Source organism: Choloepus didactylus, chromosome 27 (assembly GCF_015220235.1).
Source record: "Choloepus didactylus isolate mChoDid1 chromosome 27, mChoDid1.pri, whole genome shotgun sequence".
Taxonomy (NCBI): Eukaryota; Metazoa; Chordata; class Mammalia; order Pilosa; family Megalonychidae; genus Choloepus; species Choloepus didactylus.
Genome location: NC_051333.1, coordinates 9,931,095 through 10,069,585, shown reverse-complemented (window position 1 = coordinate 10,069,585; position 138,491 = coordinate 9,931,095). Strand labels below are relative to the sequence as shown.

The following is a 138,491-nucleotide window of genomic DNA, read 5'->3' as shown; positions in this document are numbered from 1 at the left end:
TCAAGGTATCAGCAGGGCTTGTGTGCCAGTTTGGATGCATTATGTCCCCCAAAATGCCATTGTCTTTGATGTAACATATGTATTAGTGTTGATTAGATTGGAACCTATTGATTGAGTGTTTCCATGGCAATGTGATGCAATCAACTGTGGACAAGACCCTGATTGGATGATTTCCATGGAGGTGTTATCCCACCCATTCAGAGGGGGTCTGAATTAAATCACTGGAGCCCTATAAAAAGTTCAGACAGAAGGAGCCCACTGCTTGCTGCAGCTGAGAGACACATTTTGAAGATGGCCATTGGAAGCTGACACGGACATTTTGGAGAATGCCATTTTGAAACCAGAACTCCAGAGCAGAGCCAGCCATGTGCCTTCCCAGCCAACAGAGGTTTTCCAGATGCCATTGGCCATCCTTCATTGAAGGTACCCTATTGTAGATGCCTTACTTTGGATAATTTATGGCCATAAGACTGTAACTGTGTAACCAAATAAACCACCTTTATAAAAGCCAATCCATTTCTTGTGTTTTGCATTCTGGCAGCATCAGCAAACCGGAACAGATTTTGGTACCAGAAGTGGGATGCTGTGGAGTTTGCAAATGCCAAACATGTTGGAATGGCTTTTTAAATGGATAAGGGGAAGATTCTGAAAGAATTGTGAGGAGCTTGATAGAAAAGGCCTAGACTGCTTTAAAGAGACTGTTAGTAGAAATATGGATGAGGACTTGAACAGAAATGATGAGTGTGTCATTGCCAACTGGAAGAAAGGTGATCCTTGTTTGAAAGTGGCAGAGAATTTGGCAAAATTACATCCTGTTGTTGGATGGAAGGCAGAATTTGAAAACAATGAGCTGAGACACTTAGTTGAAGAGATTTCTACATTAAATTTCAAAAGTGTGGCCTGGCTTCTCCTTGCAGCTTATAGTAAAATGCGACAGGACAGAGATAAGCTGAGAAATAAACTCTTAGGTTCAAAGAAACCAGAAACTGATAGTTTGGAAAATTCTGGGCTTCCAGAAAGTGAGACCCCAGAAACTACAGCCCCACATGAGGATTTAACCAAACATAGAATCCGACCACCATTTCAGTACAAGGCAGGATTGGAGATGGAGTTATCCAGAAGGGATCTGGGGAAAATTCTATTGTCTGATGGTTTTGAACCCTGTAAACTGCATGCCAAGCCTACAGAATTTTTGCAACATCTGTATAGATGAAGCTACTGCTAGTCTGGACTGGGAATGGAAAAGGGACAAATTGAGGGAAAATTTTCTTCAAGGACAGAATCATGGAAATTGAGATCTGGAGTCAAGAAATCTTGGACAAAAAGAACAAAGCAACCCAGGCAAATGGAAAGGGTGGGTTTGCCCCAGAGGCCAAGGACAGGCCTTCTACCTCGAGGCTCAGGAAGAGTGCTGCCATCCCAGGCCCCGGAGAGGGTGAAGCACAGTCCCCAGGGATTGGGAAGAGCCTGGCTGCCACCACATTTTTTGGAGAAGGGAGAGCTTTGCCCTGGAGAGGCAGAGTCTGGGTGGCACCCCAATGTTTGAGGAGGGTGGGGCCAAGAAGGTGGTCTCCCCAATGAGTGGATATGTTGCAACACTCACTCCAGTGTTTGGAGAGAACAGGTCTACTGCAAAAGCCCTTAGGAAGGGTAAGACTCCTGCTCTCTCAAGCCCCAAGGATGCAATGTCATTCTGTAAATGACTTTCAGACTTTGAAATCTAATGGAATTTGCCCTGCAGGTTTCAGGAACTGTTTTGGTCCTTTAAACATTGTTTTCCTTTCAGTTTCTCCCTATGGCAATGGGAATGTTTGTCCTATGACTGTCCCTCCTTTGGATGTTGGAAGCAGATAACTTGTTCTAAGTTTCACAGGTCCACAGATAGAGGGAAATTTTGCTTTAGAACAGATCATGCCTGAAACTGATTTTGATGGTGTGCCAGTTTGAATGCATTATGTCCCCCAGAAAAAGCCATATTCTTTAATGCAATCTTGTGGGGCAGACATTTTAGTGCTGATTAGATTGGAATTCTTTGAGTGTTTCCATGGAAATGTGCCCCACCCAACTGTGGGTGATGACTCTGATTGGATAATTTCCATGGAGGTGTTGGCCCACCCATTCAGGGTGGGTCTAAATTCAATCACTGGAGCCATATAAATGAGCTGACAAACAGAAGGAACTCAGTGCAGCTGTGAGTCACATTTTGAAGAGGAGCTACAGCCAAGAGGGACACTTTGAAGAAAGCACAGGAGCTGCAGATGAGAGACAGTTTGAAGACGGCCGTTGAAAGCAGACTCTTGCTCTGGAGAAGCTGAGAGAGGACAAATATCCCAAGTGCAACTAAGAGTGACATTTTTGAGAACTGCAGCCTAGAGAGGAACATGCTGGGAGAAAGCCATTTTGAAACAGAACCTTGGAGCAGACACCAGCCACGTGCCTTCCCAGCTAACAGAGGTTTTCCAGATACCATTGGCCATCCTCCAGTGAAGCTACCCGATTGCTGGTGTGTTACCTTGGATATTTTATGGCCTTAAGACTGCAACTGTGTAGCCAAATAAACCCCCTTTTATAAAAGCCAATCCGTCTCTGGTGTTTTGCATTCCAGCAGCATTAGTAAACTAGAACAGATGGGATCTTGTACTTAACTATTGTTACTGAAATGGTTTAAGTTTTTGTGATATTGTGATGGGATGAATGTATTTTGTATATGGAAAAATCACACCATTTTGGGGTCCAGGGGATGGAATGTGCCAGTTTGGATGTATTATGTCCCCTAAAACACCATTATCTTTGATGTAATTTTGTGGGGGCAGATTATTAGTGTTGATTAGATTGGAACTTATTGACTGAATGTTTCCATGGAGATGTGACTCAATCAACTGTGGACAAGAACTTGATTGGATGATTTCCATGAAGGTATTACCCCACCCATTCAGGGTGGGTCTGAATTAAATCACTGGAGCCATATAAAAAGCTCAGACAGAAGGAGCTCACTGCTTGCTGCAGCTGAGACACATTTTGAGGATGGCTCTTGGAAGCTGACACTGACATTTTGGAAAAAGTCATTTTGAAACCAGAACTCCAGAGCAGATACCAGCCACATGCTTTCCCAGCTAACAGAGGTTTTCTGGATGCCACTGGTACTGTAGATGCCTTACCTTGGACACTTTATGGCCTTAAGACTGTAACTGTGTAACCAAATAAATCACCTTTATAAAAGCCAATCCATTTCTGGTGTTTTGCCTTCCGGCAGCATTAACAAACTGGAAAAGCTTGTGTGGTGGTTTGGAGCTATGTACCCCAGAAAAACATGTACTTAAATTTAATCCATTCCTGTGGGTGTGAACTCATTGTAAGTAGGACATTTTGATGATGTCGCTTCAGTTAAGGTGTGGCCCAACTCGATCAGGATGGGTCTTAATCCTATTACTACAGTCCTTTATAAGCAGAATGAAATTCAGACAGAGAGAGAGAAAGCCACAGGAAGCAAGAAGCTGAAATTCAACAGAACTCAGAAGACAACAGAGAGGCCAGGAGAGGCCGCCATGTGCATTGCCATGTGACGGAGAAGCCAAAGACCAAGGATCACCAGCAGTCAGCCCCAGAATGCCTGTCTTCCAGAAGAAAGCATCACCTTGATGTGGTCTTGATTTAGACTTGGCTTGAAATTCCCCCAGCCTCAAAACTGTGAGACATTAAATTCCCATTGTTTAAGCCAATCCATTACAAGGTATTTGCTTGAGCAGCCAAGCAAACTAAAACAGCTTGCTTTCTCCCAGACTCTGTAGTGGTCTGGCATCTACCATCACATGTGATCTCTCTCCTTGTACCCGCTCCTTGGTTTCCACTGACTTCTGGCTTCTGCTGCCTGGCTGCATCTAAATTTCCTTTGTTTATAAAGACTCCAGGCATATGGAATAAGGCCTCATCTAAATATAATCTTTGATGATCCTATTCACAAATGAGTCCCCATCTTTTATAGTACAGACCTTGATTTACCATCCTCTTCGTCCTGCTCTTTCCTGGATGCTGTACAGTGTTCTTCTGGACTCCAGAGTTTCAAAATAGTTGATTCAGGCCGTTCCTGCCTGTTTAATAGTTGCTCTCGTGGAGGAACTTGCTCCTGGAGCCCCCTACTCTACCGTATTCCCATCTTCAATGCGTTCACACCCACAAGACTAGGGGTGAGGGCTTGAACATGTCTTTCAGAACAACACAATTCAGTCCCCAATAGATGTAGAGATGGGAGCTGCCTGTGGAGGATGGCTGGGTCACCCAACAGCCCAGGTGACCTCATGTAGCAAGGCTGGGACTGGATCAGCTGCAGGAGATGACATTTGGAGGAGAGAAGTGAGGTTTGAGGAAACTGCTTGGGAGAGAAACTTTGGGGAAAGAATAGAAATACATGAAAGAGGCAATGAAGAATGCTTTCCCATGTGTTGGGCAACTCTCCTCCTCTTTTTTTCCCAGGAATTTTCCAGGAGAATTCTACACTTCTCCACGTGGCAGACCTTCTCCCCACCACACACTCTTCTTTCTTGCTAATCCAAATGAAATTTTGTCCGGGTACCAGGTTATAACGTGGTTAGGGAAGGTGGGCCTTGCCCCAGAGGGTGAACTCTGACTGGTCTAAACCTTGCTCCTGTTTGCTAGTGATTGATTTAAGATTGATCATGTGAATCATTTGGGGCCAATGAAATGTGAAGGGGCTTTTGGAACAGGCTTATTCCTCCTGCTAAAAAGGCAGAAGAGCCTTCCTCCTTTCCATCCTAAATTTGGTTACTGTATTTGGAAGTGATGTCTGGAACTGTGGCAGCCACCTTGCAATAAAACAATGAACCTGGGTCCTGGATCACATGACTGAGCCACTGGGCTGGCTCTGTCTTCAGACCTTCTATTACATAAGATACAATTTTTTTAAAGAAAACTTAACATGAGGTAAAAATTACAGATAAGTGACCAGTCGTGATCATTTAAGGATGCATGTAGCAATCACTAAAAAATAATACAAAAAGGTAAGATTAAAAAATAATAATAATAATCAAGAGCAATGAGCACCATCAGAGCCTAGATCTTGTTTCTAACATCAGTCTCCAAAAAAAGGGAACCTGGGTTTCTGGGAGAAATGATTGATTCCAGGGCAGGAGCAGGGAACATATAAGATGATTCTGGAGTACCTTGTAATTCCAGAAACTAAGGAAGTGCTGAAACACATACATGATAAGGGTACGTCAAAGGGACACAGGAGTCAACTGAAAGAATCCCCAATGATCAATGCTGGAAAATTTGAGCAACAAAATAAATAACACGGTATTGGATTATAACCCAAAGTATAAAATAAATATCCATGAGTCCATATTGCTATAAATAAAATGACTGAAAAAAAATGGGGGCGATCAGACATATCTCCCATAGAGAAGAATGCTAAATGATTTATGTAGATATTCCACTCATCAGGAAATGGTGCATAATTCCCCACTCCTTAAGTGTGGGCTGCACAGAGTGACTTCCTTCCAACAAAAATTAACTTTAAAGTGACAAACACTGCATCTGCCAGGTGATGATCAAAGTTAATATCAATGTGGTAAGTGATGTTGAGAGGCTGTACCCTCCATATGATCTGATGAGAATGGCATTTCACCTCTTTGATCTTCTTCCCCCAAACCCATAAGTCCAATCTAATCATGAAAAATAAGAAAACACCAATTGAAGGACATGCTACAAAATACCTGACCAGTACTCCTCAAAACAGAGAAAATCTGAGAAATTATCATAGTCCAGAGGAGAATACAGAGACATGACGACTGTTCTAGTTTGCTAATGCTGCTGGAATGCAAAACACCAGAAATGGATTGGCTTTTATAAAAGGGGGTTTATTTGGTTACACAGTACAGTCTTAAGGCCATAGAGTGTCCAAGGTAACACATCAACAATCGGGTACCTTCACTGGAGGATGGCCAATGGTGTCCAGAAAACCTCTGTTAGCTGGGAAGGCATGTGGCTGGTGTCTGCTCCAAAATTCTGGTTTCAAAATGGGTTTCTCCCAGCATGTTCCTCTCTAGGCTGCAGTTCCTCAAAAATGTCACTCTTAGTTACTCTTGGAGTGTTTGTCCTCTCTTAGTTTCTCTGGAGCAAAAGTCTGCTTTCAACGGCTGTCTTCAAACTGTCTCTCATCTGCAGCTACTCTCTCAGCTTCTGTGCATTCTTCAAAGTGTCCCTCTTGGCTGTGGCTCCTCTTCAAAATGTCACTCTCAGTTGATCTTCAAAATGTCACTCTCAGCTCACCGAGTTCCTTCTGTTTGTCAGCTCATTTATGTGGCTCCAGTGATTTAATTTAGACCCACCCTGAATGGGTGGGGTAACACCTCCATGGAAATTATCCAGTCAGAGTCATCACTCACAGTTAGGTGGGGTGCATCTCCACGGAAACACTCAAAGAATTACAATCTAATCAACACTGATACGTCTGCCCACACAAGATTACATCAAAGAAAATGGTGTTTTGGGGGACACAATACATTCAAACCAGCACAACGACTAAATGTGATATGCTTTTCTTGATGGGATCCTAGAACAGAAAAAGGACTTAGATAAAAACTAAGGAAATCTGAATATCAATATCGGTTCATTAGTTGTGATAAATGTACCACATTCGTGTAAGGTGTTAATAATAGAGGAAATTGGGTGTGGAGTATATGAGAACTCTCCGTACTATATTTGCCACTTTTCTGTAAATCTAACCCTGATCTAAATTAAAAGTTTATTTAAGAAAAAAGAGAAGATAAAATGAAACACTAAAAAATAAAAAATTAACCTATAAGAAGACAAGTAAAGAGGAACAAACAGAAGATTGCTCAAATGGAAAACATCAGCAAGATGGCAGACTTCAGTCAAACCACACGATTTACCACATGAAATATGAATGGGCTAAACATTGACATTAAAATACAGAGATCATCAGAGTTGATTAAAAAAAGCAAGACCCACCTATATGCTGCCCACATAAAACACATTTTAAATATAATGATAGAATTAGGCTGAAAGTAAAAGAACAGAAAAATAGATACCATGCAAACAATGTATAAGAAATCTGGAGAGGCCATGTTCATATCAGACTGAGCAGACTTTAGAACAAGGAATATTACCAAAAAAATAGAGTCACTTCACAATTATAAAAGGCTTAATCATCATGAAGATGGATTACTTCATCATGAAGACATAACAACATAAATGTGTATGTACTCCATACCAGAGCTTCAACATACATGAAGCAAAAGTTGACAGGTCTAAAAAGAAAAATATATTTAGAGATGTTAACACTACTCTCTCAGTAACTGCTAGAACAAGTAGACAAAAAGGCAATAAGGATGTAGAAGACATGAAAATGCTACCAATCAATTTGACCTAATTGACAGGTATAGAATACTCTATATAACAACAGAATAGACAGTCTTTCCAAGCATGCAGAGAATATTAACAAAGATATACCATATTCTGGACCAAGTCTTAATAAATTTTTAAGGATTGAAATCATATAATGTATGTTCTCTGATCACAATGGAATTAAATTAGAAATCATTAGCAAGATGTATGGGAAAAACCCAAATATTTGAAAGTTAAGCACACTTATAAATAACCTAGGAATAAAATAACTGAAATGGTGGAACTGTAATCCATAACATTCTTTGAAATTTGCTCTATAGCTACTTGTTAAATTGTACTTTGAAAGTTATTACTGTTATGTATATATGTTAAATTTCACAATTAAAAATGTATTTAAAAATAACCTAGGAATCAAAGAAAAAAATCACAAGGGAAATTAGAATATAATTTGAACTCTATAAAATTTAAAATGCAACATACCGAAATTTATGGAATGCAGCTAAAGCAGGGCTTAGAGGGAAACATATAGTTTTAAGTGCTTACATTAGGCAAAAATCTACCATGGACTGGAAGTATAGTGTAATGGTTAGAGTATGGAACCTGAAACCAATCTGTCTGGATTCAAATCCTGTTTCTGCCACTTCCTAGCTATATAACCTTTGGCAAGTAACTTAATGTCTCTGTGCTTCTGTTTCCTCTTCTAGAATGGAGATGATAATACTACCTACCTCATAGGGTTAATATGAGAATTAAGTTTATTCATATCTCTAGAGCAGTGCTGACAACAGAAAAATAACATGCAAATCCTGTGTGTAATATTAAATTTTCTAGTAGAGAAAAAGAAACAGATGAAAGTAACTTTAGTTATATATTTTACTTAACCCAATAATTTCTCAAATACCATATTTTCAACACACAGCACTAGCCCCATTTCAACTGAACAATGGCAAGATGTGCTGGTGGATACCATATTGAACAGCACAGCTCTGAAGTACTAAAACCATCTCTGGTTGTAAATCATAAAGGCTTTATGTGTTTGTTAAATATTGAGAAAGATAAAAATCATTTCTGCAAATCAAGAAGATAAAAGATCAAAAACCTTGGACATGTCCCTTGTGCAGGTACACGTTGAGAGTTCTATTAAGGCAGTATTTTTCACACTGTGAGTCGCAATCCATTAGAAGGTAATGGAATCAGTTTAGTGGGTCACAACCAGCATCTTTACTGAAATGTGAAATAGAACAGAAGAGAAAATATCAGAGAGCATTGCACATGGTAAGGGTAAGTTCTGTTTCTGGAACTTTTGTTTGTGTGTGGTGTGTGTGTGTGTGTGTGTGTACATACACATTAATATATGGTGCTGTAAAACGTTTTTATTGTGAAAACCAGTCAAAAATGTTTGAAAGCCACTCATTAAGGATGTATTCACAAATAGAATGGCTAAGACTTAGCAAATGTTTGTGTTCAGTTTTCCTATAGAGCTTGTCAGATGGTTCTCTGTGACAGAGATCATAATATGCGTTCACCAAATTCCATTTCCTGTTCCTTCCTCCCGGAACAAGGTTTGTGTAATCAAACTTCTGGCAAGATGGGATGCAGCTGGCATAAAGAGTACCGGAATCAGGGAATTGAACGCCAACAGGACACTCTCTCTCCATCTCCTCTTTGCTGCGCCCCCGCCCCGTGTCAGTTTTCTATTCTCCCCCTCTAGACAGTTTTACCACAAGGTGGGAAGGAGGGGATGGGAAAACGGCCACACAACCTCACTACTCAAGAGGAAAAGGCTTCTCCTCCCGGATCTAGAGTCAAAAACCCAGGGAAGGACTTTCATTGGCTCAGCCTACATTCTGTTCTGGGTCGGACAAAATGATTGGCCACCCTAACTCACTAGCTCATCCCTTCAGCCTATCACTGTGGTAGTGACGGGGACACGTAAGAGAATGGCAGCTCCTATCCCCAACAGAGAAGGGGGACAGTTAACAAATAGGTTCCACTAACTTTCCCATCAACCCCTTTTCCTCCTATGGTTACAACCATTGAGCAAGAGGTGAAAAGAGTCAGGTGGTCCAGGAGATGACAAGAGAACGGTTAGGAAGTTTATTTTCTCCAGCCTAGCCAAGCACAGATCCCGGCATACAGCGGATGCCCAATTCCTTATTGAATGAATGACTGAATTAATGTTCTCTTCCCAGAGGCTGTCCTGGGACCGTCCCAGTTTCATAGACCCTGAGCCAATCAGGAGTGGATCTTGGATAGGGGTCCCGCACACCCAGAAAGTGAGTCTCGAGGGGCAGAGTCCGACCCCGGGGCCACAGTTGGGGGCGGGGCTCCCAAACCCCAGCATTTTGGATCGAACCATCTTCCATCTCTCAGAGGGGAGAGCCGAGCGACTCCCTTATGTATCTTTTAACACTCTTGGGCCATTAAGACGATATCTTTGCTTCTCTAACAGCCTCTTTGCCTCGTTCCGCCTCCCAGCTCTACACATTCACACATTTCAGGCCTCCCCACCGCCACCACGCAGTGGCTCGCCCCAGTTTGACGCATTGCAGGGAAGGCAGGACGAATCGGCGCCGCGCTCTCATTTCCGCCATGGCCCACGTCCAATAGCGGCCCATCACACAGGGACGTGTCACGCGCCGCCGAGAAGTGCCCTTCCGCCGGATTGGAAATTGGGGTGGGCACAGGGGGTGGGGCGCGCGGCGACAGAAAGTAGTCCCGCGGCGGGAGCGCGCGCGCGCGCGGCCGGCAGTAAATCCAGCCCTGAGCAGGGCCCGTCAGTGGGCAGAGGGGCGCGGAGGGATCCGAAGGAGCCGCAGTGCGGTGGCGCGCGGGCCGGGCGGGGCGGGGCCGGGCGAGGCGGGGCGCGCGCGGCGGCCGTTGAGGGACCGTTGGGGCGGGCGGCGGCGGCGGCGGCGCGCGCTGCGGGCAGTGAGGGTGGAGGCGCGGACGCGCGGCGGAGCTCGAGGTGCTGCAGCTGCTGCCGCCGCCGGAGGAGCCTTGATCCCCGCGCACCGGCTACCCCGGGCCTCGCCATGGTGAGTGAGGCTGAGGGGCCACCGGCGTTGGGGGCTCTGAGGCGGACCCGGCGGGGCAAGACCCCCGCGAGGGCGACTGAACCCCAATGTGGGGCGTTTGGGCCGCCACGAGAGCCCCTGGACCCCCACCCCCACGGAAAGGGGCGTCCGAGCCCTGAATGGACTCTCTGTGCCCGGTGGGGGGCATTTGAACCCAGAGCGGGACGTCTGGATCTGAAGGGGCACTTTGGGGATTCCAAAAGCGACTTTTAGCCCAAAATGGGGGAGTTTAGATCCCCATATGGGCATCTGAGCCTTCGAAAGGGGCATTTGAGCCCAAGATGGAGCATCTGGACCGTCACAGGGGGGCGTTTGGAACCAGGATGGGACGTTTGGGCTCTGGAGTGGGGTGTTTGGGCCCCGTGGGTGGGGGGCAGGTGAGAATTACTGGCCCGGGAGGGGGGTCCTTGGGCTCTGATGAAGGCTTTGGGTCCTGAGAGGATGCAGGGAAGGGGGTGCTGGGGGAGGCCGGGCCGCTGGGCCATGGGTAGGTGGGCCCGGGTGGAGCTGGGTGGCCACAGGGCTCCTGGGGGTGGGGGACAGAGTCAGGGATGGGGGTGTCACTGATGCAGATTCGATCGTTGGAGGTAGAAAGGGGGGTTCCCGGAAGACCAGCACTGCAGAGGAGGAGGAGGGTGAGGTGCAGGCTTAGAGGAGAAGGAGCCTGGGGTGGGTGGCAGCGGAGGTTAGAAGATGCTCTAGAAGCCTGGGTGAGCCGTGGGGATCCGGTGGTGGAGGTGGTTGAAAGGTTGGTGCCCTCTAGTAGTAGGGGATCAGGGGGTCCTGTGGTTGATTGGGGGTAGTTAGGAAAGGCTCTGAGGTTCCTAGTGGGTTAAGGCTGTTGAACTAGGAAAGGAAAGGTTTTTTTTGTTTGTTTTTGTTTGGGGGGGGGTTCAGTTTGGACTCATGGTCAGGTGGGTTTCCAAGGTGAGGGGTGGGAGAGGACTGCTGCTTGGGTGGTGGGAGATGAGGTTGAAGGGGCGCCAGGGGACATTGGAGGAGGAAGAAAGAAATGAATGGCAGCCAAGGTGGGCCTAGGTTCGGAGGTGGAAGTTTCCAGAGAAAGACTGGGACAAAGACCGTTGGGTCCGGGTGGGGAGTGGGCTGCAGAGGCAGCGGGCGTGGCTCCCCAGGCCCCCTCCCTTGCCTGCGGCTCCCCCTGGAAGAATGGGGTTGGGAGGAGGCACCAGGGCCGGGGAGCGGGTGGGCGGAGTTGTCCCAGCCCCTGTTGCGCACTGAAGCCGCATGAAATGAGGGTGGAGGATCAAAGTTTGGGGTGCATCAAACGAGCCAGCTTTTTTCAGATGGGAATCTTCGCCCCTTTGCCGCCCCGGGCAGGCCCAGAGAGCTGCATTTTCCAAACAGGAGGGCAGGTTTCCTCATGCTCCCCAGCTCCACGCACCCTTCCGCATCTCCTCACTTGTGCCAGATGACAGCGCAGTACAGTGTGGCGTCGGCGACAATCGGACGCCTGTTCCCCGTCCCTCAGGGTGGGGGCTGCAGAGCTCAGCAAAGAGGACCCCCTGAGGGACCCCTTCATTGGCCTGAGGGCCACTTGGGCAATTTAGGGCGCACACTGAGGGCTTCTGTTAAGTCATGCAGCTCCAGAAGACAAGTCCTTTCCTACTCCCTGCCACCCACCCACAACACCCCTGCTCCCTCAGGCTCGGCCTCCAGGCCCTGCCCAGCCATCCTCCCTGGCGAGGCTGGGGAGGACGGGCAGCCGCTGCTGTGGATCAGATCTCACACTTGCTGACACAGACTCGGTGGCTCCTCTTGCCACTGCCCCATTTCCCTCAGTGGACCCTTGCTGGAGGGGCCCTGACACACTAGCAGGGGCCAAGAGGCACCCACCTCTCCACAGGACCCGAGTTTTGACCCTGCCCAGTTTCTCCGTTGGAAATCAGCAAGGTATGGGTGGGACATGTCACTGTTAACTGGCCTTGGACTTTGGCCTGAGCTCTGTGGCTCCTCCTTGGCCCGGGTGAGGGGCCCTGGCCTTGGTTTCTGGTCTCATCTAACACTGCTCTCTGGCACTGGCTGGGGCCAGGCAGGGAAATAACACACTCTTCCCTTCCCCACCCCAACATTTTTTTCCTTCTCTCACCCCTTGCTGGAGCCTGAGATGAAGGATAAAGGAGCAGGAGAGAAGCTGGGTTATTTTGGAGACTGATTTTTGGTGAAAGCTTAAAATTTTCAGGTCTGGAAAGGGAAGCAGCCCTGAGAAGGGGTCCCCATTGATGATTGCCTATCAGGTGATCAGAGTTTTCTAGGCAGTGGCCATACTCCGAGATCTGGAGCCTGGAGCTGGGACCTTCCCTTTGCTAAGCAGAGGAGAGGGTCTCCTAAGTGGGAGGGAGAGTGGCAGGCCCGACAGGCAGAGCCACGCCTATTTGCAGCAACCCTGCAAGAGAACGTAGCAGCGCCTCATCTGCATCTCCCAGCTCCTGTCTGGGAAATGGCAGGCACCAGCCTTCAGAGCCTCTCTTGGGCAGTCTACAACCTGTCAAAGCCTCCTGCCCCTTCCCCCAGCCCCCTGCAGTGCTGCCCAGAGGTGGGGAAGAGTCAGGCCTCCTTGGCGTGGGGCAGAATGGTGGGGTACAGGTGGGGGGTCCCTGATCGGGCTGGCTCTTTGCAGTCCAGACCAGAGGAGGAGAACGAGCCATAGATGGAGTGGCAGTCTCCTCCCCAGATGGCTACTCTCTTCTTCACCTGCCCTGCCCCGGCCATGGAAACCAGAAGCCCAGCCCCTCTCCTCACTTTCCCCAGGCAGCTTCCTCTGGTGGCAGGACCCAGGCTTCTGTGCCCCTGGGAGCTGGGAGCAGCGCATGAGCAAGGGGCTTGGGCTGGGGCTGCCAGGTTGGCATGTAGCGGCCAGCAACCCTGGGTCTCTCTGAAGACAGTGCAGGGGGGTCTCCATTTGGCCTCTCAACCTTCCTTCCCTTTAGACTGGACTTTCCAGAAAGTGCGTGTGTGTTTTCCTTCTCCACATTCCTTCTCCTCCCTCAGCCTTCTCCCTTCTGTCATCACAACTGATTTCCCCTCCCATTCCACCTATTTGGGGATTGGCCTCGAGTTCTTCTTCCCTTGGAGGTGAGAGGAAGACATTTTAAACCAGTCACTCTTAATATTTTTGACAGAAGTGGGGCTTGTTTGCTAGCCTCCTGTGGAACCTCTGAATCTCTGTGTAGAGTAATGCAAATACAAAAGTTTGCATCAATTTCTGGGGCTCTCAGACTGAAGACTAGAACTGTGCTATAGACTTCGGGGCCTTTCCCCTAATTATGAAAGGAAGTAGAGGAAGGGGAACAGTAGTCGGGACTCACAGTGGTCCAGGAGGGAAATTTCCAAGGGAAATCTTCCGTTAATTGCCTAAATGTTGGGATTCAGCCCTCCATCCAGCGCCTGCCCCATAAAGATCACTATATACCTGGCTGATTCCCAGCACACCAGTGCAGGAAAAGCTAGTCTCTGCCTCTGTTCTACCCCACCCCAAACCTGCCATGCAGCAAAGGCTGCCTGCCACAGCCCAGCTGCGGCCCCAGAGTGGCCAGAGCTGGGAAGGGTTAAAAACTGCAGTGCCACTGGGGAAGCTGACTTCAGTCCTGTAGCCTTTGGCTCCGTGGTTGCTGTCTGCTGCCTGCTGCAGTCCCCTCCCCGACATTTGTTCCTCTTGCCCCAGAGAAACAGAACAGAATGGTGTCCTGCTCTGTTCTCTGCATGAGGGGTGGGGAGGCTGTGTTGAGCGACTGCCTCTGGCCTGACCGGGGTGTCCTCAGACACTCAGAGCAGCTCAAAGCCACTGTGGGAGAATTTTTTGCCATTGTGGGTCCACTCTGTCTGGATCTAGCACCTCCGAGTAGGTGGCACAAATATAGCAAAGACAGCCCCAGGCATCCTCTGTCTGCCCTACCCAAGGACTGGCCTGTTTCAGTTTGGAGCCTTCTAGAGCTGTTCCATTAGTCCTCTAGGGCAACTGCTCCCTTCACTCAGTCCCTGAGCTCCCAGAGCTCCCAGCCTTGTCAGTGCAGCTGGTTTGAGGATGGAGCAGGTACATCTCCACACTCTGCAACTCCAAAGCCCTGGGTAGAGATTGGAAGCTTTGGGTCTGGGCTTCCAGCCCACCCTAGTCCCAGCTTCCTGCATAACCAGCCTTTATCGCAGGCCCTTGCTCTGTCTCAGGCCCTGCATTCTGGCATGCACCGTCCTTGCTCTCCAGCAGTGCCATGTGGAGCTGGCCTCACCCGGAGTGGGCCAAGCCATGTGGAGACGCTGTGTCAGTGCTGGCCAATCGGCCCGCGACTAACTTTCTCCTTCCTGCTTTTGCAGGCTGACCAGCTGACTGAGGAGCAGATCGCAGGTGAGCTCGCCCTCCCTCTTCCCCTGCATCCTGCCTCGGGAAGGCCTCTGCGTCCCCATCCAATCTTACCCCCCAGGAGTGACATCTGACAGACAAACCTGTGCATCCTCTCTATCACCTATTGCTACGCCTTGTGCTCAGAATGTTGATAGATGTTTATAAGAGCACATCAGTATCCCAATAACCCCAAGCCCCATGGTCCTGAGGTGGGCCTTCCTGTGGTGGCAAAGGCTGTGTTCCTCTCCTGGCTGTGGGTCATCGTGGTCCTTGAGGTCAGTGGCTGTGGGTGAACCCAGCTGTCTGTCCCACCTCCAGCTAGAGGGGCTTGGAAGGTGAGCACCCCACTCCCTGAGGAACTGCAGAGCTCCTGTCCCACTTTAGGGGCCGCCCAGGAAAGGTCTGGTCATTCCCACTTCTGCCCCTCTGGAAGTTTGCATGTCCCCATGCACGTGCTTGCACTTGCTTTCTCCTCTGCCAGAAATGCTTTTTCCCTGGCTCTCTGCATAGGCAGCTGCACTTCATCCTCCAGGTCTCAGCTCACGTGTTACCTCAGAGGCCGGCTCTGACCCCCATTCGCAAATGACAGCTTTCCTCTCCTCTCCAGCAGCCTGCTTATTTCCCATATAGCATTCGTCGCTGTCTGAAATTACTTTATTCTCCCTTCACTTGTTTCTTCTGTCACCAGATGTGAGTCCCTTGAGTTTGGGACTTTGTTTTATGGTCCCGGCTGTATCCTCAGTGCCTACAACACACTGAGCACCCCATTAATCTTTGTTGGCTAAATAAATGAACAAAGGAACAATTGCTTATCTCCCACTAAGCAAAAAGAAATCCCAGGATCCCTGTCAAAATTGTTTTTGTAGACCCTCAAAGCCCTGAAAAAGTCAGAGCTGCAGGAATCACTCTTGTGTGATCCACTGAGTGTGTTTCCAGGCCCCACTCCCCTGGACCACGAGCTCCCTGAGGGCAGAGATCTGCTCTGGGTTTCTCTCCATAGCCACGAGCCAGCACAGAGCAGGTCAGAGGAAAGATTCCGAGAATGGGCCCCTCTTTCCCACCAGCCTCCCCACCCCCTGCTTTGCTGTCAAAGTTGAACGGGCTACCTGAAAAATACTGAAGGCTGGTTTCTGAAGTGGATGGAGGAGGAGTAGACTTGCTTTCCCTCCTTCCTCTCTCTCCCTGCCGGCCCCATCCCACCAGACACATACAGGGTCGCACTTTCCGCCTCTGAACTTTGGACCCAGGTGGCTCTGGGGGCCCACTGAGGAAAGCCTTGTTGTTCGGTGATCGTGAGTGCAGGTACTCACATGGCAGACCACGAGCAACAGGGCCTCAGCAGGGGAGATGCGGCATCCCCACAGAGACCCTGCCGTTTCCCTAGGGTCAGGAGATCAGCGGGCACAACTGCCCGGCTGCATTTGTCACTCCCACCCCACCTGCCGCCCTTACCCCAACTCTCCTCTCATGAAACACGAACATACCCGTTTTTCACTGGGTCGCCGTTAGCAAACTGTCCACCACCTCACCCCAGCCCACACCCTCTGGGAATAGGCTGCCAGGCATCTGTTCTCTGAGGGCTTGGGGGTAAGGGAGCACCAGGTGCCAAAATGGGCCCAGTGGGAGGGCAGGAGCCACGTGCTTCTCTCTCTGCTCAGCAAACAGCATCTCCCAGCTCCTGATGTGTCCCCAGCTGTGGCCTTCCCACTCAGCACCACTAGCTCCTCATCCTCCTGGCTTGGCAAGCAGCCCCCCTTTTCCCATCCTCCATCCTCCCCCACGCACTGTCCGTCAGCCATGCTCTGCTGCTGAGCACCCCCACACTCTACCACACACAGCCGCTCTGCTCCTCTGGAAGCCAGCAGCACCCGTGGTAGGGATCCAGGCTGGCAGTGCCAGGCAGAGGGATTCAGTGCCTGCATTTCCTCTTCAGGCAGACCAAAGGCATTCCGCAGCCTCCCCTCCCCTCCGCTTCCTTCCCTTCCCCTCCCAGCCAGTTGACCGTGGCTAGCACATTGCCTACGGAGAGCTTGCCTGGGCACTCTCATCTGCTCCAAGACATGGGACCATTTCGTCATTTGAGGGGAGAGGGCCAAGGCCAGGGACCAAAAATAAATGTAGAATTCTCTGAAGACTGTTGTCAGCCCACTGCCCTCTTCTTCACTGAAGAGGTTGGCCGAACATGTAACTTTACCTGGCCCAGAGTAGGTGTTGGAATGCACACTGAAAGAAGGAAGGATTCTGTCCGAGCAGTGAGGGGGGAGGGTTGGGATGGAATTGAGCCTTGTCTTGGTTTCTTTAGGAGGTACTGACTCCTTTAGCTTTCTCCAGAGATGGAGTCCAGCCTCCAGAGGTAAGGATTTCCCTATAGTCATCTTGACCCTGGTTCGCTCCCCTTCTTCCCCCAGAGTTCAAGGAGGCCTTCTCCCTCTTTGACAAGGACGGAGATGGCACTATCACCACCAAGGAGTTGGGGACAGTGATGAGATCCCTGGGACAGAACCCCACTGAGGCAGAGCTGCAGGACATGATCAATGAGGTGGATGCAGATGGTGAGCCCCCAGGAGCGGGCGGGCGGTTGGGCAGCCCCTCTCCCGGTCACCCCAGTGAGCAGGGGGCTTTCCTCAGGCCGTGGATGAGCCCCTATCTCCCCTCCCAGGCCCAGGCCAAGAGCATCCCCCTGCCCCTCCCTTCTAGGGAATGGGACCATTGACTTCCCGGAGTTCTTGACCATGATGGCGAGAAAGATGAAGGATACGGACAGCGAGGAGGAGATCCGAGAGGCATTCCGCGTCTTCGACAAGGTAAGCAGTCCTCTCCCAGGCACCCTGTGCTGCTGAGGCCAGCCTTCAGGCAGAGAAAGAGTGGGGGTCCCCAGAAAACCCAGTGCAACTGGAGCCACTGAGGCACCATGTCCAGAAGGCCTGGGTGCTACTGCCAGCCCTACCGCCAACTTGCTGTGCAACCTTGGGGACCCTCACCCCCCCCCCCCCCCCGCCAGGCTCTTGTTTCCTCACCTGCCAAGTGAGCAGGACCGCTGGGCCCTGCCTACTGCCTCTTTCCCACTGGGGGACTTGCCGAGTGGGTGCCTCGAGCTCAGAGCCTTTGCCCCCCACCCAGGATGGGAATGGGTACATCAGCGCCGCGGAGCTGCGTCACGTCATGACGAACCTGGGCGAGAAGCTGACCGACGAGGAGGTGGATGAGATGATCAGAGAGGCTGACATCGATGGAGACGGCCAGGTCAATTATGAAGGTGAGTTGATGCCGGGGTCCCTTGGCTCCGGGGGGGCCCCTGGGGCTCAGCCCTGCCTCCCTGCCTCACTCTCCCTCTCTGTTCACTCCACAGAGTTTGTACAGATGATGACTGCAAAGTGAAGGCCCCGGGCAGCTGGCGATGCCCGTCCTCTTGATCTCTATCTCCTCGCGCGTGCACTCTCTTCAACTCCCCCTGCGTACCCTGGTTCTAGCAAACACCAATTGATTGACTGAGAATCTGATAAAGTAACAAAAGATTTGTCCCAAGCTGCATGATTGCTCTTTCTCCTTCCTCCTCAAGTCTCCTGCCATGCCCCCCATCTCTGCCTTTTGCCCTCTGCACTCCCCTCACATCTTCCAAGGCCTGAGGCCCTCACCCCCTCCTCCCATTCCCCTTAGGGAGCCTCTGCCCTCCTCCAGCCCGGTGGCTCTCCTCAGTTTCCATTTGTTTCCTTTCATTTGTCATCTTTTTTTTGGGTGCTGGGGTGGCTGCCAGCCCGGTCCCGGAACCTTCCAGGGCGGGGAAGAGGCCCTCGCCAGGCGGGAGAGCATGCTCTCTGCTGTTGCATGCAGCCAGCCCCGTGCAGCTCCCGGCAGCCTCTTGGGGTGGGGGTGCAAAGGGGCATTCCAGGAGGACTGAGGGGGCCAGCGGCTGAGGTGGTGACTGGGTATGGCCCAGAGAGGGTCAGGGGACGGGGGGGTGGGAAGCTGGCATTCTGTTACCAGTCAAGGGGGCTGACTCTGGAAGGACAGACAGACAGACGGAGTGGATGGCACTCAGGTCCCATTGGCTGCTGTTCTGACTGGCTTTCTGAGGTTGGGCTTGGGGGAGAGGGGCTGCTCGGTGTGCCAGGCCGCAGATTGTCCCCGCCGCGTTCCTAGAGGCTCTCAAGCTCTGGTGTAAATACCTGGTGCTAACGCCCCACGCCTCCCTTGTGCCCCAGCCACGCCACCCCACATTGAGGCCCTGTCACTGGAACGGATGTGGGGATGGTCAGTTGGCAGTGTGCTGGTTGCCCTTTTTTTTGTTGTTTTCTTTCCCCACTTTCTGCCCCTTAAAACTTTTTAATTTTTGTCAAGAACCATGCCGGGCTAGCTGAAGGTGGGGGGCAGGCAGGTGGGCCCCACCACGCTATCGAGAGAGCTGGGCCTGCAATAAAACCGGCTTGTCACCGGCTGCCCGGAGGACCACCCATTGGGGCAGCCTCTGCTTCCTGATCAGCCGGCGCCCCCACTTCTCCGTGGCAACTGGGGTGGCTTCTCTCCTCTGTGCCGTCCCTCGTGCCCTCCTCCCCCCACCCACCCGCCTGACCCCCGTCCCCAGCGGAGAGCATGATCCGTGACCTTGCTTCTGACTTTCGCCTCTGGGACAAGTGAGTCTGCGGGCAGTTCAGTCATCTGGAGTTTTTCCTTTTTTTTTCTTTTTCTGTTCATTTCATCTGGTTGTCCCCCCACCATCCCCTACTGCCCAGGTCGATCGAGTGGCTTTTCCTGGGACCTGCCCAGCTTTGAGAATCTTCTCATCCACCCTCTGGCACCCAGTCTTCAAGGGAGGGGAGGGATGGAGCATAGTGGGAGACCCAGCCGAGAGCTGAGGTTAAGGGCAGGTCGGCGTGAGGCTGTGGACATTCTTGGAGTGTTTTTGTTTTTGTTTTTGTTTTTGTTTTTGTTTTTTAAACCGGGCAATATTGTGTTCAGTTCAAGCTGTGAAGAAAAATATATATCAATGTTTTCCAATAAAATACAGTGACTACCTGACTTGGCTCTCCCCCTCTTGTCTGTTTCTGAGCCTGCTCCCTGCAGCTCTTGGACTCTTCTGCCCTGCTGTGGAAGAGACTTTCTTTCCTCCGTGCTCGCTGTAGTTATCTCAAGTGTTGCCTGGTCCACGCACAGAGGGCAGCGCCTCTGAATTGCAGTCCTGACCCCAGCGTGACTGCCAGGCGGCTGAGGGCAGCATGCTGTCCGTCCCTGCTCCCCGTCAACCCACTGCCGGAGTGAGCAGCCCCTGGCCCTGAGGAGGACAAGGAGGCGGGTCAGCCAGGCAGATATTGCAAAATGAGCACTGGGGAGGCCACAAGGCCCACGGAGGAGGATCCGGCCCTGAGACCTGAGAGATGGGTAGTTACCTGGGTGAGGGGGCAGCGGGTCACCCCATCCCTAGGGGCAGAGTCCTAGGGGCACACCGAGGAAAGGGAACCAGTGAGACCAGGCAGAGCGGAACGTCCTGGGCTGCGTGAGGCCAAAGGAAGCCGAGGGCCGGACCTCGGGGGCCTGTCGGGGTGGGGGTTGATTCTCAGTGGGGTGCTCTGGGGCAGGGCCTGCCTCCACTGATTCACTCCACATCAGTGGGGCAGCTGGAATGTGCCACGTTATTGGAGCCTACTGTCACCTCCCAGAGAAGGGATGGGACTTAAGCTATGTTTGGAGATTTGAAGCAAGCCCCAAACAACTGCAAACTACAGAAAGCTCAGTAACTTTGTCATAGTGAGTGGGGCTGTGAGAAGAAAGGCCACTCAGTCCAGTGGGGCTGTGGTAGAGAATCCTCAGGAGAGCTTTCCCCAGACTCGGCCTCACTCCATCCCACCACACGGCTGAGAGCTCCCCCTGCAGGGAGGCGGGGAATGACAGGTAAAAAACATTGTCTTGCACCCAGGGGAGTGAATCTCCCTGGCAACGTGGAATATGACTCCCGGGGAGGAATGTAAACCTGGCATCGTGGGACGGAGAACATCTTCTTGACCAAAAGGGGGATGTGAAAGGAAATGAAATAAGCTTCAGTAGCAGAGAGATTCCAAAAGGAGCCGAGAGGTCACTCTGGTGGCCACTCTTACGCACACTTTAGACAACCCTTTTTATGTTCTAAAGAATTGGGGTAGCTGGTGGTGGATACCTGAAACCATCAAACTACAACCCAGAACCCATGAATCTTGAAGACAATTGTATAAAAATGTAGCTTATGAGGGGTGACAGTGGGATTGGGAAAGCCATAAGGACCACACTCCACTTTGTCTGGTTTATGGATGGATGAGTAGAAAAATAGGGGAAGGAAACAAACAAACAGACAAAGGTACCCAGTGTTCTTTTTTACTTCAATTGCTCTTTTTCACTCTAATTATTATTCTTGTTATTTTTGTGTGTGCTAATGAAGGTGTCAGGGATTGATTTAGGTGATGAATGTACAACTATGTCATGGTACTGTGAACAATCAAATGTACGATTTGTTTTGTATGACTGCGTGGTATGTGAATATATCTCAATAAAATGAAGATAAAAAAAACAAAACAAAACATTGTCTTGAACTTCTGAGCTTCTCACACTCGATCCTAGGGGCTGGGCAGGAGTCCAGCAGAGGCTCAGAGAAAGAATTCAGTGGGATAAAACCCTCCACTAGTCCTTGCCTGGCCTTGGGAAGACGGAGGAGCCCAGGGAACCGTGGCAGAGCAAGGGTTGCCACCAGCAAGGCCAGTTTCAGGCCTGCCTTGCGGCGGAGAGATGGGCCATCTGGTTGGAGCCCCCTGGCATGTGAGCCTGGCACTGGGGTGGTACAGTTGGGAGTAGAGCGCCATCTTCCAGGGCCCCAGCTTCTGTGTCCCCTTTGTCTGCCACTCCCCTGTCACCTGGCCATGGTTTGGCATAACAGACACGAGCTCGGGGTCTGGGGCCTTAGAATTCCAGCCCCTGCCTTCGTGGCCTTGAGCAGGTGGTTTAACATCCCTGGACTTCCCAGGGCTGAGGGGAGGCTCTGAGGAGCTGGTGAGCACCAGGCCTGAGGTAGAGGAAGTGCTCAGGAAGCATCGCACGTGGTTTGCTGGGTGCTTCCTACTCAGCAGGCTCTGTTCCAAGTGCTCCAACTGTGTCCCCATTGAGTCCTTGAAACAATCATTTGGGCTGGAGGCAATGACTCCTCATTTTGCAGACTAGGAAACTGAGGTCCAGGGAAGTGAAGTCACTCCGAGGTTATAAGGTAGGAAGTGGCAGAGGTTGTATTTGAACCGGGTCTGACCCCAAGGAGTCCATGCTCTTCACTGCGAGGCTTTAGGGTAAATGGTAGTTGAACAAAAGAAAAGATTTTATTTCAGGCTGGCTAAAGCCAGCGGGGGGCTGGACTGAGGCTGGGTCCCAGTGGAGGTGGGGGTGTCTATGCCCAGGAGCCACCACCTTCACAGCCAGGACACCAGTGGTCGGGAGGAAGATGGGATTTGGCACCCCCTGGCACTGCCTCAGATCCCAGTTTGGCCCCTCACTGGGCCTCAGTGTCCAGCTCCGCCACTTCCTACTTGGTTACATAGGAATAGCAACTGCACTTCCCCAGGCCTCGGTTTGCTGATCTGCAAAATGGGAAGAAGAATAACCTCAAAGAAAGACCCTAAAAATATCCACCCAGTGAGGTGTGTCGAGCACTTTACAGGCATCTCCTCTGATTCTCACCAGGGCCAATTGATTCACAATGGACCCCAGCACCTGTTTGTGAGCGGAGGGGCATGAGATTAAGTCACTGGCCACATCTGACAGCTCAGGGAGGGCAGCCTATCACGCCGCACTTCTTGGAAGTGTGGGCTGAGCTAGATCTCAACTCCCCAGATCATTCTGTTCTCCAAAGCCCATGCTTTTAACCACCGCCTCCCACTGCCTGCATTGCCCTGTTGCCTGTCATTATTTTTCCCCTCGGGCCCCATATTTTGAAAGGCTCCCAGACAGACTGCATTATTAAATAATCATGACTTCCCTTTCCCATTCTTTATTAATCAAAGACCCAGAGGTGGCACTCCCAGCTTCTAATGGACAGGGCCAGGCCCTGAGGGGAGTTGACTCCAGCCTGAAGCCAGGAAATGTTTGGAGTTTCTGAGTCTGCATGTGTGATCCCCAAAGACTGGAAATCATCTCCTGGCCTAAAGAGGTGAGGAGGTAGGAGGACAGGCGGGGGCTCAGGAGACCTGGGTCCCCCTGGCTAGAGGCTGCCTAGCGTGGTGGCTCTTGAGCCATTTCTAAATGTCACTCCCAGCATGACCAGTAGAGGGAGCCGTGAGCACATGAGCTCCAGGGAGAGCTGCCGCTCCTGGGACCAGCCGGGGTGTCTGGGTGTGTGTGTGTGTGTGTGTGTGTGTGTGTGTGTGTGTGTGTGTTTCAGCCCCACCAGGGGTGTCTGGGTGTGTGTGTGTGTGTGTGTGTGTGTGTGTGTGTGTGTTTCAGCCCCACCAGGGGTGTCTGGGTGTGTGTGTGTTTCAGCCCCACCAGGGGTGTCTGGGTGTGTGTGTGTGTGTGTGTGTGTTTCAGCCCCACCAGGGCCAGGCCCGGCGCTGGGGAGAGAGAAATGAATCAACTCTGCTACCTGCCCTTGAGGGAAACAGACCCGTTCCCAAGTCCTCTTCTGCCCCCTACCTGAGTAGGGCAGGTGCCTCACAGATCCCTTGTCTTGTGCCTTCTTGGCACATGTCACAGCCTGCAGTTATGTCTTTTAGCCGCATATCATCATACCTATGTGACCACTGTTGCCCCCACTGGGTTGTGGCCCAAGTAGGGCTGGAGCTATGTCAGTCACTGCTGTGTCCCCAGCACAGCTCCAGGCACAGAGCAGCCTCAAGGGGAGGGTCTTAGGCTCCTAGAGCTGACAGACTTGGAGGCTTAAAACAACAGAAATTTATTCTCTTACGTTCCAGAGGCCAGAAGTCCGAAATCTGTAGGTGTCGGGGGGCCTTCTCCCTCTGAAGTGTCTAGGGCCTCTGGCTATGGCTTGCCGGCAGCCTGTGGCAAAACTCATGCTTCTGTCACATGGCTGTCTTCTTTTCTCCTGTCTGTGACCGGTTTCCGCTACTGAGAACACCGGTCGTATTACAGTAGGGCCCCCTCTAATCCAGTTTGGCCTCATCCTAACTAACAACATCTTCAAAGACCCAATTTCCAAATAGGATCATATTCACGGGATTGGGAGTTAGAGTTGGAACATATCTTTTTGGGAGAGACAATTCAATCCATAACAGAGTGTATGTGGAATGAAGGAAGGAAGGAAGGAAGGAAGGGAGATATTAGACACCATGGTCAGAACTATGAATAAGATAGAAACACTCCTTATTTGCTCACTTTCAAAGTGCAACCATCCCCTCCTCTAGGAAGCACCCCCCCATGCCCTCTTTTGCCCATCCCAGCCCTGCCTGCTTGTCACTGTCTGGGGACGGGTCCATTTCCTCCACTGGACTGTGACCCCCAGGAGGGCAGGGCCAGGGCTGTCCCAATCACAGCCACGTCCCCAGCTTGAAAGGAACAAGACCCAATGTACAGTAAGCCCTCAATAAAAACCTGCTGAATGAATCAATAAAAAGGGATCTCTGTTGTGTCAGTCTGCAGTGAGCACCATGTGGAGAGAGAAAGTGCTGAACGCACAGAGGAAAGAATGATTAAATCTTCAGGGAGGAAACGTTTAAGCAGGACCTTGAAGGGCAAGTGTGCTTTTGACTGATGGAGAAGGGGGGGAAATTGTTCCAGGAAGGGTGAGCTCAATAAGCAACGATATGGAGGCCCAAAAAGCCCCAGACTCTTTGGGGAAACCTCAGTTGTCTGATGTGGCCAAGGCACAGAATGAGTGGGGGCTGGTGTTGTGGAATCCACCCGTTTTGTGAAGCAGTGGGGAGCCCTGGGAGGTTTGCAGGGAACGGGGAGGGGGGGGGCGGTAACTGTTCAGACCAGACACCAGCTAGGAGAGGGGTTTCCAAGTGACCGCAGAGGGACTGTCCAGGTGGGGGGGGGGAGTTGTTTGAAAACCACTAGCCTGATGGATCCTTGTGAACCTCCAAGCCAGAGGTGGTGAGGGTCTGCGCTAAACAGGGGGGTGCACTCCTGAGAAACCAGGCCTGGTGGGTAAGATACTTTAATCTTCTCCGTATCTGCAAAATGGCAGTGACGAAAGCACCGACTTCAAGGGGGGATTCTGGGATTTTGAATGTCCAGCTCCTAGAAGGGAGCCCTAAGAGACCCATGGGAGAGAACTGACCACCACCCACCACCAGGGGGCGACAGAGAGGAGGCGCGTGCACACCTGCATCTCACCTGGGCAGGGGGGACCCTGTTCCAGGCTCCTGCGTGAAACGCCTTCCTCCAGCCAGGCCACCCATCCCATCTTCAGGGACCTCCCCCAGGGGGCTCCTGGGGGCGGTTCCTGCTGAGCCCAGGTGTGGCTACCGAGGCTGATCCAGCCTCACACTTCTTGACCTATTGTTTTCTTTACAAGTTGGCTTTTTTTTTTTTTTTACTAGATGCAACTAATATAATATTACTCTGTCAAGACTGCTAGAAAAGTTTCTAAATGCTTTCCCTCCCTTTTTTTTTTTTTAGTACTGCAGGTTTTTTTTTAATTGTGGTAAAATACCCACAACATAAAATGTTTCATTTGAATCATTTTAAAGAGTAGAATTCTTTTTATTGCCCCCAAAGGAAATCAGTACCCAATGAGCACTTATCTTGACCTGTTTTTAACTTTCTCAGACACCCCTGTTCTTCTGTAATGTGTTTTGAAAATGGTGATTGGAAAAAAAAGTCAAAACAATGGAGAAAAGCGTTGCTTTGTTTTCAAACCACTCTTAACCAGACAACAAAAGACAACAATAGCGTTACATTGACAGTAATATTTATGGCTGGCGGGTACAGTCCTGTACTAAATTGCTTCTCAGGGGAAATCGCTAAACCCTCAAAATCACCATCCTATGGGCTAATACTAGATTATTATCACTTTTGCCAGAAAGCAAACCAACATACAGAGAGGACAAGGTAGCTGTGCTCTGGAGATGCAGATACCACACTCTACACCCTGGCTCTGCTTCCTCTTTGCTGTGTGACCTGGGGCAGATGATTGCCCTCTCTGGGTCTTGATTCCCGACTCTGCAGAAATAGCAGCACCCCCCAGGCTGTTGTGTTGTGCAGGCTGAGTGGGAGGGGGGCTCCCTCAGTGGCACCGGCTGATGTCTTTCTAGGAGGCTCACCTCTCACCATCCCAGCACCCCTCCCCTGGAGCAAGCCAGAAAGAGGAACTGGGTCTGGCAGTTTGGGGGGCGCTTTCCCGTTTGCCCTCCCCCACCCTGGTGCCAACTCACTTCCCATCATGGCCGCTCCCTCTCTCCCCACCCTTGATCCCCACCTCTCTGAGGGCAGCAAACTGCAACCCAAGGAGCGGGAATTGGGGGGTGGGGAGGCGGGTGCTGAAAATCACCCCAGCTGGATCCTATCTGTGTCCCCAACACTTGGCTAAGTTGAAGCCTGATGAATAGTTATTAAATGAATGAATTAGTGAATGAATGACTAAAAGTTTTGTGAGGGGCAGAGGACGCATGAGGTTCTCCTTAAGGAGGCAGTTACTTTTTCAGGGCTCTGAGGACAGGCACTGGACTTCGGTCTGAGTCCTTGGTCCCTGAAATCCACATCCGATACCCCTTCTCCCCCCAGCCTCCCCACTGACCCCTTCCCATGCCCCACGGTCCGAGTCTTAGGGCATACTGCACATGTGTAGTTTCTCAGGCCCTTTTCACACCGGGCCCCTGTCCAGAGCTATCACCCGCAATGCAGCAGTCTCCCCTTCCTCCCACCTCCCCTTGGGGTGCCAGGTCTCGTGAGCCCAAAGCCAGGGCTTCTGAGTCTGACGGGGAATCAGAAGTGAGGGGAGGGTAAAAGCAGCCTGCAGGGAGGACTGGTCTGAGAGTGGCCTGGGCCAGGGCCCAGCTGTCCCCTTGGGATTCGGGGCGGACAGCGAGGGGCACCCCAAATGATTGACGATTGCTGCTGGAACCCGAATCCCAGCAGACCTGAGCATACAGAAGCCACTGGGAACTTTTCTGCTTCTAAATATTTAGACGGTGAGATGGATTGGGGAAGCGAGGGTCAGAGCGGGCCACCCAGGCCGCTGGTTATTTTGAGAGAACTATTCCTTTATGCTCCAGGATAAACTTTCCCTCTCTCCCTCACTCGCTTCCCTGAACTGGCAGCTCTGGAGAAGAAGGACTAAGCAGCTGATGGCCCCCAGAATTTGAGCAAGCCCCAGTTTGGGCAGGCCAGGGCCCAGGGGTTCGTCTCTCGGCTTTGCCCATTGATTTTCGGGGTCCTGCTCCCAGAAGACAGGGGGGGACTTCACAGGAGCAGCCCAAGATGTCAGCAGAGGGAGCAGGCCGCGGTGGCCTCCGCTTTGGACGGGGTCCCCATGGGGCTACCAGATCGCTGAGCAGAAGGCGAGGGTGCCCCTTGCCCCCCGCCCCAGGCTGACAAAGGCACCCAGCTCCCCTCCTTCCCCCCGAGAGCAGCGGGGACCCCTGAGTCCTTCCTGCTTGAGGCGGGCTGGGAAAGCGATGTCTGCGCATCCCCGTGGCGGCCAGGCCCGGGTCCCGGGCAGCAGAACCAGCGCTGGAGCCGCTGGAAGATGGCCTTGCGGAAGAGGATGAAGACCCAGGGGTCCAGGATGGGGTTGAAGGCGTTGAAGCGGAAGGCCAGCAGGTCCCCCATCTCGCTGCTGTCGGGGGCGACGGCCTGGGTGAAGCCGCGGATCTGAGGGCAGGGCAAGGGCGTCAGGAGGACCCCCCGAGAGTCCCCTCCCTCTCCCCACACGCCCCACCCTCGCGTCCCCTCCTCCCACCCGCTCCCTGGCGGAGCTGAGAGGGCGGCACAGCAGAAGGAGAAGGAAATAAGACAGGATGAAAACTGAATAACAAATGCATCCGGGGAGTGGAGGGAGACACAGCCCCAGGACATGGGCCAAGAGGAAGAGGGGTGGGAGACTAAATGTGGGGTCCCCCACCCTCCACAGCTGGGAGGACCCTCAGGCCCCACAGATTTCTGACCCTCTGAGATTGCCTGCCGAACCCCAGCCATCCCCGTGTGTGTGTTTGTGCACAGCCTGCCAGCATCCATAACCCTCAAAATGTCTGAAGACCCCAGATCGACCCAGCCCCTTGCACCTTACAGAAAGAGAGACTGAGGCCCCGAATATAGGTGGGATGACCCAGATGTCACAGGTGTCTGTACTGCTTAAATGGGGCGGGGGCCAGGCTGCCACTCCCGCAGGAAACAGGGGTGCAGAGGGAGATTCCAACCGCAGAGGATATGGGGTGGGGCCTGGGAGTGGGGCACAGGGGACACGGGGCGAGAGATCAGGCTCTGGAGTCAGAGGACCCCAGGGGCAAAACCTGGCTCTGGGTGACCACACTGGGCAAGGGATGTCACTCCTCGTTTCTAAAAAACGGTGGCAGGACAGGAACTTCATCCTGTTTCCTAGTCAATGCTTGTGAAATCGATGGAGAAGGTCATTTTAAGGATCATCTGAGAAGTATTTGCAAGTACAGGGCGGGCACCGATCAAGTAAATGATGGCTCTCATTACCATTTCCTGGGTGAGGAAAGGAGAGAGGTGTGTTTGATCATGGGGGGCTGTGGAAAGTGGAAGGGGGTAGACAAGGGGTCAGGAAGAGCAACACATGGGGAGAGACTTCTCCAAAAAGTTGGGAGTCATACGGCCTTGGGCTATTCCTCTGACCTCTCTGAGCCTCAGTTTCCCCAGCTGTGCAAGGGGCCCGGCCAGCCTCGGAGCGTGGAGCTAGGAGCGCCCCTTCCCCCCACCCTGCCCACTCGCAGGGGACTCACCGTGAGCGGCAGGGAGCACACGGCCATGACACCCGTTATGAGGGCCAGCAGGACGAGGTGGTCCACCTCGGGCTCGTGTGTCCGCACCCCGGGCACCAGCGACCGCTGCTGCCGCCTCTGCTGACGGTGCATGCGGCAGAGGCTGAGGGTGACGGAGCCGTTGCAGAGCATGATGGCGGCCACCAGCAGGGCCACCAGGCTGGCGTAGGCCAGCGAGAAGGCACAGCCGCCGGGCTCAGCCGAGCGCAGGCGGATGAAGCACCAGCTCCCCGGGCAGTACTGCTGGTGGCTGCCCAGGCCCAGCAGGGGCAGCGAGCAGAAGAGAGCGCAGAAGGCGTAGATGGCGGGCAGTGCCAGGCGGGCACAGCGCGGCCCGTCCAGCTGGGCGTAGAGGTAGGGGTGGCTGAGGGCCAGGCAGCGCTCCACGGCCATGGCGAAGAGGATGAGTGTGGAGGCCAGGCCGAAGAAGGTCATGGCGAAGGCGAAGGCGTCGCAGAGCGCCGGGCCACCCCGGGCCAGGCCCAGCAGGGAGCTGTTGCGGGCGTAGGCCACGAACACGGCGGGGCTCAGGAAGCACGTGCCCAGCAGGTCGGTGCCTGCCAATCCAGTGACTAGTACGGTGAAGGCCGAGGGGCGCGAGCCCCGCCGCGCCCCCAAGATGCCCAGCGCCAGCCCGTTGCCCACCACACCTGCCACGAACATCAGCGTGCTGGTAGCTGGGCCCACCGAGCCCTGCACGTATGTGAGGTTCCGGCACGAGTCCGCCATCGGGGGCCTCCGTCTGCCAGCCTGGACGCGGAGGGTTCCCAAGGGGGGAGGTGGGTGGTGATGGGGAGCCAGGTGCCCGCCCCACAGGCCTCCTGTCTGTCCCTACCCACTCAGATGCCCCTGCTGGCAGCCACCCCACGGTCCTCAAGCCCCCTGGGCCTCTGTCTGTCTCAGGTCTCCCTGTCTCCCGGCCTCCTACCCCCACTTCTTGTGCGCGTATGTCTGTCTTTCTGTCTATGTTTGTGTCTCTTCTCTGTGCCTTTCCCCAACCCCTTCTCTCTCCTTGTTTCCTTCTATATCTCTCTGTCCTTCCCTCTCTGAGCGTCCCTGGTTCTTTACTTCTCTGTCTCTCTGTCTCTTTATCTCTGCCCCTCCCTTGCCCACCCCTCTGCCCTCCCTCCCGCCCCCTGCCCCCTCCCACGGGGCTCTATCCCCTTCTGCTCCCCGTTTCTGCCTCCCTAGCCGCTCCTCACCGCAGCTCTCCGCCTCTCCGCCTCTCCTCTGGTACCCGCTCTCGTGTCTCGATGACCGTGTGTCAGCGTCACCTCCCCCTCCCTCCTACCCTCCCTCCTCCCTCCCTCCTTGTCTTGCCTGCTGCCCCTGCTTTTTCATTTCCTCCTGCTGCCCCGCCCTCCTTCCCCACGCTCTCTCTCTCCAGCAGGCCCCCTCGGTCCCCTCCTGTGGCCTCCTGCGGCCCCACGGTGCCCATCGCCGAGCCACCTGCTGTCTCCACACATAGGTCTCTGCCCTGCACCCTCCCCACCTCCCACTCAGGCCCCGGTGGGCACAGCAGCAAGGTCATCATCGCCCGGAGTGTGGGACCCCCCGGTGGGGGGCAGGACAGGGCCTGCGGGGTCCTCGAGGGGACGGCCGCAGCCCGGGGCATCTGGGGCTGGCCTCCTGGATCTATTCTGGGCCCTGGGCCCCGGGGTTAGGACATTGTCCAGGGATTGAGAAATGACCAGGAAATTCCTCCCTGATGCAGTATTTTCCAGACACTAAGATTTCTGCTCCCTGGACACAATTCATTTGTTCCAGAAGTCTGGGGAAGGAGGTGGCCAGGCTGGAGAAACAAACGCCGGTCCCTGGAGCCTGGCCTGGGGCTCCCAGGTCCCAAGCTCACACCGGCAGGGTCCTGAGAAGGAAGCAATCGCTGGGAGGGTGCAGGAGCCTATCTGGTGACCAGCTGCTGGGGACAGGCCCGGAGGACTTCCACAGCCTGCGGTCAAGGGGGCACCCTCCTGCCCTCTCTCTTCTCACCCCAGCAGCCGCAGACCCAGGCTGAGCTCTGGAAACCTGGACTTCCAGAGCTAATATTCTGGCCACAGATGACCATCCAGGGCTCTGACATCGCTGTCACATGGGGCTCTCCCACCTGTCCCAAACACACTCCCCAGCCCCCCTCAGCACCCCGTGGTCAGCCCCGGTACCCACCGCGTCCTCCACTTCCCAGGGTGAGACGGGACCTCAGAGAACCTCCCAGAAACTCCTTCAGGGAGACAGTTCAGGTGTAGAGATTACAAACTTGGGGTCTCACGTCCATTTGACTTGGGTTCCTGCCCCAATTTGGCCACCTTCTTGCTGTGTGATGGTGTCAGGCAAGGATGGGAAGCCGGTGAACCTCGTTTTCCCCATCTGGACAATGGGGTCGCAAGCCAACACCCCATCCCAGGGAGCTCTTCTTTGTCACGAGGGGAGAGCCCACGCAGAAGTTGTTGCACATCCAGGCCCAGCAGGGATGCCCCTGCCCCCAGGAGTGGACGCGGAGGCAGCTGCAGCCCCTCCCCCTACCAACCCCCGGGGACCACAACCCCTCTCCCCTTCCCTGCTTATCACCCACACCAGCTGTCCCCAACCTCTGCCGGGTGGATGCCCCAAGTCCAACCACACCAGGGGTGTCTGTGTGCCCAGATCCCAGGCCTCCAGGCCACAGGGTCTGCCCCACCCCCCATGCTCTCCAGTCCCCGTGCAGACCAGAAGGAACTCAGGAAGTCATATCATATTAATGAAGGATGACGCCGGGCTGCCTCCAGTCCTGTCTCTGTATCTGGGGAGTTGATGGGAGGAGGGAGATTCCGGTTCCCGGAGCCCAACCTCCCCGTCTCCCAGTCCAACCTCCCAGCCTCCCAACTTCCCAACCTCCCAGCCTCCCAGCCACCCAGTCTCCCAATCTCCCAGCCTCCCAGCCTCCCAGCCTCCCAGCCTCCATCCTCTCAGCCTCCCAACCTCCCAACCTCCCAACCTCCCAGCCTTCCAGCCTCCCCGCCTCCCAACCTCCCAGCCTCCCAGCCCAGCCTCCCACTGGCTTCCTGTCCCCACCAGGCACCACTGAGCACTAAGCCCAATCAGCCCCCAGGCCCAGTGGGTCCTGAGACCAGCCTTCCTCCTCCCCAGCCTCCGTTTCCCTGCCTGTGTCATCTGGGGCCATGAGCCCTTGCCACCCTAACATCAGTTCTGTGCGTCTGCCTCAGGAGCTGGAGGGGGGTGGGGGGTGACGGGAACTCAGTCCTGAGCTAAGGGTCCCTGGGGTCCCTGGGGTCCCTGCCAGGGCTGGGCCTGCCCCTCTCACTTTCCAGGCACTCCCGGCCTCCTGCCTGTCCACTGGCCCCAGCCAGGACCCACAGGCCAAGCCCACCCATCAGGGGCCACCAAGAGCTCTGAGTCCCAAGGGCTCTGCTCTTGTGCAGGTGCCTGGGGGCGAGGGGTCACCCCGACTGGGTTCTGGGAGGGGTGGCTTCTGGTGGGGGGCATGCTGTGGGAAGGAACTGCTCAGGGAGGGTGAGTCAGCAGCTCTCCTCTCTCCACCCACTGCTAGGAGCAGGCATCCCTGCAAGGACCCTGGGGGCTGAGGGAGACAAGGGAGGACCACCTAGAGACAACAGGAAATGGGACACACAGTACCCAGGAGGGGAGGCAGGCGGAGCCCAGGAGAGGATGCACTAAAGACTGTGGTTGTGAGAACATCCTATGTGAGTCTGTGTGGGATTGCTTGAGCCTATGGGACCTGAGTGAGTGATTTTACTAGCAATGACAATTGTGTGTGTTTGTGTGTGTGTGTGTGTAGTGTTGAGGGCTCTATGTGTGCATTGGTGCTATACACAGAAGCATATCTTTGTGGCTGTGTGCATGTGCAACAGTGGGGGGTTGCATGTGTCTTGATGCATGTGGCCATGTCTCGTGTGGGCTACAACTGCAGGTGACCTTGTGTGCACGTCTTTAAGGCATCTATTTGTGCATATATACGGGGGTGGGTAGCAACTCCTTGGCATGACTGGTGTCCGTGTTTCACGTTTGTGCACGTGCACGTAATGTGGACACGTGGGACTGTGGGGATGGGCATGGCTGTGTCCAAATATGTTGTTTGCTGCTGTGTGTCGTAAATGGATATGTGTGTTTATGGACGTGTGAGTTTGTGCCTGATGCAGACGCGTCTGTATCTTTATGGGCATGGGTGCGTCTACACAGGCAGATTGTCATTCTGTGTGTCTCTAAGGGTATAGTTGTGTGTCTGTGTGTGTCTGTTGTCTGTTTCTCGTGGTCTCCTGTGTTTCCTTGTGGCCGTGTCTACCTTTGTGTGTTTGTGAGTTTGTGGAGAGGGCACCTTGTGCAAGGGGAAGAGAGTAAGTTCTGAAGCTCATCTTCTTCGGTCACCCATGACCCTGGGAAAATTACTTCCCCTCTCTGAGCCTTGGTGTCCTGTTCTATAAAATGACTGCCTTGACCTTGCTGGGGTATTGTATAAAGATTAGGGAGAATTCACCCTGCCTGCTACCTGGGAAGCTCTCCAGAGCTGCTGGTGCTTTTTTAAATTCATTCAACAAACCCTTAACTGACATCTTACTGTGTGCCAAGGGCTGGGGGCACAGGGAACACAGGGGGTCTCAGAGGGCTCCATCTGATGGGCAGGGGGTTCCCAAACATCTCCTTTCATGTGTCATGTGACAAAGGATGGGAAAGGAAAGTTGTGGCTGAAGCCCCGGAAGGGAGGCCCTCAGCCAAGTCACTCCGCACCACCCACCCAGGCAGGGTCATCAAGAAGGCCAGCACCAAAAACTTCAGTTGGGGCTGCAACGGGCCTCTCCCACGCCCACCAGCCAGTGCCTCCTGCCCCTTGTCCGGGCCTGCATCCAGATGCGCCCCAGACCGGAGGTCCCGGCTTGCCCTGGGCCTGACCCTCTCCTGACTCTCTAATTCCTTTCTTCTTGACCCTGTCCCTGGAAAGAGGCTGCCTCCAGCTGCCCACGCTGGTCAGGACCGCCCGTCAGTCCGCGCCACTCAACTGCTGCAAGAAGCTGCTGATCCATCCTGACCTGAACCCACCTTGGGGAGCCCCAGTACCTTTCGTGAGATGCTGTTTTACCATGGCCAGTGCCCTCCACTCCCAGGGGCCCTTTCCTACCAAACTGCTGCTGCTTCTCTCCCCTGCCCCAGGGGGCTGTACTCAGCCTCACCCCTGCCCTGCTCCTTACTGGGGATACCCTGGCTTCCCATCCTTCAAGACCGCTCCCCCCCGAGCCTCCCCAGCTCTTCCTGCAGAGTCATCCACCTCATCCTCCCACTCCACCTCGAGGCCTGACAGTGAGGGTGCCTGTTTCCTTGTCTGTAAAATGGGGATAAACACAGTCCTTTTGCCGGCCATTGTTAGAATTAAACAAGACACGGCTGGTGAACTAGCACTCCCAGTGGTGGCTGTGTTCGTGGCGCCTGGTTCTGGCTGTGGGCCACCCCAACCCCCACCCCTCAGTCACGCCAAGCATCGAGGGCAGGAAGGCAGCAGGGGCAGCTGAACAGGAAGGGATCGCTGGGAGCAAACACTGTCCCAGGCAGCCACCTCTCCGCCTTTTGACCCTGCTCTGGCCCCAGAGCTGACCTCACAGCGAGAGGGTGGCAGGAAAGAATGGGTGATCAGATGCTGGTGGCCGCAGAGCTATGCATGCTAATGAGATTATCTGGAGGCTGGTCACCCGGGGACCTGTCCTGTTCCCTCTGGTTTCTTTCTCCCAGCCTCAGCCATGACCGGTGTCTGGGGCCAGGCTCAACCAGCCAGCCTCCAGCCCTCCTTCTCCATGCAAACACCTCCCCCTGGCCCCATCCCGTGCCCCTCTCCTGCCCAGCCTCCCTTCCCCCACCCAGGTCCCATTCAGCCAGCCCTGCTTCCTTCTCCCCACTTGGGTTCCCCAAAAGCAGCCAAGGAGGAAGGGTTTGCACTTCAAGATGCGAGATTCTGGGGCTGAAAGGGCTCAAGAAATCCTCGCACTCGCCGGACAAGAGTGAAGATTCCAGAACACTGGCTCATGAATATCCTGGGATTCAAGATTCCTCTGTATATTTCAGGTTCTAAGATGCAAGGATGCTGGGCTTGTGACATTCTGGAATGCTCTGTCTCCTTCTCTCCCACCCAAAGCCCAGCCTATTCTTGGCCCATTCCAGTCTCCCCCAGGGGCTCCCACAGACATGATGCAACCAGGCAAGAGCCGGCTGAGAGGTGGGAGGCAGGAGGGCGATGTAATTACAGCCGCTCCAGCCTCTACCCAACAGGAAACTCAGAGTTGGGGCCCTGGGGATCCTAATCTAAAATGAGTAATGGAGCACACACCAAGACTCCCGAATGGCCCCCCTGGGGTGGGGAGGTCTGTGGAGATGTTCTCCAGGCAGATTCAGGGGCCCAGCCTGTGTCAGCCCAAAGCTGGGAGCAGGGGTGTCATTCTCCAGGGAGAAGGAAGGATGGAAGTGGGAGGAGGGTTGCAAACTCAGTGGCCTTCGGGCCAACTAGATAAAATAATCAGCAAAACCCACAGCTCACCCAGTCTGCGTTTCACCATTTTCAACAGAGGCAGAGGTTCGAGAATATTTCACCTTTGGCTTCATTCCATCAAGAGCCTCTGGCACAAGGTCCATGATAAGTAACAACTGGCCCTCAACATCCTTACCTGGGAGACAGGTGGGGACTTTGGGAAGCTGGAACGCACAGGTTGTGCAGGTCTGAGCTTCCAGTTCCAGAGAAGCCAGGACTATGGATTTGGATATGAAGTACCTATTTTTCAATTTGGCAACCAAATCAAGAACATTTTTAAACATCATGCAGGTCAAAGTAGGGAGCAAAAAATATAAATATATATACTTGCAGGCACTATACGCCTTGCAGTAAGTGAGCTGTCAGTCACGCCTGCGACCCCAGAACGAAGGAGATAGTTCTGGAATGAATGAACATACGCATTAATTTGTTTCCCCTTCTCTCTTCTCTCAGTACCCAATTTTTATTATCACCATTTCCCAGCTCAGATACCCCTCCTCCAGGAAGCCCTCCCTGATCCCCAAGCTGAGCCCGGCACCCCCTCTGGACTCCCACAGTCCAATGCCCTGCCCACTCTGTGTCATCACTGTCTGGGACACGTCTGCCTCCCACCCTGGACTGAGAGCCCCAGGAGGGCGGGCCGGGGCTGTCTCCGACTTAGCCTTATCCCCAGCGTAACCCAGAACCAGGCCGGACACAGAACAGGTACTGCGGGGAGTGTTTGGATGAGTGAATGAATGAATGAATAAGGGAAGGGGCAGGAAGAGTTCAGAACTCCACGTAGTAGAAGGCCTGTGGCGGGGGTAACCCATGTGAAGAAAGGGGTGGAGTCGTTCAAGGGATGAAAAATGTAGGGCAGAGGGAAAAAATGTGAGAGGACGCTGTGGGTCTTAAGAATTCCCGAACTCTGTTGCCGGGCCGAGGAGGGAGGGCGGGAGAGGGGCCAGCTGGGGGTTCCAGGAAGCCCTCCAGCCCCCGGTCCTCACTCACAGCCTCCTGGCTGTGTGACTTGGAGTAAGGGACGTCCTTTGGCTCAGACCTCATTCGGAAAATGGGTATCTTACAAGGAGCCAGCTACCTTCCGGGCGGTTGGGATCATTAAAGAAATTCGGGGGCAAGGAGCGCACATTTTCTGCAAGGCTCCGCACCCACACCCACCCCACAGACACAGACGGGGGCGCCCATCTCCCAGCGCGCGCCTCGTTTTCCTGAAAGAACGGGCACATCCTGTCACCACGTTTATTGGATTCGTATTTGAGGTGGAGGAGAGGGATAAGCTGTCGGGAGGGTTCAGAGCAGGACGCAAAAGAGGCGCTTGTCGCGGAAGGGGTTCTCGGCGGCGGGGACCGGCGTCACCAGCGGGTCGTCCTTGGCGTGCGCCTCGCAGAAGGCCAGGAGCTCCGCCGCCGCCTGCGACACCTGCAGGCGCGCGGGTGAGGACGTCTGCGCCTCGCCGGGGTCCCTCCCTCCGGCTTGCCCACCCCGGGACCCCGCCCCTTGTCCGGCCCCGCCCCGGGCCCCTCCCTCCGGCTTGCCCCACCCAGGACCCCGCCCCTGCTCCCGCTCCGCGCTCAAGCCCCGCCCTCCGGCCCCGCCCCGGACCCCTCCCCTGTCCCGCCGGCCTCCGAAGGGGGTCCTCCCACCGTGGCTCCGGGCCCCGCCCGCAACACCGCCCTGTCCGGACCCCAGCCCCAGCGCTCCCGCCTCCCCTCCACCGCGACCCGGCACCTTCATGCGGTCGATGTTCACCTCCAGCTTCAGCTGCTCCACCGTCTTGCGGGCCTCGGCGATCTTAGCCATGTTGTTGGACATGGCTACGGAGGAGAGAGGGGTCAAAGGCGGGAGTGGGGGCTATGGGTTTAGGCTAGCGCAGGGTGCCGAGGTGGGCAGTGGTGGTGAGCCCCGGTAACCCAGGAACGGGGGCGTAGGTGGAAAGGCGCGCAAAGGGGGTGCCCAGAGGCACTGGAGGGAGGGACAGAAGGACAGGGAGACAGGGAAAAGAGGAAGGATGAAGAGACGCACAGATGGGGGACCAAGAGGCAGGCTGAGGGAGGGACAGATGGACAGGGAAGGGAAGATCAAGGGGAGGGAATAGGGGTACCCAGAGGCAAGTGGGGGTGGAAGGAAGAGTGTCTAGGGAAAGGTAGGAGGGACACAGATGGGCGGCCGAGAGGCGGGGGGAAGGAGGACGGAAGGACAGGGCCACAGGTGTTGGATCAGGATCCAGGGACCCAGGTGTCCTCACACACACACACACACACACAACCCCACCCCCCCACCCCGCCCAGGGATACAGCAGGAGCTAGGAGGGGGGCCCTCCCCAGGCCAATTAGCCGTGGCTCCAGGAGAACCGGGAATTAAGATCGCCGCGGGAGGGGCGCAGAGGGGGCCTCATTAGGGCCTTGGCTGCAGCTGCCCCCTCCGCCCCCCTCGGGGAGCCCCCCCAGCCCAGCCCGGGCAGCCTCAAAGGCTCCTCTGCTCATTAGCAGCCAGGGGAGAGCCATGGCTGGGAGAGGGGTAGAGAGGGACAGATGGGGGGGCAGGGGACCAACAAAGTGACAGAGGGAGAGACTGAGGCACAGGAGGAAACAAGGAGACAGAAGGGGATAGAGAGGGAGAGAGGGACAGATTGGGGGAGGGATGGAGAGGACGGGGAGGGAGAGGATAGAGAGAGAGGGACAAATGGAGGGGTAGAGGAAGGGACAGAGTGATAACAGCGAGAGAGGCAGGGCGAGGGGGCCGAGGGACAGAGACCAGGGAGATGGACAGACAGAGGTGGGAAGGGACAGAGGGACAGAGGGAAGAAGCTGGAGGGGCTGGGAAAGAGAGGGAGTGGCAAAGGGGGAGAGAGTGGGGCAACCCGAGGGACTGAGCACAGAAGTCTAAAGTTATTCATTCATTCACTCACTCATTCATTCATTCCCAGGCGGACATACTGTGGTAGGGACTTGACAGAGCCAGGATCGGAGCCTCCTACCTGTTGCAGATCAGGGCCAGGATGGCAGGCAGGTGGCAGAGACGCGAGCGAGCGGCTGGGTTCCCCCCTTCCCAGCCCCGCCCCCTCCCCCAGGGCGCAGCCCCTAAGGACCGCCTCCTCCCGCCACCGCCCCCTTGGGTCCGTCTCTCTGGGTGCTCTCCAGGTCTGTCTGTCTCCCTCTTTGTCTTTCTATTTCTGTGTCTCTCTCCCCATCTCCCGTCTGGATCTCTGTCCCTGTCTCCATCCCTTCCTCCCTCTCACACACACACTCACAGGAAAGGACAAAGTCTCCCCAACGTATACCCCAAGCCCTGTATTTATTCCAGTTACACAAATCTCTTCTGTGTAACCCACACAGCCTCACCCTGTCACATGCGATCACACTTGTCACCTCAGTGTCACCACATCAGCAGCACACAGACTCGCACTCACACTCCCAGGCACAGAGATGCACAACATTTTGTTGTGCCGCACAGTCTCATGAATGACCTGTGCACAGCACACGACACAATCTCTCATAGGGTGACAGTCACACCATCTCTTAGAATGCCACACATGGCCACTCACACTCTCATATGTCACATCATCACCACACACAGACACACAACCTCAGTGTGTCAAATGTACAAACCCAGTTTCTAACAGTGTTCCACAATCTCTCAAAATGTCACACACATTCAGGTGCAATTTAAACTCCCAGGCTCACTAGTCACAGTCACACACACACTTTCTCTGTGACTCACATGGTGACAGGTAGTTACGCAGACAACCTCTTCCTCAGGCACTATCACACAGTATTTTACAGTGTTACACAGTAACGCACAGTCACTGTGCCATATACAGTCTCACATAACCAGTGACTCCCGCATATAGTCATACACATTGTCACACAATCTCCTGGTGTCATGTACAAATCACACACACTTTCCCTCCATGCACAGTCTGCCTCTGTCACACACACACACCATCTCTTGGTGCCACGATCAGTCAGTATCTCACAGAATCCCTCACAATCTCACAAAGTTTCTCACACACACACACACGCACCTAATCTATTGCTGAGCCTCATTCAGTCCATATCACACAGAGCTGTCACCTCACAACTGGTCTCCTCCATACTTACACAGCAACCTCTTTCTTGCACACACACATATCTGTCATGCTGTCATCTCTGGGTGCCTGCACTGTCACACACCCTTAAGCACAGTCACAAGGCAGAGTCTCACATGCACTGTGCCAACCTCTCAGGATCACATACAACCTGAGTCCCACACAGTCACACACAGTTCCTCACAGCCTGAAGACGGTGTCATACTCACTGTCTCTCTGTCACACCCAGCCTTCCCCCGCATCCCTCACTCCGCCTTCTCGTGCCATCTCTTGGTGTCTCACAGTCATTCAGTCTTTCCCTCTTATGCATCATCTGCCCACATGACACACACAAGCTGTCATGCCCTCGTGTCGCACAAATACCACCTCACAGTCACTCAAATCTCTATGTCATGTGCAGTCACACACTGTCTCTTACATACAGTCACACACCATCTCCTAGTGTGTCGCTCTCACACGTGGTCTCCCGATGTCACTATTTTCAAATAGTGTCTCTCACACCCAGTCGCACGTCATCTCCCAGTGTTGTGCACAGCCACACACAATCTCTCAGTGTCACAGAGAACTCATGCTGTCAGAAGCACACCCAATCCCACTGTGCCACACGCAGTCACCTACATGTCATCTCACATACAGCCACATGCTGAATTTCACACAGTCCCACTCAATCCCTTGTCACAGATAACCCCACTGTCACACAGCCACACACAGAGACTTACAATGTTACAGCCACACAGTCTGTGTCACGCACAACCTCACAGCATTACACACTCACACAGTCTCTTGGTGTCACACAGGCTCTCCCGGTGCCACCCACGCACACCCACGCGGAGACACACCCCGTCTCGCGCACACACGCCACCCGCCGTCCTCCCCTGACGGCCCCCGCCGGCCACACGGGGGCGCCCGCGGCCCGCCCACTCCGCGCGCGTCCAAAAGGTCGCAGGCGCCCCGCGGGCCCCGCGGGAGGGAGAAGCGGAGAAAGACACAGGGACACAGGGAAAGAAAGAGGCCAGGAGGGATTCGGAGGCACAGGAAGGGGAAGGGGGCTGGACCCGAGGACAAGGAGGGAATTTCGACGGGGACACCGGGAAGTTGAGAGAGAGGGGGAGAGAGATCTAGAGACTAAGACAGAGACAGGGAGAGAATTGCAGAGAGAGAGAGCGAGGGACACACAGAGAGACAAAGAGGACTCAGGAGTGACAGGTGGAAGCATCATCGGAGACAGGGACCGAGAGACACAGACGCACAGAGACAGGCGAACAGAGAAACAAAGAGACTCGCAGGCGGCACCGCCCACGGGGGGCGGGGCCTGTAGAGGCTGCCTCGGGGGCGGGGCATGGAGGCGGGGCGTTCGAGGGGGCGTGTCGCCGGCGGCGTTCGAGGGGGCGTGGTCTGGCGGGCACGTGCTCCGAGGGGCGGGTCTTGGACCTCCAAGCAGACGCGGCGGCGGGAGCCGGCTGCGGGCGGGGTCTGGTTGGCGGCCCTGGGAAGAGCTGGACCGAGGGGAGGAGCGTCTCCGCCGCAGTCTGCCCCCCGGCAATTAGGCATTTACCGCCTGGACTGGGAAGCGAGACGAGCGGGGAGGGAAACCCGCCTGGTCCCAGTGGCGATTTGGGTGGGGGTGGGGGTGGGGGTTAATATGGGACCCCAGCCTCCCTCCCCCCTCCTCCCCCGCGGGCGCAGTGGGGCCAGGTGGGGGAGGGCGGCGGGGCGCACATCTGGAAAGCATCAGGCGCGCCGGACGTGCCAGGGCCGCCGGGCCGGGCTGCGGAAGGGGGGCGAGGGGCCTGCGCGCCGGGTCCCCCACTCCAGAGCGGGGTCTGCCGGCGCCGGGGAGGAGCCTGGGCGCGCGCCGACTCCCGGCGCCTCCCGCAGCTGGTTTCCATCGGCAGTTCTGTCCCGGGCAGCCCCCGAGGACGAAACCCAACTTAGAGCCCGGGGAAGACGGGGTGAAGACCCACCCTACTCCCTTCCCTCTGATGGCGGCCAAAGGCGGGGGCCAAAGGCTGGGGGCGGGGAAAGAAGGACAGACAGACGCGGCCGGTTACCTCCATTTCTGTTGCGGACCTTAGCCCTCTGCCCACGCTACCGACTAACCTTAGCTCCTCAGACGTGCAACCCTGCCCTCTGCTGCCCAAGAATCGCCCCGGCCTCCCGACTACTCTCCTGGTAGGTGGTATTTTTGTCCCCATTTTTTGGAGGAGTAAACTGAGACGTGGGATCCGGATTCAGTTCTGTCTTTAATCAGTTATCCAGCAAACGTGAAAGGAACGTCAACGGTGAATTCTAGAATCTGATACCCAATTGCCTGCTGGATCTCTCCACCTGGATATAGCAAGCTCAACGCGTCCAAAACTAAGCTCTGATTCCACCCGCCACACCAGCTCCTACTTCCGGCTTAGCCATCTCAGTTGATGGTAAATCTTTTGGGGTCACCCTTGACTCCCCACCTCCTCACACCTGACAACTGACCTAGCAACAAATATTGACTTCATCTTCAAAATATCTCCAGAATCCAGTCACTTGTCACCTCCTGTGCTATCCCTGCTCTACTCCAGCCGCCACCAGCTCTCACTTTGACTATTGCAATCGCCTCTTCTATGGGCTCCCAGGTTCCACCTTGGTCCCCCTCAGTCTGTTCCTCCCAGAATAGACTGTTTAAAACTATTTCCTACAGAGAGACTCTATTTAAAACTAAGAAACTAAGTCCCCAGATAATAACAAGTGTTGTCTAAGGTTTAGAAAATCAAAAACCTTATATGTTGCTGATGGGAACATTAAGTGGTGCAGCTGCTTTACAAAACAGTCTGGGAATTCCTCAAAACTTTAAACATAGAGTTACTAAGATACCCTGCAATTCCTCTCCTAGGTAGATGCCCACATATTTAGAGAAGTGAAATAAAAGGAATTTGTGTACTAAAACTTGTACACAAATGTTGATGGCAGCATTATCCATAATAGCCAAAAAGTTGAAAGAATCCACTTTTCCACTTGATGAATGGATGAACAAAATGTAGTACATCCATACAATGGAATATTCAGCCATAAAAAGCAATGACATATTGATACATGCTACAACATGGATGAACTTTGAACACGTGATGTTAAGTGAAAGAAGCCAGACACAGAAGGTCACATACTGTATGATTCCATTTATATGAAATGTCCAGAATAGGGAAATCCATAGTGACAGAAAGTAACTTAGTGATTGCAGGGGTTGGGGTGGGGGTGGGGAGATTGGGTGTGACAAGGGATGCTGCATTTCTTTTTGGAGCAATGAAAATGTTTTGGAATTAGTGATGGTAATTGCACAACTCTGTGAATATACTTTAAATGGGTGAGTTGTTTGGTATGTGAATTATATCTTAATAAAGCTGTTACAACAACAACAACAAAAAACACCCCCCCAAAAAACTTAAGCCCGTCTTTGTTCAGAATTCTTACCTGGCTCCCATCTCACTCAGAGTAAAACCTCAAACCCTCGTGTGACCCACAGGGCCCCATATAATGGAGTGGCTCTATCATCTCTCTGACCACCCTCTCCTGCTCTCTCCCTCACTCCCTCTGCTCCAGCCAAATGGTCTCTTTGCTGTTTTGCCAGTCTGCCGGGCACATTTTTGCCTCAGGGCCTTTGCACAGGCTGTTACCTCTGTCTGGGATACTTTTCCTCAAGATATCCACAAGCCTCAAGCCCCCACCTCCTTCCGGTCTCTGTTCAAGTGTCACTTTCTCAATCAGACCATCCCTGATCACTATACTCAAAATTACAAACTCCTCTGCCCCCCAATCTAGATCTGCCCCCCATATCCCTTCTCAGTTTTGTCCCCATATTTCTCATCACCTGTAACAAAAATAGAATATATTTATTTATGCCGACGTTCTCTTCTGCCCTTTCACTCCTCGTTCCTTGTCTAGCCTTCTAGAGATAATCCATCCAGCAAATAGGCCATTTAGGGCCAGGACTAACAGCTTGGACTCTGGAGATAAGATGCCTGTGTTTAAATGCTGGCTTTGCCAGTTAGTAGCTTCAGATAAACTACTTAATCTCGCCATGCCTCAGTTTCTCCATCTGTAAAATGGGCATCATTATAGTACCTTCCCCGTGAGGTTGTGAGGATTAAATGAGTTAACATATGCAAAGTGTTGAGAATAGAATCTGGCATGGAACAAGTGCCCAATTAATGTTAGCTGGTATTTTTTATTTCCTTTCCTTTCCTTACAAATGAAGGAAAGTCATCCATTTTTATTTCAGCCATTTTGATCACTGAGTGGCCTGCATAGCCTTAGATAAGTGCCTTCCCCTTTTGTGGAATGGAAGTGGGGCAAATATTCCCAAGGACCTGACAAGCACTGGCTTTTTCTAGCAAGCTTGTAAAAATAACTTTCATTGATTGTTACACTAAAAGAAACATGTTTATTCCCCCCACTAGAATGGAAGCTCTGTAGGGCTGGGGACTCTTTTATCTGTGTTGTTCCCTGCTGCATCCCCAGCACCTGGCTGGGCACTGGAGACACAGGTCAACACAGCAGGTGCGGTCCCCATTTGCTCAGAGCTCACGTGACAGAGAGGTCACCCACACATGGAGTCACAATGGTCAAAGCCGCAACAAATACCCATTCTTTGGTCTCTGGAGTTAGGTCGGGTCAAGTCCTGGTCCTGGGTGTTCTTTGCTGTGTGACCCAGGGCAAGTAATGGCCCCTCTCTGAGCCTCCATTTACCTATCCATGAAATGAGTGTAATTATTGGGCTTACCCAACAGAAAAATGGGTAAAAAACAGGCGATTCACATAAGAAGAAACACAAGTGGACCAATAAACATAAAAGGAAACATCAAGGAAGCAGGGAAAGAGATGGCTTAATGAAAACAGTATCATTTTTACCCATCAGTTTGGCAAAAATGAAAATGACTGAAAATATCTAGTGTTTGATGAAGGGGTGGAGAAATGGGGATCTCAAAAATTGCTTTGGGAAATGTCAATTGAGGACAGCCTTAATGGAAAGAAGTGTGGGAGTGTCAAGGAAAAATTTTTAAATGAGAATTCTATAATAGGTCCTACAGAAATACATACATGCACAGAGAGGTCTATGCAAGTCTGTTCATTGCAGCGAGGCACATAATAATAATAAAAATTAGATTGCTGACAAAAGGGTTTGATTATGGGAGTGACTACAATAATCCAGTGACTGAAAAAATTCACTAAACACCACAACTTCCCAAGAAAAGGGGGGTGTCCGCTCACAGCCATCATCCTGGTGGACAGGAAACACTCCTGCCCATCGCCAGCCCCATAGCCCAGAGCTGCCCCAGACAACCCAGTAACAGTAAAATATTGGTAGGAAAATATGTCATCTGAATTTAGATGAAATGGACAAATTCCTAGATGACAACTTAGCAAAACTGACACAAGAAGTTATAGAAAAACTAAACAGTATTATAACCATCAAAGAAATTCAGTCCTTAATTAAAATCCTGCCCATAATGAAACCTTCAGGCCAAAAAGTAGTGAAAGCAACTGTATAGTTGTATTTACATAAATATATACCGAACTATTGATTATGATAACTTCTGGGGAAGGCAATGGTTTTGAAAGAGGGGATTTATGTATTTTGTTTCAATTTGTATGAAACTGTATTTATGGCCCAAACATAATGCAATCAAAGGTCAAATTCACTGAAGTAAAACAGCCAGTGGTAGGAAGATGATGTTGAGACCCACCCTGGGATCTGCCATCTGGTTCCAGGGACCACCATTTCCAAAGCAAACAGTAAATGTACAATAACTATTATTCCAAAGGCAAAAGAGCCTGAAGAATGAGAGTCCACCACAGGTGAAACACTGTGCATTTATTTACAAAGAGGCGAGAGAAACACACAGCTCCCCCCCCCACCCCGTGCACTGGGGAGTCACCATCGTCATAATAAATACAGTAATTTTTAAAAAGAAAAAAAATACTGGATTGCAACAGCTGAGGGTCATCCTGGGCTCCCCCACTCCCTCTCACAGGGGAGCCACAAGAGAGAAGCCATCCTTCTTCCCCTTTTCCACCTCCCAATAGCCCATAGTTGTCCAGGGACAGAGGTGAAAGAGTCCTTCTTTCCAGGTGTAACCAACTCCTACTTGACCCTCAAAACCCCAAAGTCAGCACTTCTTTCCCTCCCAGGTCACTCTGCAGGCACCACCTGGGTCAGACAGAGTCTCTGACCACGATGCCAAGAGCATATCTTAAGGGTCCAGGGACATGGGGGAAAAGGGTGCTTTGTGAATGAGTGAGGGCCATATCTGGACATAGACAGGAAGGATGAGAGGGCTCATCCAGAGAAGTGAAGGGGTGAAAAACAAACTAAGTGTCTAAACTCAAGTGGAGAAATTAGAACTGAATTACCCCTTTCTGCATACACCAGCACCCACTGCACAGGTGATGAAAGTGAGGCCCAGAGAAGGGGAACTTGGTTGCCCAAGGGCTCCGGAGCCAGAAGCTGAAGTGGGTCAAACAGGGCTCCTCACCCCCACCCCCATTCCTCCCTGCGGGAGAGCCTTTCAACCACAACTGCTGTGAATGGGGAGAGTGGAGGGGAGGGGGGCTGTCTTTGGAAGCAGAGAAAACGGTGGTCTTTGGAAGGGAGTTATGGAGGGGTCAGTGATTGGGAGTGCAAAGGTCATGAACAGGGGGGCGGGGTGGGGGGGAACCAAGCAAACCCCCAAACTCACACTGTAGTCATGACCTTGAGAGAACCCGAACGGAAACGCAGTATCTTTTTCTTGAGCGCGTGGGAAGCCTTGATCTTCACAAAGACCTTGGCTGGGCCCGCGGGAGCCCCTCCACCTGCACCACCCACGGGCCCAGAGGAGGCTGCGGTGGCCGCCACCAGCTGCTGCGGCCACACGAGGCCACCGCTGCCGTCCGAGTCGCTGGACGCGGAGCTGAAAGCAGGCGACTCGCCCTCGCTGGCGCTCGATTCGCTCTCCCCATAGCCGCCGCCGCCCGCGGGCCCCCGGCGTCCGAGGGGCCCCAGGCGCCCAACCGAGCACTCCGAGTCGCTGCCCGCACAGCCGTAAAGCAGACGGCGCTGCGGAGCTGACGGGGACGGGCCGGGGCCTGGGTCGCGGGCCGCGGACGCACGGGGACGACCGCGGCGCCCATCCGCAGCGTCGATCTCGGCCGTGGAACGCCAGCGGCGGCAGGACCCTGCAGCCTGGGCCGCGAGCGTGGGCGCTGGGCCTCGGCGGGGCCGGGGCGGCCGTGGCTCTTCACGTTCAGCCGTGGGGTATTTGGGGGGCCCGGGAGGGACCGCGGCAGCACGGCCCAGCAGGCTGGTCTCGGACTGGGAGCGCGCGGCCTTGCGCGCTCTGGGTGAGCCCCGGCGGCCCGAGGCCTCGGTCATGCGTCCGCGGCGGCCCGCGGCCCGGGGACGCTCCCGGGGTGGGGACTGCTCCACGCTGCGGCCGCGAGTCAGTGGCGGCGGTTTGCGGCGCGCCGCGCGGCCCGGGAGGCCTCGAGTGGCGGCCTGTGCGCCCGGGATGTACTGCGCCTTCACCAGGCGGCCCTCAGCCGGGCTGTCGGGGGGCGAGGGGGCATCGGGAGGCGCGGCGGGCTCGGGCACCGCCTCCGACACCCACGGCGAGGCCCAGGCGCGGCCCAAGGAGGCCGGGCTTACCGGACGGCCCCCCGCGCGCTCCACCGGAGGCTCCGGCGCGGGTCGCACGCCCCCGGGGGGCGGGGACGCGTCCGGCGGCCGCTGGCGCACGCTGTTCTGGCGCCGCGGGCCCCCGTCCGCGCCCCCGGGGCTGGTCCGGGGCTGACCCGCCCCCCGGCGGCGGCGCCTGCGCAGGAGCGCCGAGATGTAGCCGTCCAGGGGCCGCCCGGCGCCAGGCGCGGCGTCGGAGGAATCCGCAGGGAAGCGACCACGTGGCCGCGGGCTGCGCAGTGCCACGGCGTGCAGCGGGCTGGGCGTCAGGAAGGGACCCGCGCGAGCCCGCCGCTCCGCCGAGGAGCAGGCTTCCGGGCCCGCGGGCTCCGCCGCTGTCGGGTAGGGCGCCGAGAAGGACCGCGGCACGGCCGCCCGCGCGCCCACCGCCTCCGGAGCGCTGGGACACGCGTCTCCTAGGGGAGAGAGGCAAAAACGGGGCTCTCGAAGTCCTTTCTCACCAAGCCTGGGAGGCGCAGGTCGCCTCCTCGACTTTCCCACCCTTTCCCCCAAATCAGATTCATGCCAAAATCTTTACAGTGGCCTAGGAGACCCTGCATGATTTGTCCTGCTTGGCTTGGCTTACCCCCATCTCCTGCCCTCTCCTCTGCGTTTATGGAGCTCCGGCCACACTGGCCTTCTGGATGCACTCTGCCTCAGAGCCTTTAAACTTGCTGTTCCCACTGCCTGGAACGCTCTTCCTCCAGGGAAGCTGCCTGGCCCCTTCCCACTCAAATGTCAGTCGCCTCGAGGCCCGCCCTGGCCATGTTTTCTAAGACTGCAACTCTCTCCTCAACACAACGGATACTCCCTAATTCTCTTCTCCCTAGTTTATTTCTGTTCATAGCACATGCCAATATCTACCAGCCTATATATTTTACTTATTTATCTTGCACATTATCTCTCACTAGAGTGTTAGCTCCCTGAGAGCAGGGATTTGTTTTGCTCACTGCTGTGTCCCCTACATAATCCGACTTCGAAAGCCTGCTTGCATGAAGGAAAGCAGCAGTCCCTGTTGACTGAGTGGTTACCACGTGCCCAGGCCAGCAGCTTAGGGCAGGGCCTCCCTGCTCGGTGGTGTTATCCCGTTTAACAGATAGAGAAACAAGGCCCAGGAAGAAGAGACAGGCTCAGAGTCACACAAAGAGGACATGTCACAGCCAGAATTTGAATCCAAGTCGGTCAGACTCAGTTTATGTTCCAATCCATTGGCTTTTGCTGTCCTTTCCCTGGCCCTCAAGGCCCCAACCCCACCCACCTTACCTAGGGACTTGGGCCTCTCGCTGGCATAGATGCCCCGGGGTTCAGAGGGACCCAGGCGTCCGTAGGAGGAGCCAGAGCCAGAGAAGCCAGAACCAGAGAAGCCACTGTCCCCACAGAAGGTCGAGGGTGCTGAGTCTGGACCTCCTGTGGAGCTGGGGTCTTCATAGAAGCCTAGAGTCCAGGGAGAAGGGGACAGAAGATCAAGGGGACTGGATGGGGACACAGGGGTGGGGAGAGGGGAGACCTAGAGATAGAGGAGACCCAGGGGCAGAGACATGGGGAGACTGAGTTGGGGGGACTGAGAAGGAGAGATGGGGAGCCTGAGAGATGGAGAACAGTAGGAAGGATTGGGGTGTCCCCAGCAGGCTCCTCTCCACCTGTGCTCACCTGAGCTGCGCCCACTCTCCTGCTCCAGGACCCCAGACTCCAGGCTCAGGTCTCCCAGCTGCTGGCCCAGGTCCCAGATGAGCCCAGGCAAGGCCTCCTGGGGACACGTGAAGAGTGGGATGGTCAGAAGGCCCCTGATCCTTTGCCAGCTGGTCCCCAGTTGTGATCTTAGGGGCACAGTCTCATTTTGACAATGAGACTCTGCCTACAAGAGGGCAAAGGATGCCCCTCCATATCATCATCACCATTAGAAAGTCCTTCCGGCTGTCTAACTCCAGTCCTTCATGCTGCAGCTCCATCTCACGCCTGTGTGTGAGGAGACCTCAGAAGGACCCATCCCTTGTCCCCTCCCTACCAGCTGACTCCTCTCCATCTGTGCTCACGGCCCCTTAGTCCTTATTGGAATGTCCCTCTTTGAATCTAAAATTATATCTTCTTCTTGCTATAAAGGCAGTTCAGTCCTTAAAGGTGATGTCCAGGACCCAGCAGATCACTTAGCTGTGGATCTCCTTCTCCCAGACCTTGACTCTCCCATCTCAGATATTCCCATCTTCCCCCACTGCCCCTTCACACCATTGGAAAGTCCTTTTGCACTTTTCCCTTAAGTGCTTCCTGCGGCACACTGACTTTTGCCTTCATATGGATAAAACACACTGACCACAACCAAAGACCTCTTTGCTCCATCCCTCAGAACCCCCATCCCTACTGGAAAGTTCTTCTCTGAGTCTAGCCATAGTGGCACTGCTGCAAAGTGTGTTTGTCCCAAGCCCCAATAGGTTGCTTTGTCCCAGGACCACATCACTCCCACCCAGAAGCCCCCAGTGTCTGCCCACGACCCCTCATCCCCATGAGAAATTTCTGTGAGTCTACCCTGAATCCTTGCTTCTGGAAAAAAACATTCCTTATCAAGTGTGAATAAATTGAAGTGAAAAGCCCTTTGAGGGGAGTGAGAGTTCCTTGAGGTGGGGGGGTCTCGAAGACACTATGTCTTCATCCCTTTTGGGGAAACCGAGGCCTAGAGCCAGGAAGAGTCTCGCAGGGGTCTGGCCCAAGCCAGGGTGGCCGCAGCCTTAGGCTGACAGTCGACTCTCAGACAAAAGCGGCTTGTCTGGACCGCGGGAGGGAAGAGGGAGGGAGGGAGGAAGGCGGGAGGCGGGGAGGGGCCAGGAGGGCAGGCACTCAGCCCTGCCTATTTAGGGCAGAAAGAAAGCCCGGCTACCCTGCAGCCACCCCCCACCCCAGCTTCCTACTCTGCAGTGCTTCCTCCTCCTTCCTACTTCTGCAGCAGTTCTCCTGGGCCCCCCGTTTCCCCACCCCCACCCCCCACCCAGAACAGAAGCCCTCTTCTGTGCCTGTTTATGCAAAGAAGGTGGTTGAAAAATCATTCCACTTTGGGCTCCTGCCCTGGGTGTGCAGAGATGCTCATGGTAGAGTCATCTTTGAGCAGAACCCAGGAAAACTGTCAAATTCTGCAGTTTTGGGGGTGGCTAAAAAGATCTGGGGCTGCTCATTATAGCTCAGGTCATCTCCGTCCACTAATTGCCCTTCCTGCACTTCTGCTCTCGCCTTACTGGCCTTCTTGCTCTTTCTTGAACATGACACACTGGCTCCTACCTCAGGGTCTTTGCAATGTCTGTTTCCTGACACATTTCCTGCACATATCCTCCTGGCTGACTCCCTTACTTCATTCAAGTCTCTTCTCACGTGGTCACCCTCTCTAAAACGGCTTCCCTGGCTTCTGTACCTCCTCACCCTGCTTTCTTTTTCTATATAGCAGGAATGACCTTCTGACTTAAAAGTATCTATCCGTTTGTCATTTGTTTACCACCTTTCTCACTAGAATGTCAGCTCCCAAAGGGCAGGGATTTTTGTCAGTGTCGTTCACTGCTGTGTCCCCAGTGCCTAGAACAGGGCCTTGCACAGAGGAAGTGCTCAGAAATATTGAACAAAGGAATGAATGTATACAATGGAAAACCAAGCAGCTGTTAAAATGGAACAAGGCACATTTCTATATGGAAACATCACCAAGATACAGTGTTGAGCAGAAAAAAGAAAAGTGTGGGATGTATAGTGTGAGTGTAAGTCAGAATTACCTGGAAGACTTCTCCAAGCCCAGGTAGCCGAGACCCACTTCCAGAGTTTTGGATTCCCAGGCTGAAGTAGTGGCAAGAGTTTGCCTTCCTAACAAGTTCCTGCATGATGGGGTACGGCTGGCCCAGGGGTGATGCTTTAAGAACCACTAGCATAGTCTTTGGGACCTTACCCAAGAAACTGGCATTTGTGAAAGGCAAAACTATATTTCTTGGAATACAGAAGGGAGGGACTGAATGGTAGAATGAAGTATTTAAGGAGGCATGACTTGGAGCCAGATTGCCAGGGTTCAAGTCCAATTCTGCCACTTCCCAGCTGTGTGACCTTTGGCTGGTCACTTCACTTCTCTGGGCCTTATGTTCCTTGGCTATAACATGGGTATAACATGATTCCCTCTCTTATGGGTTGTTTAAGGAATGAGTTAATACAATAAATCCTTTTAAGCACTTAATAAATGCTGATTTATATTCTTACAGGAAAGTTATGAATTTCTTACAAGGAAAATATGAAATCATGTCTTGTGTAATTAGAAATAAATGTAATGGATGGTGGTGATGGTGGGACAACATTGTGAATGTCATTAACACCACTAATTGTAAAGTGGGAACTGTTACGTTGTATATATGTTACTGCAATAAACATTTTTTAAAAATAAACTTAATAAGTGTAAAAAGATGGGATTCTTGTTTTGTTTTTTGGGGGGAAGAGGAGGAGTTAGGGGACAGATAGAAGAGGTCCCCCCTCTCCCGGACTGGACTCTTCCCCACCCAGCCACCTCTTTCTACTCCCACATTCCCCTAGTTTGTAGGTCTGACCTCCTTTCTTCCAGTTGCAAAGGGAGGAATCTTTAAAATAAAGGACCAGAAGGATGTCGGCCTGAATCTGGCCCCTGTCTGCTCACAAGAACCCACCTAAACCTTTTTTTGCAAGCTCTTCTGGGAGCCTGTCTCAGGCTGTCCTGCTCAGGCAGGTGGGACAAGGGTGTGGTTAGGACCCTGGAGACTCCTTTACCCAAACTTCCAGGCTCTTCTCACAGACCCCCAGTCTCTGTCCAGTGCCCTTCATCTCTATTAAAAAGTCCTCCTGCAAGTCTAACTTAAGTCCTTCCTGCTGGAAGCGATGGACATGCTTTCCTGCTTGACAGAGAACAGAACCCAGGAAGCCTCCCCCCATCCAGAATTCTTGAGTCTCTTCTCTGAGATACCCTAGTCTTTCCCTGACATCCTTTATTCCTTTAGAAAGTAATCAAATCTGTTTCAGTTTTTCTTGCTCCAAAGGGAGTGTATTCCTGGGTGGAGGTGTGGGGGGCAGGGTGAGCTTCCTAAGACAGGGTTCAGGGATCAGAGGAGGCCCCGCCCCCTCCTCAGAAGGACCCGAGAACCTCCAGCTCCAGAGGAGTTTATATTTAGCGCTTCTCTGCTCCTCCCTCAGGGTGGCAGCCTCCCTCCTGCCGCCACCGCCTCCTCTCTGATGCCAGGACTGAGCTTTGCCTGGAGACTCTGAAGGGACAGGCCTCCCCACTGCCACCTCATGTTGGCCCGAGTTGGGGGAGACAGGAGATCGAGGTGGGGGGTGGGGGGGCTAGGGCCAGAGAAGGGGAGACCGAAGGGCAGAGAGAGAAAAAGGCTAGGGGCAGAGAAGAAAGGATGACTGATGGGCAGAGAAGGGGAGACCGAGGGACAAGAGAGGGGAAGGCTGAGGGGCAGAGGGGGAAGGACACAGCTCGCTCTCTCCATCTCCCCTTCGGGGAGGGAGGCGCCTTCCCGAGCCCAGCCAGCTCTGGGGGGTGGGGGGAGCTGGGGAGGGCCCCCACAATCCGTCTCTAACTTTGGGACGGGGGGTGGGGCCTCCCACAGCTGTTTCTGTTTCCAGAGAGAATGTGCAGGGACCCCTCCCGGCTGGGGGAGGGGCTGGGCGTGCAGCCCGGGAGTCTGGCTTCAGTCCCCCTCCCCACTCCGCATCTGGGGAGGGGGCAGCCGAGGTCAGCAGCAGGCAGAGCCCCCTCCCCCCAAACCTCGGCTCAGGTTTCCCCAAAAGGGAAGCTCCGACCACACACACAGTATTGGGGATGGGATCTGCAAGGCGAGCCGGGGTCTGGAGGGGGAACGGGCGAGCTGGGGGGAGGGGCAGCAGAGATAGAGACCTGTGGCAGGAAGGAGAGAGGTGCAGAAATGGGAGAAGGCAAGAACAGGGAGGCAGAGAAGGGAGACAGAGGGAGACAGAAGATTAAGAAAGAAAGCCAGAGAAGTCGACTCACAAAGTCGCAGAGATGTGGCAATAGGGGGAGAGAGAGCAAGTGAAACCGGGAAGAGGTCAGCGGAATCAGGGAAAGCCATAAAGCCGGACAGAGGGCTGGTTGGTGCCTGCTAAGTCCATCTGGAGACCTCGGCCTCATCTTCCGCCATTAGACCCCCAGGCTGCCTCAATTTGCCTCCTCTCGGGTTAAGGAGGGCTGGGACCAGTTAGGAAAGGAAGGGAAGTGTCACTAGAGGGGCAAGATCCCCATGGGGTCCTCAGGGAGTGTGAGCTTCCTCTCGGCATTGAACCCCTCTACAGGAGGCCCTAAGGTCCCCTGTCTCCACCCCGCCCCCTCCAGAGATCTCCAAGCACACCAGGACTTAAGGAAGATGGAGCCCTGGTAGCAGGGCTGGGAGGGGGGCATGTTTGAATCCTGGCTGTGTGACCTTGGGTGAGTCGCTTGCCCTCTCTGAGCCTGTTTCTTTCTCGGTAAAATGGGGACTGTCACCCCCTATCTCCGAAGCTCCAAGGATATCACGCATGTGAAGTTCTTAGCGCCGGCCTTGACACGTACTTGATGCCCAGAAGGATTTTTCTTTGGGGAAGGGGATAGAGGATGGGGCCTGTGCATCTCACGAGGCCCCAGCGGAGGCGACGCAGTGCTCCCCCCTCCCCCGTTTGGGGGCGGGGAGACCAGATCCCACCCGCCGCCCGGACTCCGGGGTTCCCAGCCCCACCCCCAGTGATGGGTGTCTGAGCATCCAACCGAGACAGGCAGACAGGCAGACAGACAGACCGAGGGTGGCGGGGAACGAACGGACAGGCGGCCCCTCACCAGCTGCTCCTCCAGGGCCGCTGCGGCCCGGCGCGCCGCCGCCGCATCTTCGTCCTCGTCGGCGTCCTCCTCGTCCTCGGCCTCGGCGCCCCCCATTCCGGGCTGGGCCAGCCGCAGCGCCTGCTGCACGCGGTACTCCTGCCGCTCCCGGAGCCAGTGCAACTCGCAAAGCCCGGCCAGGCTGCCCTCCAGCCAGCCCCGCAGCCGGCCCCGCTCGGGGCTCACCGGGAACGAGAAGGCCCGGATCATGGCTGCGGCCCCCCGCCCCAGCCCTGCCGGGCCCCGCTGCCACCCCTCTCCGGGTCCCACCTCCCCGCCCCGGCAGCCCGCTCGCCCGCCCGCTGGCCCGGCTGTCACCGTCTCATCTGCATAGACGCCCGCCCATTGGGCCGCCCACCAGCGTCTCATCTGCATGGCCACGCCCCCAGCGACAGAGAAACCGCCGCTTATTGGTCGGTACCCGCCCTTGCGAAATACCGGGCAGCGCTGTCGCGCCCCCCAACACGACGCATGCTCGCAATTGCCTACTCTCTCCGTTCGCGGGCTATCTCGCCACGCCCCCCACGCGTCACAATGAAACAAGCCCGCCCTTGCCCCGATGCCATTGGCCCGTGCCTGCGTCTGGTTCCGCCCCCTTGCGGGCGAGCTCTGGCTACCATTGGGCTGTCGGGAGGGAGGAGGCGGGGCGATCTATAAATAGAGAATGGGCCTTGTGACAGTTTGGCAGCTGCTCTCCCCATCTCTACACCCCGTGCCCAATCCTCAGCTTCTGAGACTGCGCAGGGAACAGAAAGACTTTTACCTCCTCTTCCACGAAGCTTTCCCAGACACCTGTAAAGCGAGAGGACCAGGCCAACTAAGCCCGACATCTTCTGGTAAAATTATGCTTCTAAGCTTGTGCGACCTGGACAGTCGCACCCCGCACTTGGTTTAAGGCTCTGCTGTCGCTGTCTAAAATTCTTAATTTTTGAGCAAGGGGGTCCCATTACTTCATTTTGCACGGGGCCCCGCAAATTGTGTATACGGTCTTGTTTCTAACAGTCTAAGATCGGTTGTATCCTAAATTCTGGAACCATAAGACCCCGGGAGGAAGATTCCATGATTCCACCAGAACAGAATCTGGGTCATTTATCACCCAGGTGCCGTGAAGCTTCGTGCCCAGCATTCTGAGGTTCCAGAGGCCTTTGTTCTATGTTCTAAGAGGCTTTGTTCGCAGCCTTCTGAGATGCTGTGTTCTCCACTCTGTGGTCCAGAGAATCTTACATCCGTTTCCAAGGCTCCCTCCTCCCTTCTCGGGCGCCGCCAGCGGGGCTGGCGCCCCCTCAGACAGCCAGCCTTTGTCACTATGCCGAGTGTGCCTCCCACCTTCAAGGAGATCCAGCCCCGATATTCATGCCCATATTCTCAGAGAGATCTTGACTCCCTAAAAGCCAGAGACCTGGAAGATCATGTGAGAATCCCCCCTGCCCCAGGTGACCTTCTGGTGCAGTGGTCGTGGTTACCAGCCAAGACTTCAGAGCCAGCCTGCCTGGGGTGAATCCCAGCTCTGCCACTTCTCAGCTGTGTGACCTTGGGAAAGTTGCTTGCCCTCTCTGTGCCTCCGTTTCCTCATCTGTATAATGGGGCAGTCATAGGGTTGTCGTGAGGAGTAAATGAACTATTTGTCAAGTTCTTGGAGCAGTGTGTTCCGTGTATAAAGAGCCACAGAAGGGTTTGATAAATAAGTAAAGAGTGATCTAGTGAGTGTTGAAGAGAAAAGAGAGTCCAGACTTTAGTAGAGACAGACTCTATTTGGTCCCCCATCTTGTTCCAGACAAATCTAGTCTGTCCTTGAATAACTTTAATGGTTCAACCATGGGGAGACTGTTGGGGATTGATAAGGGTCTGGAGAGCTCTCAAGATTTTCAAAACAGTCAGTATGTGGAGTGAGGTCAGGGTTGTTTTTTTGTTCCTTCTATTTGTGCAAGACCAGTTGAACTTTTTACTGAGCAGAATGTTGAATCTGGAACTGATTTAGGATTCTAGTTGCCAAGCATTTGAGAATGGAAGACAAGTCAAAAAAGAATTATTGAAGGTTGGATAAGGGAGTAAAAACCAAGATTAGAGGCTAGAGAGCAGCCAGTGGAGGTATTTCCAAGAAGGAAATGGAGAAAGAATCTTGGTTCTGGAGCCCAAACAGCATTATGTGGACTTCCTCTTTGGCATCTTGGAAATTGTCATTGACCATGAAGATGTCAGAAAAGTTCCTTGGAATGAACGTACAGCAGTTGCTTCCTACCACAGCAGAAGTCACTCCCCTGAAAGCCCCTGACATCTCGAATGACAGCCAGTTGTTAGGGGCCACTTACTGTGTCCCCTAAAGTTCCCTGGCCTGGGTGAGGTTGTTGAAGGTAGGGGTCATAATTTTAGTGCCCTGGCTGCTGAAACAAATACCATGAAATGGGTTGGATTAGCAACAGGAATTTATTGGCTCATGGTTTCAGAGGCTGGAAGGCTTGCTTCCTCCTGGGTTCAGTATCTTTTGGCTGACCAGCAATCTTTGGAATTCGTTGGCTCTTTCGTCACATGGTAATGCACATGGTGGCATCTTCTCCTTTCTCTCCTGAGTTCCAATGACTTCTGGCTTCTCGCTGCTCCCTGTGGTTTCTCTCTCTGTGGCCTTCTATATAAGTTCCCCAATAAAAGAATGAAGACCCGTCTGATTGAGTTGGGCCACACCTTAACTGAAGTAACCTCCTCAAAAGGTCCTATTTACAATGGGTGCACACCCACAGGACCAAATTAAGATTAAGAACATGTCATTCCTTTTTTTAATGCAATTTTATTCATATAATCATATAACATACAATCATTCAAAGTGTACAGTCATTTGTTCACAGTATCGTCATATAGTTGTGCATTCATCACCACAATCTTTGAATTTTCATTACTCCAAAAAATAAAATAAAGATTTAAATAAAAAGGAACACCCAAAACTTCCCATTCCCCTCCCCCATTGATCATTTACTTTTTAAAAAATACAGTTTTATTGAGATATATTCACATACCCTACAGTCATCCACAGTGTACAATCAGTTATTCACAGCACCATCATATATTTGTGCATTCATCACCAAAATAAATTTTTGAATCTTTTCCTTACTCCAAAGTAAAAATCAAAACAAAAAAGAATACCTAAATCTTTCTGTCTCCTCCATCCCACCCTATTCTTCATCTAATTGTTGTCCCCATTTTTCCACTCATCTGTCCATACACTGGAAAAGGCAGTGCAAGCCACAAGGTTTTCACAATCACACAGTCACACTGTGCAACCTACGGTTATACAATCATCTTCAAGAATGAAGGTCAGTGGGTTGCAGTTCGACAGCTTCAGGTATTTCCCGCTGGCCATTCCATCGCTTTAGTGATATCAATGTAGCGCATAAGAATACCCTCCAGAGTGACCTCTCCACTCCCTTTGAAATCTCTCAGCCACTGGAACCCAACTTTGTTTCATCTCTCTTTCCCCTTTTGGTCAAGAAGATCCTCTCAATCCAACAGTGCTGGGTCCAGGCTCATCTCCAGGAGTCATTTCCTGCATTGCCAGGGGGACCCACACCCCTGGAGTCATGTCCCATGTAGGGGGGAGGGTAGTAAGTTCACCTTCTGAGTGGGCTTAGAGAGAGGGAGGGTGTGCCAGTTTGAATGTATTGTGTCCCCGAAATGCCATTATCTTTAATGTAATCTTGTGTAGGCAGATGTTATCAGTTTTGATTAGGTTTCCTTGAGTGTTTCTTTGGAGATGCGCCCCACCCAGCTGTGGGTGATGACTGATTGGATACTTCCATGGAGGCGTGGCCCTACCCATTTAGGGTGGACCTTGATCAGTGGAGCCATATAAACGAGCTGACAAAACAGATGGAGCTCAGTGCAGCTGTGAGTGACATTTTGAAGAGGAGCTACAGCCAAGAGGGACACTTTGAAGAAAGTGCAGGAGCTGCAGATAAGAGACATTTTGAAGACGGCCAGTGAAAGCAGACTATTGCTCCGGAGAAGCTGAGAGAGGACAGATATTCCAGGTGCAACTAAGAGTGACATGTTGGAGAGAAGCTGAAGCCTAGAGAGGAACATCCTGGGAGAAAGCCATTTTGAAACCAGAACTCCGGAGCAGACCCCAGCCACGTGCCTTCCCAGCCAACAGAGGTTTTCCAGACACCATTGGCCATCCTCCAGTGAAGGTACCCGATTACTGATGTGTTACCTTGGACACTTTATGGCCTTAAGACGGACACTTTATGGCCTTAAGACTGTAACTGTGTAACCAAACAAACCCCTTTTATAAAAGCCAATCCATCTCTGGTGTTTTGCACTCTGGCAGCATTAGCAAACTAGAACAGAAGGCCACATCTGAGCAACAAAGAGGCTCTCTGGGGGGAACTCTTAGGCACAATCGTGAGTGGGCTTAGCCTTTTCCTTGCAGCAGCTATAGAGGGCTTGGCCCACTAAATTGGCAGTCCTCAATATTTGCAGGAAAATCAGCTATAACCCAGGTGGGGAAGTCCAACATTTCCGCATTTCTCTCCAGTTCCTCAGGGGGCCCCACAAATATGCTTTTACTGTCTGCCCAAGGACTTGCTATTTCTGGAGTACATAACTCCAAGCCACCACCGTCACCTCTGGGAGTAAAGCAGGGAAGGCGTGGGTGCTGTGGCCAGCTTCTTGGGTAGACCAGATGGCAGAAGACCTGCGTATAAAAGTTGCTCAAACACTTCAGGAGGCTCTTAAGTAAACACTTAAGTCTTCAAGGTTTACTCCCAGGCATTAGGCTTCTTGTTCCAAGGCTTCTTTGGATTTTAATGAGATGGGAAGGTGATGGCCTTGTGTCTACATTGAGATTTTGACCTGCCCAGGGTTTGGCAGATGTTTTAGTTCTGTGAGGAGTTGGGATTAGAGGGGAGAAACAGTGAGGTTTAGGTATTTATAGAATGACAGGGAATTAACAATTTAAGCGCTAACAAGATCAGGGCCTTAAATTGTGAGATTTTGAGTTCAGGGAGCTGAGTACCAGGGAGTAGTTGGAATAGATTAAGAAGTAAATCAGGATAAAAATGTTCTTTGATCATTGTAAAAAATGTACCACACTAATGCAAGGTATTAATAATAGGGCCATATATGGGAACTCTGTTATTTTGGGCATGATTTTTCTGTAAACCTACAGTTTCTCTAATTAAAAAAAAAAAAAAAGTGGAAAAAAAAAGGAAGAAGTATATCAGGGTGATTTGGTCCTTGGGACCACGGGAGGCAGCAAGATTGGCATAACTGCCCAGTATGGAATTTCCTTTAGCTTCTGAGCTCTGGCTATGGGTATGCACCTCAGTTTTAAGAATTGCCACCTCTTGAGGCCAAAGCCAACCACTAAATATTCAGCATCCTGACCACCATTTTTAATTGGCATGCCAGCAGTAGTCACGAATCATCTTTATTTCCAAAGCAAACCCAAATCACTGTCTGCCCCAGAAGCATACCTGATCTAATATGAGTATAAATATGGGCTCTCTTTTCTGGGGCTAAGATAATACAGGCTCAGTGTGTGCTATGAGACCAAATCAGGTTCAGGAAAGGGCTTCAACTCCACAGGCTGTTGATAGTCAGCGGTGGTGGTGTACCCTGCTTGGAAATCTCCTTCTGGACATCTGAGGTAAGAGCCACCTACAAAGAGGATGATAACTGGGTTGTCAACCAGAGTCTCAGCAAGGTCAAGGCAAGGAAGGACTTGGGGTAATGGACACCCAATCACAAGATTGTCCCTCGGGTGGGAAGGAAAGGGTGGTGGCTGGTTGAGGTTGTGACAGTGGTGAACAGTGATGCCTGTGGGAGGCAAGAGAAGGGCTTCGTAAGAGGTGAGCCTGGAAGCCAGAAGATGCTGGGTGTTTTCAGTGAACAACAGATGTGAACTATGTGAGGCACATAAAGATTGAGAGAATGGTCTAGAACAACAGCAGCTGGAGCTTGGAGCACTTTGGTGGTGGTAGCAGGAGCTGCTCACCCAGGAAGTGGGGGAAGTTGAGCTGTTGCATCCAAGGTGAGACTGGAGTATCCTATAGGTCTCTGGATCCATTATTTTTGGGACAAGACTCCCTAAGGCATGACCTTCTTTCTTGTGCACAAATGGGGTGAACGGTAAAGCATAGTGTTTCCGTTTGCTAAAGCTGATGAACTGTAGTATACCAGAAATGGGTTGGCTTTTACAATGGGGATTTATTAACTTACAGTTTACAGTTCTTAGGCTGTGTAAATGTCCAATCAAGGCATCAACAGGATGATACCTGGACTTTGAAGATAGGCTGCTGGCGTCCAGGACACCTCTGTCACATAGGAAGGCACATGGCCAGTGGCTGCTGGTCCTTCACTCCTGGGTTTCATCACATTCAGCTTTTGGTTTCAGTGACCTCCTCTCTGAGCTTCTGTGGGTTCTCCCTTAGCTTCTCTGGGCTTTTCCCTATGAGCTTCTCACAATTTCAGCTCTTAGCTTCTGTACGTCTCCAGCAAGAGGATCAAGACCTGCCCTGAATGAGATGAGTCACATCTCAATTAAAATAACATAATCAAAAGGTCCCACCCACAACAGATCTGTACCCACAGGAATGGATTAAAAGAACATGGCCTTTTCTGGGGTGCATATCAGCTTCAAACTATCATACATAATTACCCCAAGTGGGGGTGGATGCGAAAGAAGACTTGAGATAATGAAATGAAAATAAGGAAAGTGTGTCCCAAATGAAAGTTTCCAGGGGACAGTCCTTAATCATATCATATAAAGATTTGACAATAGCTAAGAAATGTGGAACTCAAGTTTGGCAACATCTGAACAGGCTCAGAAACCCTGGGAATTACCTTTTTAGTCTCAGGTAAAGGAAGATTGACGGTGGTGTCATCATGTTTTCTGTGGATAAGGTTTTGAAAGATTATGTCCTAAATAACAGCCTTGTGAGTTAGAGTTGTGATCTGTCCTTCTGTAGCTTGTGTCCCTTGTGAGTAAGCACTTGGGGCAGATATTGAATGTCATTAGGTGAGATGTTGAAATGGATTGAGCCAGAGTGGCATTGCAAAAGAAAAACCCTTCTGTTTTAATTTCTTAGGCCACAGAAGGCAATATACCATGAAATGGTTTGGCTTGAAAAATGGGGATTTATTCGCTTATGGTTAGTGTCCTTGAAAATGTCCAAATCAGGGCATCATCAAGGTGATGCTTTCTTCCTGAAGGCTGGCGGCCGGCAATCCTGGGCTCCTCTGCCACATGGCAAGGCACATGGCAGTGTCTGCTCATCTCGCCCTTCCCTTCCATGTTTTGTTGCTTTCAGCTTCTTGCTTCCTTGACTTTCTCTCTCTCTCTGAATTCATTCTATTTATAAAGGACTCCAGTGAGAGGATAAAGACCCATCCTGAGTGAATGGGCCATACCTTAACTGAAGTAGCCTCCTTAAAATGGGTCCCCACCCACAGGAATGGATTAGATTTAAGAACATGTTTTTTTGGGGTACATACAGCTTCAAACCACCACACCTTCCATTAGTATTCAGAGTCCGAGGAAAGTAAGCAAGGACTTCAGTGACCCCTTGAGGCCTAACAGTCCATGTGTATTGTTGACTTCCCCATGTGAAAGCAAAAAGAGATTGTGAATTGGGGTGTAGAGGTATGCAAAAGAAAGCTGAGCAGAGATCACTGATGCTAAAGCATGTGGTGTAGGAGGGTAGAGAATAGAGACCAGAGACTGGGCTGGGGTTTGCTTTGGAAACTAGAGGGAATCTATGTTTGACTATTTGATTTATGACCTGGATATCTTGGACTAGCCAGAATCCTGTAGCATTGGGTTTCTTGACAGACAGGATAGGAGTGTTGTCAGGCTGGAGGTGGGTGTTAGGAGGCCCTGAATGACGAGTTGGAGGTCCTGGAGGACCTCTGGTTTCAGAGGGTTTTAAGGCAGTTTCTGGATGGGTGTGAGAGAATCTCTTTCCACCTTAAGAGGCTCAGCCCTTGGTCTGTAGAGTTGGAGATCTCCAAAGAGAACCAGGAGTGGGGGTCAGCATATATTGAACTTATGGGTCTGAGGGACAGGTTGATGTTCTCAGGGAGGGGGGTAAGGTTGGAGATCAGCGGGATCGGTGGATGAAGATGGGTACGAGCAGAGTCAGGGACGGTGAGGATTGGGCCCTCTTGTGAACATGCAATGTTAACACTCCACTTTGAGAGAATATTCTTTCCTAAAAGATATACTAGAGTGACTTCAGGAGGAAACAATGCTAGACAGTAGAGGCCTATCGAGACTGAGAGTGGCCTCGACAAGGGTAAATGGTGTGGTAAACTGTGTCGCCTCATCTGCGGCTGCTGCGTCTGTATTCCAAGGGGAGGCGGGAGGGGTGGGGGGACTGTGAGACATTTATGGTAGAGTGTGAGAAAAGCTGGCAGGATGCTCATCAATGGGAAGATCATGTCCCTCTGTGGTTGGGCGGTATTTGCAGAAGGGGAGACTGTCCCTCAGAATCACTGGGGAGGTAGAAGCTTCGACCCCAATTTTATTTTGCATTTTAAAGTTGGACCCTCTCGGGTCCAGTGTCCCTTTTCTTTACAGGATGTACAAGTGTCTCTATCATATCAGGCCTTGTGGTAGCCAATGGCCCTGATGGGATGGATTTTTTTTTTTTTTTTTGCTGCTATTTGCTTATGCCAGAGGGTCATAAGTTTAGATGGTGTGGATGTGATTTTATCTGCCACGGCCTCTTCGTGATGTTCGGTGATCCCATGCTGTTCTGTAACATGCATTTCACCAGTTTAACATTATGCTTTAAAATCAGGTCTCTAATTTCTGGCCATGGGCCGTTACCAAAACCAGTGGCCCCGGCAGGGCAGTGTGATCGTCAGGGGTCGGGCCCAAGTCACCTCGACACTACATTTCCTAGGCTGCATCTCCAGTTGGAGACAGATCCTTTCCTCTATTTTTTTACCCTCCCGGAACTTAGACCAATCAATGGTATTAACCGACACATGCCTGAGAGGTGTTCTGATTCACTTGCAGAGCCTCATTTACTGCAGCCCATTTAACTTTTTCAAATCAAAAAGCTGCATCTCCAGAACCTACCAGCAGATGGACAAGTTAATGTATATCGGGAAGTCCCAGAGAGTCAGCTCTGCGTATAGTATAGTTTGAACTGTTTACTTAATTCTTTCCTGTTTGTGCAGGGCTCAGAAAAATCTTTTAACTATAGCTTGTAAGTCAGAGGTTAACAGAGAACTGGTTTGGCTACACACTCATTTCTGTTTCATTACCAGGAAACGGCAGAGGTGGGACTTGAACCCAGGTCTCAGATTCCAGAGCTCACTCAGTCACTATGGTCTACTGCCTTTTCATCATGTAAAAGGTGCTGGCCCTCGATTTCCTTCAGCCCATCTCCTCCTCCACATCCCCAAGGCCCCTGCCCTGGACATGCCTCAGCCTCCTCCTCCCTGATGTCCATCCTCCTGGCTGGATCTCTTCCACACAACCCCTACGTGGCAGCCAGAGGGATCTTTCTAAAGCATGAATCTGACTCTGTCCCTCCCCTGCTCAAAAGCCTGCCATGGCTCCCCAGTACCCATGGAGGAAAGACCAAATACTGTGTGGTCTGGCTCCTGACCTCCACGTCCCTCTAGTCACCTTCTAGCACAGGGTTGTCAAGCTTTAGCACACATCAGTCACCTGGAGGACTTGCTAAAAAAACAACTTGGTAGGGGGCCCACCCCCAGAGTTTCTGGATCAGTCAGTCAGGTGTGGGTCTGAGAAGATGCATTTCTAACAAGTGCCCAGGTGATGCTGACGTGACTGGCCTTGGGAACCACACTTGGAGAAAGGATACTCTAGCTGATGAGACAGTGATGCTCCTCCAGGCCCTTACACAGGCCACTGCCTCTGCCTCCAACCTGTTCTTGCAGGGCTCAGAAGACCTGCCCTCCCTCACCCCTGCTCTGGCTCCAGGCTGCCCCAGCCCCCTGGGCTCCCCATCCCAGCCCTAGCCCCACCCACAGTCACTGTCTGGGGACACGTCTGTCCCCCCCAGATGGTAAGCCCCATGAGGGCAGTGTTGGGATGTCTTGATCACTACTGGGTCCTCGGCACCACCCAACATGGTATGACAAATGGATGAACAAGTGAATGAGCACATGCAGTGTGTAGAGAAGCCGTCACATCAATTAAAAAGAAAATACTAAATATTATATATCAAGGATCTACTATGGACCAGACTTGTGCTGACTGCAGTCATTAATACTTAAGATTGACAAGAAGAACACCAAGTGGAAAATTAATCTTAACAAGCCACGAGATTGCTTGCTTTTCTCCAACCCTTGGGTCATGCTCCCTCCATCCCTCCTCCGTTTCCAACTCTTTCCCCTCCTCCCCAGGCCACCTCCATACCTTTCCCCCTCTACTCCTCCCTTCCTGCAATCCTCCCTCCATCCGTTTCCATAACTCCATCCTCAGGCAGGGCTTCCGCCCCAGTTAGTCCTCCTTCCAAAACTCTTCTCCCTTCAGTCTCACCCCCTCCCCTCCCCTCCCCTCCCCTCTCCCGGCATTCCCCCCTCCCTCCACCCTTCCTCCTTTTCAGGCTGTCCTCCTTCCATCTTGGTGAATGAACAGACTGATGATTCAAGAGCACGCTGCAGGCACAGGCCAAAGGCCACAAGGTCAAGGGTGAGTCCGTTTTACTTGTTGGAAAGACAGAGAAGCCTTTGCAGATGACCCCGTGACACCCCCACCCCATGATCCCACCCTCTCCAACACTGGGTGTGCCCCATCCAGTCTGAGCAGGGAGCCTCTTCCCCCAGAACAGTTCGTCGCTGGGATGGGCTGGAGGGAAAGGTCGCAGAGCGCGAGGGTGGGTGGACAGGCCGCAGGGCCAACCCGGGCGGGAGCGCAGGGCCTCAGAGGAAGCTGATGCGCTGGGTCAGCCCCTGCATCTCCTGGTCCTGCGGGGGGAAGACCCCAGCGAGCTCCCCATCGGCGGGCAGCCCGGGCAGTGGGTGCTCCGCAAGGAACTGCTCCCAGCGCGCGTCGTCGCTCTCGTGCGTGATGTACCGCTCGCCCATCTTCCCCTCCAGCTCTCGGAGGTCCAGCCACGTCTGGTATTCCTGGGCCGGGGAGAACAGGGGTTAATGTGGGGGCTGCAAAGAGGGCAGCCAATGGCCGGCTCTACACTTCCTGCCCAGCGGGTGAGAGGCCACGTGGAGCCTGCTACCAAGAAGGAGAAGCCACGCCCTTCGCGACCCACCCAGCCAATAGAGGTTTCGCCCCACCCCCTTCTGCAGCCCAGCCAATGGTTCTGCCTGGTTCCCTATCCACGGAAAATAAAGCCGTATCGCTACCTGCCCAGCCAGTAAGAAATCTAGTTCCTCCTCTTCCTTCACACTTGGCCCCACCCCTTCACACATAGCCCCGCCCCCTGCATCACCTGTAACCAGGGGTGGCTGAGAGACTTGTCCACGCTGTAGCGCTTGCGCATCTTCACCTGGAGCAGGTTGTTGATGAGGTCGATGGCTGGGAGGGAAGGAGAGAGGCAGCTCAACCCCTGCAGGGTGAGAGGCCGCTCTTCCTCCTACAGGCCACCCGTGCCCACCCGAGTCCTCCAGGCCACCAGCAAGGCCTTCCTTCAGCCCTGGCTCAGGCGGCTGTGTTTCTACCCCCACCTCACGCACACACACTAGTCCTACACCTCTTCACCAATTCTCTGCCTCAGTTTCCCCATTCTTACGTCAGCTTCACAATTCCTGTCAATCACAGGTAATGACCTGCACTATTCTTTACTTAATATTTTCCTTAAGCCAACTCACTTATCCAAAATATACTGTTAAGTAAACAAAGCAAATTGGAAAGGAACTTGTAGAGTACGCCGTCATCTGTGTAAAAAGGAAAAAATAAAAGAATACAAGGGCACATATTTGCTTACATATATATATAAAGTCTCTCTTGAGGGACAGACAGTCTCTCTTGAGGGACAGACAGGAAGTCTCTCTTGAGGGACAGACAGGAAACTGTCATTGCCTGTTGTTGGAACAGCAGACAAAAGAGTGACAAAGGACTTTCACTGTGTACCCTTTGGTGTATCTGAAATTTTGAACACCAGGTAATGATTTAACCTATATCTATATAAAGGCAGAAGCTGCAACTGAGGCCTGTGTTTTGTGAAAAGGAGGATGGGTGAGTGTCAGACGTCCAACGGAAACCCGCAGTCATTGGAGAGCCTCCTTGGTCACCGGGCTTGAAGGACAAAGCCTCGCTGTGTGACTCTGTCTGAGGACAGGTCTTGTCCACACAGGTGCCCCAATCTGGTCAACCGCCCTCCCCAGGGGGCTCCTTCATACTTGTTCATCCACAGCTGCATTCACTCAGGCTCACTCAATGCACATTTACTGAGGGGCTCCTGAGTGGGCGCCCAAAAGACAAGCCTCGGGATCCCCAATATTGGTCTACACCAGGGCTCAAATCCACCTCTGTTCTCATAGTTTAGTGCTTACCCCCCAGGCCCACCACCAAGACCTGGTCCTGTCCTGAAAAACTTCCAGGTCACCCCTCCTCCCCAAGCCCTTCCACCTGCTTCCCAAGTCTGAGCATCTGACCACACTCCCTCTTCTCAGACCACTCAAGAAGACCTCTCGGCACCCCGTCCCTTCCGGCCAATTCAACCCAGTATGCCCAGAACCTAGGGCAGGCAGTACAGGGCACAGAGTAGGCGCGCAACACGTACTTCTGAATAAACTCTTATGAATAAATTATTGCCCCTTAACCTCCCTCCCATACTCCATCTGTCCTCCTCAGCTCCCTGGCTCCAGGACCTGTCCCTTGTCCTCCTCATGCCTTATTAACCCACTCCAGGATCTTGGCTCTGACACCCCCACCTCCCCACCCCCACCCCAGGCCCTGGGACCCAGGGCTTCATTTTCCCAGGCCCACCCCCTCTCCTGACCACAACCATGTCCAGGCCACGGCCCAAAGCGTCAGGTGGAAGTCACTAGGCCCAGGGCCACCGCCTGACCACACCTTTCACCTCCACAGTCCTTGGAGGCGGGCAGGCCAAGGTCGGCCTCCAGCCTGGGCCCCTCCCCTGCGGCCCCACCCCCACCCCCACCTGGGTTCCAGGCCGTGACTTCACCTCAAGGCCCACCCTCCTCCTGGACGGCTTCAGAAGCTCCCCACGGCCACTGCCCTGGGCCTCAACCCCCCCAATTCCAGGTCTCCACCTCCCTGAGACGACTCCGCGCCGCCTTCCTCTCATCCCCCCACCCAGCAAGGCGCCAAGCCCTTGTGCCTCGACCGGGCCCCCGGCGCTACCACGTTTGCGGGGCTAAACCCTTTCCCGGTCGTGACCCCAAGGGCCCTGCGCCTTGGGAGGGTCTGCCTCTTTTTGAGCTCTTCCGGTCCTGTCCCTCTCCTTGTCCTGAGTCTCGCCCGCCCCAAAGCGCCAGGTGTGTGTCCCAGAGATTCCAGGCGCTTCCTTTCCAACCCACAAAACCTGGTCTGAGCCTGAGCCCCTGGGCCCCTCGTCCTACACACGCCTAAGGACCCGGCCCAAGGCTCCCGGGGCGTCACCCTTCACAGGACCGCCCCGCCCGCGGCCCCGCCCCACCGCCAGGCTCCACCCCCAGCCCCGGTCGGCGGCCCCGCCCACGCCACGCCCCTCGCCGCCGGCCCAGGCGGGCGTCCCGCGCACCTCCCGCCGAGATGCGGCTCCAGGGGCTGGCGGGGTACATGAAGGCGGCGTTCTGGATCTGGTCGTTGATGTCCTCGTCCTCGTTGAAGGGGAAGGTGCCGCTGAGGCTGACGTACATGATCACGCCCACCGACCACATGTCCAGCGAGCGGTTGTAGCCCTGGTTGAGCAGCACCTCCGGCGCCAGGTAGGCCGGCGTGCCCACCACCGAGCGCCGGAACGACTTCTCGCCGATGATGCGCGCGAAGCCGAAGTCGCAGAGCTTCACCTGCGGAGGCCGGGGGGCGGCGGGTCTCAGGGGGCAGTGAGGCGCCGCCACCCCCAGGCCTCACCCCCACCGCGGCTTCCGGTCCCAGCGCAGCCCCTCCACTCACTACCGAGTGATTCTGCGCAAGCGACTTCCCCTCTGTGCCTCAGTTTCCTCGTCTGTAGGAGGAGGGGCATCCCAGCGCCCACCTCAAAGGGTTGCCATGAGAACTAGATGAGTCAATCGCCTAAAGCAATGTCTGGTATGCAGAGAGTGCTCAATAAATGCTTCTTGCTGCTCTCTCTCTGCTACCTCTAACAGGTCTCTCAACCTTCTTGTGCCTCGGTTTCCTCTTTTGTACAGAGGAGACCCTAACGGGCTGTTGTCTGGACTGAATAAGTCAACACACATAAAGTGTTAGCAGCAGGGCCTGGCCCCAGAGCCAGCCCGGGTGAGCTCAGGCAAGGGACTTAACTTCTCCAGGGTTCAGTTTTGTCATCTGTTTGGGGGATGCTGGTAGCAGTCCCCTCTCAGGCTTTGGGGTGTGTACTTTGCAGCAGTCCAGGGTGATGGTGAGAGGACGGGCTTTGCAGTCTGCAAGGCTTGGTTCAGGTCCTGCTCTGCTGCCACCTCTGCTCACACACTCCTTCCTGGCCTCACTACTGCCCTGGGGGTAGAGTCCCAAATGCTTCCCAAAGCTCCTGCTGCTTTCAAACCCATCCACGCCATAATGCCCACCTGAATCTCACCCTTTTCAAAGATCCTTTTCCTTTTCTAGAGATCCTACAGATCTTTTCCTTTTCTAAGACTTACCCTTTTCTACAGACCTTGCGATGGAATAGTATGCAGCCAAAAAAAGGAACGAAGCTCCAGTATATGCTGCAACATGAACTTTGAAAACCTGATGCTAAGAAGCCAGTTACAAGGGACCATGTATAGTATGATTCTCTTCAAATGCGATGCCCAGAATAGGAAATCCAGGGAGAAAGTAGTTTGGTGGCTGCCAGAGGCTGGGGGTGAGAGTGATGAGAGGATTAGGGGGTGACAGCTAAGGAGTGTGGGGTTTCTTTTTGGAGTAGTGAAAATATGCTAAAATTGATTGCAGTGATGGCTGCACAACTCTGTGAATATCCTAAAAGCCACTGAATTGTACACTTTATGGGGTGAATTATATGGTATATGAATTGTATTTCAATAAAGCTGTCAAAAATCAAAAGTCCAGATCTTCCCGCCACAGGGCCTCTGCACAAGCTGTTCCCTCTTCCTGGAAGATTTGTGCTCCCAGGAACCTAACCACAGAACTCCTTCTTCAGCCCCACAAGGCTACGCTGGACTCTACAGGAGTGAGAAACAAGCATCCACCTTATTTAAGCCATTGTCACACTGAGTCTCTGTGTCAGAGGCCGAACCCGTATCATGATTAACAGAATCCTCAACTGCCACCAGGGTTGGGTGGACTTCCCAAAATCAAGAGTGGACTGAACTGACCTGGGGAAACGGGTCAGCGGACGCCAGCAACACGTTTTCCGGTTTCAAGTCACAGTGGACGATGTTCTTGAAGTGAAGGTGCCTCAAAGCCACCAGGATCTGAAGAGGGAGACGGGGCCAATGAGAAGGGTGCCTGCCCCAGATTCCGCCATGGGCAGTCGGTCCGCTAAACCCTGTCCATGCCCCTCTCTGCCCCCCTCAGGGCAGGGATCTGTTCAGGGAAGGCACTGGAACACCAGAGAAGAACCTGAGAATCCCAGAACCATTTACACCTGAGACATAAGGCACTGGCTGCAGAATTCTAGAAAAGCTGCACTGGAGCAGTGGGGCTGGGAAGATCCTGAGACCATCTGGTTGTGTGTGGTAAGTACCTGATAAAACTGAGCTCTTAATACAGCAGGGACTTTCCAGGAGGTGCTACTGTGCCATTCGAAGTGTTTAAAAATATTTTTCACCCTTTAGCAAATTGTAATACAAAACAACACTCGCAAGAACATGGCGTGGATTATATACCGAAAGCATATAAGAGAGGGTATCCCGGAGCCAGGCTGCCTGGTGGAAAGCCTGGGCCTGTGCTTACGAGCTTGTGGCTTTGGGCAAGTCACTTCACCACTCCGGGTCTCGGTTTCCCCATCTGTAAAATGGGAACAACAATAGTCTCTACCTCACAGGGCAGCTGTGAGGTTTATATGAATTGAGGCAGTAAAATTCTTAGGACAGTGTCTGTCACAAAGCAAACACTCTTCGCTAGCCATTATTATTACTGTGTTGTTGATATTGGTTATTATTTTTTTGACATTCCGTCAGCACACATATTTTTTGTGTGTCTCCAATCAAGCTTCCCCTGCTGTATCTGTGAATTGAAGAGTTTCCTAAGATGGTAAAGTGAGCTGATGAAAAAAAAAAAAGCCAAAAACCAAACCTGTTACCATTTGTAACCCCTTATCTGTAGGAACAAAGATTTTTCCCTGATTCTGAATAACCCAAACAAAGTACTGAATCCACTGGCAGTACAGAGTGATGTAAGCAGGCAAGTTCAATCTGGATCTCAGAATGGGAATATCTGTACTTATCCTCCTTGTTTTCTCTTAATGACTTTCTAGCAAGGACATGTTACTTGTAAGTCACTGCTGTAGGCCATTCTACAGACAGACTGAGATCCAAAGATGGATGCCCACATCATCTTATCCAGATTTTCTGTTTGTGGATATCCCCCCTCCCCCATTAATGTGGTGAACAAAGAGAACACCTTGAAAGCTAGATCCAGGTTCAAATCTTGGCCAGACCCGCTACCTGTGAGTGACAGAAACTGGCACGTTCCTGAGCCTCAGTTTTCTCATCCATAAAATGGGGGTTATAAGGATACCTACCTCACAGGGTGATTGTGAGGCCTAAACAAGTTCATGAGGTAAAAGGACTTGGGGCTGGGGCAGCCAAGAGCCCGGAAAGCAGAAATCTGCAGAGAGAGAGAGAAAGAGAGAGGGAGAAGAAAAGAGAGCAGGCAAAAAGAGGGAGAGACAGATGACCAGAAAGAGATGTCGTTTCAGTTGCAAAAGGCAGTTGGACCCCTTCCCCCACCCACAAAGTCTGGGTGAGTCTGCCTCAGAGACTCTGTCCCTACCTAGCAAGCCAGTCTGATGAGGGCAGTCATGTTATTTAGGAGAGGGAGGATGCTGGGTCTTGGGTAAAAGCAGCACAGCACAGGGGACTTCACAACCAGTGGAGATGTCACAGAGTAAGGTGAGGTATCAGCCAGATGGAAAGGCCTTTCTAGGCAGAATGTGAAACCCAGACACCACAAAAAGGAACATTTAACATTGTAAAAGTTAAACTCTGCACAGCAAAAAAAAAGGGGCAAATAAATACTGGGATAGCATAACTGAACAACACAAGTGACAAGGATCTCATTTCCCTCATATATAAAGAGCTCTTACAATTCAATAAGAAAAAGACAGATATCCACTTGAAAAATGGGCAAAGGGAACATAAAGCAGAGGTGACACAAAAAGAAATCCAAAAAAAGGAATCCAGATGGCCAATTAACATATGAAAATATGCTCAACCTCACCCATAAATTTTAAACACCCAATAAAGTCACAATGAAGTATCATTTTCCCACCTATTAGGCTGGCAATTATTTTTATCTAGTGTTGGTGAGGAATGAGAAAATTGGCACCCTCAGACATTGTTGGTGGAAGCAAAGAGCGAAAGGGTTTTTAAAGAATAATTGGGTGATGTCTATAAGATTTTTTTAAAACACATTTCTCTGGACTTAGGATCTACTGTTTGAAATGTGTTCTGCTGGAATTCTCCTACCAATGCACGACGTTTATAGACAGATGTTCATAGGAAGGTGTTTGGATTGGTATAAAAGTAAAAATGACCATATGTCCAGTGATTGGGGAATATGGTGAAACCTTATCATGAGATACGATTGCAAAGGACAGGCAGATCTGTGAACATTGGACTGAAATGGGACAGGCACCCAGAACTGTTAAAGTAAGGAAAGTAAGGAGCAGGACACATAATTATATATCTGATGTGAAACCTGTTAAAATAGACACCCCCCCCCCCACACACACACAAAACAAAGTGTGACTATCACACAGATTAGCTTGGCATTTGCTGGTTAAAAGCACAGATGCTAGGTTCAAGTTCCACCAGCTGTGTGACCCGGGGCAAGTTACTTCATGTCTCTGAGCTTCAGTTTCTTCAGCTGGAAAGTGGGAGTGATAATGATAGAACCGACCACGAAGATTAAATGAGTTACTCTGTTTGGAGTGATGGAAAAGCTGTGGTAATAGATGGTGGTGATGGTAGCACAATATTGCATGCTAAACCTTGTTGAATGGTATACTTGCAAGGGGTTAAAATGAGAAATGGTATGTTGTATATATGTTACCACAATAAAAATTAAAAACTAAAAACCACAGAACTGTTCAACATAAAGAATGGACCCCAATCTCAACTGCAGACTTTAGGTAACAATAATTCTAAAAACGTTGGTTCATCCATTGCAACAAATGTACCACTAATGGAAAATGTTAATAATAAGGAAAACTCTGTGTGTATGTGTGTGTGTGTGTGTGTAAGAGAGAGATGGAGATATATGGGATCTCTGTACTTTCTGTGTAATTTTTCTGTCAACCTACAACTGCTCTGAAAAATAAAGATTAAATAAAAAAATTAAATGAGTGAAAACAGTGCCCGGAGCACAGTAAATGTCCAACAAATGTTAATGACCACTAGTCTATTATCACCATTATCAGCATCCCCTGGCCCAGCCCTGGCCCATGTGGGCATCACTATCTGGGGACAAGTCTGTCCCCCCCACTGTGTGCCCCCAGCCCAGGGCCAAGCACAGAGCAGGGCAGGGGGGGAGTGTTTGTTGACTGAACAACTGAACAAACAAAAGAATACATGGATGAATGAGTGAGGCCCCTGTAGATAGGCCTCTCCCCTTTTTCTAGAAAAAGCCAGGCCCAGGGGGCCTGCTCAATGTTCATTAATTTTCTATTATTATGACTGTTACTCTTATTTTTGTCTATTCTTATTTTTCTATTATTATTACTCTTGTTTTTCCTGTTATTATTATTTGATTATTATTTTTATATTACTATTACTCTATTATTTTCTATTATTGTTACCATTACTCTTATTTTGTTTATTCTTATTTTTTTATTATTATTTACACTATTTTCTATTATTATTTTCTATAATTATTTTTCTTGTTTTTCTGGCTGTCATTTTTGATCATTTTTATATTAGTATTACTCTATTATTTTTCTATTATTACTTGATTTTTTTCTATTATTCTTATTACTCCTATTTTTCCTATTATTATTGTTGTTACTGTGTTATTATTTTTTGTTACCTGCTCTCCCGCCCCCTAGAGCTGGCCTGCAGGGGCCTCTGCAGGGGTGGCAGGCAGTGGGGTGCAGGCGGGCAGTGGGCGCACCTGGGTGATGAGGAACTTGGTGAGGCGCTCGGGCAGCCGCCCCTTCTCGCTGGAGAGGATCATTTCCAGCATGTCCCCGTGTAGCTTCTCCATCACCACGAAGACCTTCTCGGGCGTCTCGAACATGCACTCCAGGTTCACGATCCCGGGGTGCCGCAGGCTCTAGGGGACGGCAGGAGGGGTGGGGTTGTGTGCTGTGCAGGACCCAGGTGGCCCATGAACTTGGACCCCAGAGGGCAAGCCACGTCCCCAGAGGGTGGGCAGCTCCTTCCCTGGGGCTGGTGTTGGGGGAAGGGAAGGGGTTTCCAAGACCCCAGTCAGAACCCCTCTCCTTGCACGGCTCCTGGGTGGCCAAAAGGATCCCAAATTTCCAGGCTCCAGTACCACCCCCTCCCACGTCCCTGTAGCTGGCAGCCAGAGGGATCTTTCTAAAACATGGACCTTACCCTGTCCCTCCCTTGCTCAAAATCCTGCTTTGGCTCCCCAATGCCCTCAGGAGAAGCCCACATGGTCCGGCCCCACTGCCCTCCCTGGCCTCACTTCCCACTACTTTCCTACACCTAAACTACGCAGTAGCCCTTAGAAGGCCTCACACTCCCTCTAACCTCCAGGCCTTTGCCCAGGCTAGCCCTTCTGCTCGGAGCACCCTCACAATTCCCCGTCAGTCTCTACATGCACAGTCCCTCCTCCAGGAAGCCATCCCTGACCACCCCAGCCTGGGTCAGTGGCCCCCTGAAGGGAGGGCCCTTCCTGCAGGGGGCGGGGGGGAGTGGTCCAGAGCTGGGCCACAGACCCCGGTAAGTCACCTGCAGAATGGCCACCTCGTTCCGCAGCTGGCTCTCCTGCTTGGTAGGGAAGCGCAGTTTGTCGATGACCTTGACCGCCACGTCCCGGCCTGTCTTCCGGTGCTTTCCTGGGCGGGAGGTAGGGGAGGTGGGAGATGAGAGAAGCAGGACCACCCAGTTCTACCAAGAGGAGCCCCCAGCCCTGGCTGCTCCAACCCCCCAAGACCCAGCCAGAGCTGAGCAAAGGTAGAGGAAGGTCATCAGGGAGGCTCTGAGGGGCTTCTGGGAGATGAGCAAGGGGCAGGGGCCCAGAGAGCAAAGGTGGAACCAAGGAAGGTGAGAGAGCTCCGGGACAGGTGCAGTAACACGGGACCCTGGACTCATGACCAATCAGAACCGAGGATTTAACTCTGAGGCCACCGAAGTGCAGGGCTTAGCTCCCTCCCCATCAGTACACGGGAGGGAGGCCATGGGTTCTCCCCAAGGAGGAATGGAGGCCTGCACCCACCTGCACCCACCTGCACCCACCTACACCCAGGGCCTAGCTTTCTCAGCCAATCAAAACAGGAGGCATGAGCCTTGTGGCCAATCAGATCTGAAGGTCTGGAGGCCAGCAAGTCTTCCCCACTCCCGGGGGGCCCCCCCACCCCTGCATCAGCTCAGAGGCAGCCCTACCTCCGTAGACCACTCCAAACTGCCCCGAGCCCAGCACCTCATCCGGGAAGATCTGGTAGACGGTGGCGATGTCCTGGGGAGGGGGGAAGATTGGGGGAGGGAGGGTGAGGGTGCAAATGGAGATGGGGGTGGAGGGGATTGAGGAGGGTGGGAGAGGAGGGGGGCATCCCGGGGCCCATAGAGTGTGGGCCGGGGTCTCACCACGTTCTCTTGAATCTGACTGTTGGACACGGAGATACTCAGAGAAGCTTGTCCTGTGGAGAGGAGCAAGGCCGAGGTAAGGGGACTGATGTTGGCATCATCTCCCTCCCACAACTCCAGAGACAGCCTCTGGAACCGGACCACCTAGGTTTGAATCCGAGTGACACGATGCGCAACTTCTGGCTAGTGACCTGGCCACTCTGAACCTCAGTTTCCTTATCTGGAGAATGGGGGGAAAAATCAAAGGCCCTTCTTCATAGGGCCATTGGGAGGGGGAAGGAGATGTCCCAAGGGGCTCGGGAAGTAATGTCACAAATGATCTCACTAAATACTTCACTCCCTGATCTCATCTGCCCAGGAGGCAGGCTGACCCCATTTTACAGAAAAGGAAACTGAGGCTTGGGGGATGAGGGAGGGATGCCAACTGATCTCAGCACGTTCCCCCACGCCCTGAACTGTTCTCCCAACCAACCCAACCAAAGCCAGGCATTTCCAAAGTCCTGACTCTCCTGCCGTGTTGACACCTTTCCCTTCCTCCTCCTCCCCATCCCATAACCTGCTCTGGGACCCTCCAGCTTCTTCCCGGGTCTCGCTGACACCATCCTGACCCTCCTACTAACCCTCTATAGGGAAGCCAGAGAGATCTTGCAGAAGCCCAAACCTGAGCCTGCTCCTCCCCTGCTTAGAACACACCATGGCTCCCTAGTGCCCTCAGGAGGAAGCCAGGCCCCTTAAATGGCCTTTGATTTCACCTCCACCGTGCGGTGTGCTCTCAACACACTGGCCTCCTCACCGGGCCTCAATTACAGCAGGTGCTCACTTGCTTCCGGGCCTTTGCACCCACTGTTCCCTGCTCTGCCAGGAATGTTCTTTCCCTCGGTCTAGATCTAGCTGAATCCTCCTCACCCTTCAGTTCTCAGCTCAGATGTCACCGCTGGGGCCATGTCAGGTTACTGTATCAAGTGATCCCAGGACTTCTTACACTTCTACATCACACTGGTTATTTGTCATTGTGTCCCCCACATTGATTATGAGCTCCAGAGGGAAGGAAACTGGCACTCTCTGAGCATCGTTTGCCTGGGCCTGAAATGACTTCCCATTTGTTTCCCCTGTCTCCCTCCTCCTCATCCCCCAGATCTCAGCTCAGATGCCACCTCCTCCAGGGAGCCCTCCACCAGCCTGGTCAAGTGCCCCCTCTGGCTGGCTCCTGTTGCCTCCTATCCCAATCCTGCTCACTCTGGGGATGGGTCTGCCCTCCACCCCCCACTATCCCCTGCCAGACTGTGAGCCTCCGGAGGACAGGTCCTGAGCTGTCTGGGTGGCCACTGTGTCCCCAGCACAGGCCAGCACAGACCAGACACAGGAGGGGCTCAGTAAATACAGGAATTTAAAGGTTTGATCTCACAAACTGGAGGAGTGATCACCACCCCGGATGAGGCTCAGAGAGGGCAACTGACACACCTAAGGCCACACAGCAGGTTCAGGGGCCTGAGGGAGAATTTTTTTTTAATATATATATATTTTTAATTGGAGGCCCATTAGAGATTTGAACCCCGGTTGGCTGACTCCAGAAGTTATGCTCCTCATTGTACTGTTCCCTGACTGCCTCTTGCCCCCCCCCCCACCTCTTTCCCACTGCCCCTCCCCACTCAGGCCCTCAGAGCCCTCCCAGACCTTCCTCATCAGGGGCCCAGAGTGGGGACTCACGGTGGGGCGTGTGGCCAGGGGTGCTGGGCGCGTCCTGGAGGATGACGGGCATCAGGGCCTGGCGGATGGCGTTCTCCCAGCCCCGGGCGGCCTCGGCTCCCTGCCCACTTGGCCCCCCCGGGGCCCCACCCGGCGTCTCGCCCACGAAGTAGGTGGCATTGGCGGTGACAATCTCGAAGCAGTGCGGGTTGGTGCCGGGCGGCACGAGGCTGAAGTTCTGGGCAGGCTCCACGGTGAGGATTTCCGACAGTGGGATTTCCTGGCAGGACACGGGGCCAGCACACATGAAGGCACCAGGCAGGTCCTGGGGCTCCCCACCTGACTCAGAAGAGCACCCAGAATCCGGAGGCAGCGGGGAGGGGCCTGGTTTGTGGGGGGTGGTCAGGAAAGGCCTCCTGGTGGTCAGGACACTGAAGCTGAGGCCAGAAAGGTGAGAAGGGGCCAGCGGCCGCGGAGGGGAGGGAACAGCATATGTAAAGGGCCTGTGGTGGGAAAGGTGAGTGGGATGGGGCCCGGCACATAGTAGGTGCTCAGCAAACATTTGATGAACACAGGAAGGAAATGAGGCTAGGGTCAGGCCAAGCAGGGCCTCCTGGGCCATGGAGAGGAGCCAGGGCTTTGTCCCAAGGGCCCTGGAGAGCCACAGCAGGGTTTGGGTAGGTGCTGAGTGTGGAGGGTAGTTGGGAGAGGACGAGACTGAGACAAGAGAAAGTGCCAGAGCCATGGGGAAGGAAAAGAGTGTGCACTGTGAACAGTGTTGAAAGAGAAAGTGAGAGAAAAGAGAGAGAAAGAAGGAAGAAGGGAGGAAGGGAGGAAGGGAGGGAGAAAGGGGAGAAGGCAAAAAGGAAAGAAAGGAGAGAAGGAAGAAAGAAAGCAAGTAAAGAAAAAAGGAGGGATGGGAGGAAGGAGGCAGGCTGACTTATATAGCCCATAAAGCCAGGTGGTGGAATACAGATGTGGGAGGGTGGGGATGGCGCTTTAGATAATGGGGTTTGAGCAAGACAAGGACCCAGTAGAGAGGCTGCCGCGACCCTCCAGGTGGGAGAAGGTGGCTGGAAGCCAGTGGTGGCTTTGGAGGTGGTGATAAAGGCAAACAATTCAATGCAGTAATTATGAATTGATAATGACAATAGGCTTATGCTTCCTGGGTGCTTAACACATGCCAAGCCCTCAGCTAATTGCTTTACATGGATAATCTCCGAGTCCCCACGGGAGCCCTATGAGGTGGGTACTATTATCTGAAGCATTTTACAGGTGACAAACGTGAAGCACAGAGAGCGGAAATAACTTGCCTAGGGTCTCCCAGCCGGAAAGTGCTGAGACCAGAATCAAACACGTGGGCAGAGGGGACCGAATGGGCGGGGCTTGCTGAGGGACTGGAAGTGGGGAGAGGGAGCCACGCTGGATTAACTGGGGGTGGGGGCGGGGTAGAGAAGGAAGCGGGTAAATGGAGGTCTGGGGAGCTGGGAGCAGAAAGGCCCACCTTGTAGTATCTGTTGGTTGTGTTGTTCTGGAAAAGTGTGATGCACTTGCAGTCCAGCCTCCAGTAATGCCGCTTCCTCTGGTGGGAGAGGTGAAAGAGAGGGTGAAGGGGCACCACCGGGCTCTCCCGAGACCCTGCTTGGGGCTCCTGCAGCCTGGAGGACCCGCGTGCCTGGCCCCGCCCCCAACTCTAGCCCCGCCCCTAACCTTGCCTTTAGCCCCACCTCCCAACTGGTCCCACCCCTACACCGCTCTCCTAATCCTAGCTCTACATGGCCCCTCCCGCTTAACCCCGCCCACCTCTCGCCCCGCCCCCTCACCAGCGTGTCCTTGTTGCTGTAATGAACCACCCAGCCCTCGCGCAGGGTGGTGCTGGATTTCCGCGTCGTGTGTCGCACCGACTGCACCACCCTCATCAGGGGGATGTACCCCAGGGAGCTGGAGAGGGAGGGGAGGGACACGGGAGGTCACATGCAGAAAACGACCTCAGCGCCTGGGGCTGCAGTAGGGCAGGTTCCGGAAGCTAGGGAGTGGGTGGGGAAGTGGCCACTTTTTCCCTCCAGATTTCCCACAATGAGTAAGGGGAGACTCTGAACTTCCCCCTGCCTCAGTTTCCCCACCTGCAGCATGGTCTCATCATATCTTCCCAAAGGGGTGGCTGTCAGGATTCAATGACTGAAAACCTTTCCAAGGAGCTTAGCACAGTGCGCGGCACCCGTGGGCCTCTAAGAAATGCTAGTTAGTATTCGGCCCACAGGGGAGCCAGCTGTGTGACCTTGGGAAGTGACTTAATCCCTCCTCGGCTCAGTTCCCTCAGCTGTGCAGATAGTATTATCACAGTGAGGAGACCACCGCCCAGGGAGATGAAGTGACTTGCCTGACTCTAGAATCTTCTGCACCACTTTTTTTTTTCTGGGGGCTGGGGGGGGGGGTAGGGGACATGTTTAAGGTCATAAAAGCCCATCTGAGGCCAAAATGGTTAAAATATATGCACACATTTCCCTTCCTTTTAAGATTTTTGTACTCTGTGATTCATAAGAGAGAGATTTATTGAACACTTACTGGGTACCAGGCACCGTTGTAAGTACTTGATTTTGCATATATTCATTTAACCCTCACAACCACCCTATAAAGTAAGTGCTACTTTGTCCCCATTTTACTGACAAGGAAATTGAGGCTCAGAGAGGTTGATAGCTTGCCTAACCCCACACAGCAGCCTGTTGCCAGAGTCTGTTCTTACTCTTTATACTGTCGCTCTGCAATACAGACTGTTTCTGGAAGGATCCACAGGAAACTAATCCCAGTGGTTTCCTCCAGAGAAGGGAGCTAGGGCAGTCAGGAGACAGAGAATATGGAGGGTTTCACTACATACCTTTTGAATGACTGTACTACCAATTTCAAAAGAGAAATACAATTTAAATTAAAATACACTTCTAGAAAAATTTTCCAAAAATGTAAATCAGGAGAAAAGGATAAATTAAAAAAATAAAATCTTAAAAAGATTTGCCTTGGGGGACTGGAGAATTTACAAATGTAAGGTGAGGTCACCCCATTGTAGAGATGAGGAAGGTTGAGGCTCACAATGGGGAAAGGCCTTCCTGGGGGGGGCTCAAGGAGGGGCCATGGGTACCTCTGGGCCTTGCCTCCTTCGCCCTCCTCCTCCTCACTGGCGCGGAGGGCGTTCTCCGAGTGGGAGCCTGGGATGACTCCGGAGTCCTCTGACTCATCCCCGAGGGTGCTCTTGTCAGCCTCGCTGAAATCGGTGGCCTCCTCCATCGGCACATCTGGGAGGAACAGGGGCCTCAGAGGGGCCTCCACCCAGTCCTGCCCTCTTCTCTCTTGGGCTCCCCCAGCTCTTACCTCCATTGATGAGCGCCTCCCCCAGGCAGTCGTTAGGGACGCGGGTGGCGCAGCGTTTGTGACAGTTAAACTTGCAGTCTGGTAGGAGGACAGGGAACAAGAGATCACCTGGAAGGTTGGGCCTTGACCCCCAACCCCCAGGCTGCAAAGGGTCTGCTCTTGCTGTCTGGGTCAGGAAAGTCTGGCCAACCCTTCTCCGGATGCCCCTCTCTTTGAACCAAGGTTTCCACAACTGTGAAGTGGGAGGATTCGATTAATAGTCTGTGGCTCTGAAGTCCTATCATTCTAAGGTTCTAAAGTGCTAACATTTTAAGTTTCCCTTAACCTAGGCTTCTAAAAGTCTAGAATGTAATGGGTTCTAACATTTTAGGAGTCTAGACTTTGAATACTCTAGACCAGGTTTTCTCAACCCTGGCACTTTTATCATTTGGAGCCAGATAATTTCTGGGTGTAGGGGGTGGTTCTGGGCATCATAGGATGTTCAGCAACATCTCTGGCCTCTACCCACTACATGCTGGTAGCATCCTCCCAGGGTGACAACCAAAAACCAAATGTCCCCTGGGGAGAGGGGTGAGGGCAAAATTGCCCCTGGTTGAAGGGATATATATCTCCCTGGCAACGTGGGATGTGACTCCCAGGGATGAATGTGGACCTGGCATTGTGGGATTGAGAAAGCTTTCTTGACCAAACGGGGAAAGGAAATGAAAATAAAATTTCACTGGGTGAGAGATTTCAAATGGAGTCAAGAGGTCATTCTGGAGGTAATGCTTATGCATTATTTAGATATCCCTTTTTAGTTTTACATTTATTAGAATAGCTAGAAGGAAATATCTGAAACTGTCGAACTGCAATCCAGTAGCCTTGATTCTTGAAGACGAACGTTTAATTATATGGCTTATATGGTGTGGCCACGTGACAGTGAAAACCTTATGGCCCACGCTCCCTTTTCCCAATATATGGACAAATGAGTAGAAAACTGGGGACAAAAAGTAAATGAAAAATAGGGAAGGAGGAGGGATATGGGATGTTTTGTCTTTATTTCTTATCTTTATTTTTTATTTTTTTGAGTAATGAAAATGTTCAAAAATTGATTGTGGTGATGAATGCACAGCTGTATGATGATACTGTGAACAACTGTACATTTTGGATGACAGTATGTTATATGAATATATTTCAATAAAATTGCATTAAAAAGAATTGCCCCTCATTGAAAATCACTGCTCTAGCGTTTGATGATTCCAAGGTCCTGGAACACTATACATCAAAGAGTCTAGAATTTGATAAAAACCTATTTTCCTAAGACTCTGTGATTCTGGACACCTAAGACCCCAGAATTAAATGGATTCTTTTCTAGAACTCTCTATATTTGTAATTCTAGATTTGATGTTTCCACTCTTCTATGATTCTGGACCTCAATGATTCCTTGATGTTCAAGGTTTTAGAGGTCTATATATCTAAATTCTAGAATCTGGTGATTGTACAGTTTCTACAGTTCTAGACTTCTAAGCCTCCAGAATTCAATGAGGCCAAGGTTCTGGGATTCTGTACAGCTAAGATTCTAGAACTTGCTCTTTCGATTATCGTTGGATTCTAGATTTCAAAGACCAGAATTTGGTGGTTCCAAGGAATTCTAAAATGGGATGTTTCTATGACTCTACACTTCTGATATTCTAGAATTTTAGAATTCAAAGTTCTGGGATTCTAGACATCTAGGATTCAACGGTTCCAAGGTTATATGATTTTAGACTTCTAACACTCGTGAAGCTTATGCTTCTAGGCTTCTATTTAATCTCGGATCTAAAGTTCTAATATATTGAGATTCTATAATTCTATAGTTCTAAGATTTGTAAATCTAAAGTTCTGTGGTTCTGTTTGCTGAATCGTATGATTCCAGAGTTCTTGAATCTATGTTTCTAAAGTTCCCTTATTCGAGAATTTTCCAGTTCTAAGTTTCAGAATTCCATATGAAGTACTTTATGAAATAGAATTCGAAGATTCTAGAGGCTGAGCTTCTAGGACTCCAGGATCACAAGGTTCCAGAACGCCACGATTCAGGGAATGCCCCCTTCGGAGGCTCTGAGCTCTCAAAGATCGGAAAGCTGAGTTTCGTCCTACCACAAGTCCCAAGCTGAGGGATTCTGACCCTGTCTATCTTCCTGGTCTGGGCCCCACTGACCTTTGCACTGCAGGCCCTGGCGGAAGAGGCCCTTGAGGAGTTTCTTGCAAGCCTGGCAGACTGTGGGTCGCGTGTAGCTGTGGATGAGGAAGGTGTGTGGCACTTTGACCTTGGAGAGCAGCAACTTGTCCAACTCGATGGGGCGGCCAGTGTAGGAGGAGGCGGAAGAGGAGGACGAGGACGAGGGGGGGCGACGAGGCAGGAGGTCCGTGGTGCTGCGGCTCTATTCGTCATCGAGAGTGGAAGGGACACATCAGCAGGTTGCCCTTCTCACCCCGCCCCCAATGGGTCCCATCACCTCCCAGACACCCACCCGCCCCGTTTGCCAGTGCCTCACCAGCTCGTCAGGGGTGCAGGGCAGGGACTCGGAGGTGCCCAGGCGCATCGAATGGCCGCTGGCTAGCGACGTGGACGACAGGCGCCGCTTGCGGGCCCCGCTGCAGTTGTTGGGGATGCTGAAGGCGCAGCGCTTGTGGTAGTTCAGCCCGCAACCTAGAAGGGGCGCCAGGGGGTCAGAGACTCCGCCTCCGCCTCCTCGCAAGTGGGTCATCCCCCCTCTTTGGAAGCTCTGCCCACTTTACCCTCATCAGCCCCCGCCTCTTTGCTCAGGGCCACGCCCCCATTGCAGATTTGTACTCCGCCCCCACCCCTCAAGGCCCGCCCCTCTGACTCCTGGTGGGTGGGCACTGTTCCCAGACCCTCCTATCCGCCCCGCTCCCCTCCCGCGACGTCGGCTCTAAATCTCCGCCCCCAGCCCCACCCCTCTATGGTCAGCCCCTCCCTCAAGGCCACCCCCAGACCCAGACTCCTGCCGGCCTCTAGCTCTGCGCTCCCACCTCCCGGCAGCAATTCTCCAAGTGAAACCGCCTCGGCACCACCCCAACAAGATTCACAGGCCCCGCCCTCTCCCTCCAGGCTCCACCCAGACCACGCCCCTGCCCGAGCCCCGCCCCCTCACCATCGCACTTGAGGCCCTGGCGCACCAGGCCGAAGAGCATCTCGCCGCAGTGGTCGCAGAAGGCGGGCGCTCGGTACGAGTGCACCGTGAGGGCGTGCGGGCGGATCTGGAAGTCCTCGAAGGTGGCCGACGCTGCGGGCAGCACGGAGGGGCAATTTCTTTACTCACTCACCCACAAACTACCTTCTGTCCGGGTTCAAATCCCAGCCCCACCCTGGGCAAAACCCCTGTGAGCCTCAGTTTTCCCATCTTTTAAAGGGAAATCCAGCGAATATTTACTGAGCACGGTTCTGGGTGCCAGGGACACTGCATAGAACAAAACAGAAAAAAAAATCCCTGCCTGGCCTCCCTCCTAGGGAGGGAGACAGAAAGAAATAAAGTCAACAAAGCAAATATTCTTATTTAATAATCACCCATTATCTAGTGACAGGCGCTGCTCTAAATACTTTAAAATGCTAACTGATTTAGCCTTCCCCACAAATCTGTGAGGCATATCCTGCTACTATCCCCCTTTGCTAGATAAGGAGACTGTGGCACAGAGAGGGTGAGTGACCAGGCCGAGGTCACACAGCAGCAAGAGGTGGAACTCGGTTAGTCTGGCTCCAGAGTTTATTCTCTTAATACTATACTCACTGCCCCTCTGAAATTTTTAAGTAATAAAATATACAGTAGGTTAGAAGTCAATAAGTACAAAGGAGAAAAGTAAAGCAGGGAAGGGAGATAAGAAATGTACAAGAGGTGGAATTGTAAATAGAGGAGTCAGGGAAGCCTTCCCTGAGAAAGTGATGCTAAGGCAAAGACTGGGGGGAGGCCAAGGTATGAACCATGCAGGTATATTTTACATATTATAAAAATATATATTTTAGGGTTAAATAAATTAATATATTGAAAAGCTCTTAAAACAGTGTCTGGCATATAGAAAGTGCTCAATAAACTTTAGCTATTATTCTAAAATAGGCTTGATTTTTGGATTAAATCTTTTTTTTTTCCTTCAAAATTTCAATGTCATATTAAACTATTTTTATTAGTCTGATGCAGTGGAAAGGGGAGGGCAGCTCTCTTTAGGCCAAGCACTGTTTAGTGACCTGGGATAGAAATATGAACAAGAAGGATATATGCTGGCTCTCATTCTTTGGGGAGAGACAAGAAACATAAACCCATAAATAAACAGGGAAATTTTAGAGAGGACCACATGCCCCGAAAACAATGTCAGTGTGATAATGTGGAATGTGATGGAGAAGTTGGTGCTCCTTGAAGGAAGGAACGTTTGAGTTGAGATCTAAATAAGGAGAAGTTTTTTTTGGGGGGGAGCATCCCAGGCAGAGGGAAGAGCAGGTGGAAAGGCCTTGAGGTGGGAGGGAGCTTGAAGCAGAGAAAGTAAGGAGAAGAGTGTTAAGAGATGCTGGAGAGATGCTGGGGGGTGTACATCTTATTCTAAGGGTAATGGGGAGCCATGGGAGGATTCTGAGCGGTGGAGTGTCATGATCTGGCTCATCTGCTACTTTGCAATGCTAGACAGGAAGTGATGGCCACTTGGACCAGTGGGGGTGGTAGGCAATTGATTCAGGCTGTGTGTTAAAGATACGACCAGTAGGTTTGCTGATGGCTCAAGAGAGGGGGTGAGAGAGGAAGAGGTGTCAAAGATGCCCAAGGCTTTGGGCTTGAGGCCAAATAGGTGAATTGTGAAGCCTTTCACTGAGCTGGAAAAGACTTCAGGAAGAGCAGGTTTAGAAAGGGCAATTCAAGAGTTTTCCATGGGACAGGCCATGTCTGAGATGCAGATCAAAAGCCTCCAGGAGGCAGCTGCATAAACACAACAGGGATTTAGGGGACAGACCAGGGTGAAGGTAAAAATTCAAGAGTTGCCAGCCTATAGGAAGGTATTTAAAGCCTGAAATGAGGTCACCAGGGGCATAAACCCAAACTTCTAATTGTCACTCATCCACTCAACAAATTTTACGGAGCATTCCCATGTGCACTGGGGATCCAGCCATGGACAAAGATAAAATCCCCTGCCCTCCAGCTGGGACCCAGGGCTGGACACTCTTGGGCCCTAAGGTACCGAGAACTTGCCCATCTACAAAATGGGAATTGTGGGTATAGATGGACTAGATTCTGGCCGCACATCAGACTCCCCCCTGGGAGCTTTGAAAAATACAGATGCCCAGGGCTAATCTCACCTTGCACAGATTCCAAGTTCATTCATTATTTCAAAGGGGTGGGGCCTGGGCATCAGAACCCTTTAAACTTTATATTTAAATATTAAACAAAAGACAGCAAAGTGCACAATCAAGAGTGTTTGGTTAAAAGGATTTCCAGACTGTACACACCCCCACCCCATCAGCATCCTGATCGGGAAGTGGAAGTTTTTAACCTAGTCCCCAGAAAGCCCCCCATCTTCCCCAAAGTTACCCCCTCTCCGGACTTCTAACACCATAGAGTCCTTTTGGGGCTTTATAAATGGGATCACACAGCGAGAGGGCCGGTGTCTAGCTTCTGTCTGCCAGTGTCACACTTATGAGATTCATCCACGTTGTGAGTATTTGTGCTCAGCCCGGTGATTTCCACGCTCAATGCAGCACGATTCATTTATCCATTCGGAAACAGTAGTTTCTAAAAGCTCCCCGGGCGATTTTAATTTGTGCAGCCAGAGACCACCACCACCGGCCGGTTTCTGAGCCCAACTCACAGGGACCCCGCGGCCTCCAGGTGCCCCGCCCCCAGCCGAGGCTCCGCCCCCGCCCCACCCCCGGCGGGCCGCGGCCTCTCACCGGACAGCACCACCTCCACCAGGTCGCCCTCCTGGATGTCTCCGGCCGAGCGCACCAGCTGCAGGAGGTTGGCCGACGTGGGGTCATGTTTGAAGAGCAGGATCTTGTCATAAAGGCCGTAGAAGCCACACTCAGGGAACTGAGGGGCGGAAGAAGGAGGTGGCGACGGAAAAGCTCAGGGCTGCCTTCAGCAGCGGACTGGAACCTTCCCAGGGCACGGCCGCCTGTTTCCCCCGGAAACCAAGAGACCCCGCAGCCCCTCGCTTCCTGCCTGCCCCCCTCCCAACCCCAGGTGGAGCCGGGCAGGAAGCCGGGGCCCCGGGGGTGCTAGGAGAGAGATCCGGCATGAGTTTCGTGGTTGGATCGGCGAGGTGGGGTTGGAGTGAGGGTGACTCTGGCAGCGTGAACAGCTAGATTTTTTTCTGGAGCTTGGGAGGGGGAGTCTAAGTGAGCACCCCCCAAACCCCAACCCAGCTTCCTTCCTGGATCCATTGTTTTCCCTGTTACCTGGCTGCTGGCCCAGCATTGGGGCAGGGAGAGCTGGAAGGAGGGGATTTAGGACTCCCGGGAGGGAAAGGGACAGGGCACCCGGGGGCTGGCTGTAGGGAGTGTGCCCCCTACCCAGTGCCTAAAGGACCCAGGTGCCGGGTCCCCAGCTTGGGGGTGGGGGGGCAGGAAATGAAACCCGGTAGAACAGAAAGTGAAACTGCCCAGGTGGGGCAGCTGGAAGGAAAGAGGCCCTAAAGCACCTGGGAGGGGAGAAAAAAAAGCTGGGGTGAGGCCTGAGGGAGGAAGGCAGGGAGCTGTGAGCCTTGGGCCAAGAACTTCACCCAGGGGACAATCCCCTGTGCCACCCCTACCCTACCCCACCCCAATCCTGCAACTGTTCTTCTCCCCCAGCCTGGCTTCCCCAAAAGCAGGCTGAATTTGGGGTGGGAACCGAGCCTGCTAGTTTTGGGGGTTTGGGGGGGCACGACCTTATCTGTCCCAGGAGACCAGAGCTGTCTTGGTCTTTCCTTACTCTAAGCCTCAGTTTCCTTGTCTCTAAAATGGGGGAGTGGGCCCAGTTCCTGATGTTTTTCAGAGGCCACCAAAGGATTCATTCCTTGGAGTCTGAGAAGATTCTGGAATTTGAATATTTTGGAATTCCAACATGCTCACGTTATAGGATTGTAATACTCTAGGATTCCAAATTATTATCATTATACAGTTTAGGATTTCAACAACCTAGATTATCAATCAGTTAGACTACAGATCCTAGAGTCTGACAAACTAGGATACTAATACTTGGATATTTTAGCATGAAAGGATTTCAAAACCCAGCATTCCAACATTCAAACATTTTAACACTCTAGGATTCCAACAACCTAGGATTCCAATATTTGAACATTTTAACATCGGAGGAGTTCAATTACTGGAGTATACCAACAATTTAGGTTCTAATATTCTAACATTTTGACTTACTAGTATCCTAACAACATAGAAGCCTGTGATTCTAACAGCATTCTAGGATTCAGGCGTTGATTCCACCTGGTTCCCTCTTGCCCAAACCCCCTCCTTCCAAAGCTAAGGGTGGATTGGGGTGGAGATTGGGGCGCTGTGATTAGGAGAGGGGCAGAGTCCCCAGAGATGCTGGTGGTGCAGAAGGCTGCCTGTCCCTCCACAACCATCTCAGGCTGGGGGGGGGGGGGGGGCTAGGCTTAGAGACCTAGCTTGCCCCTGGCAGCCAGCACCAGCACCCACACCCACACCTGTCACCCGATCACCACAGCCAGCCCAGCTTCAGTGTCTACAGTTTCCACCAAATGGGAGGCCCCAGCTGGGCCTGGGAGTGGAGATCCTCCCACATCTGTCACCCCCTGCCCCTTCCACCCCCTCCTTACACCTGGCCTGCCCATCCTTTTTTTGCCGGGTGCAAAAAACAACATGCAGGGACACGTAATTTGGGGAGGCTTCCAGGGCACCCCACCCCTGCCCAGGCCTCCTCTAGCCCATGGTGGGGTGGGGAGACAACTGGGGGCCAATGTCTCCCGACGCCCATCAATCACCCTAGGCTCAGACCCCCTGCCTTCCCCTCCCCCACATCAGGCTCCAGGCTGCCTTGGCCAGTGCCCCCCACCCCCCGCCTCCGGCCCTCCCCACCAAGCTGGATGGGGGGAACCCCGCCCCGCACCTTCTGGTCCACGATGGAGCAAGCCAGCTGCTTCACATGCGCCAGCTCGGAGGCGGCAGGCAACAGCACGAACTCGCGGGTCAGGCCGATCTGGATGTGGAAAGAGACCCCGGGGCCCGGGGCCGGGACCGGGGACAGCAGCGGCGCCGGCGACTGTAGCTCCAAGCCAACGGAGGACAGCGGAGAGCCCGGCCCGGGAGAGCCCGGGAGCCCCGCGGAATGGGAGGGGGCGGCGGCCATGGAGGGAGGTCCGGGACCGGCCGCCCGGCGCCCACCCGGGATCCGGCTGCGGGAGCCCGGGGAACCTGGATAACTGGATCCGAGGGGATCTCGTGAGCTGGTGGTAGGCGCGCGGGGATACCAGGGATGCGAGGAGAGAAATCTGGAAGGCTGAGGAGACCCGAGGATGACGGGATCCTGGGAAAGTAGAAAGAAGGAATCTAGTGGATCCGACGCACAAGAATTGAAAGGTCACAGAAGATCGGAAAGGAGGAATGCTATGGTTTGAGCACCAGAGATTGAGAGATTCAGGGAAATCAGAGAAGAAAATCTACTGGGTCCGGGGCATAGGAATCAGGGGAGCCTGTGATCCAAAGGCCCCGTGGGGGAAGGATTGGGAAGAGAGCATGGGGAACCCCAGGATCCTGTGGATCTAGGGAGAGGATCTGGGAGGAGAGGATCCAGCTAAGAAGCGGGTCCGCGGGATTCACCAGACCTTTGGGGAAGGGACGCAAGAGACTCTGGGTCAGAAATCGAGTGGATCTCAGGGATCCGACGGGCCGGGGATGGACAGAGGTGTCCCGAGGCCTGGGATGGTTGAGGAGGGAATCTCACGGGTCTGAGAAGCTGCAGAAAAGCTCGGTCGGGGGGCGCAGGGAAGGGGGCGTTACCGGCGGCGGGAAGGGCAGGGGCGGCCAGGGGAGGGTAGCCCGGCTCCCGCAGCTCTTTTTCGCCTCCAAAGTTTAACTCCGCGGCGGCGGCCCAGGAGGAAGTGTCCAGAGCGACGGCGCAATCGGCCAATCGGCGCGGGCCTCGGTGACGTCAGCGGGCGGGGGCGGTCCCGCCGAGGTGCCGGGGGCGGAAGGGGAGGGCGGGCGCGGCGCCTCTGAGTTGGGGGCGGAACCTCCCCGCCGGGGGCCGGGGCCCACGAAAGGTAGAGGCTGCGGGAAGGGTGGCGGGACCGATTCCGCCCCCCACGCATCCCGGTCTGGAGAGTTAACTTTTCCCTGCTCTGAAGAGGCAGGGACGAGCCACCCTCACCTCCGCCGCAGGTCGCGGGGGACGGGGCGGGGGAGGCGCCTGGCCCTTTAAGGAGGGGGCTCTGTCTCGCCAGGCTTGCATCCGGCCCACTGCAGGGGAAGGGGTGGAAAAATGGGCCGTGAAGTCTGGTCTGCTCCGTGGACTCGGTCTCCCCCTTCCCAGGGCGTCGCCCCTGCCCCCGGTGTACCCCAGCCCCGGCGAGGGGGGGAGGCAGAGAGCACCCCCAGCCCATTCTGTAGGTGGGAAGACCGAGGCCTCCAGATGGGACGATGGGCCTCGCCTTACTTCAGATCTGACTCCAGCGACCTTGGGCATGCCTGGGGCACTGACCCAAGTGGAGGAGCCAGGCCTGGGTTACCTGTGTGGGGTAGTCAGGTGGTAGGCAGGTGGGATGGGGGTGTAACTTTTTTCATCAGCTCCTGGGGAGCCTTTCTGATGGTTGGGAGCCAAAGGCCTGGGGGGGCATCTCTGGAAGGGCCCAGTTTGCACCCTGACAATTTCATAGATGGAGAACAGGCCCAGGACACAGACTACCTCATGGGAAAGAGTGTGTGTGTGTGTCTTTCTCCCTGTGTGGCGTTAAGTAGGTGGCTCCCCCTCTCTGAGGCTCAGTTTCCTCATTTGCTATATGGGATTGTGAAAACGGACTACCTCAGAGGGTTACTGTGGGTATGCGTGTGAATGGGGGCTGTCACTGTACTTTGATGAAGGATATTAAGAGGTGTGTGCCTCACACACCCAGGAGCTCGTGGGTGGGTATATTCATTCATTTCACCTACAAGTATCTATTGAGGGCCTGTTATGTCATAAAACACCTCTTCCAGCCCCTTCCCTAGCGATTCAGACTTGATTTCTCCTACCCAGTTAATAATAAAATAGCAGCTACCATTTGGTTTACATATAGGAAACTGCAGCTTGAAGGGCAAAATGACTTGTCCAAGATCACCAAGATTTGCTCCCAGGCCCACGCCCTTCAACGAGAGGTCAAGGCCCGGGTGTGAGCCCGAGGTATCTCAGAGATGGGCTGGCAGGGTGGCTGGGGTCCGGGGCTGCCTGGAGAGCCCCCCTTCCTGGTGCATGGCTGAAGTCGGTACAGTAGTGATTCCGTCACCACATCCGGGGGCTGGGGCTGGGGAAGGAAGGAAGTCTGAGGCTGGAGCGAAAACGCAAACCACCACCTGGGGAAGCTGTAGACCCAAAGGGTTGAAGGGGGGGAGAAGGCCACGTGGAGCCCACAGCCAGGCAGGCTCCTGCCAGTGTCACCTGAGGCCACCCGCCCGCCTGCACGCTTTTCCTGGATGGGCAGATGACTGTTGCAGTGAACTGCTAACGCTCCGAGTGTGCGGCTCTCAGGCCTCCTTCCGTCCTCGTGGGTTCACAAGGCTGTCGGGGGCCAGGCCTAGCTCTAGGCCCTGGGGACACAGTCCTTGCCACTAATGAGGTGGGCAGGAATGTCACCCCCAAAGTACAGAGGAAGCCGAGCCCAGGGAGTGCCAGGACTTGGCCTGGGACACCAGCGGGTAGAGGCATCTGGAAAATGGCTCAAGGGTCAGATGGGACTTGCTGGGGACCCTGGTCAAGCCCCTTGACCACCCCTGTCCTCCATCTCATCCTCTGCAAGGCGGGAATGTTGGCCCCTCTTGAGGTTGTGAGGTACAGTGAGCGGAGGGGGCAGCACAGGGCCTGGTGCCTGGTGGGCACAAAAGCAGTGCAGAGCCCCAGAGCAGGGAAGGGTTCCATAGGCTCCCGCTGTGAGGGATCCTTGGGGCTGGACAGACGCCCTCTTCCCTGCAGCCAGGAGCTCTGCCCCTGGCAAGTCCCAGGCTCTCCCTTCCTGCTCCACATGGGCTCAGGCCCGGGGGAGGGGGTAGGTACTCTGGGCACTGGCCTTTGCCCCCCATCACACACATGGGTGGACAGTCTTAAGCTGAAAGGTCACTTCACATCACCTGATTGTCAGGGCTCTGCCCCAACTGCTCTGTCCCTGGGGAGCGAGCCCTTAGGGACAGAAGGGAAGGGGGGAGATTCGGTCCTCTGCCCCCATTTCCGCCCCTCCACCCACACCCCACCCAAGCTCTGTGCCCCTCCTGCCCTACCACAAAACCCTAACCCGTCATATCCCCTCTCCAAACTCCACCCAATCCCAGCAAGGCCAGCTAATCCCTCCCCCAACAGTCCTTCTGCCACCCCCGCCAAAGTCCCCAGTTCCCCCAACAGTCAGCACCATCACCGTGTTACTCCAAAGGTTTATTGGGACAATCGTTCACATACAAGCCCAGGCGCGCGAGAGGAGGGCTTATAAACAGGACCCTGGAAGGGGTGGCGGGCACAGGGCGGAACCCAAACGAAGAGTGAAATAAATAGAGGAAGAAGGGGTCAGGAGGGGAGACGGACAGACTATCACACAGTGATAACAACCGGGGGGGGGGGCTCCATTAAAATCCCATTTATTTATACAGATATACAGGGAGTTACGGGGGACCCAGGGGCCTTGCTCCACCCTCCATGCCCCAAGGAAGGGCAAGAGAAGGACATCTCCCTCTGGGTGACCCCATGGGGGTCTGGGGGGCTGCCCTGGGAAAAGTGTTGGGGGGTCGGGGTGCTGGCCCTGAGGGCAGCCTCCTCTCCCCCAGGCAGTGACCGGCCCTGGAGGTGGAGTTAGTGTCTGGAAAGCAGTGTGGAGTGAATGGGCGGGGTTCTGGGGCGCTCCCCCTGAGGAGAGCCTGTGGCCCCCGGCTCCCTGGACTCCTCCCAGCACAGCTCCCACCCAGGTCCGAGAGGGTAGAGAGGAGGGGACAGCCTGGCACCTTCCGGCATCTTGGAAAAACTGATCCCCTAGGGCACCCAACTCTGGCTGTGCTGCTTGGAGAAGGCAACTCAGATAGAGGAGTGGGTGCCAGGGCAGGAAGAGAACCCCCCAGGCGATCCTCGAGGGGGGCGTCCTGAAGGAGGCCCGGGGCCAGCTGGCCGCTCCCGGTGCTGCTGGGGAGGGCGAGGCCTCGGGGGCGGGGCTTCCCAGGGAAAGGCCCCTAGCACCAGCAGGCTCCAGGGCAGGTGGGGAGTCACCTGCGGGGACAGGAGGAGGGTAGACTGGACCGCAGGCCCCCAGGGCTGAAAGAGTGCAGGAGGGCCCCGAGGGGTGAGGATACAGGGACGTCTCCCTCTGGGGCAGAGCCTCCCTCAGCCCCCCTCACCTGCAGAACCCCCGGGCCCAGCGCCCCTCACCTCAGGCCTACCTGCCGGCCCCACCCCCAGCCAGCGAGGGGGCCAGGGAGGGGCAGGGGTGTCATACGAAGACCTTGGCCAGGGCGTCGGCGCCCGCGCTGGCGATGAGGGCCTTGCTGGGGTGGCAGGCGACTGCGTGGATGGCCTCCTCGTGCTTCTTGCGGTGGGCCGTGATCTCCTGCACGCAGGTCTTGTTGTCCAGGCTCCACAGGCGCAGCGAGCAGTCGTGGCCTGCACGGGTGGGAGCAGAAGGGGCTGTCACTGAGAGCCAGACCCCTGCTGCTAGCTCACACCCCTTGCCCGTGAGCCCTCACTTGGCCTAGTCCAAGTCCTGGGGTGGGCTCAATTCTCTCCCGTCCCTCTGCCCAGTCACCTCCCGCCATCCGGCCCAAAGGAGAACCCTTCTCTGGGCCGTCCTCAGCCATCTCTCCAAGCACCAAATGGCTACTGAGCACCCACAGGGACCTGTAACTCTCCCTGCCCAAGGCACTGACATCCCAGCCAACGGCAGTGGCAGTACACAGGAAAACAGAATTAACAAACCATCCTGCTGAATAAGGAGCCCAGGGAGCATGAGGGGAAAGAACGGGCAGAGAAGGGGGTACAGGCAGAGGCTTCCAGGCAGCATGGCAGGCAGGACAGCCTTCCACGCCACAGAGCAAGAGGTGGCGAGGAGCAGGCTGCGGGAGTGTAAGCGGCGAGGAGGGGGCTGCAGGAGTGTGAGCAGAGGAGTGGGGAGCAGAGGTCAGAAAGAGGGCCCGGAGAGGACAGGCAGGGCCTTGGGGACTGTGGTGAGGGCTCTGGCTTTCAGTATGGTGACAGGGGAGCCACTGGAGGGACATGGCCAGATTCTGGCATCCCAAGGATCGAAGAGGGGGCCATGGGAGGCCAGGGAGGCTCACCTCTCTGAATTTTCAGTCACAGAAACAGCAACCGGGTTTGAGCCCTTTCTGTGGGGACCCCGGCCCTGCAGGAAATCTGCAGTGTGTGCTCTCCCTGAACCCTCAACAGTCCCGTTCTTCCGGGCCAGGCGGCCAACCCCAACAAGGATGGAGCACGGTGGGCTGGGCCCCTCACCCTCCCCATACCCACTGCTCGCCATGTGCACCCATGCATTCACGCACTCCCACAGGCACACACAGCACACACTTGCTCTCACCCACTCCCTCACTGACAGCCCGTCACAGGGTGGGGCCAGTGCTGGGCAGCGGAGGTGAGTGGAGGCCCCTCGCCCGGGCAGGGTCTGCTCTGGTCAGACTCACATCCCCCATCCCTGTGGGGAACTATGGACCCTTCTCCAGCCCTTCCCAAATCCCACTCCATCCCCTTCACGGCACCCTCCTCCACTGCCGGGCCTTAGTGCCCCTGTGCAGAGAGGGCAGGAGGGGCCGTGTGCTAAAAACCACCATGGGGCCTTAGAGTCAGATACGCCTGGGCTTCATTCCTGCAATCCACAAGGCAGTGACCAAGTTATGTACATCTCTGGGCCCCAGTTTCCCATCTGTAAAACTGCAGTAATAACAGCACCCACCTCACAGGGTTCTTAAAGATTCAATGAGGGGATGGAGGTGAAGTGCCCTGGCGGGGCTGGGTGCCCACATGGCTTTGCTTTAACTGCCCTCATGGTTCCTGTCTCTGAGAGGCCCCCCCACCTGGCCCCAGTCTCCCCCCACCCTCAGCCCCTGGCGAGCACAGTGAGCTCAACCCCACTGGGGACGGGGCATACCCTGGCTCCCTACGGGCTGGGGGAGGTCCCAACTTACTTCCCGACATCAGGAACACGCCATTGGGGTCCACAGCTAGGCAGGTGACTGCATCCAGGTGGGCGACCATGGAGTGCACAGATTTCCCTGAAGGGAGAGAAGGGGGTGATGGGTCATTTCTCCACTCCGGGCCTGGACGGGGAGGGTGAAGAACCAGAAGAGACACTCTGGAGCCCTGTGACGTGGAGAGCAGGTTTCTGCGGCCTGAGTCTGGACTACACCTCTTCCCATACGCACAACTGGCTGCGGTAGTGGTGGTGGTGGTGGTGGTGGGCAGCGGGAAGGCTGGGCCTCACCTGTCCGATTGTCCAGGAAACGGATGCCTCTGTCGTCGTGGGCAGTGATGGTGAGGGGCTGGGCTGGATGGCTCACCACCTGGTTGATCTGGGTGGGGCCTGGGAGGAAAAGGGGGCGAGGGAAGGCTTGTCAAGGGGAAAATCAGGGAGAACAGACAGAGGCAAGAGAACTCCACACCGTGCCTGATGTCAAGGTGAGCTGGGCACACTGGCTACTTCCTTTGCTGGGCCGTGGTGTTTCGTCTGTAACAAGGGCACGTGTGCCGTCTGGGGGTGGGGTGGTGTGTGAACAGGCATGAAGCCAGGCCCCCCAGGAGAGTCCAGGACATGCTCTCCCTCCTTTCAGCCCCCTAAGCCTTGTGGGGGCCCATCCTGCACCTTGTTTCCTCCCTGCTCAGGTCCAGTGGCAGCTCAGAGCCCCCAGTGTTAGGGGAACCCCTCCAGCTGCCTGGGCGTCAGCTCACCGGGGCTGTGGAGGCATTCAGATCCCCCTCCCCACCGAGCACCCCCAGCCCTCAGGGTCCCCCTTACCGCTGCTCCCCCGGGACTCCAGCGTGAGGAGGGCGCTGCCAGCCTCCAGGTCATACAGGACTGTGTCACCAGAGCGGAAGGCGGCCACAACGTGGGCAGGCTCGGTGCTGGTGAAGGCCACTGAGGTGGGGGTCCCGTGCTCTGAGGGTGGAGGGAGAAAAGGCTGCCGCCCGGACCCATCCCTGCCCCGGGGGTGGGAGGCCAGGGGTCGGGAAGCCTGGGTCTCCCCAGGACTCCCGCTCTCCCGCCTCTGCTCTTACTGCTCCTGTGGGGGATGTCAGGCCCCCTGCACTCACCACTGGCTGAGGGGAAGGTACAGAGGCAGTTTGCGCTGCTGCTGCTGGGGTCCCAGATGCGGACGGTGCCGTCGGCGGAGCAGGAGGCCAGGCGCTGGGAGGCGGGGCTGAAGGCCAGGCCCCACACGGCGTCCCCGTGGCCCTCCAGGACGTGGCTCAGCACACTCGGGTCTGGACCCGCCACAGGGAAGAAACAAGCTGTGTCAGGGCCGCCAGCCCCTGCACCCAGCCCTGTCCTGGGCAGCCCAGAGCACCAGCTCTCACAGAGACCCTGGCGACTAGGCTGGCACCACCCGTTCATCCATCTGTTCACGCACAGATCACCGTCTCCCCTGAGTCTTTCCCACTATGCCCTGCACCCAGTGGCTGCTCACACTCAGCTCGCCAGCTCTTCTGGGCAGATTTCAGGGCCCTGAAGGCACCCCAGAATGGAAGCTCCAGAGGGCAGGGATTTCTCCATCACTGCTGCCTCCCCAGGACCAGAATAATGCCTGGCACAAAGTGGGTGCTCAATGCATGACTTTCAGAAAGAAGGTGAGGTAAGGAGGAACGATGGCAGCTCAGGGGTCCGGAGGCCCTTCCCAGCCTGGCGTCTGCCTCACCAGTCAGCCCGCCCCTGCCCCCACCCAATGCACCAACCATGCCTGGTCTCTCCAACTGCTTCAGGTGGCTCTGGCCTGAGCCCCACTGACACCCAGTGTGTGCGGCTTGCTTGGCCAACAGCACATACTGCCTGGGACTGACCCCTGACCTTTCACAGGGCAAGGCTGTTCTTCCAGAAAATGGTAGGTTCTTTCAACAGAGGCACAGGCCTTTAAATTCTTACCTGACACAATGGAGCACCAGGCCATGTGTGTGATCAGAGGATTATCAACAGAGGAGTCAGAGGCAGGGGAATAGAAGCCGACAGGGACAGGGGGTCACCTCCCTACTTTACAGCTCAAAAAAAAGCTCCCCCAAGGACAAGTCCCCAACTCCCTACAACCTGGCCCAGTACCTTCTCCCATCTCACCTTTCCTACCTCCTCTTCATGAACCTCCTCCACTTCCAGCACACAGAATTCCTGGTTAACCCCTGGCTGCACTGTGCTATCAGCAGGAGACCTGGCATGTCCTGGTCCCCTACCCAGGATGCCCTGACATGGCCTTCCAAACAGCCAACACTTGAAAGTCGGCTCAACCATCACTGACTTTGTGCAGTACTCCCCACCTGCCCTCAGCCCTGCCTCCTGAACCAGGCTGCGAGCCCCTTCCTCTGCCCTCCCAGGACTTCACAGAGCTGGCACGGTGGGGAGGCACTCTGGGCCCTGAAGCATGAAGAGGGCCCTGGGGCCAATGGGAGGGAAAGGGGGACGGGGCAGACCCATCCTCACCGTAGCCATCATAGGGGTCCATGTCGAGGTCTGGAATCTTCCAGCTGTGGATACGGGCATCTGCCCCACCACTGTAACAGTATTCGCTGTTGCTGCCCATGGCCACCGCCAACACAGGGCCCCTGGAGGGTAAAAAGGTGAGTGGAGGGGAGACACAAAAAGTTCAGAGCCCCTCCCCTACCCCAACTCCCAAGGGGCCAGGAAGTTGTCTACTAGCATTTCTCAAGGACGGCCAAAAGGGATTGAGCACTGGGGCTCTGGCTGTGCCACCCAGGAAAGCTGCCCACCCGCACCCATCCTTGTTTCCTCCTCTCACAGGCTGTGGTGAGAGGTGGATGCCAGGGCCACTGAAGTCTGCAGAACACAAGGAGCGGGGTGTGGCCCTGGCCTGCCTCCTGCTCTCCAGCCCTCCTACCTGTGAGCCCGGAAGGCATGGATCGGTTCCACATCTAGCGCAGCATTCCTATGGGAGACAGATGGGCAGGGTGTCACTGAAACCCCCTCACCCCAGTCCCTTGGGCCCAGATGCCCCATCCCACCCCATCTGGGGCCGCCCTCACTTCTTGGCTGTGACTGCCTTCTGTAGGTTCCAGAGCTTGAGCGTGCCGTCCTCAGAAGCGGTGAGCAGAGCCGACTGGCTGTGGTGGAAAGCCAGGGAGCGGATGCCGTCGTAGTGAGAGCGGAGGGTGAATTTAGGGTTCCATGTCTTCTTAAAGGCATCTTTGCTGTCAGACAGCTGGGGTGGGGGGGCTGCCTCAGTGGCAGTCATGCAGACACTGCCACCCCGACTTCAAGGGCTCTCCCCTTCCCCACCCAGACCCACAGAGAATTCCCCTGCGGACTCAGCCTCCAGCCAGGGCTGCTCTCCCCGTGCCCTCTTTGCCGGGTGGTCCCCTCACTCATTCAACAAGATCCTACAGGGCGTCAGGAATGGGGCCAGGCACTGGGGAGACAAAGGAGAGCCTGAGCCCTCGGGAGCTCGCAGCTCAGAGAGGGGCAAGAGGTCATCTCACAAGTGCATAGGAAAGTGAAAATGCAGCCTGGCCTCCAGTATGGAGGTCACTAGGGCTTTCCTGAGGAAGTGATGTGTGAACCAACTTCTGAAAAATGAACAGGAGTTATCTGGAGGAGAGGAGGGGGACTAGGAAGGAAACTGCATGTATGGAGGTCCTGAGGCAGGAGGAGCCAGGGCAGAAGGAGAGTCTGAAAGGAAGCCAGCGCAGCTGGACTGCAGAAAGCAGGGGGACACTGGCAGAAGATGAGGCCAGAAGGGTCGGAAGGAGGCAAATGGTAAGCCACAGGCAGGAATCTGCATTTCATCTTTTAAAAAAAGCCAAAGAGAAATAGGAAGCCATGGAAGGGTTTAGAGCAAAGGAATGATGCGGCTTGCTCTGGCTGGCCCATGTGCAACTCAGACGAGGGGAAGGTAAGAGTGGCTGCAGCTGTATTAGCAGAGGTAAAGATTACAGCTCCATAATAACAAGACAACAACTCCATTTTAAAATGGACAAAAGATCTGAATAGATAGTTCTTCAGAGCAAGTATACAGATGGCCAATAAGCACATGAAAAAATGCTCAACATCATCAGCCATCAGGGAAATGCAAATTAAAATCACAGTGACACAAAAGTGAAGCCTAAAGTAAACTAGGGACTATGGTGAATAATATAATCATCATTGTTATGTTTTATCAATTGTAACAAAGGTACTACACTCAAGCAAAATGTTAATAATAGGGAAAACTGTGTGGATAGGTTGGGGGGTGGATATGGGAAATTTGCATGTTCAGAATGATTTCTCTGTAAACCTACAACTGCTCTAATAAAAATAAATCACAATGAGATACTACTTCACACCCACTGTGAGGTCTATGATAAAAAAGATGGATGGTAACAAGTGTTGGTGAGAATATGGAGAAACTGGAACCCCCAAATGCACTGCTGGTGGGAATGTCAGATGGGGCAGCCGCTTTGAAAAACAGTCTGGAAGTTCATCAAACAAATAAACATAGTCACCATATGATCCAGCAATTCCACTCCTAGATATATAAGCAAGAAGACTGAAAACACGTTCACTTAAAAACTTGTACATGAGTGTTCATAACAGCATTACTCCTAAGAGCCAAATAAATCAAATAAATGAAATTTGGTATATCCAGATATTGGAATATTATTTGGCAATAAAAAGGAATGGAAGTCCTTCCTCCAAGTCCTCCGTACACAAACACACACACACACTACATATGTAAGCACATACCTACACACACACACACCTTTGTGTGTACATTCTTATTTTGTAAAGCCATGCAAAAACTTTTACAAAACTTTCCTATTTTTAAACCTGTAATGTGGCATTGTTAGTAATAGCAATTCTTCTAAAAAAAATAAATTAAAAATCAGATTAAAAAAATCACAAAACCTCAAGCTTGGTAGGACTTCTTTCCAGCACTTATCACAATTGTAATTATCTATGTGCAAGTACTTTGTTAACGTTTTTCCCTCCAGCCAGACTCACATCCCCCAAGGGCAGGGCGACGTGCCATTTTCACTACTATACAGTGCCTGGCACAGTGCTGAACTCAGTATATGCTCAAAAAAATAGGTGCTGAATTAAAAAAAAGAAAAAAGGCACAGAGCACTGCTACATGCTGCAACATGGATGAACCTTGAAAAATGATGCCAAGTGAAAGAAGCCAGTCACAGAAGCCCAAGAGCCTAAGATTCCATTTACATGAAATGTCCAGGACAGCAAATCCCCAGAGAGCGAGCAGAATGGCGGCTGCCCGGGCTGGGAGGGGGAGGCAGAAATGGGGGTGCTGCTCATGGGTGGGGCTTGCTTTTTCAGGTGATGAAACTAAAATGGATTGTGGTAATGGCAGCACAACTCTGTGAATATACTAAAAACCACTGAATTGTACACTTTAAATGGCTGAATTGTGCGGTTTATGAATCGTTACTGAGTAGAGGTTAGTGGTTGCCTAGGGCTGGGGGAGGAGCAGGGAGTTGGAGACGAAGGCTGGGGGGGGGTTGTCTTTTCTTCTTTTTTCCTTTTCTTTTTAAAAACAGTGGTAAAATACATATATCATAAAAATCATCTTAACCATTCGGTGAGCACGCTGTGACGTGAAGCCCACTGACAATACTGCATGACTCACCCATGTCCACATTATTTTCATCTTCCCGAAGGGAAACTCAAAGGCATTCAGCAGGAACTTCCCATGTCCCCTCCTCCCACCCTCGGTAACCCCTACTCAGCTTTCAGTCTCCAAGAATTTGCTAATTCTAACTATTCATATGAGATTAATCATACGATATTTGTCCTTTTGTGGGAGGTTTCTCCTGGGGTGATAAAAGTATTCTTAAATCAGTCATAGTGAAGGACGTACCAGAAACCATTGGGTTGTACACTTTAAATGGATGAACTATATGGTATGCAAATTCTATCTCAATAAATCTGTCTTTAAAAGAAAGAGTGACTGCAGAGAAATAAGTTAGGCGGCCACGAGGGCGCCCCAGGGAGAGACGGCGGCACTGAGACCAGAGGCCTGTAGCAGGGCTGGTGGAGCCACGAGCACGTGTGAGGAGACAAAGCCGGAAGGACCGACTGCGCAGCCCTGACGGACGGAGGGAAGGAGGGTGGAGCTGCCCACTGGGCTGGGAGCCCAGGGAGGGCCAGGCTGGGGAAGGTTCCCACTGACGACCCCTCAGCCTGCTGCAGCACCCCCCCCAATACCCCCGGCTCAACGGTCACTTCCACCAGGTTCTTGAGGCCAGGGGACCGGCCGTCACTTGGCACCCGCTGCCTCCTAGGGTCAAGCTCGGACCATCCTCCCTCACGCCCTGGAGGGGAGAGCAGAGCCCTCCTGGCATCCACAGTTCCCTCCGCCCTCACCAGGGTCACCAATCACTGGGGGCCCGCTAAAAGTGGCAGTCGACTGCATGGGCAGAGGCACCCCCCGCCCCCAAGGATCCTCAGAAGGCTCAGTGCTGGCCATGAGGACACCTTCCCCTCCAGCCCCAATTGCCCCATCAGCCCCATTCACGGCCGACTCGCCTGCCTTTGGTTTTTGACTTGAGGCCACCTCCCCAGCTCCCCCATCAATCCTCCGGGTTTGCCATCTTCCTGCACCCCAAATCCTGCCTTCAATGTTCAGCTCAACCCCCCTCCTTCACAGAGACCTATCTCCCCAGCACGGCTGCCAGTCTGCAGAGCCCACTCCTCCTGGGATGCCTCGGCCTGGGGGTGCTCCCTGGACCTGCCGTGTGCCGGGGCAGGAGGGAGCCTTGAGGGCAGGAGGCGCTCGGCGCAGGGGTTAGCAGGCAGGCTCCAGCATCTTCCAGGCCCTGAGCCTCTGTAACCCCGCTCAGGTCCCCCACCCGCCTGCACCTGCACCCCTCTGTAAAACGGAGGCTGCCAAATGAGCAAGTCCAATCCTCAGGCGCGGGAGCCTGAGCACCAGGCCTGGCCCAGCAGAGGGTGGGGGACACTCCGTGAACTTACATCACAGCTGAGGTCGTTGTCGTTGGTGACGGTGAGATCTGCCAAGTCCCCCAGGCTCACCTCCCCGCCCCCGATAGTGTCCATGATGAAAACGTCTGAGGAGAAGCCAAAGGAACCTGGTAGGGGGAGGGGAGGGTGGGGGCAGAGAGGGGCAGGGAGAGAGAGAAAGACAGAGAGAGGCCGAGAGAGAGATAAGGAGTGCGAAAGAGAGACAGGGAGAGGACAAGATCAAGAATCACAGCTGGAAAGAAAGAGACACAGAGAGACCGACAGACAGGGCAGGACACAAAAAGAGAGGGAGACAGAGACAGACGAACGTTTGGGACAGGGAGGCTGCAGGCTAGAGGCCGGGCCTCGACACTGAGGACACAGAAGCTCTGGGCTTAGCTCTGCAGCCTCCCTCTGCTGTGGCCCCACGGGACTGGGGTGGGGGTGGGAGAGCCTCTTACCTTCATGTGGCCGGGGCTGGGGGGTGCTGGGAGGCGGGCCAGTCACTTTGGGAGGCAGCCCATCCACATCCCGCAGGTCTGCCAAAATCCCCTGGAGTTTGACCCGGCGGCTTTCTGGAGGGAGGAGAGCATAGGATCACCCAGCAGTTTCTAGCTGGCCACAGGCAGGCAGTGCCTTCCTGCCACCTGCAGCCCCTCCTGCCAGTGCAGGGCTGGGGAAGCCAGGGCCTCAGGGAGCACTGGGCTCCAGGTAAGGATGGGGACAAGCAGAGGAGGCAGAGACTGAGCTACGACCACCTGGAGCCTGGGGCCAGCTGTTCCCCCTGCCTGGGCCTCAGAGTGCCCGGCCATGCCACATGCCTCCTTTGGCCCTCCTGGCGGGGGGACACAGTGTTGCCCCGCGTGTTCTCCCCCACTGTTCTGGTCCCTCCTTGAAGGGACGCCGTGGAGGGTGGAGGCTCTGCTTCAGGAAGGGCTGGGCCTAACTGCGACCCATGGGGACTTTCCAGGGAAGGGGTGAGGGGCCTGATGACCCTGGCGCAGGCCTCCTGCTCTCCGCAGCCGCTGTCCTCTCAGGAAGTGTATCCGTCCGGTGGAGAGGCCCTGGGGCGGGAAGCAGCTGCGGGGGCTCTGTGTGGAAGGGGTAGGACCCAGGGCCTGCCCCTCACCCTGGGAGGACAGGCAAGCAGAGGCCGGCTAGCAAGTCCTCAACTCACCCAGCTCGTGGTGGCTCCCATCTCCAGTGCAGCGCCGAGGGTCTGGAGACCCTTCCCCATCCTCCCCTGAGCCCAGGAAATCAAACTCGTTGATAGCATCCTCTGAGTCATCCTCCTCGTCCTCATCCTCCATCTCGGGCGCCAGGGCCTTGGAGGGGAGCTGGCCACAGAGAAACCAGGCAGGTCAGTGGGGCTCCTGTCCAGAGACCCAAACTGCCCCTCTCTGGGAACAGCTAAGCCAGGGCCCGGCCCTCTGGCCCACCCCGCCTGGGCCCATGGGCACCAGCCACCAGCCGGGGTTCCTCCCCGAGCGCTGCACATGGCCGGCTGTGCTCCCCCTGCTGGGGGCCCGCGGAGGCTCCCACCACAGGGGCAAGGACGGTGCTCCCCCAGCACCCCCACCCCCGGCTCTGACTCAGGATCTTCCCACCCCCCAGCACAGCATCTGTTGTGAAGAAAAGTTGGAAAATAGTACACCCTCTTTGTGGGGGAGAAGGGATGTATCTTTGCGTCTACGTGTGGAATTGAGGGTGGGAGGCACACAAAGTGGGAAGAGCAGGCTCCGGAATTCCAGCACAGGCATAAGAGTAATAACAAAAATCAACACTTAGCCTACCTTCCTGCCAGCGTTTGCAGTGGTTAGACCCACTGAATAAGCTTTGTAGCCACGATTTCACTTAATCCCCAGCCACCCTGCGAACTGTTACTGTGCTACGGAATCAGTATTCCCTCATCACAGGTGAGGGAACGGGAGCAGAGCGAGACCATGGCCCAAAGTCACCAAATCCCAGCAATTCCTCTGCGGTGGGACAGTACTTGGGGTTCTCAAGTCTTCCTTGTAGCATTCCACATCGGCTGGATGTCCTTTCTTATATGATAAGCACCTACTACTTTTAGAATGACAGGAAACAATGAAGTTCATTCTATTCTGGGAAAAGAGAGAAAAGCCTAGAAAAAGACTACTGAGTCTGCTGGGGGCTCTAATCCAGCAGCCTTAATACACCACCTGGATTTGTTTTCCTAATTCATCCTCGACTTGTGGATTTAGGAGAAGCACCATACCTGTATTACCTTTTACACAGAGCATGAGAGGTTAGCGATACAATTACTTCTTGAATACGCACTATCTATCCGGCTGTTCTGTAAACCTCATGAGTTTACATCAAGTCCCAGCCAGGGCTTGAGCTCTCGGAACCACAGACCCCACTTTATAAATGGCTTAAGGGATTTTCAAAATGATCAATGCTGATACCTCCGACTTCTGCCTTAAGTGCCGGTTTAATCCCTCCCCACTACAGCCTTCTCCCTCCTCTGCCTGCCCCCGGGCACCCAAGGGGCCAGCCTTGGCCAGCCAAGCAAGCTGAGTCCACAGGGCACAAATTTTGGAGGCAAAACTTCTCAGGCATCTGTGAGGGGACAGTCTCTGGCCTGCAAGGGGGGACCAGGGGAATGGGACATGTGTGCCTTTGTGCTCCTTTCCAGGAGAAGATCCAGGGTCAAGGTCTAGACAGAACACAGAGGCAACAGCTGGGCTGGGGTGTGTGAACCTGTAACAGCTGCTCTGAAGCCTCCATGAGTGCAGGGCCTCGTCCACTTGCACTCCACAATCACATCTGATGCTATTAGTCCTAGAGCATCACGGACGCTGCAGAGAGTAGTCAGTCCTAGACAGTACTAGACACTGCTCAGTCACCCTAGCTGACGTCTCTTGAGCTCCGAGAGGGTGTCAGCCCCCGTGAGCCCAGGGCTTTTCATGCATGAACACATTTTAATTTAATGTTCAACTACCCAAAGAGCCAGAGACTATTACCCTTATTTTATGGGTTAGAAAACTGAAACTAAGACAAAGAAAATTCCGTGCCCAAAGTCTCATGGCTGGCCCAGTGGCAAGGACAGGTCTTTCAGGACTGAGGCCTCACTGTAGGCTTGCTGTGTGGAACCGGAGGGCCAGATGCACTGCCACAGAGGAGAGGTGGGGGACATGTGGGGACAGATGCAAAGGACTAGGGGAGGGTGAAAACTAAGGAAGAGGCAACATACAAGGTCAGGTTTGAAAGGAGTAAAAGTTGCACTAAATGGGGGTCAGGTATTCTAGACATGGGGACCTAAGTTAGAGACCCACAGACATGAAGACAGCCAGGTTTTCTTTGGACCCCTCTTCTGGTGCTGACTGGGGCAGGACCCTGTGCTGAGGTGTGCTGGGGACGGCAGAGACAGAACAAAGACCCAGACAGACCGGCCCCTCACTGGGCTGGAGGTGGTGGTGGAGACACAGACTGACAGCACTGGGAAGGACCCAGAGTGCTCAGGGTTGGGGGGTAAGAGATCACGGGCTGCAGGAGCCCCAAGAAGGCCTCTGTCCTTGTGGGGTGAAGGAGGAGCAGAGGGATGGTCAGGGAAGACTTCCTAGAATCTGCAGGAGGAAGGAAAGGAGGTCCCACGCAGAGGGACCCACCGACAGGAAGGCTGGAGGTTAAGGAGAGCCCAGGAGGCCATCTCCCATGAGCCCTCCTCCCCGAGCCTGTCCCATGGCCTGTGACTGCCTGCAAGCTCCTCCGTGTCAAGGGCCAGACCTGCTTCCACATCCTTGCTGCCAGCTCAGAGCCTGGCCCACAAAGGTCCAAATTAATGCCTGAGGACAGCGTCATGGCAACAGCACAGGCCCAGTGGCCCTGGCAGGGAAGCAGCGAGGATGAGGTGGGTAGGACACGCTGGACAAGTGATGGTGGCCAAACCACAAGGCCAAGCTGAGATCTGGTCTTTCAGACTGGGCTGCATCCCAATGTCAAGGGCAGATGGGACATCCGCGTCCTGCTGAGCCCCCACCAGGCCGAGCCCAGGCCCAGCCATCCTCATTCACGTCCAGGGTATTTACGGAGAACACTCTGCAGGGTGCTGGGGATGGAGCCGCAATCAGGCCCACAGAGCTCCTGCCTCAGGGAGCTCACATCTACCGGGGCACACAGAGACAGAAAACAGGCGTATCAACAAATCTAGAAGGCCAACTGTGGTCAGACCTCCAGAAGCAGAGGCTGTGAGAGTGGCTCGCGTGGGGCTGACCATGGTGGGGAAGTTCAGGAAAGGCCTCTCTGGAACCTGAGAGTTGAAGAAAAGGGTGGAAATAACCAACAGGAGCGCCAGCAGGAGAGGAGAAGCCCTGACGGGGAAGCCCTGGCCCCCGTGACACTAAAACAAGGGCTTGGTGAGCAAAGGAGAGCAGGCCGCACTCGGCGCAGGCCACGGAGGCAGCCCTGCAGACCCCAGCCAGCTGCTCTGCTGCTGCTGCACCACGTGGAGCGAGCTCCTGGGTCAGGGAGCGGAGGGAGTGGAGAGAGGGAAGGGGGCACAGCGTCCCTTAGCTCCCAAGCTCACCTTCACACGCTGTTTCTTGTGCTGCACGCCGTCCAGCTCGTCATCCTCGTCGCTGTCCTCGTCCTCACAGCTCTGCAGGAAGGGGATCTGCTCCAGCACCGAGCCACCCAAGCGCTCTTTGCCATCCTTGCCTGCCGCGTTCCTGCCCACGACAGGGGGCAGAGGGGCATTAGTCCTGCCAGGTGACAAAGCCCAGATGGGAAGGGGCTGAGGCTTGGTGGCCAGAGCCTGCACCCAGAGTGGCTGAGCCCAACCCACACCCCAGAGCAGCCTAGACTCTGCCCACACACAGGGCCCTGAGCCTGCTCTGCCCCACAGACCCTCATTCCAACGCAAGCCTTCATTAAGATCGCAGACTGGGCCCCCACTCCTTGCTGAGCAGCTACCCAAGTTCTGAAGGACTAGCTCCAACCCTGAGCTAATGTCTCCCACATGTGCTGAGTCAGCAGGAAAGCTGAACAGAACGTGGCACTGACTCAGCAGGACCTGTTCCATGGCCTGGTCAAAGTGCCAGAGTGGGTCAGGAAAGTGGCAGGAAACCGGCCAGGAGGGGAGGGCAACCAGCCACTCTAAAGGCACATGGACACCACCAGCCAGCCTGAGCAGGAAAGAGCAGGGCAATCCACACCCCAGTCCTGAGGGGCTCTCCCGGGGACAACGGCGCTCCTACTTCAACCTCCTGGACTGCTGCTAATGCCTCCTAACTTGATGACACATTTTAGCAAAGGGGGCATTTGCCACACCTGACTCCAGGGTAGAAAGTACGGTGGAATTCAAACTTCAGATAAATGCAAACCGCCTCCTTTGTGCTACCAAGCTGGCGCTCTAAAGAGTTCCTGTCAACTGCCCAGGTGCAGTTACCACTCGACGGAAGGGTCTCAGCACTCATCCTCCTGTCTGCCAGGCTGCCCATCCTGGCACTCACTGCTCTGCCCACCCCCTGCCCGTCCTCTCTCCCAGCAGCATCAGCGCAGCCAGTCACTCCCTGATCCTGAGAACAGGATGTGCTTTGCTCCCAGGATGCTGTTCTGCCCACCGTTCCTCCCACAAAACGGACTGTGTCAGCTCGGTCCCTTCGCTGGTGCGGCCTCTTCCTCCCCTCTCCAGCCCTTCAAGTGCTTAGCCCTCAGATCTCTTCTCTGCTCCATCTTCACTCTCTCCATGACTGCACATGGTCCTGCAGCTTTCAAAAAACACCCATATGCTGGAGAACGAGAGGTCACTTTAGCAGACCAGTGCCTCTCTGGCACTCAGCATCTCTGTCTGGAATTCCAACAGGCCCCTTGAACTTTCCATGTCCAAAGTGAGCATCCCGAGCCTCCACAACTTTCTTCCCCATCTTGGTAAATGCTGCTCTCAGGGGCTCAGACCAAACTCTGGAGTCAGGCTTCTTCCTTTTCTTCCCCTGGTCCTCTAACCAGTGTCCACTCTCCCTGACAAACAATGCCAATCTGACCACTCCTCACCCTCCACTGCTCTCACCCACCATCTCTCTCCCGGGCTCCTGACAGCTCTCCCTGCCTCCACTCTTGCCCCCATAGCCTCTCCTTCTCAAAGCAGACTGAGAGCATCAGGTCACACCACAACCCCGCTCAAAACCAGACTTCCCTCCCCCCTTACGACAGACTCCAGGGTCCTTATCGTGGCCTGGGGCCCTGCTCGATCTGACCCAAGATGTCAGCCTCTCACTGGAGACCACAGCCTCCACATGGTGCTCCCCTCGGCCACACAGGCCTTTCTGAACCTCCTCAGAGCCGAAGGAGAGTGGCCGGCAGGAGGTGAGGCATGGTGTGTACTGACACAATGGTCTCAGAACAGAATCCTGGGATCCCAGCAACGAAGGGAGAGAGGCTTCTGGAATAAAAGAGCCCACAATATACTCCAGGAGAAGAGGCCACCAGAGCACCTGGGAACACCTGCTGACTCTTTTCTGACCTAGCCTTCATCAGGAGGGAGGAGGAACAAAGGAAGGGCCCACGGCACCCAAGGGCTCACCTCTTGATCTGCTCCTCAATCTGCTTCACCAGTAGCGACTCGCCCCCGCTGAGGACCCCGGGGCCTGGTGTGGCCCTGGGGCCCCCTTCATTGGGCTCCATGGCCCCGTTGAGCTCCAGCGAGCGGCCTAGGAGGGAGCGCACGCGCTTGGACCGCATGTCCAGGATGGTGTCCGTATAGCCCACCTCTTCCAGGTACCTGGGGAGGCAGGACCAATATGGGTCAGATGCCCCGGGGGGGACCACAGGAACCAATGCAAATTGGGCCAGGGCTTTGGAGGGCAACCTTAGAGCACATACCAACATTTTAAGTCAGCCTATGGCCTTGACCCAGGAGTTTCACTTGCGAGACTAATTCCAGGAGAAGCCCTTGCATACATGCACAACGCTGTCATGCAAGGAAGCTTCTGTGATGTTGGAGGAGCCAAACAGACATCGCCTCAATGCCCACCAATAGGGCCTGTCTAGGCAAAAGACTACAAAGCAAGTCACTGATGGCAGTACTAGACAGAAAATAAATGAGGCAGTGTGCGAGTGAAAGACGGCCAGGATAAATGGTTTAATGAAAATAGTAAGTTCTATGTTTTGCATGATTCGAGGTTTGGTTAAAAAAAAGGGTGTACAATGTACACACTGCACACAAACACACACATTTATATTATGTTCCCAAAAGGCCTAGAAAGAAATATACTGAACTTAATAGCAGTGACCTCCAGAGAAGGTGATTAGGGATTTAAAAGGAATTTTTGCAACCTACTTCTCTTACTTTTTCATATGAAGATTTATAACTTTTCCAAGTAAAAAAAGTTTAAGTCAGCTGGGAGTGGTCTAAAAGAGGGGAGGGAAGGGGAGGGAGAAAAACATATGGGACCTGTGCTTCAGAAGATGTGAAACACTGTCCCTTGCTGGTCCCCCCACCCCCCCACCTGGCTCCTTCACTGGGAAGCTGTTCCTGCTCCCCCAGCCCCTTTGAGCACCCTGGCTGTGCCGCTCACACGCACCTGTCTTCATTTGCTTGTCTCTTAACTGTATCTGAGTATGTCTGAGGCCCCTATCTCCCCAGGCAGGGAAGCAGAATGGTGCAGAGCTTGGGCTCTGGGGTGGGACTGCTTGAGTTCAAATCTCAGACTCTCCACTTACTAAGTGACTTTTACAAACATATAACCTCTCTGCACCACAGCATTTGGATGGGGGAAACTGAGGCTAAATGTAGTAGGGACACCACAAGGGGGTGAGGAATCAAGGTGTATAAAATGTGCAGGGCACACAGTCCGTACTTGGTAAGTGTTGCACATTATTATTATTATTATCATATTGCTTTACTGCTTGCACACATTTTAAGCTAACAGTTACACTTCTAGATATTTAGTTTAAGGAACTCAAGGAAACACACAAATAGCTTCCTGATGTTGGCCACACTGTCTGTAACACTAAAAATTAAAAATAACTTCAATGAAATTCACCAGGGATTGCCGTCAGAAAGTTACTGTTATCCATATGACAGACTATTATACAGCTATTAAAACGATGCAACATAATTTAGACAGAAAGATGCTCAGGCTTAGAAAAAGCAACACACCATAGAACAGTGTGAAGGTAAACCCTTGCTTTTATAAAACACACACACGCACACGAGATTGACAGTGTATTTGTCAAAATGTTTATAGGTAATGAAATTCCTTGGATGATGGAATTATGAGTGATTTCCTGTGTTTCCCTACAGCACACAAATCTCTTTACTAATAAAAAATAATTTAACATTATCCGTAAAAAAAATGCCCGAGGCATTAAAAGCTCCCCAAGCACAAAAGGGTAGCTTTCTAAGAGTGAAGGTCCCTGGGTTTGTCTCGTGCAGAGTCCTCCTTCCCTCGGGCAGGGACCCCCATTTCTCTCTCCCCAGGCAGGGGGCCACCCACAGGGTGACAGGCCATCCCAGCAGTGGCCAGCTGGGACCCTGATACTATAGTGCCCTCATTGGGGACAGGAAGGACTGTGGCATCTGGAGGTTTATCTCCTGGGCCAAATGAGCCACTTCCCTATCCGCCCCCACAGCCCTGCACACTCACTGTCGGAGAAGCTGCCGCCCCTCCTTCCACACCAGCGGGCTGTTCTCCAGGGTGACTGATTCCACAGGGCCATTGGAGACTGAGAGGGAAGAGAAAGGAGGCAAGTGTCTCATCAGGGCCGACCATGTCCCCATCATCTCCCTCACCCCTGGGACCCGAATCAGTCACTGTCATGGGGTCTCGTGGAGTCCACTTCCTGACAGTGCTTGAACCCTGCTTGCTGCCCTCCATTCTCACACCTTTCTTGAAGCTCTTCATCTCTTGTCTCCTGACTGGTCCATTTGGGACCACCCCCCAAGAGCTATCTTTAAACTCAGATCAGTTTTGTTATTTTTCTGCATAAAAAGCTGTCCAGGTTCTAAGAGAAGTGGCCAACCTGGGTTCCAGTCTGACTGCCACTTTCCAGCTGTGAGAGCCTGAGTGGATCCGTTTACTTACCTGAGCCTCCCTTTCCCCCTCTGAGAAATAAAGTTAATCCTAGCAGCATCTACCTCCTGGGATTGTTGTGAGCATTAAATCAGATAATTCATTTATTTAACTCAACAAAATATTTCTTGAGCACCTACTATGTGCCCAGCTGGGTACCTGGGCTGTATCAATACTAGGAACTCGACCTTACACTGCAGGGGGAGCCAGGCACTGTTCTAATAGATAATAATCACTCCCTGCTCAGCTCCTGTTTGGAGCAGACTTTAAGGGCTTTGTAAGTTCGCCTCAGCCCAAGTTCTACCATTACCCTGCCCACCCCCAGCTCTGGTGCTTACACCATGTGTCCCGGTTGTGCTGAATGTCCCCTGTTCTCTAGTAGGCCACAGGACCTCACATCTCTCTGCTTCCCTATGCACTTTGACCCTCTACCTGGAATATCATCCCTCATTTCCCTGCTGGGAAACTGATTCTTCTATCAAGGAGCTTAAACTGTGAGGGACTATAAGGCAGGGGCCATGTCTATCTTGCCGCCAGCCACGTCCCTGATCTCTGACACAAAGCAGCAGCCCACAAACATTTTCTGATGAATGACTGAATGAATATATGAAAGCCCAGTTTAAACACTGCCTCTCCCATGAAGTCTTCACTCACTTCCTAAGTGTTCCGCAGCCCCCTGTAAAGAGCCCTGTCTCAGGCTCCACACAGAGGGATGCACTCGTCTGTCTGTGTGTCTATGCCTATTTCCAGGGGAACGGCAGGCAGGAGTGGCTTTCTTCACCCCTCTCCCATCCCCGCAGGGCCCAGTCCAGTCCCTGGCACAAGACAACCTGGGGGGGGGGGTACTAGGAATGACATTCCTCCCCAGTCCCCAGGGCCTATTCTGCTTTCTACAGGGGCAAGGGAAGAAAGAGGCACCCGCCTTCACACTTCTCCATGATGTTCAGCTATGGTGGGCGGGGGTGGGCATGCGGGGAGGATCACAGAGAGGGTACCTTGTTCTGATAGATCAGATTTCTTCTCCCCTTGGTTCAGATCTGTCCCAAACTTTAGTTTATGATATTTGGCCCTGAAAGAGCAAACGATTAACATGTAGAAGACAAAGGAGAGTAGACGGAGCCAGAACTCACCTCAAGAAACCCAAATCCCAGGGCCTCCACTATAATCTACCACGGAAACCTCGGAGGCTGAGCTGTACCCACCCCTCACCCCCTCACAGCCTGGCCAGGAAGTGGGCCCTGGTGGAGAAACAATAGGGGGCACTGTGGTTAAGAACCCACACTTGGGAGTCAGGCAGACTGGGTTTTTATCCTGGCTCTGTGACTCTGAAGAAGTCAGTCATCCTCTTGATGCTTCAGATCCTTATCGGAAATAGGACTATAATACCAGTTGCATTAGGCTATTGGAAGGGATAAGTGAGACAATGAATACAAGGCCTTTTGCACAGGGTCTGGCACACAGCGGGCCACCACTATCACTGATATCGTTACTGGTGTCTATCCTGAGCCTACCTACGGCAACGCCCAGGGACCCACATCTCATCCCACCCCCATCCCCAGAAATCACACCTTACGAGAAGATGGGAGGAGAAAAATTGATCCCAACTCTCCCATCCTAGAAGCCGAGCAGAGCACTGGAAGGGAGCATGGACTAACAGCCCCCAACCCTCCTGTTTGGAGCGGACTTCTCAGAAGGCAGGACCAGGTTGGGGCAGGTGGGCTTACCTCTCCTGCTTCAGCGCATATTCTAACATCTTGATCCGCCGTACCAGGTCAGTCTTTAGATTCTCTTGCCCCTTCCTTTCTCCCTGGAGGAACGCCACCTGGGCCTGGGAGGGAGGAAACGGGGAGAATGGAGAGAGAGAGAAGGGACCAGGAGGACGCAGCCAGGTACAATCAGTTCCTGCCCCTACCCTCCCAGTGAAGTGCAGCAGCCACTTCCTCAGGTGCTGAGACCCTAGGCCAGGGTTCAGGGGAGCAAGGAGAGGGATGCTGGGATCTGTTTCCAGGGTCCCCTGCCATGTCACCCATAATGAAAGACCCCTAAGATTAAAATGGGGTTAGTGTGAATCTAACTTGGTCACTGGTCTTTGAGGAGAAGTTGGGTCAGGGATGAAGGTGGGGAGGGAAGGAGGGACCGACAGCTGTGGACCCCCCCCTCCCCCAACCCCAGGTAGGTGTGGTCCCTAAGGTTGCTGATGGAGGTGGTGTCCCACTAGTCCCACCGGAGCATGTCTCTGGGAGGCATAGGAAGCTACTGCTGGAGCTTAGGGACAAGAGTGGGTGGCGCAGCTCAGTTCCTGCTCCAATGCAAAAGCTTTGCGGCCCAACCCCCACTACAGGGAGCGACAGACCCACTGACATCTGCCCAGGCTGTGAGGGAGACGTGCCAGAGACAGGACCAGGGCTCTTGCCAACCACTTCACTCCACCAGCTGGCTTGGGCAGCCCCTGTCTGCTCTGATCTGTCAACAGGTCATTTGGAGACACTGGGCCAACTGCCTGCCTTCGAGGCAGGATCCTGGCCCCTGACCATGTCCAGACAGCCCTTCTCCCAGAGCCCTGAGTGCAGAGCTCATCCCTGGCTTCTCCCCAAATGCACCACTGTTCCAGTCCAGGGTCCCGGCTTGGCCACTTACTTGCTATATCATCTTGGGGAAGCCACCAACCTCTGAACCTTTGATTCCTCCTCTAGAAAACGAGGCTCAAGAAAGCACCGGCCCCTGAGGGCTCTTGGGAGGGTCCCAATGAGACCCTCGTGTGTTAGGCTCGTCTCAGCCCAAGGCCTAGCCCAGAATAGGGACTAGTAACCGCCAGCTCCTCCCTGCTTATTAGTTTTATTCTCCAGTCTATTTTTCGGCAACTTTAAAATGGGCCCAGTTCTTTACGGGAGCTAGGATCCCTCTGAGACCCAAGAACAATTAAGAAGGGAAGTCTGTTGATTAACAGGCCTCCTGTCCCCAAGGGCAGCTGCATCTTCCTGGAGCCAAGCTCACTGCACCTCACCCGCCTGCTGAAGAACTTCAACAGGTCCACCGAAGCCTCCAGGCCAGCCCTGGCTCATTCTCAAAGCCTAGCTCCAGAATGTCTCCTCCAGGCAACCCCCTCGGATGCCACCCACTGCCGTCCCTCCCATGGCCCCACGTCCTTGGAGCTTAGCACAGCCCTGGGCTTGCAGTCCTACTGTCACCTCTGTCCTCTCCCTCAGATAAGTACAGCCTAAGTGACATCGAGCACTGACTAGGGATGGCAAAACTGAAGAGTCACACACTGCCTTCGCAAAGAGCAAACTGGCAATGTCTATAAAAATGGTAACTACACCTTCCTTTTGTCCCAGCACTTGCCCTTGTAGAAATCTATCCTTTGGGCATACTGCAACAGTACAGCCACCTAGATGTTCAAAGATGTTCACTGCAACGCACTTTGTAATGGCAAGAAAGCTAGAAGGAACCTAAATGTCCACCAATAGGAGGCCAAACAAACATTTTCTCTGTAAAATGAAAAACTAGGCAGTCCTTTTAAAAATGACATATAACCATACGTGACAAAACAGGAAGATCACTAACACATATTCCGAAGTGAAAAAATACAAAGTTCAGAGTAGTAAGAATACCCTTCCTCTTGAATAAATAAAAGTTAATGCATGTGCATCAATGTATGACAAAGGTATCACTCGTTCATTTATTTTTCCACAATTATTTATTAAGCATCAACTATGTGTCAGGTGCTACTGTAGCCCTGAGGACATGAGACAGAACAAGAACAAGCTTATATTCTAGCAGGTGTGGGACAAACAACACACAAAAATAGATGTCACCAGGTATGCCAGGGAAAAGAAACTTCACCTGGTCACTGAGGCCATGGGCTATTTTCCCCCTCAGGACACTTTTTTTTTTTTTTTACACTTTACACTTTAAATCAGCTGGTGAAGGCTGGACAGCCAGACCTTCACATGGTCAACATCTCTGAAGTCTGAATTTCTGACCTTTGTGTATCTTTTCAGTCACACAAATCTACTCTGTTTCTGAGTCATTTCAGAAGGCAGGAGGAGAGGTGAAGAAAAGGTAAGTGGCCAAACACAAGCCTCAGGCCACCTCCCCACCATCCTCCCTGCTCTTCCGGGATTCCACTGGTGTTCTGTTTCCAAGCAGCAGGCCAGCTGGTTGAGGACCTACATTTCTTCACTGTTTTACACTGTTCAGAGATTGCCTACCACGTCCGGCACCAAGTGAGGCATGGGGGTATCACAGGTTCTTGCCCCCAAGGAGCTCTGTCTCCTGAGCAAGGACACCTAACAAGCTGTGACAAGGACCATGACAGGAGAGCAGAGGAGATTATGGGAGGAGGCACATGCCACTCACTTTGGGAGTTAAGGAAGGTTTTCCCAAAGGAAGTGACAGCTCCTGAAGGCTGGGTAGAAGTATGCCAGGGGAGATGAAGTGCACCACTGGCAAAGCAAAGAGACCACAGAGTTGTGTGGCAGCCTTAAGGGATTCTACACAGGTCGGTATGGTGGGATCACAATGTATAGAAGAGTTAGCAAGGACAGTTAGAGAAGCCAGAGGTCCAACAACAGATCACAGACCACATTAATGAGTTTGAAATTTTTCCTAAGAGCACAGGGAAAGCCATGGAAGGGTTTCAAGCCAAGGAGAGATGCAATCAGATTTTTTAACTAGGGCAGTCCCAGCTATGACGTGCAGAACCGATGGCTGGGGACCAAAGCTTAAAGCCAGTGAGACCAGTCATCGGATGAAGTCACAGGAATTCAAAGGAGAAATGACAGTGGCCCGGACTAGGCTTGGGGTGGGGGTGGCAAGTGGATTTCAAATAAGGAGGGACAACTGACAAGACATGGTGATCAAATGTCACAATGAGGTGACACCTGAGGAAAAAGTGGAATCAGGAATCACTCCACTGCCACCACCCACCAAAAAAGAATCACACCCAGCGCTCCCACTTGCCACCATCTCCCAGCCACCATCTCATGCCCTTATCTCCCTTCTCCTAGTTGCAATACAAGGATTTCACCCCGCCTGCTCTGTTGGCCCCTCTCCAGTTCCTCTGGCAGAAGGGGAGAAAGAGAACCATCAGCGTCTCAGGGGAAGTTCTGCCGGCCAGTCCCTCCCACCACTCACATGACAGTAGCCACCGCTGCCTGATGTGGGGGCGCTGTGGAGGACTGGCAGGTTTTCTATTCACCACATCCACCCCCAGACTGCCAGAACACATGCACCCCCAGAACCATTCCACGACCTCATTCTGCTCCCTCTCCTCCAGCTCTTCCCTCTCTACAGCACCTAAAAGGCTTCCCAAGGAACCCAAGCATCTCAGCCTGCTCCAGCGGCTGACGCTTCTGTGTCCCTGCTGCCAACCTTCCTGTCCTAGCCCCAGGGAAGGGTTTCCCTGTACAGTCCCATCTAGCCCTGCATCTCCCACACTCCTCCTGCCCAAGCTCCAGAGGCTCCTGGCAGGAATGAGTCCCCACTGGATCCCTCAGGGCCCCTGTAGGAGGCTAGTAGTGGGGAGGGGCAGCTCTCCACCTTCTCAGCTAGGGCCACGCTCACTGCATCTCCCTGTCTCTGCCCCTGCATGGCATGTCCATCTAAATCCCTTGCTCCAAGAAGTTCCTCCTGTCCTCAAAGAACTTCCCTTCTCAGAAGTGTCACAGAAAGTGGGCAGAGACACAAAATCGAGAACTCAACTGTGCAGAAACTTGGACAGTTCTCTGTAGTTTCTAACTTCCAGTTAGCCTGGAAGTTCCTGAAAGACAGAAACCTTGTCACTTACTTGTGGGAATCCACCTCCCTCAGCAAATTCCTGCTTAGTACCAGCCTCCATCGACAACACCTCCCTGCTCCCAATTCTGGGGGCCTCCTGGCAGACCCTCATGAGACACTGCCTTTTCTGCCATTCAGCCCACATTTACTGGGCACTGAGTGCACAGCAGGCCCTGGCTAGGAACAGCCTGATTCAATGATGCCAAGAAGTTACTCGCGTCACAGCAAGTCAGAAAAACTTGACACTGTCTGAGCCTCAAAGGCACTCACAGAAGTCACACCTTGGTAAGTGATCAGTGCTTTACTAGAGGTGGGTAAAAAAGAGGAGCTGCTGGTGGGAGTGTAAACTAGTGGACGGCAACTTGGGAACTGACCAGTAGTATATAAACACCTCTATTCTCCATCTTTCTTTATTCTCACCCAGGAATATAAGGATATTAGCTGCAGCCGTTCCTGATGGTGAAAAATTGGAAACAACCTACAAGTCCATCAACAAGGGTCAAGTAAACTATTGCAGTGACATTCAACGGAATGGTGGGTAGTTATCAAAAGTAACAAAGAGCTCTCTGTACTGATGTGGAAAGAACACCAAAACACACAAGTACGTGGGAAAAAGTCCCAAAATGATACACACAATATGATCTCATATTAAAAACACACAAATGCACTGAACTACCTTTATAGCAATAACTGTTGGAGAAGAGTTGGTGAGAAGAAAAGGGAAGGAATGAAGGAATGAAAAGGGGACTTTCCCTTTACACACACACACACACACACATATACACACACACACACACTCTCACTACTGAGATGTTTGAATGTTTACTAGCATGTAACAGAACAAAAACACAAGTATGAAGTGAGTGACGCTAGAGCTTAGATGAGGGAGAGCCTAATTGGATGTAACCCAGAAGTTCCTCTCAAACCCCACAAAGGGTCCCTTAGTGAGAGAATAAAACACTCATCTTTTCTCTCGTTAGTCTCCGAGATGAGAAGGTGGCATGGTGGGTGCTGTGGGGTGCACTAGCATGGAGCCCAAGAGCCCGGGATTCAGTCCTGACTCTGCTATGATGGCTCAGGTTACCCTGCGGAGGCTACTGAGCCTCTGTACTGGGTGGCAGAGAGGTATAGGGCAAGGGTTCCAAGTCCAGAAACCAGCTCTGCCACTTACTAGCTATGATTCTAGATATACAATGTACCCTCTGAAAGCATTAGTTTCCTCTTCTGGTTATTAAAAATAAGGGAGGGAAGGAGATAAAATCACTTATCCTCCCAGAATGTAAAACGCTTAAATGCTGACATGTCTCTAAAGTGCTTACCACAGTGCCTGGCACAAAACAAGTGCTACCATTACTGTCTACCTCGCTGGGTGTTGAGAAGATCCGATGAGATGTAAGCTGGGGGAGAGCTTTGGAAATAGAGCGTGGGACACGAAAGTGTGGAGTGCTTTATTCTTCTCCTGCCCCAGCCCCAAGCCTCAGCTTCCACACCGCTAAGAACCAGGTGTGGGTGGGAGAATTGTGGGATACACTGTGATAACCCTGAATACGGAGAGGAGGCTCTCTTTATTTATCCCGTGGACAAAATTCTAATCAGTTATTTATTTGGGTCCCCACCTCAGCTAGATAGGGAAAATCAAATCAGCAAGGGCTATGAGAAGCAGGTCCAGAAGACTTCTGCCGGTAATACCCCAGCCCAGGGACCCTCAGACTCCTCTTGCCCCATCCCTGAACCCCATCAAATCCTCTCATCTCTGATCCCTAGGCTCCTTTGGAGTCTCTGCAAATGGACCCCACACTCCTCAATCCTCAAGGTCATGCAACACAGCTCAAGTCCTCAGACTCTTCTCTACATCACCCCAGGGGCACATCCTTCTCCCAAGATACTCCATTAACCATGGAGTCCCTTTCCCAGAAAGGTCCACAGACATCTCATCTCCCCCAGAAAGTCCTTCTTAGATGCCCTCCCCTCACTGTTGCTTTTCCCAAATTCCTCCTCATTGTCCCTGTCCCAGATCCCCTCCTCTCCGGTGGGCACACCCCTTCCTGCACTCCAGCTCAGGGTCCTCCACCTGACACCCTTCACACACCTCCCACCTCACCGCCATCTCCCCTACCCCCAAACTAGAGTCTCTGCTTGCAAACTCTTCCCCACAGGCTCCTGGGGTGCGTCCTCTGCCCTGGCCAGACTTCCAATCTCAGGGACCCTTCTCCACACTCTGTGGCCAAACATGCCAGGGCTCCCCAAAGTTTCCTCCCGGTAGGAGAGAACACACACACTTCCTTCCTGGGACCCCTCGGAAGTCCTCCCACAGCTCTCAGTTTCCCCCGTCTAAACACTTCGAAGCACACCGCATCCAGGCTCTGTGACTTCCCCCTCCCGGTTCCCCGCTGCGACTCCCCTCCCCTCGGCGGGTCCCAAGGTCCGCTCGGCAGCCCCCCTCTCACCCCAACCCGGACCCATCGGGCTCCATCTCAGATCCTCGGCTGGTCGGGGAGGGCGGGGGGGAGTCTGTCGCACTCTTTTGCTCACTCCCAGGCAAGACCCCGCAGGTCTTTCCCCGACCTCTCCGACTCCCCTCGTGATCCTTTCCTGAGTCCTCTTAGGTTCCCCTCCCGTCAGGACCCTCCGCGGGGTCCACTGCTCACCTCCGGCGCCCTCCCACCCCCTTCTCTCGGCCGGTCCTGGTAGGTCTCGCGCGCCCCCCGTCCCCCCACCCCGCCGCCGGGTCCCCTCGGGACTCTCCTCGTACTGCCCCCCACTCCCTCTCCGAGCCGGTCGCCTGTCCCCTCCCGCCCCCCCGGCTTCGGTCCCGGCGGCCATTGCTCCAAGATGGCGGCGGCGGCGGCGGCGGGTGAGGCCGGGCCGGGGCCGGGGAGGGGGGTCGGGGGTCCCGGGGCGACACTCACCTGCAACTCGGCGCGCTCGGCCTCCCAGCGGGCCTTCTCGGCTTCGAAGCGCGCCCAACTCGTGCTGTGTAAAGTGCAGGATCCCGGGCAGGCTCATGGGCTCCGGTCCCGCCGTGGGCCCGGGGCTGCCGCCCGCCGCCGCCGCCCGCCATCCCTTACCTGCCGGGCCGGGCCCTGGGGCAGGGGCAGAGGCCGTGGGTCGTTCCAGTCGGTCCGGGACCCGCGCCAGAGCCGAGCGGGCGGCAGGAGGAGGCGGCGGCGGCGACACGAGGGGCGGCCGCTCGTTCTCCTCCATCATGGGGGCCCCGGGGCCGTGCCCGCGCGCCCGCTGTGCCTCGCGCGCCTGCGCGGCCGCGCCACCCCCCCCCCGCGGCGCGCGCCCGGCGGGGTGGTCGGCAGCGAGCAGAGGCCGGGCGCGAGCCTCGCCCACCCGAGTGGGCCCCGGGGGCGCGCTCGGGGAGGGGGGAGCAGGGCGGGGCGGGGCGGGGCGGGGGCGCGCGCCCCGAGGAAGGCAAACGGGACCCAAGTCTTGGAGCAGCGGGACATTGGGAGGGGCCGCTGGCCGCCCCCTTCTCCTACTTGGCCCCAAGGAAAGATTCTTACCCTCTTCCGACCCAAATACCACTCCCGTTGACAATCACTTCGACTCTTGGAGAGAAAGGGACGACCACCAGGGGTGGTTTCAGCTTTGGCCCCATCCTCTCTGATTCCTGGCCCAGGTCGGTTGCCATAGTAATCCTTCCCCAGCCTAGACTCCCCCCCCCCTTTCACCTTTGTGGTTATGGAGCCGCACACCTCTCCTGTCCCTGCACCCGGAGGAGGTTGCTAAGGTAACCTAAGTCCCTGGCGGGTCCTTTTACTCCTGCCAACACTGATCATTATGGCAACCCTCCTCACCTAGCCCTCAGGTAGAAAGGACCCCAGCCCCAAATAAACTGCTCACCCAGAAGCATCTCTTCCCCCCCCAGCACCTCCCCCATAGCCCAGTCTGTTGGCATTACTATGGTAACCATCATCCCCCCCACTTTCCATACTGGGAGGCCCATGGGCCAAGCCAACCAGGTGTTTTTATTTAGAGGAGATGCTCTGAAGAACAGTTACTATGGTTACAGGGCCTGGACCATTTCCAGCGAGGTGAGAAACGGGCAAGGCCAAGTCCCCTGGTTACACTGGTAGTGGGGGAGGGGCAGCCCCCTTTCAGGGATCCTAGGAGCCAGGCCCACCGAGGTAGGGGACATTTAGGATTGTCTCTCTGGGTGGAGTGTGTCTAGGGAAGGCGTTGGCATGGTAACAGCTTCCCTGCCTTCCAGCCCCACCTTTCTGGATACATTCATGGTGAGGGGGTGCATTACAGGTTGTTTTGTTACTGACATCCTACCCATCCCACTGTACCCTCTTCCTGAGACCCTCCAGGTGGTGCCTGAGCTTATGGGGTTTCCAGAGAAAGGATTTCCTGACCCTCTAGTCAACTCTTGTAGGTAAAATGAAGCTGTGCTCTATTCTGCAGATTGGCTGATTTGGGATTTTCGGGTTCTTCCCACAGCAGTGCAGCTGAACTGGGCAGGAACTGTCCCCCTGGAGTCCCCCCAGCCAGGAACCTAGGAGGTAAGAAGTCCCTCAGTGTCACCAGCACTCCCTTTCCTCATCCCCAAAGGCTTTCCTACACACCTTTTACTTTCTCTACCCCATACAGTCCCATTCTGCAGATGCAGCATCTGAGGCTCAGGCCTGGTGAACCCAGTCCCGAAGCAAGTCTGCATCCACTTACATTGCTTTGTGGGGGAACAGAGAGACAGATGTCTCAGCTTAACTGTCCTTTCCTTCCCTGACTGCCTTTTCTAAAGCAAACCCCCAGTTTTTCTCTGTCACAGACCTCTGCAGGTTTCCTGCCCTATCTGTAGTTGCGTGTGTGGTTTTTGTCTGTCTTCTTAACCTCCTTCGCTCTGTGTCCCCAGAACACAGCATCTGGCACTGGGGGTACTTAAAAAATATCTGTTTGTGGAGTTCATGAGTTGAATTAATTAATTAATGTGCCACATCCAGCTTTGAAAGCACTTGTTAGGTTAGGGCTGGGAAAGGCACACTGAAGGTGGACTGAGGGCAGGGCTATTTGAGTGGACCCAGGAGAGACAGTGGAGTTTATTGGTTTAAGTCACAGACTCTGGAGCCAGCCTCTTTGGGTCAAATCCTGGCTTCACTACTTCCTAGCTGTGTGACCTTAGTCAAGTGACACAACCTCTCTGTGCCTTGGTTTCCTCATCTTCAAATATGATCATAATTGAGGATTAAACAGGTCAATATGTGTGAAGTGCTTAGAAGAGGGTCTGGCACATTGTGAGCTGTTGGAATTGTTGATGCTATCATCATCCTGTTTCAGGAAAATGTAGAACATTCAGACTTAAAAAATCATCATTTTATCCACTCAGCTGCACTGAAGGGATTTTTAGTCCTTATATGTGGGGACGCCAAGAACAGCCTCGTCAGGGAGCTTGAGGACTTCCTTTGTCCTCTTGGTCCCCTCACACCCTCGTCAGTGGTGACACCTCTTTCTCTGGGTGTCTCACCTGCTGGAGTCTGAGCACTTGGTTTAGATCCCGCTGGGTGACTCCTGGCCCAGAAGCAGCCAGATGGAGCATGGCAAGAGCCACAGGTTCTGGTCCCTGCATCCTTTCCTGTCTCTCAGCCACAGGCTCTCCATTGTAACAATTCAAGACCCTCATTCATTCAACCCACATTTATTGAGCACCTGCTGTGTGCCAGTTACTGAATGCTGTGCTGGGGAGACGTCAGGAAATAAAACAGGTAAAACAGATCCCCACCTTCAGTGGGGACTCAGACAGTAAACAAAATAAATAAGTAAAACCTAAGTACTAGGGGAAAACCTAAGTACCAGGGGGAAAAAATGAAATGAAGAGATGGGGGACAGGGAGTATGTGGGTGATACGGAAATACATTTTTAAAAAGGGCTGCCAAAGCGAAGGACTCCCCGGACAGGTAACATTTTGGCAGAAACCTGAAGGGTGTGAGGGAGGCGCCATGTGGATACCTGGGGGGGGGGAGCAGGTGGATACCTGGGGGGAGAGCATTCCAGGGAAAGGGGACAGGGGACGGGGAGGGCTGTGGCAGGAGTGACCTGGTTGTGTCTGGAGAATGACGATCGGTGAGGTGTGGCACGAGGCCAGGGCAGAGAGGGGACAGGGCAGAGTGTGCCAGGCCTTGTGGGCCACAGTGAGGACTTTGCTTGTCCCTCGAGTGAGGTGTGAGCTGCAGGTTTGAGCAGAGGAGGGACAGGGCCTAACTCAGGTTTTAACAAGATCCCTGTGGGTGCAGAGCAGGGAGCAGACTGCAGGGGATCAGGACAGAAGCAGGATGATGTTCTCTAGCTGTGACCTTCAAAGATATGAAAATTCTAAAACTGTCTGAGGGTCTGACCTTCTGGGCTTTTAACCACCTAAATGGTAAGACTCTAAGACCCTGAAGTTTCTCTGGTTCCAAAGGTTCCTTCCCCCACAACATGAAGTCCACGAGGGCTGGGATGTGGGCTGCTCTCCTTGTGTGTCCACAGCTGTCTCCCTGGAGTCCAGATCAGTGTCTAGCATGTTGCTGGAGTTCAATAAACATGTGTTGAAGAGAGGAAGGAAAGAAAATGAGACCGATTTAAGGTCCAGAAAGCAATGCCAAGGTTCTTTTTTTTTTTAATATTCATTTTATTGAGATATATTCACATCGCACACAGTCATACAGAACAAATCATACATGCGATTGCTCACAGTACCATTACATAGTTGTACATTCATCACCAAAATCAATCCCCGACACCTTCATTAGCACACACACAAAAATAACAAGAATAATAATTAAAGTGAAAAAGAGCAACTAAAGTAAAAAAAGAACACTGGGCGCCCTTGTCTGTTTGTTTCCTTCCCTCACCTTTCCATTCATCCATCCACAAACTAGACAAATGGGAGTGTGATCCCCATGGCCCCCCCAATCCCCCCTCATAAGCCACATTTTTATACAATTGTCTTCGAGATTCATGGGTTCTGGGTTGTAGTTTGATAATTTCAGGTATCCACCACCAGCTACCCCAACTCATTAGAACCTAAAAAGGGTTGTCTATATTGTGCGTAAGAGTGCCCTCCAGAGTGACCTCTCGGCTCGTTTTGGAATCTCTCTGCCACTGAAGCTTATTTCATTTCCTTTCACATCCCCCTTTTGGTCAAGATGTTCTCCATCCCACGATGCCAGGTCTACATTCCTCCCCGGGAGTCATATTCCACGTTGCCAGGGAGATTCACTAACCTGGGTGTCTGATCCCATGTAGGGTGGAGGGCAGTGATTTCACCTTTCAAGTTAATGCCAAGGTTCTAAAGATTAGAAAATCACTCTTTTAAGTGTGACTTGGATTCTCAAGTGCCACCTGAGTTGGGTCAAGGAAGGGCAAGGAGAACTGGGGTGGGCAGGGGATGGGAGGGCATTTCTGGTGGGATTGAGAGCGAGAGGAGGCAGGAAGACCAGAAGTGGGCCCCAGACGCATGGCGATGCGGGCAGTTTGGTTCCAGGGACCCAAGTGGGTGCTGGGACAGAGCTGCCATGGCTTTAGACGTGGCCATCATTTTTCCACGAAGTACAGTCTCAATGCCATGTGCTGGGGACCCGGCGGTGACTGAGACAGCCCGCTCCTGGGGCTCACAGTGCAGTGGGGGTGACAGACCCATCCCCTGACAGCGACTACCCAGGGTGGGCAGGGCAGGGCTGGTGGAGCCAGGGGCAACCTCTGAGCGGAAGCCTAAAGCCTCAGGAGGAATTTTCCAGGAGGAGGATGGGAAGAAGGAGGCGGATGAGAGGAGACTTCTCTATACAGAGGGAACCGAATCTGCAAAGGCTGAGAAACAAGACATATCTGCAGGAAAGAAAAGCCCAGGGAGGCTGAGGGGGGCCTGGCAGGAGAGGAGGCTGGAGTGGAGGGTGGGCTGTTGGAAGAAGCTGAAACTTTCTTCCAGGGCACATGTAGGATCTAAGCAGGGGAGAGACAGCTCAGGCTGGTACTTCAGGAAGACCCTTTGGTGGCCATAAGGAGGGTGACCGTGAGGGGACAGGACCAGGGCAGAAGGTCAGGGGAAGGCTGGTGAGGAACTGGGGGAGCCAGGGTGAGGGGAGCTGTGGGAATGGGGAGGAAGGGTCAGATGATTTGAGGACATACAAAGATTTGGTGATTGGTTGGGTCTCAGGGAGGGGCAGAGACCAGTAAAAATCCTTCTTGTCGAATTTTTTGAGTATCTATAGGGAATATAGAGTTACATCCCCTGCCCTGGGGGACCAGCCAGATCTCCAAGCCACCGTGGGATGGGAAGACAGCGCCCTCTGGGGTCATTTGGGAGTGGATGTCCTGAGGCCGACAGCCTCTTTTGATGATGCCCACTCCCACTTTTTGTTTTCTTCTTCCCTTCAATTAGCTGCCAGCATTTTTTAATCCGGAGAGTTATGATTAAAATGTTGCGTTTCTGGATTTTCTTGCAAAACTAAAATGCTCTGGCTGACCCTCAGGAAAAACACGACCCGAGAATTTGAGGAAGTGAGATGGAGGCAGCAGGGTGGGCTTGGCTAAAGCTCACGGTTGTAGCATGTAGCCAGGGTATGGGAGGGAAGGGAGAAAGAGATCTGGGGTGGCTTCCTGAAGGAGGGAATGGTAGAAAGGAAGGAAGCTGAGCTTGGGGTGAATCTGAATAGGCAAAAGGTGGAAATGAAGGAGGAAGAAGAGAAGGTGAAAACAAATCTTGTTGAGCACGCACTGCACACCTGCTTCTGTGCCAGGTGGTTCTGGGGACCAAGCAGAGACTGACAGAGACAGGCCAGGGTCTTGTCCTCAGTCCAGGGAGGGACACAGATCTGTCCCCACACAATGGTGAACTGGAGTGATCTGGCTGGGCTGAGGACATCCAGGGAGCTGAAGGAGCCCAGAGGGAGGCATAACCCAGTCAGGAAAGTCAGGGCAGGCTTCCTGGAGGAGAGGAAGTCAAAGGTGGAACCAAGTAAGTAAAAGGGGGGAAACTGAGAAGAGGTGGGGAGAGAAGGGCCAGGCTTGGGTTGAGAGAGGCTCTGACAACCAGCTCCAGTCTCCCCTTTCATTTCCCTCTTCCCAGGATGCCCAGAGGCCCCCCTAGGGCCTGAGTTCGGCCCCATGCGGCTCACCCGCTGTCAGGCTGCCTTGGCAGCCGCCATCACCCTCAACCTTCTGGTCCTCTTCTATGTCTCGTGGCTGCAGCACCAGCCCAGGAACTCCCGGGCCCGGGGTCCCCGCCGTGGGTCTGCCGCCGGCCCCCGCGTCACTGTCTTGGTGCGGGAGTTCGAGGCCTTTGACAACGCTGTGCCCGAGCTGGTGGACTCCTTCCTGCAGCAGGACCCAGCCCAGCCGGTAGTGGTGGCGGCGGACACGCTCCCCTACCCGCCCCTGGCCCTGCCCCGCATCCCCAACGTTCGCCTGGCGCTGCTCCAGCCCGCCCTGGACCGGCCCGCCGCTGCCGCGCGCCCCGAGACCTACGTGGCCACCGAGTTCGTGGCCCTGGTGCCCGACGGGGCCAGGGCCGAGGCCCCGGGCCAGCTGGAGCACATGGTGGAGGCGCTCCAGGCGGGAGGCGCACGCCTGGTGGCCGCCCCCGTCGCCACGGCCAATCCTGCCCGGTGCCTGGCCCTGAACGTCAGCCTACGGGAGTGGACGGCCCGCTACAGCTCCGCTCCCGCCGCCTCCCGCTGCGACGCCCTGGACGGGGACGCTGTGGTGCTCCTGCGCGCCCGCGACCTCTTCAACCTCTCGGCGCCCCTGGCCCGGCCGGTGGGCACCAGCCTCTTCCTCCAGACGGCCCGGCGCGGCTGGGCGGTGCAACTGCTGGAGCCGCCCTTCGCGCCCGCGCGCCAGCCCCCGCTGGCCTCGGCCCACGCGCGCTGGAAAGCGGAGCGCGAGGCGCGGGCGCGAAGAGCCGCGGTGCTGCGGGCGCTGGGCATCCGCCTGGTGAGCTGGGAGGGCGGGCGGCTCGAGTGGTTCGGCTGCAGCAAGGAGACCACGCGATGCTTTGGCACCGTGGTGGGCGACACGCCCGCCTACCTCTACGAGGAGCGCTGGACGCCCCCGTGCTGCCTGCGCGCGCTGCGGGAGACTGCCCGCTATGTGGTCGGCGTGCTGGAGGCGGCCGGCGTGCGCTACTGGCTGGAGGGCGGCTCGCTGCTGGGGGCTGCCCGCCACGGGGACATCATCCCGTGGGACTACGACGTGGACCTGGGCATCTACCTGGAGGACGTGGGCAACTGCGAGCAGCTGCGGGGGGCCGAGGCGGGCTCAGTGGTGGACGAGCGCGGCTTCGTGTGGGAGAAGGCGGTGGAGGGCGACTTCTTCCGCGTGCAGTACAGCGAGAGCAACCACCTGCACGTGGACCTGTGGCCCTTCTACCCCCGCAACGGCGTCATGACCAAGGACACGTGGCTGGACCACCGGCAGGACGTCGAGTTCCCCGAGCACTTCCTGCAGCCTCTCGTGCCCCTGCCCTTTGCCGGCTTCGTGGCCCAGGCGCCTAACAACTACCGCCGCTTCCTGGAGCTCAAGTTTGGCCCCGGGGTCATCGAGAACCCTGAGTACCCCAACCCGGCCCTCCTGAGCTTGGCAGGAGGCGGCTGACACCCTGACGCCCGCGGTGGAGTCGGGGGGAATATTTGCGCACGGGAAGCTATACTTTGTCTTTGGGAATCTGCTGTCTAGGTAGAGAAACTTTATTTGATGTGGGGGTGGGGAGGGGAGGGGAGGGAGCGGAGAATGAAACTGACCGAGAAGGAAATGCAGACATTAAAGAGGAAGAACGAGAGAGAGCAGACTGGCTCCGCAGGAGGAGAAGACCAGGTCAAGGATGTGAAAGCAGCACCCGGAGTCTCAAATGGAGAGGTCTGGCCACCCCCAACCCGTGGGTGATGGATGCCTGTGGGGACATCCTTCTTCCACCCAGTAGTTGGGGGTGCCGCCGGCATTTGGGGAACCGGGTCAGGGGTGCCAAGGCGTCCAGGGCCCGGCACAGTTCCGCACATCAAAGTTGTGCCAGGCCCAAGATGCCAAGGAGCCCTGGGTCAGGAGCCCGGAGTAATAAATAATTCCGCCCTTGGGTTTTGGGAAGAATGTACATCCTGAGGCCGGGCTGCCAGGATTCAGATGCTCTCTGCCACTCGCTAGTTAGGTAGGCTGTATTTTCTCTGTGCCTCGGTTTCCTCCAGGATTCTCTGCGCGCTCTCGGAGTCTCGGACACGAGCCCCCAAGACCCGTGGCCGCTGGGATAGTTTTGGCCACTAGAGGGCGCCCCCGCCCCGCTCCTGGTGGCCGCCGGGTATCCGGAGCCCGAGGTCTCTCTCAGCCCCTGCGGGAGGCGGGGCAGCGACGACCTTCGTCCCTCCTTCCTCGGTGGAAAGCGGAATGCGACCTGCTTCCCTCCTCAGAGAGCCCTGTGAGCTGCATGCCGCTCTTAACCCCATCTTGCAGAGGGGGGAGCAGGCTTAGTGCGGGGTTACCTCCCAGGGGTGCCGCTGTGCTTAGGAGCCGGCTCCACTCCTTGCTGACTGTTAACCTCCAAATTTCAATGGTGCACGGGCGAGGCGGGGTCCACGATAGTTACAGCTCACGTGTACTGAATGCTTACTGTGCAGCAGGCATCGTCCTCTGCTTTACACGGATTCTTGAATTATCCCTCACCTCCGACCGGCTAGATGCTACTTCCATTTTACAGATGAGGAAACTGAGGCCAGAATGGTGAAGTCGCCTGCCCAAGGTCAGGAGCTTTGAAAGTGGCCACACTCAACTTATCCGCCGTGCCCCTCATAATGGGACCGGGGAAGAGCTTTTGGAACAACTCGGTGGATGAAAGTAGTGGCATCTTTCTTTTTGATCATGTACCTAAGAGTAAATACTGTTTGAACATGAACCCTCTAATATGTGTATATTTATTTGTAAATTATATACATGTACTATTATCAGTCTGTGTATTAGTAATAAGGCTTAAATTATTCTGCGTTAAAATAATAATATAATAAATATGAATAGAGGTTTTTCTGCCTCATCCCGACGACTTGTCTGGCATACACCCTGTGTGTGTTTACCTGGCTCTTAAGACCACAGGTCAAAAACACAGGCTCTGAAGTGAGAGGGGCCTGGGTTCAAACCCCATCGCTTCCTCCTGCCCCACCTGGGTCCGCAGGGGTCCAGGATCTCGCGCCTCCGCTTGGCATCTGGGAAAGGGCGGTAATGAGAGCGCCGGCCCCACGGGGGCGCCGTGAGGCACTTAGCTGGGAAGGGCGGGGGAGGCAGCGCTGGAGTTGAATCCTGGCTTGGCCACTTCCTTTTTAGGCAAGTCGCTGCCTCTCGGAACCTATAAATTGAAAGATGCTAATGTGGCCGACCTACTGAGAGTTTGGAGCGCTCATCAGCGTAAAGCATAAATTCCTTGGAAGAGGAGGTTTCATAGACCAGCAAGGGAGGATAAGTGTTGGGGCCAGTCTCTTGAGCCTCTGACTTCCAAAGGCTGTGTTTTTAATCACTGAACCTACAAATGGTTTGCAGAGAGACCCTGGGATCCCTGAAGAACATTCTGGAAAATGTGTGGAAGCGAATAGTGTTATGTGACTGTTACTGTGCTCTTGGCTCTTGGATGCACAGGTCTTAAAATACGCAGGACAGCTCCATGCAACAAAACATTGTCCTTGTCTCATACAATTTTCAAATGTCATGAAGGAAGGATGAGATTCAATATATTTTGCAATGGTGTGGTAATATCAATATATAAATTGATACATGCATCAAATTTAAAAAAATCTTTCTCCTTTATTCTCTAAAATAATCCGGTGTGTCTGTATAAACCTTTTTGTGCAGACTGTTTACCACCTCAACTGAAACTCAAATCATTCTTAAGTTATTTGTCATGATTTTGCTTTACTTAGAAATCCTTGGTGTGACCTCTTGATTCACACAGCTGTCACAAGCTACACCATAACCCTGTCTGAGCCGTCAGTTGACATAGGGAACCATGTCAAATGCTTCCAGCAACTTCCCTTTAAATTGAAATATTGGGGTCTCAAATTAGAGAATTTCTCAACATCAAATCTATTGTTTTGGTGTTCCATCCTTTCTCAGCCGCCCTGAACTAACAGTGATTTACATTAAAAACTTTCCTGGCCCTTAAAATACTGTCTGATGGTTTTATATATTCAATATTTTTATCAACAGCTAAGTTATGATATAACAGAAAGCCCACCCCAACAATTAACTTGAACTAATGAGTTTATATCAGAACACATATTATTGGATTTCCCTGTTTTGACAATTACTCTTGTGCTATTCACCAGCCAGAGCAGAAGTATTTCAGTATTTTAACCACCAGTACAGTCAGACTAGTGAATACCAACTGAATTTTAGCCCTACTTGCAGGTGAAAATTCTGGTAATAATGATCAGAGCCCAGAAACTAACTCTCTCTTTTCATGTAAAAGGTTTTAATAGGCTCCAAATTTTCTGGAAATGCAACTTACCATGTAAAATGAGGGAGTCTTGAATTGTGTTTTGTTCTAAACCCAAGGACGGTCCACCGTTTCAGAAAATCACGCTCTGAGTGGTTCCTGGTAATTAGACACCCAGGCAGCATCCTGTTTCCATCCTGGTTTGGAGCCTGCGTCACTCCCGGCCAGTCTGCGCTAAAGGTGCACACACCTGCCACCGCCTCGGGTTTCAGGGAGGCTGGCCCCCGCCCCTGCATATTGAAGGACATATTTTACAAATTCTGTCCTATTATTTCTCCTTTTGATTACAGTGAGGGCAATACAATATAAAGATTGTTTTTAAAATCATGGGAAGGTGGGTTATATTATCCATGAACTTCCTTTCCGGAGAATACAGAGAACTTTCCCAGAGCTGACATTCCAGCCAGGACGAGCACTGGTGGGGCCAGGGAAGTGGCTACAACACTATGTTAAATTACAGATTATCTACCCATTGCTCTGAGACCCCCGACTGAGTGTCATTATCCTCCTGGCTCTCCCAAGGGACTCCCAGACCTCCCCCTTGACCCAGCAGCCAAGGGGTTAACCCTGGATCCAGTGGGAGGGCAGGGGATTCCTGGTCCCAGAAGTGGCCAATGGGTCTATGTCTTTGCCAAGCAGAGAATATTTAGGGTCTCACCCCTGTATCGTATGTGTATTTTGTATCATTACAAAATATTTGCTTTGAAAAGCAGGTAGCACACAAAGACTTCAACACAAATGCAGCTTATGCAGGATTAGCCACAAACTGAAAACAACACCAGGTGAGCAGATAAACAAGCTGGTATGTCCGGACAATGGAACACCTCTCAGTGATAAAACAAAACAAAACCAAAGGAATGAACGATGGACACTGAATTAACGACCACATGCGTGCATCTTACTTAGCGTGATGCTAAGTGAAAGAAGCCAGGAGCACAAAGCTACACATTGTATGATCCCATTCATGTGAAATTCTAGAAAAGACAAAACAAATCCATGGTGACCGGATGCAGGTCAGTGGGGCTCTGGGCCCGGAGGGGGTGGGGGCACAGAAAGGGGGGACAAAGAAATTTGAGGGTGATGGGAATGTTGTGACCTCCGTGGTGGTGGTGGTTTCTCAGGTTTAGGCATCTGTCAAAACTCACCCAACTGTACACTTTAAATGATTGCAGCTTGTTATATGTAAGTTAGACCTCACCAAACCTGGACCCCCAAAAGCAGATGAGGGGGGATTGATCTGTCACTAGGAGGGACAAAGTCAGGTCCTTACCCTCCCCCACACACACCCAAAAGCTGAGTCCCTAGTCTGGGCCTGTCTGCCCCCCTTACTGGCTCCCAGAGCCTAAAACCCTGGCCCAAGCCCACTCCAGGGCCAGCCTGAGCCCCCTTCAAAGCTGGGTTCCTCTGAGGGAGCAAGAGGGGTGACCCCGGAACAGGAGTGGGTGGGGCCAGGGAGAAAGGGAGCGGGAGGTGGGGGCCGCTCAGGTGCTTTTCCCCTGCTCTTATGTAACCTTCATTGGCCTTTGGGTGAGGCGTAACCGAGCCTTCTGCCCAGGTCCAGCAGCCGGCAGGTGACAGAGGTGGGATCCGAAGCAGGGGGACAGCCTCCTTCGGCCAGGCAGCTCTGTGGCAGGAGCCCAATTTACTCATTTATTGAGCACCTACTGTGTGCTGGGCTCCGTGCTGTGTGCTCTGGGGACACAGCAATGAATCAGACAAAGCCGCTCCCTGCTGGAGGGCACATCCTGGTGGCGGCAGGCAGTAAACAACTGGCACAGTAAATAAGTGAACTTGACAGTGAGCTAGAAGGCAACAGTGCTATAAAAAAAGAAAAAATAGAACAGGGTGGGGCTCAGGTGTGCAAGGGTGGGGAAGGGAAGAGGAGGGTGTAGGATTAAATAAGGTGGCCAGTGGAGGCCTCACTGGGGTGACATTTGAGCAGAGACATGAAGGAGGCGAGGAAGGAGCCGAGTGCGTATCTGAGGGAAGAGGGAACAGGTCACAGAGCAGCCAGTGCAAAGGCCCTGCGGCAGGGCCAGGCCTGGGATGTCCCTGGAACAAGCAAGGAGGCCAGTGCGACCTGAAGGGTGAGCGGGAGGGGTGCGTCCAGCAAAGCACAGGGGTGACAGATCGTGCTGGGCTCACGGGTCACGGTGAGGACTTTGGCTTTGACTCTAGGTGAGGCGGGAGCCTGGGAGGGCTCTGAAGAGAGGAGGGACGGGCGTGGACAGGTTTTAACAGGAGCCCTCTGGCTGCTGGTGGAGCCCGGGTGGAGGCAGGACGGCCAGTGAGGAGGATATGACGGAGGCCAGGTCAGGCTGGGACCCAGGAAGGGGGCGCATGGGGGGTGGGCTTCGTCGGTGTTTCAGTTTGCTTTGCTGCCAAAAGCAAATACCATAAAATGTGTTGGCTTTAATTGTGGGGGTTTATTAGCTTACAAGCTCCCAGTTTTGAAGCTGTGAGCTTCAAAATGTCCATGCTTTCCTCCTGAAGACCACCTGCCGGCCATCCTGGGCCCCTCAGCCACACGGCAGTGTCTTCCGGTCTCTCCCTTCTCTTCTGGGTTTCGTGGCTTTCAGCTTCTTGCTTCCCTGGCTTTCTCTTTTCGTCTGAATTTCATTCTCTTAGAAAGGACTCCAGTAAAAGGATTAAGACCCATCCTGAATGAGGTGGGTCACATCTTAAGATCCTAATAACCAAAAGACCCTCCTTACAATGGGTTCACACCCTCAGGAATGGATTAACTTTGAGAACATACTTTTCTAGGGTACATACAGCTTCAAACCACCACAGTCAGATTTGGATTTTTTTTTTTTTTTAATTTTGTGGTTAATGAGGTGAAATTCACATAGCATAAAATGAGCCATTTAGGCTGATAAGAACAGTTCTGCTAAGGAAGACAATATCAAAGACAAAGGCAGACTTTCTATTTAGAAAATTTAATAAATGGAATTTATGAAACATTATGCACATGTAATAGTAAGGTAGCAATCAAGGCTGAATAGTGCCAACATTTTAACTTTTTATTCCAAAATCTTCAGAATTATTTCAACTTTTAGTCATGTGATTCCCAATGACACACTCAATATAACTGTTCAAAAAATGGCATTCACCGTGGTAGAGTTAAATGCATATATTCATGCAAATACGTGATTTCAAACTGGAATAAACATATTCATAACACTTTTATAATGCTCCAGGATTAGTAAGGCTTTCTTTTTAAATGAAATAAAGCTACCAGGCAAATGTGGATTAAAACCACAGTGAGAGAGCAAAGTTCCTTAGGCTGCGGAAATGGTGGCGGGGAGTAGCCAGGTGCTGGAGATCCCGCTGGTTCAGTGTGACTTCTATTAGCTGCATTGAGCAACTGAACCATATTTGGGAACTGCTCCTTCTTCAGTTTGGTAACCATGAAGGGATGAAAACATCTGAATGACATGCTGCTCAGTGGGCTCCTGGAACTCTGAGAATGTTACCAATGACAATCACTCCAGAAGAACTTAACTATGGATTTGCCACATGGTCCTGCAACCAATTTATTGGGTATGTACATGGAAGAACTGAGAGCAGGGACTTGAGTGGACATTGCCCACTGGTGTTTATGGCAGCCATATTCATGATTTACAATGGATGGAGGTAGCCTAAGGGTACATCAGCTGATGAATGGAATGAACGTTGCCATATACATACACTGGAATAATGAGCAGCAGCAAGAAGAAATGAAATTGTGAGGTATGAACCTAGTTGAATGGACTCTGAGGACAGTATATTGAGTGAAATAAGCCAGAATTGAAAAGAAAAAACTTTATAACACCTCATTAATATGGACTAAATATAATGTGCAAACTCTGAGAATTGAATGACAGCATAGGATATCAGGGGAAAGCTTATGGCAAAGGTTCCTAGACTGTAAGCTCTTACAACAGTCACATCTATTCATGAGTTTTAATGCTTATACCTAATTTCTGAGATGCTGAAATGGTCAGTCCCTGTAACTTCGGGTATCTGTGTGACACCTGAAACTCAGAGCCAGAGTTCAGCAGCTATGAACATGAGCATTACCCCATACAGCAAATGTTAAAAATCTGAAAAAGAGATCAGACTTCAGAGGTATGAACAAAATATAATTGAATGGATCTAAAGTAAACCAGACTAGAGGGAAAAGAATGACACAGACTGTGTTTTAAAACCTTAACTTCTGTATAAGACCAAAGGAAGAGATGTTTATTTGGTGAAAAATCTATACTTTCTGTAGCATGCTATATAACTTGCGTGGTCAGTTTATTCAAAGACCATAATTACATGGAACCTTGAATAGGGGGTGAGATCTGGTTGGTTTGTACACATTAGCATGAAACCCCAATATATCCCAGAGTAATTTGGGCAGAGAATAAAAAGTATTTCCAAAGACCCCTTGAGGAAATATGGAAATACTGAACTTCCCCACCTGGGTAATTCCTGTTATTCCTGCAAACACTGGGGACTACCATTGTAGTAGGCCAAGCCCTCAATCTTGGGACTTGCCCTCATGAAGCTTGTAACTGCAAAGGAGAGGATAAGCCTACTTATAATGTTGCCTAAGGGTCACCCCCAGAGCAACTCTTTTGTTGCTCAGATGTGGCCTTTCTCTAAGCCCACTCAGCTGGTAAACTCACTGCCCTCCACAATACATGGGACATGACTCCTAGAGGTGTAAATCTCCTTGGCAATGTAGGATATGACTCACAGGGAATGAGCCTGGACCCAGCACTGCGGGATTGAGATAAACTTCCTGGCAAAAAGGGGAAAGAGACATTAAACAAAATAAAGTTTCAGTGACTGAGAGATCTCAAATGGGGTCAATAAGTCATTCTGGAGGTTATTGTTATGCATTATATAGATATCCCTTTTTAGATTTTAGTGTACTAGAATAGCTAGAAGGAAATACTTGAAACTGTTGAACTGCAATCCAGTATCCATAATTATTGAAGATGATTGTATATAACTATATAGCTTATATGGTGTGACTGTGTGATTTTGAAACCTTGTGGCTCACACTCCATTTATCCATTGTATGGACAAATAAGCAGAAAAAAAAGGGACAAGTAAATGAATAATAGAGGGAAAATGGAGTATGAGATGTTTTGAGTGTTCTTTTTCACTTTTATTTTTATTTTTATTCTTATTCTTATTTTGGGGGGTAAAGAAAATGTTCAAAAATTAATTGTGGTGATGACCAAGCCAAATCCCCTCTCACCATCCCAAGCCCAGTTCCTTCTCCACCTCAGAACCAGCCCAATGCCCTCCCACCACTCTAAGCCCAGTTCCTCCCCCATCCCAGGACCAGCCCAGTCCCCTTCCCCAAATCCAAGCCCAGTTCCTCACCAACCCCAGGAGCAGCCCATCTCCTAGTCCTGGGCAGGCCTGGTCCCACCTCAACTTCTTCACCCAACACTTAAAACTGAAAGATTTGAAATAAAAATAAAAATTTCTACCTTATTCTGGAGCACAGGTAGAAAAAAACTGCGTGTGATTTCATAATAATATCAAAATAAAAAGTCTGAGTAAAAATTTTTTTAAAAGTGGGTCATACCTTATGGATCACACCCCCTTTATCTAGTGTATGGATGAGTGGAGGAATGGGGACAAAAACTAAAGGACAAATGGGGTGGGATGGAGGGATGATTTGGGTGTTCTTTTTTCACTTTTATTTTTTATTCTTGTTCTGGTTCTTTCTGAGGTAAGGAAAATGTCCAGAGATAGATTGTGGTGATGAACACATAACTATGTTATCATACTGTGGACAGTGGATTGTATATCATGGATGATTGTATGGTGTGTGAATGTATTTCAATAAAACTGAATTTAATTAAAAAAAAAGTGGGTCATAGATGTACTCAAATAAGACTAAATAAGACTAAAACTATAAACATCTTCTATGGAAACATAGGAATAAATCTTCCTGACTTTGGGTTAGACACTGGTTTGTTAGCTATTTCACTGAAAGCACAAATGACAAAAGAAAAAATAGGTAAACTGAACTTCATCAAAATTTAAAAATGTTGCTATCATGGGTAAATTTAACATTCTGGGAATGCCCAGGAATGACTATGGTCTGTTAATTTCTGATGGGTGTAGTAGGAACAAGTTCACAGAAATGTTGCTATATTAGGTTACTTTCTTGGGGTAAAGTAGGAACATGTTGGAAGTAAAGTAGTTAGGTTAGTTGTCTTTTTCTTACTCCCTTGTTATGGTCTCTTTGAAATGTTCTTTTATTGTATGTTTTTTTAATTTTTTTATGTTTTTTTTATTTTTCATACAGTTGATTTAAAAAAAGTTTAATAAAAAAATAAATTAAAAAAAAAAAAAAAAAAACAGTGAGAAACCACAATGCACCCACTAAAACGGTCAAAATTGACAAGGCTGACCATAGGCATGTTAGTGAGGACGTGGAATGACTAGAACTCTCGTATGCTGTTGGTGGAAATATAGCACTGCAACCACTTTGGAAAACAGTTTGGCTGTTTCTTAAAAAAACATTAAATACCTACCATATATGCCTGCTTCCCCATTTCAAAGAATTTACTCAAAGAGAAATGAAGGTACATGTCCACACAAAGACAAATGTGCACAGCAGTTTTATTTGTTGCAGCCCGAAACTGCAAAACCGTAAACAACCAATTCTCTGTCACTAAATAAAGGCATAAACAAACTTGCATGGTCACACAATGGAATATTACATAACAATAAAATGATACATGCAGCAATTTTTAAAAATGAGCCTTCTAAAAGTGAACAGTTTTGTGACATTTAGTACATTTAGTAATTCACAACCATCGCCTCTATCTAGTTCCAAGACATTTTCAACATCCCAAAAGGAAAACCCATGCCCTTTGAGCCGTCACTCCCCATCACCTGCTCACCCCATCCCCGGGCAATGACCAGTCTGCTTTTGGTCTCTATGGATTTACCAATTCTGGACATTTCATATAAATGGAATCATGTAATATGCAACTATTAGGTCTTGCTTCTTGCAGTTGGCATGTTTTCAAGGTACATCAACTTTACATCAGCTTCCTTTCTTTATACTACATTTTGTTTACCCGTTCGCCCATTCATGGAGATTTGGGTTGTTGCCACCTTTTAGCTATTGTGAATAATGCTGTTATGACATTGGTGCACAAGTATCTGTTTGAACAGCTGTCTTCAATTCTTTGGGTGTACACCTCGGAGAGGAATTGTTGGGTCATATGATAAGTCTGTGCTTGACTTTTTGAGGAACCAGCAAACTGTTGTCCACAGCAGCTGCACCATTTTACATTCCCACCTGCAATGTTTGAGGGCTCTAATTTCTCCACATCCTCACCAACACTTGTTATTGTCCTTATATATTTTTTAATGACAGCCATTGTTGTGTATATATTTTTAAATGATAGCCATTGTCAGGGGTATCTCATGGTGGTTTTGATTTGTATTTCCCTAATAGCTAATGATGTTGAGCATTTTTTCACATGCTTGACAGCCATTTGTATATATTCTTTGGAGAAACGTCTATTCAAGTCCTTTACCCATTTTTAAATCAGGTTGTGTGACTTTTTTTATTGTAGATTTTTTAATGCATTTTTTTATTGGAACTTTAACATATATACATAACAGTGATAACTTTCAAAACACAATTTAACAAGCAGTTAGCAAATTTCAAAGACTATCATGGGTCACAGTTCCACAACCAGCTATTTCCATTATTGTAAGATACCACATACATTCAGAAAGGACTTTCGATGTACAACTCGACAAGTAGTTATATAGGTAACTTCAAAAATTGTTAGTTCCACAGTTTCAGTTCTTTCCTTGTTATGCAATATAGGGTATCTACAGAAAGGGGAAGACTTTCAAAGCACAATTCAACTAATAGCTATAGAACAAATCTCAAAGGATGTTATAGGTTACAGTTGCACCATGTCATTTACCTCCTTCCAGCTATTCCAACACCCCAGCATCTAAAAATATATATATTTATATAAAGTTTCAGTATTCATAGACCTTTGTTAAATATTATCTTGTTTGTTGCCACCCCTTCCTCTCACCTAATCTCTTAATCCATCTTCAGGGGTGTCTAGGCAGTGAGCACCCAACTTGTTCATATTGAAAGGGGGTGTCGACAGTATGGCGAAGGGGGCTGCATCTGATTGTTGTTCTTAAAGAAGCTGTTGCCTCTGGGTTTTGGGACTTGTCTGGCATAGGAACACTTTCATGGATTCAAGCTCCTGAGAGATAAAACTTAGTGACTGAATCTTTTATGGAATCTCAGGTAGGAACCTAGGTATTTGGGGACTGCATGCTGTGGTTATTTGAGATGTCCAGCTGGAGCTTGTATAAGAGAAACCTCCAGGATAGCCTCTCGACTGTATTTGGGATCTCTCAGCCCCTGTGACCTCAGCTTGTTACCTTTCTCTTTTTTTTCCCCCTTTTTTGGTCAAATAGGCATTTTCAATCCCTTGCTGCAAGCCAGGCTCATTCATGGGTGTCATGTCCCACGTTGCCATGGAGAGCCATTCCCCTGGGAGTCATGTCCCTCATAGGGGGAGGTTAATGAATTTATTTGCCAAGTTGGGTTTAGAGAGAGAAAGGCCACATCTGAGCAACAAAAGAGGTTTCCTGGAGGTGCCTCTTAGGCATAATTGTAGGAGGGCTCAGCCTCCCATTTAGGTTGTGTTCCGGTTTGCTAGTGCTGTTGTTATGCAAAATATCAGAAATGGATTGGCTTTTATAAAAGGGGGTTTATTTGGTTACAAAGTTACAGTCTTAAGGCTATGAAGTGTCCAAGGTAAGGCATCAACAACAGGGTACCTTCACTGGAGGACGGCCGATGGTGTCCAAAAACCTCTGTTAGCTGGGAAGGCACCTGGCTGGCGTCCGCTTGCTCCCAGGCTGCGTTTCAAAATGGCATTCTCCAAAATGTCAGTGTCGGCTTCCAACGGCCA

At 53.0% G+C, this 138,491-nt stretch overlaps 7 protein-coding genes and 1 long non-coding RNA gene across 22 annotated transcripts; 3 read left to right on the top strand and 5 right to left on the bottom strand.

Moving 5' to 3' along the window:
• The first annotated feature begins 10,244 nt into the window (after positions 1-10,244).
• CALM3 (calmodulin 3) lies at positions 10,245-19,833 on the top strand. The gene is made up of 6 exons (XM_037820023.1): positions 10,245-10,421; positions 14,790-14,820; positions 17,226-17,369; positions 17,515-17,621; positions 17,938-18,073; positions 18,167-19,833. The coding sequence occupies exons 1-6, from the start codon at positions 10,419-10,421 to the stop codon at positions 18,193-18,195; spliced, it is 450 nt and encodes a 149-aa protein (XP_037675951.1). The 5' UTR covers positions 10,245-10,418; the 3' UTR covers positions 18,196-19,833.
• Positions 19,834-25,496: 5,663 nt separating this feature from the next.
• On the bottom strand, positions 25,497-29,964 carry PTGIR (prostaglandin I2 receptor). Of its 2 annotated transcripts, none has more exons than XM_037819732.1 (3): positions 29,927-29,964; positions 28,686-29,474; positions 25,497-27,594 (listed from the first exon to the last, which is right to left on the bottom strand). In XM_037819732.1, the coding sequence occupies exons 2-3, from the start codon at positions 29,451-29,453 to the stop codon at positions 27,205-27,207; spliced, it is 1,158 nt and encodes a 385-aa protein (XP_037675660.1). In that variant the 5' UTR covers positions 29,454-29,474; positions 29,927-29,964; the 3' UTR covers positions 25,497-27,204. The 2 variants fall into 2 exon arrangements, with proteins under 2 accessions (XP_037675660.1, XP_037675661.1); XM_037819733.1 differs by lacking the exon at positions 29,927-29,964 and having other exon boundaries at positions 28,686-29,281; positions 29,375-29,776.
• Positions 29,965-36,478: 6,514 nt separating this feature from the next.
• On the bottom strand, positions 36,479-41,414 carry GNG8 (G protein subunit gamma 8). Of its 3 annotated transcripts, none has more exons than XM_037819623.1 (3): positions 41,386-41,414; positions 36,976-37,061; positions 36,479-36,666 (listed from the first exon to the last, which is right to left on the bottom strand). In XM_037819623.1, exons 2-3 carry the CDS (start codon positions 37,057-37,059, stop codon positions 36,538-36,540), a joined length of 213 nt encoding a protein of 70 aa, XP_037675551.1. In that variant the 5' UTR covers positions 37,060-37,061; positions 41,386-41,414; the 3' UTR covers positions 36,479-36,537. The 3 variants fall into 3 exon arrangements, with proteins under 3 accessions (XP_037675551.1, XP_037675552.1, XP_037675550.1); XM_037819624.1 differs by lacking the exon at positions 41,386-41,414 and adding an exon at positions 39,544-40,604; XM_037819622.1 differs by lacking the exon at positions 41,386-41,414 and adding an exon at positions 38,225-38,306.
• A 3,753-nt stretch (positions 41,415-45,167) lies between these two features.
• DACT3 (dishevelled binding antagonist of beta catenin 3) lies at positions 45,168-54,120 on the bottom strand. Its single transcript, XM_037819648.1, has 4 exons — positions 53,839-54,120; positions 48,675-48,771; positions 48,288-48,458; positions 45,168-47,440 (listed from the first exon to the last, which is right to left on the bottom strand). The coding sequence occupies exons 1-4, from the start codon at positions 54,085-54,087 to the stop codon at positions 46,044-46,046; spliced, it is 1,914 nt and encodes a 637-aa protein (XP_037675576.1). The 5' UTR covers positions 54,088-54,120; the 3' UTR covers positions 45,168-46,043.
• A 458-nt stretch (positions 54,121-54,578) lies between these two features.
• Positions 54,579-64,540, top strand: LOC119521403. Its single transcript, XR_005214346.1, has 3 exons — positions 54,579-54,713; positions 63,145-63,233; positions 64,455-64,540. It is a non-coding gene; the product is annotated as an uncharacterized LOC119521403 (long non-coding RNA).
• Positions 64,538-89,033, bottom strand: PRKD2 (protein kinase D2). 2 transcript variants are annotated; one of them, XM_037819619.1, is made up of 19 exons: positions 88,925-89,033; positions 88,035-88,451; positions 85,862-86,000; positions 83,091-83,222; positions 82,470-82,624; positions 82,133-82,355; positions 79,957-80,034; positions 79,727-79,880; positions 78,417-78,534; positions 78,098-78,175; positions 76,615-76,873; positions 74,908-74,960; positions 74,707-74,779; positions 74,053-74,159; positions 73,247-73,408; positions 69,289-69,387; positions 67,554-67,821; positions 65,298-65,383; positions 64,538-64,977 (listed from the first exon to the last, which is right to left on the bottom strand). In XM_037819619.1, the coding sequence occupies exons 2-19, from the start codon at positions 88,272-88,274 to the stop codon at positions 64,771-64,773; spliced, it is 2,631 nt and encodes an 876-aa protein (XP_037675547.1). In that variant the 5' UTR covers positions 88,275-88,451; positions 88,925-89,033; the 3' UTR covers positions 64,538-64,770. The 2 variants fall into 2 exon arrangements, with proteins under 2 accessions (XP_037675547.1, XP_037675548.1); XM_037819620.1 differs by lacking the exon at positions 88,925-89,033 and having other exon boundaries at positions 88,035-88,580.
• A 2,493-nt stretch (positions 89,034-91,526) lies between these two features.
• Positions 91,527-119,247, bottom strand: STRN4 (striatin 4). The gene is given in 19 exon segments (XM_037818998.1): positions 91,527-92,360; positions 92,520-92,750; positions 94,283-94,369; positions 94,579-94,677; positions 95,110-95,250; positions 95,406-95,576; positions 96,778-96,899; positions 97,193-97,240; positions 97,338-97,513; positions 101,278-101,393; positions 101,727-101,840; positions 102,443-102,602; positions 105,815-105,956; positions 107,810-108,007; positions 109,875-109,953; positions 111,296-111,369; positions 112,025-112,128; positions 118,988-119,044; positions 119,046-119,247. Coding segments are annotated over 18 exon segments (2,097 nt in total). The 5' UTR covers positions 119,085-119,247; the 3' UTR covers positions 91,527-92,360; positions 92,520-92,580.
• Positions 118,915-128,346, top strand: LOC119521036 (fukutin related protein). Of its 11 annotated transcripts, none has more exons than XM_037819010.1 (4): positions 119,453-119,706; positions 120,100-120,132; positions 120,531-120,592; positions 125,131-128,346. In XM_037819010.1, exon 4 carries the CDS (start codon positions 125,169-125,171, stop codon positions 126,654-126,656), a length of 1,488 nt encoding a protein of 495 aa, XP_037674938.1. In that variant the 5' UTR covers positions 119,453-119,706; positions 120,100-120,132; positions 120,531-120,592; positions 125,131-125,168; the 3' UTR covers positions 126,657-128,346. The 11 variants fall into 11 exon arrangements, with proteins under 11 accessions (XP_037674932.1, XP_037674938.1, XP_037674935.1 ...); XM_037819007.1 differs by having other exon boundaries at positions 120,064-120,132; XM_037819006.1 differs by having other exon boundaries at positions 119,454-119,706; positions 120,495-120,592.
• Positions 128,347-138,491: the final 10,145 nt, after the last annotated feature.

Excerpts from the sequence above, each read along its gene's own strand:
- CALM3 (XM_037820023.1), top strand. Across the intron at positions 17,370-17,514 it reads CAATGAGGTGGATGCAGATG|GGAATGGGACCATTGACTTC; the intron begins GTGAGCCCCCAG and ends CCTCCCTTCTAG. Across the intron at positions 17,622-17,937 it reads CATTCCGCGTCTTCGACAAG|GATGGGAATGGGTACATCAG; the intron begins GTAAGCAGTCCT and ends CCCCCCACCCAG.
- PTGIR (XM_037819732.1), bottom strand. The coding sequence starts at position 29,453 with ATGGCGGACTCGTGCCGGAACCTCACATACGTGCAGGGCTCGGTGGGC. Across the intron at positions 27,595-28,685 it reads TGTGCTCCCTGCCGCTCACG|ATCCGCGGCTTCACCCAGGC; the intron begins GTGAGTCCCCTG and ends CCCTGCCCTCAG.
- GNG8 (XM_037819623.1), bottom strand. The coding sequence starts at position 37,059 with ATGTCCAACAACATGGCTAAGATCGCCGAGGCCCGCAAGACGGTGGAG. Across the intron at positions 36,667-36,975 it reads TGAACATCGACCGCATGAAG|GTGTCGCAGGCGGCGGCGGA; the intron begins GTGCCGGGTCGC and ends GCGCGCCTGCAG.
- DACT3 (XM_037819648.1), bottom strand. The coding sequence starts at position 54,087 with ATGATCCGGGCCTTCTCGTTCCCGGTGAGCCCCGAGCGGGGCCGGCTG. Across the intron at positions 48,459-48,674 it reads GGAGAGTGGGCGCAGCTCAG|GCTTCTATGAAGACCCCAGC; the intron begins GTGAGCACAGGT and ends CCTGGACTCTAG. Across the intron at positions 47,441-48,287 it reads CGAGAGGCCCAAGTCCCTAG|GAGACGCGTGTCCCAGCGCT; the intron begins GTAAGGTGGGTG and ends TCTCTCCCCTAG.
- PRKD2 (XM_037819619.1), bottom strand. The coding sequence starts at position 88,274 with ATGGCCGCCGCCCCCTCCCATTCCGCGGGGCTCCCGGGCTCTCCCGGG. Across the intron at positions 80,035-82,132 it reads CCAGGGCCTGCAGTGCAAAG|ACTGCAAGTTTAACTGTCAC; the intron begins GTCAGTGGGGCC and ends TCCTCCTACCAG. Across the intron at positions 74,961-76,614 it reads CCCTGGCCACACGCCCCACC|GACAAGCTTCTCTGAGTATC; the intron begins GTGAGTCCCCAC and ends TCCTCTCCACAG.
- LOC119521036 (XM_037818999.1), top strand. The coding sequence starts at position 119,990 with ATGGTAACCATCATCCCCCCCACTTTCCATACTGGGAGGCCCATGGGC. Across the intron at positions 120,133-120,494 it reads TCCAGCGAGGTGAGAAACGG|ATTGGCTGATTTGGGATTTT; the intron begins GCAAGGCCAAGT and ends TCTATTCTGCAG. Across the intron at positions 120,593-125,130 it reads CCCAGCCAGGAACCTAGGAG|GATGCCCAGAGGCCCCCCTA; the intron begins GTAAGAAGTCCC and ends CCCTCTTCCCAG.